Source organism: Oculina patagonica, chromosome 11 (assembly GCF_052425735.1).
Source record: "Oculina patagonica isolate OP01 chromosome 11, crgOcupat, whole genome shotgun sequence".
NCBI classification, from domain to species: Eukaryota; Metazoa; Cnidaria; class Anthozoa; order Scleractinia; family Oculinidae; genus Oculina; species Oculina patagonica.
In genome coordinates this window covers 23,195,558-23,339,736 of record NC_135768.1, presented here as the reverse complement: position 1 = coordinate 23,339,736, position 144,179 = coordinate 23,195,558, and the positions used below count along the sequence as shown (strand labels likewise).

The window sequence follows — 144,179 nt, the reverse complement described above, 5'->3', positions numbered from 1 at the left end:
CTTTCATGTACGAGGGCTGAGGGAATAGAGCAGGCAGGATTCGTAATGAACGTAACAGTCTTGAATATCATTTATTTTTTGTTTCTTGAAAGCTATCTTCAATGAAATGTATATTTGTGCATGGAAGTTTACAAGCAGCTACATCGCAAATTTTTTGCCAAGCCCGTGCAATCTCGGACACCACTGTTAAGACACTTGGCCAACTGTCCACTTAATAGTGTACAACATTTTTTTTACCCTCCACCACTCTCCCTCATTTGGTCATTGCTTCGTGTTGTCGTGTTGTGAAAACAACACGAAATGAATATCAAACCTTTAAAAACAACTATTGTAGTTCAAACGCGCTCTCGAGTAGAGACATTTTAAAGAACAAAATGTGACTAGTTGTTTCTTGCAATTTGTAACATTCTTGATGTCATCAACGAACGAAATGAAGAACAAGTTATAATAAAATCTTAGAATAATTTTAAGCACCAATTTCGATCTCTAACTTTATTTTCTACTGTAGCCGATCGACAAAAACTGTTTTTTGATATTTTTTGTTAGGGAAAATTTATCAAATACTGTTTTTTCCTAACCAAGTTTATTATCACTGTTCGTTTTCCTTGTAGCACCAAAGCGAGGCTTCCAATAAAAGGCGCCACTTTAACGGCTTCACCAAATTTTTAACTTCAGCAAGTGATGAATTTTAAAAATATTGCCTTTCTATAGTATGGAAAGAGCAAATTGAAAGACCAAACGGTTTGCAGGTGAACGTGAGCGAAAAGTTTCTGTTCCTATGTAACAGAGAATGAGAATGCTGTGACACGTCACACAAAACGAGAACAAATATCACGTGATTTCTTTGCAAGCCGTGGTGCTTTTCATAAAATCGACTTTCATAGAGTCCTATCAGTTATCTGGATAACATTTATTTTCTTATTGAATAGGTTTCTACGAATAAATTGAGTGGCAATTTCAGCCTCGTTCTCATGCGAGGCCTTTTTTGACCTGCACCGACTGACAAAAACATAGTTATAACTCAAAACGTATACCACAATTTGAAACCACAAACTACCTAGCGTGAAAGAGGAGGTTTTAATCTATTGAAATCCGTTGTCAAACCTTTTCAGTACTCTTGAAGTGCAAAACATCATTTCTGTGCTCCTAGCTCCCGGACTACTTGCGTTGGGTGGCCAAACACTGTTAAATTTGCCAAGTTGCATGCAAATTTGAAAGTGAACGCAAATCATGACAATTGCACGCAAGTTCTGGCAAAACAAAGTGACGCAAACTTGTAAACGCAATATTTCAAATTACAAATATAATCGTCTACAACTGTACTCTTCCAACTTCAACGACAAATAAAGAGTAAGAAGGATGTTTTTAATTAACAATATAACTTACAAATTCAATTTAATTTATGCCGCTACTCACACGCAATCTGCAGTATACTCCAGGCCAAAATCACTAAAGTCGATGCTCATCTCAGTACCTTGTGGAATAGGAACTGAATAAACACACTCCACATTGTTTGGGTAGTTGTTTGGATAACCAGGACTTTTCAGCGAGTTATTTACAACTGAACCACATTCTGTGTAATATAAGAGTACCAAATGACTACACTCAAAAGCTGGGAACTAACACTGTTACAGCCTGTAAAGGCTGGTTCTCATATGATCGCCCCGATCGTTTCTATCGCCTCTGTCGCTTCAAAAAAATTGCTTGCGATCGGGACGATTATATGAGAACATTATACAGAGACGATCGCTAACGTCTGCGACGATCGAGACGATCGCGATCGCTTCGATCGCCCGTGTTCTATCCGGGCGATCGGTCGCAGACCGCGGCGATCGCGAACGATTATATGAGAACTACTTTCGCAGAGGGAGACGATCGAAGCGATCCAAACTGTCCCGTGGTGCAACAGTGTTACCCATAACTACGTTTCCGTTTGGCCTCCCTTTTGCTTCTTACGTGAAGATAGGAGACCAAGAGGTTTGCCTTTGCATCGAAGGCTGCCATAAGCGATACCGGAGTTTTGAAAAAACACACGTACGTCGATCGGAATAAAATCGAATGTTCATATGCGGGAACCAAGAAAAGATCATGAATTATTATCTTGTTTGATTAACCCTATTTTACATATACCAGACGATCGGGGCGATCATATGAGAACCCCCTGATCGCTTCCAATCGTTTCGATCGCCTACGACCGTCTCAGTATTTGCAAACGATTGATGCGATAGAAACGATCGGGGCGATCATATGAGAACCAGCCTTAAGTCTGTCTGATATCTTATGCGTCTTATTTTCCGTATTGCCTTGGACGCATTATTCGTTTCCTTAGATAAATTCAACCAATAATTATATAATGTTATAAAGCTAAACCCAAGTATGTATGAAACGTGGGCAACAATTTATATTAGAAGCTAGCTATGATAGATGTCGTTTATGCGTAAAAATAAATTGAAATATCTTCAAAGAAAGAAAGGTGCGTTGGCCTTTCGGACCAAGCGGTCTGGCTTCTAGGAAGGGGAAGGTCACTGTGTTGTTCTCTTGGACAACACACTTACTCTTACAGTTCCCCTCTCCACCCAGGTGTATAAGCGGTTAAGGGCGAACTAAATGCTGAGGTATTTTTGATATGGATTAGTATCCCATTTTACCGTACCCAAATTCAGCCAAAAATCCGGTTATATTTATCACTCTGTTGAAGCCCTGCTTGCAAGGTACGTACTGCAAATTGTGTTGACTTGGTCTTCAACACTTTTACCAAGTTCCTCTTCTGCCTTTTTTCCCACTCGTTTGTTTAGAGTTTCATTCTCTAAATTTTCAAAATCAAAATTAAGCGAAAATTTTGGAAATTCCGACTCCATTTTTTCAGTCTGAATGTCTCAGTTCTTGTCGGCAAACATCGCCCACTGAATTGGCGAGCGCGCTCAAGTTTAGTTTTGGCGGGAAAGTTTTTCTCTTTTTATGACCGCTAAACACCGCTAAATTTAAATTACGAAGTTCTGTTTTATTGGTAAAACCTCTTTTCAATTCATCGTACAGTAACACTACTTTACTTCAAAGTGACCGTGATATGGTGGCATATCAGGTCAGTGACTTGATATCGTAGGATATCAGGACAGTAGATCGCGCTTCTGATTGGCTACTTACGAATTTGGGTAAGGTAAGCTACCGAAGCGTACCATAAAGGTACGATAAGGTATGAGAATGGGTGAGTAGACATACAGTACTCCTAGTCACTTACTGCAACGAAAGCCGGACAAAACCGCCTGCCCGAATGACCACTAGGCTCGAATGCAGACTATATATACCTTACCTTCAAAAGACGGTAGTAGTGTGCCATTCCCTACCACGATAAAAGAAGAAATTCAACTTTAATTGTTATAAATTATAATACATCAACAATATAACCATGATAGTGATGTTTTAGAGCCAAACACTTAATGGTAAAATAGACATTAAAGGATCAGTCTTCAATCAACGGTAAATTTATGAAACGGATGTCACCTTGAAGTCCTTTGGTAAATTACAGCCGGCTATTGTTTTTTTTTTTTTTGGTTTCTTCATAAGATAAAATTTCCATGGGCAACTATTTGATAAGATAAATCAAACACTCGAAAAAGTGTTTCATCGCATTTCCAAACACCTCGAAGTTCGTTAAGAATACTTAGCTGCGCGATGTATTTTGAACTCTCTTCTCGTTGGATGGAAATGTGATAAAACATCCTCTCGTGTTTGATATATTTTATCAAACACGAGAGAGAGTTTTCGCGAAGTGAGTTGAAACTACGACGCGCAGCGGAGTGCTTTTGACGAAATTCAAAGTGTTTGGATATGTGATGAAACACTCTCTCGAGGGTTTGATATATCTTATCAATGGAAACTTAAACTACGGAGTGAAAAGAGAACTAAAATCGTAAAAACTATGCTTATTAACATCACATATCCCAAGTCACCGTCACGGTTCAGAAATCCTTTGTTTTAACTTGATAAAATATGAGTCTGGGATTAATTTTCAAGCATCTTTATGCGAAAGAGTAATTTTTGCATATTCGACTATTTTGGATTTAATAAAACCGTGTTCTCGACTCCCTCAAGGCAATACGTTAGATCATGTGCATGTTGAACTAATTGTCATAAAATGTAAATCTTATCATAACTGTGCAACAAATGCATGCCCTGTGGATCTAACGTTCATGACAAAACACTCTGCTTATTCTTACCAAGTGAAACAACAGTGAAATTTAACAGAAATCCTGTTTCTTGGCCAAATGCGTCCGTCTTGAATGTTATCACTGTGTAGTTACCAGTAACGAGAATAACCTTTCCAGTCCAATCACTGCAGTACTTGCCAAATATCCGACCTTGGTCGTTACTAATCAGCAAATAGTCCCAGCTACAAAACAAAAATCATGATACGAATAACTTACTTAAAGACAGACTACAAATATATTGCATTTGATTATATAAACTGCAGTGGTATAGTGAGTGAAAGCAAATCGATAAAAATGATATCCACACATGTGTGATATCATTTTGACCAATCAGCTCACAGAGTTTGCATGTTTCAATGCCCAATGAGCCAAAGTTTATCGATATTAAGTCGAAACATCTTTGGATCTTCCTTGGGAATCTTCGGTAATCTTCGGAAATCTTCGGAAAAGTTCGGAAAATGTTTGGAAAATGTTTGGAAACATCCGTACGACCTTCGGACAACGTTTTGAAAATCCTCGGAAATCTTCGGAAAATGGTCGGAAGTCTCCGGAAAAACGTCAAAAACTTCGTAATTAGTAGGTTTATATAATAAACAGAATAATACATGGTTGCTTGGATATATGAAATTTATCTTTTCGTGTTCAAACCGATATCGATTTGAACTCGAAGATAATTTTCATATCTCCACGCAGCCATGTATTATCCTCTATTTATCACACCGAAAAACGTTGTTTTTTTGTTCCCAAAAAGCTTTTTTGATATTTAACAATTATTCGCCAAAGGCGAAGTGATTATTGTTGAATAATATATCCCCGAGACGAAGTCGAGGGGATTATTCAACAATAATCACTGAGCCTGAGGTGAATAATTGTTTTAGTATAATTTTTAGAGGTGATCATCAAGAACTAAAAAAATAACGATAGCAAACAAGAAAACAGCAAACACAAGTGTTCGCTTGCATACAGTGTAAACCAGTTTAATTCATCGAATGCAATCAGAATTTATCAAGTTAAAGCAATAAAACGGAACAAAACAAACACTATGAGAAAGATAGATGTCCGGTACCTTTGTATGATTGTTGATGACTTCTAAGCGAATGTGCGAATCCTCTCGAAAATGAGTAGCTCCGGTAAGAAGAGAACTATTAAAATAAGTTTGCTCAATCGATCTGACTGAGTTTCATTGATCGCCAAAACCGCCGTACGTGTTTACGATCATTTCTAATGCCTTGAGAACCATCTCTTGAAACTATTTTCAGTCCAAAAGCCTTGGTAGTCATTTTTCAAAATTCCCAACGTTTTAAAAACCCATGTCTTGGACTGGTTTCTTTCAAATCAAAGAAATTTTCATTCAGCAAAAGCGGCCATGTTTACTTGCCTGGATGTCAAAGGTGGCATGGCTAAGTAACCAGGCCTTCAAAGCTATAATCACCTCGCGCGGGGTGATTATAGCCTAATCTCGTACCCAGATGTCTACTTACCACGGTAGTACACATCTGGTAAAGTGCGTTCAGTTCGCCAATCTGATTGGTTGATGAACAGCTTCAGTATTTGCGCGCGGATGATGCAAAATTTGTTTCGCACGCGCGCACCGTACGTTAGCTAGTAAGAAAATATTTGGATTTGAAGGCATTTGCGTTCGTGTTTTGAACGTTACTAATGCGAATAAACTACAGATATTTTGTAGTTCAAACTTGTCAGCACAAAATGTTTTAAAAAGACGATATTCGTGGGTAAAAAGATGGGTAAAAAACTTTGCAAATCTGACGCGTACTTGACGCGTACGGCTAGCTTGTACGCGTCAAACACAGCGCGCGCTTTTCCCCGCCGTTGAAGGCTGGGTTGAATGTTTTAATTTAGCAGCAAAACATGAGTGACGGCTTTTTTTCTTCTTCAATGCTGTCTGAAGATTGTGTTACTTGTCTTTCCTTGTATAGGAAAGAAGTTCATGAGCTATTTACAGTGCCCAAGTGAGCTTTTCATCCACTAAATTGCCGAGCATGCGTAGTCGCGTTGTGTGTCACATTTCTGACACATTTGACGCGAGCAAAATCCGACTTTACCAGATGTTCTCTCCGAGGGTTGAGAAGATCTGGGTACGAGATTAGATTATAGCCTCATAAGCTGAGCTTCTCGACCAATCAAAATGCTTCAATTCTTATAATCACCTCTGAAAATATACTAATAATCATTTCGACCACTTGCATAGAGCAACAAATCATTTGTAGATATTAAAGGTCAAATGAACAGAAATTTCGATTTTTTTTATTTTTTGCTCATGTGTTAATTAAGAGCCAAATAAACATATCCCGAAGTTTCAAATGAATCGGACATTGCATCACAGAGATATTGTAAGTTGAAAAGTGCTGTTTTTAGGCCTTCATAATCGTAGAGTGCTCGGAAAAATTGTCGGAAAATTGTCGGAAATAAAAACTTGTGACGCCATAATTGGTGTTTTTGAAGACGACCGCAGGCCGATTCCGCAGACCGCACGTTAGAATTAAAATAAATGTGTTTAGTGACATTTCAAGCAGTTATTTCATAACCGAGAGAATTTTCGCGCGCTGATTGGTCCAAAGTTATGGTCGATGAGAGTATAGACCATGAAAGTGACGTCAGATCACGCCACGCACACGCGCGGGCTAAAAGATGTGTAAGTTTGGTTTCCATGAATGAAAGCGAATTTCATCGTGTTTTGTTTGAATCAAGTACGCATTTGTTTTCGGAATTCAGGATTGGACTTCTACCTAGGTGATCTGTCGAAAGAAAATTGACCAGGCTTTTGAATTTTTGGTCTAACTGAGAAGAACGGTGCTAGCGAACCGGCAGGGGACTGTCGATGTTTAGTGAACGAGCTCTAACAAGATCTTCAGAAAGAAAAATAATCTTGCTCGCTTCAAGCGATAGGCACACACTCAACGAGAGAGGAAAAGGTAATTAAAAATTGTTATTCTTTGAATTCTTGTTATCTTCTTTCGTATCATTGTCGTTTTTACGTGTCGGACCGGAATCTTTACGTCCCACCGGCAAAGTTTCTTCACTCTCAGGCATTGCTTTTGTTAAATACTTGTTCGAGTTTGTTATGGTATAAAACAAATCGACCACATTTTTCCATGGTCTACACTCTTATAGACCATAGAAATGACGCCATAAAATGTCCAAAACTTTGCAGTGAAACCACTCGGCTAACGCCTCGTGGTTCCACTTGAGTTTTGAACATTTTCTGACGTCATTTCTATGGTCTATAAGAGTGTAGACCATGGAAAAATGTGGTCGATTTGTTAACTGTTCGGCCGTTTTTCAGTTGATTGTTTGTTGGTTGTTTTTCAGAGACGAGCATTTTTTTAAATAAAATAGCTTAAGCTCAAAAATAACTTAAAGTTTTGTTTGCTGTCGTTTTGCATAATCATGTGAGACAGGTAGAATGCACGCTGGTATGAAAACAAATCAGGAATCTCTATTGTTCTTCTCATTAGCATTTTACGTTAATTAGCAGAAGGCACGTGCGTTAACTATGCACGTGCGGTTTGAATCTTGGTACACTTCAAAGCCATTCTCTGCCGAACAACAACGTGAAATGACGAAATTCTGGGTATTTTGGAGAACGTCAGCCACGACGGCTAATATTTGGTTTTTCTATTTGGGGTTAAACGCTCTCTTTGAATATTCAGCGGAAGCTAGTTCTTAAGCAATAAATAAGCAGAATACGTCCGGAAAGTTGCGAGATTCTCAAGTAAAATATAAATTTATTTTCCACCAGACGTTGTCGTTGACGTTGCCGTCGGTTCGGTCTGTGGAATCGGTCTGCGGTCGTCTTCAAAAACACCAATTATGACGTCAAAACTCGTTCGATTCCTTCCATCTCAGTGCGCGGTCATTCAAAAACGTTTTCGTGAAGCCTTCGGAAATCTTCGTATTTTTTGTTGTTATTCACGCTTTAAGACTCGGAAAGCAAATTTTTTTCTTAATTTTACTCAATAATGGATAGTTTTAGCGTTTGGTTGGTTAAAATGGAATTTTGACATTTCTGTTCATTTGACCTTTAAGGAAAAAAAGTGGCCTACAAAAAGATGTTACTTTATTGTTACTAATTTTCGCGGGACTAAATTTTCGCGATTTTCAAAAAAAAATTATTTTTAACGTTTTCTATTGTATTTTTTCATGTTTTAAACGTACTTTTTGGCCAGATCGCGAAAACTAAGTCCCCCGAAATATGCCCGTTCCATTTTCGCGAAATTAAGTTCCCGCGAAAATAAGTAACAATAAGGTAAATACTTCTGGTCAAAAATGGTAAGTATGTATTCAAAAACTCAGCGCAATGCTCTTACAAAATTTTGCAAGCTAAGTGGAAGACATTTCTTCCATGATGTTCTGCAGCCCAGCCGAATCAACTAATACCAGCAAAATTTCTGCTGCTTGAATTACTTTGGACGATCTTCAAATTCGACATTGGGACTTATATTTAGTGTAGTCATTTTAAAAACAACAGAATTTCGGAAATATTTAGGTAGATTGTAAGCTCTTTGTCATATTAACAATTGTACCTTTACTTACCGGCATAATTCATCCTCCTCTAGGTTAAAGTCGTGAAAGTTAATCTCCATTGCTGTGCCGTCTGGAATTGGAACTGTGTAGCTACAGTCCATCTCGTCCGGGTAATTGCTTGGATATCCAGGACTTTTCAATGTATTGTTTACCACTAAACCACATTCTATAAGAAAAAAAAGATACATTTCAAGCCTTTATGCCCGAAGATGTTAACAACATTTTTAAACCTTAAATTATTTTTGTAAAAAAAATTCTTAATATTCCAAAATTAAAATTTTTAACAACGTTTTTAAATGCTAAAGAATCTATCTAAACAACTTATATATTCTTTACAAAATGCCCGGTATTTCGGTTTAAAACACAAGCTTTTCTTGGAGGCTGAGGAAAAAACAAGTGACAGTGTTAAATTAAAATGTCTATTATGTGCACGTTATGAAGTTGTTTAAAACTTTTGTAAAAATGCCATACTCTACCATTTTGTGTAACAGTTGGAACAATCCACGCAAAATTGAAAGCAATAAGTACCTGGCATAGCGAGAGAACCATCTTTTTCAATCCCCATGATCAGAAATAGTAACAAAAACATTTTCTTGGTGGAGAAAGCGTTAGTCTCGATTCTTGCACAGATATTCGATCCCTTCCAGCGAACCATGATGCCTGCATACAAAAGTGAAAAGTCCATAATTATTCATTCAAAATATTTCATCATTTCAGATTGGTTTACAATCCCCGGCTAATTCCAGCTACCGGCTAGCATTATTGAATTCGGCTTTCGTATGATATGAAGAATTATGCAGATCGCGGAGAATGTTATCCACCTCAGCCTTGTGGTTCAGTGGACGAAGGGAAAACTAACCTGAAATTATTTTCCATAACAAAATGATTCCAGTTTTTTGTTGTATTCAGTCAAAGATATACAGAAGATGCTTTCGAATCAAAACGTGTTTGTAAATGGTGGTAAGCGGACAAGCAAAGTCTCAATGAAACGAAGAAGTGAAAATACACAACTTGGCGGCCAATAGGAGATATATTTAACAATTATTCGACGAGCACGCGTTGGATATGAGATGGCTATAACGATCTCATATCCATGCAACAAGCGGGAGTGAAACAATTGTTTTATTAACAACGCCCAAAGAATTGCAATATTTGTGCTCCCCAGCTGTTTTCGTTGAGGCGTATCGGCTACCATATCTGTGGTCAATGGTATATCAGCTCATATACCATTGCCTGTAAACCAATCAAAACGCCGGAATTGCAAGATACCATTTCTAGTTTTTAATAATACATACGTGTGATATCACACACAACATAACCAAGAAGGTGAAGTTCAGCGCGCGCGCGTTGACTAACATTACCACCACTTCGGACATCTTTTGTGAATCTATGGTGAACAGACAGAACCAAGGGAATCTACTCATTTGTAAAACAGCCGAACATTTTCGGAACCATTTGTTTTTCTTTCATCAGAAAATATCTACCTTTCTACAGGTGTTTTCAGAATTGGTATTTTTTCAAAAAAAATCCCCTGCACCGTAAACTTATACGGCAAAACTGTCAGCGGACGCTGTTCCCGGTGCCGTTTAATATACTCCACACAGCGGTCAAACGCCGCGCGCGTGCGCAGTTACTGTGCAATTCCCGCCAACATTTTCCATACAAAGTCTTAAATTTTCCGAAAACTTTCGCTTTAAAGCCAAAAGTTAACGCCGTCCCTGGAAAGTTAAGGTTTATACGCCGCTTATGGATTGGAAATTCGATAATTCATCTCTACTGAGTGTCCCAGCTTGAACTGTCCTTTCACCGTACTATTTCTTTAACAATTTCTTACAAAAGTTTGCCCACTTTCAAGTCGAAAGTTCGAGGCGGCGAAGACCGGATGTGACGTCAATTTTTGCGTTTGACCGCTGTGAAAATATACTCATACATTTGGTTTCTTTTCAAGAATTAGCTAGTGTGTCGAATATTATTTTTCAGTGAAGTTTCTTTTCTTTGGAAATCAAAATGCAAATCGTTTTATTTACCTTGGTACCTTATTACTTCGATGAAATTTTGAAAGTGAAACTGCATTTCTAAATTTTCCTTCGAAAAACTAAGTTTGATTTTCGCTAGATTGTCTCTTTCAACGAATGCGTAGGGTATTAAAATTCTCCTCCTGCAAAATTTTCTGGAGTCGATCTCTTCTAGATATCGAGTACAAGTACATCAAGAGAAACAAAACCTATGTCATATCAAAGATTTTCATTTCGCAAGTATATACATTTTCCATGTGGAAGTCTTTTCCAAGGCCCTGCTTGCAAAATAATTCTTTATGAGTAATTTAAAGATCATTGAGAGTAGCTTATCTAGAATCTTGAAGGACTCTTCAATGTAGCAAACATTTGACAAAACTTTTATTTGTGCGAGTTCTAGTTCTCCCTCTTGCAAAATATGACCGTTAGAAACCTTCTTTAGCAACACATTGGAGGCCCTTATCAAGGAATAGAAGTTGTTGACAATTCGCGATCTTAGCAGATTTTAGAAAACAATGACAATGGTGCAATGAGTCTACCAACTTCTTTTAAATGTAAAAAAAGAAACGAAGTTTGCAAGAAAAACTGTTTCATTTTCAGTTACCTGAAAGTTCACTTTCTTTCCTTGTAAACTATGAACAGCCTTTCTTCACAAGCAACCACTAATCAGCACACTGAAATTGAAGGCTGACACAAAGATATTTTTATGATTGAGCTTTAGCTTTAACCTTTTTGTTGATCAACTCCCACTGTTATTGTTGAATAAATTTGGGAGTTTTACAAACAGTTATTTTACATCTGTTACAAATAAAAATAATAACAATGTGTTTTTCGTCAAGTTAACAAAACCACTCCGTTGCAGTGTTTGATATTAACGACTGATAAAGACCTAGTGTATCTTGTTTTTAAGGCCTTAACTCTTTTATAGGGTCGAGAATCCATCTTAAAACTCTGTGCTCTTGAAAATGGGACAAAACAAATCATTTCGTACTGATCAAGCTTGATGCTTTGTTTAAATGCCCCCGACATCGAAAAAATTACAGCGATATTGCTTTCTGTAAGCATAGGATACCATCTGCTGCGTTAAGAGTTCTAAAAGTTGAATTTTTTTCGTCAGTCCAAAATATTTTATCGCTAGTAATGAAATAGTTTATTCTTTGTTCGTTTTCGTAAAAGATTAATAAAAATTAAAAGTTTTCAGTCAACCTACCAAAGTTTCGTGGTGTTAGCGTTCCCTGGTGTTGTTCAATTATTCCAAAAATAGTCGCTGAATTTCACAGGAATAGTTCTAATTTAAACTAAGGGCCGAATCGCACTAGCGGACAAGTTTTAAATGTCATAACATTTTTTACAAAAACAAAATTGTCGCGACAAGTCAGAGACATTTTGAAGAAAACAAAAGGTGCAATTATTAGTACAATAGCTCTGCACGTGCTTCTGCCATCCCTGTACATTTCTCAGCACGGCCGTCTTGGGCAAACATCAAACAGGGGCGTATCTAGCCTATAGGCCCGTAGGCCCGGGCCTACAAATTTTTTAGCCCACTCTTTTTTTTAATGTGCTATCAAGAGAGTAATTGTGGCTGAAGCACTTTTAAGATGAATTAGCATAACCACACTGACCTACTATTGGTAATCGCGCAATCTGATTGGCTACACAGGTGCCTACTATCGATCCGTAGAAGGCTCTCGGAGCGCGCGCTTAGTCTTCTCTGAATTTTATCAATCAAAACCTTCAATAAATCAATTCTAGCGATATTCTGAGTTTAATAGATCGGTCAGTGGGTTATGCTAAAACAATTAGACGGCTCGCTCTCGGTTTCTACCGGCTTTTGATAGTTGGCTCGGGGCTTCGCCCCTCGCCAACTATCAGCCGGTAGAAACCTCGAGCTTGCCGTCTAATTGTTAAATAGAAAGCAATATGCATTATAAATATCGCAACAACCCTTTCTCGATTGATCAAGTCTCTAGCAAGTAGAAATTCTTGGCTGCGTGACACTTGTACTTTAAGGCATAAAAAGGTAAAAAATAAAGTTCTCGTGTTCGAGCATAAAGTGCCAATTTAACAATATAGCGTTCCAAACATCTCGGGCTTTTTTTTAATAGCACGACGTCTTAGTTCACACCACCGACAGTAGCCAGTCTGGTCTTAACTTTTCCATGCACGCACGCTCGCTACCGCACCTGTGATCAAATTCTCTTGACCCCGCCCTGCAGGATCCCAAATGCTCTAGCGCTATCAAAGATGCTTTCACCAGCGAAACAACTGGCTCAGTAAATGGCATCTCTTGCCACCGTTGTTCTGCGATCTACATCGCGGAAACTGGCCGCACGCTGCAGCAACGTTTCATTGAGCGCCTCTGCAGCATCGAGAAAAACCTGCCAGGCTTTCCTGTCGCAAAGCATTTCAATACAAATGGCCACACTATTCAAGATGTACAAGTCCGTAGCATCATGTTCTGCGATGGGAACAAACAACGAAAACGTCAGGAAAAGCGACTCATCTTCAATCTGTGAACAAGTCAGTCGCGCTGACGGAATGTAAGTCGCCGCGCGCTCAACGTGCGCGCAGCTTGCATTGGAACTTTAACTCTTTTTTCGTGGCCTTTGCAAATTTCTCAACGAAACAGCAACTTGACTTCCACTGATAAAGGGCCAAGCTCGAAACGTCTGGAAGGATATATTGTTAAATTGGCACTTTATACTCGAACTCGAGAACTTAATTTTACAATGTGATAGGTATGTGTCGTTAAAGACAAGTGCGTTTATATATTTAACAATGAGTGAAAATTGCCGGACCATTCTCGGCAATGAAATGCCAAAATTTAGGTGCTGCCGGATTGCGCTTTTGAGGGCCTTTATCTGGAGCATAACCCCTCCCCCTCTCCCTCTAGAAGCGGCCAGGCCTACAACTCTTCAGAAAGCTGGCTACGCCCCTGTCAAATATGCAGTACAACGCGGTAAAAAAATCTAAAACAATTGGCATTTAAAGTACGCGTTCTCATGCAGTAGAATAATGAGTCGTCTCAAGATAACTTTTTCTTTTCTCATTCTTACATTTGGCCGAAACACTTCACTTATAAATATGCTTTGGCTCTCGCGAAAAGATTTTGCGGCTGGATTACGATAGTGAGAGCCACATCACGGTGCATACTATCCCAACAACTTTTGAGTGCGTGTTGTTTTTCGGTGCAATTTGGGCCAAACACAATAGCCAATCAACAACGTATTGTTATCCGGCATTACGAGGGGCATGGGAATGCGACTTGTCATGAATTGTCCTGCCTTGAGGCAGGACTTCGGCCCCTTTGATGATTTGTCCGTTTTGACAAAATTTGCCCTTGTCCAACAAGTCGTTCGCACTTGTTTTTGCAATTGTTTGACAACATCTATCGCGCGTGCAACGCGGACCAATCATAAGACAACTGCTTCTTTGTTTTCCTGAAATGTTGGACAAGTTCTAGGTCTCAAAAAACGCACTCGCACTTGTTTTCTGTAACAAGTGACACGTTAATGATGAAATCTACCAATTGTTACAAAATTTGTCCGCTAGTGCGATTCGGCCCTAAGATATCTTTTAATTTTAAAATAGTTTATATACAAGGTTTACAAAAATAAACAAACAAACACGCACGGAACATTTTTTTTAGCAAAGCTGAACGAATTTTTCTGGGTATGGTTATAAAACAGGCTACGCCATGACTATTATATTGAAACGTTTTTTTTAAGCGCGCAAAGCTAATAATACTATACGTAAACTTGTCCTTGTACTTGTCTTCGTCTTAAACCGTTGTTTTCGTCCGCGGAAAAATAATTTCTAGCCAGGAAGAAAACAACAGCTGGAGTTGAAACGCGAAGAAAAAACGGGGCTATCTGAAATGGACTACTATCCCATTCCAGAGGTTGCGAAATACTGCTAGTTATTATATGGCTGCTTCCGCGAGTGCGCAAGATTATGTAAGCCTTGAGTTGAGATTGGCTGCAGGAGTGGGCACGATAGGCCTCTGCTGTCTTTCCCGCTCGGGATTGCCCGCGATTTTCTCGCAAGTTCGTCGTGTTGTTGCAGCCGACTTCTCGCACTGAAATATTGCGCGAGGAAATATAATTTTCCAATGTATCAATCTTCAAACTTGTAAAAACAATTAAATCAATTCCTATTTATCGTTCAATTCAATCGCCACAAAGATGTTCATGTGGTCTTTCGTGCCCTGAACTGGCTGGCTTCTTTCAGGTTACAATGAAGAAAGTCATTCATGACTTTGTTGCCCAGACAATAAATCCTTTATTGACCAAGCGTCAAGGACAAGATGACAGGATATTGGTCTCGTTCTTTTTTGCTTGTTTATGTACCTCGGACTTGGTCTCGGTCCATAAACACGTAAAAAAAAATTTTGGCCAATATCCTGCCATCTTGTCCTTGACGCTTGGTCAATAGCAAAGCGCGCGAGTGACGTCACGACTCAGACAAGCAAGCCGAATGGCGTACGATTTTCCTAAAACACTATTTAAAGCAGCCGGTGTTCCTAGAACACTTTCATAAAACTAAAACTTCGCCGAGATTCCTTCTATTTCTCTCTGATTACGCTGATGTTTTCTGAGCCTCGTGGGGGTTATATTCATTTGCATTCTATTTTTAGACCTCGCGCGCTTCGTTATTCGCTGTTTTCACCGTTCCCGTAATGCACCTTGTTTACCCCCCACCCCCCCCCCCCCCTCACCCTAGGCCCTAGGAATTTACAATGACGTCCAATTGTACCAAGAGAAATTGAAAACAATGCTTATGCAATTTTTTTTGGGGGAGAGGGGGGAAACAAGGTGTATTATGGGATCTGAAAGAAGTGAATATCCCATATTTCATACTAGGGGACGGACCGTTATTTTTAGGAGTGGGGGGGGGGGTATGAAAAATTTAAAACAATGTTTGCAGGGCCTAGGAAGACAAAATAAATTGTTTGCAAACACGATATGTATTAAAAACATAGTTTTCATTTCGAAAACAATCTTGGGGAGATGCATAAACTCAAAAAAAGGTTGCAAAGGAAAATTGTTATACCCCCTTCCCCACCCCCTCCTCCAAAAAAAATATTGGTCCGTCGTTAGACAAACTAGAAATAAGCACCGGGAGTCCATCCTTCTTCCCTTTCCGCTTGCTCGTCCCCCACAATTGCAGAGCCTGGAAAAGACTTTCAGTGACATGGATGATAAAACAACCAAACAAGACAAGTGTAATTTAAATTTTTATTACCTACAAACATGCCAATTTATTACACAACTAAGCTGAACTCGCCATTAATTACAAAAGAGACATAATAACTTAAAAAATCGCAGGTAAGCCGCACCCGGAGTTTAGAAGATCAAATTTTGAGAAAAATGTTCCCAGAAAGCATAAAAATGAAAGACTCGTAAAGAGAACTTCTGTAAACACATTTTTTCAATCGCGTGTTATTCATATATTATGGCAAACTTTTAAATATTCAAACCTAAAAAAAAACACCGATTCCTAAAACGGTAATACATACAGCATAAATGTCAGCCTATTCAGTAAAGCAGGATACATCACTTTCCGGCGCTATTTAAAGCGAAAAGGTAAGGTCTACTGTCTTTTAATCTTTAGCATCCTTACAAGACTATATTGTTAGCCATGTACAAATTAAAAAAAAAATAAACCTTCAATTTTCAAAATTTTGTGAAACCACTGATCTTCGTCAAAAATCTCTTATTTCAAATTGTTTAAATCATGAATCTATAGTTTTAGAATACATGGTTTCAAATAATTTTGCAAGCCCTGCTGAATTATTTCAAGTACACGGTTTTTGTAGGAACATGGTTTCACATAATTTGAAATAGATGTTATTCGATTTCTTTCAAAAACCGAGTAGCTTATCACCGAGCTTATGATTATATAAAATTCTATATCAGATACGTTGTTTTGGGAGTGGCTTTTCTTGACCCGTGAAGCAAAATGTAAATTAAAGGGAAGTGTCTATTTTACCTAAACAGAATGCGTAAAAAACGAGTCGAGTTATTTAACTTTATTATTACTACTCAAGTATCTATTTAACGGGTTAAGTAAAACCACTCTTGATTAACTTATGCCATTGGTAGGAGCAGCAAATGGGCCTGCTGGAATCAGATCCTGCCCTGAAACCTAACTAGTGTGACCAACAGGTCATTTCTCCTTACTTTATATAAAGTGTTAAACAACGAGTAACTATATTTTCTCAAATAGCAGTGCTTTTGTGATGAAGTACCAAGTTCTCACAACGTGTCTTGATTCCGCTATCCCTATTTCTATAAAACATAGACATCAACTGAGCCTAAAGAGTGCTTTTACGATGGCCATACTGGTGTCTCCAGAGTCAGGATTCAAAATGCTTCCGTTGAATAACCAGTCAATACTCATTTAGGCCATCTGATCATATATATGTTAATTTGCGCCATACAAATTTAAATATTATCAAAGTAAAGTAGACATAACAAAAATTCCTTGCAATAATGTTACCACAATGTCGCAGATACTTAGGTATATCCAACTGCAATACCATTGTCATAAAAATGAAAAAAATCTCTAGACCTCTCTAAACCTCCTAGCAAGATCTTGCCTCGTCTATGCAAAAGGTCTGCTTACGGCCCTGTAATTGCTTTCAAAATTATAACAACGTTATTGTAGTTAGATGCACACTTCAAATCCTGACCTAATAGTTACATTGCATCGACTCCGGCTGGAACAAAATGTGAAAACGCTTGAATGAAAAAAACCTCCTTGATTGCAAACCCGCATCTTGAAATCCTTTGTTCAAAAAATTTAGCGGCTTATGCAAAAATGAAAGTAATGGAAATAGTTGTGATTGGATGTTGATCATTGATGAAAAATTACAAACCAATTACATTTCGCGCTCTTGCCTTTTTAGTTTCATACACAAACCATCAATTCTCCTTAGATCAATCCTATGCATTCCTTATGATGTAAGTCCTGAGGATTTTGTGGTACAACAAAACAATATTCCCAAGGTCCACGAGTTTTTTAATCTTTTTTTTTCTTCTATCTAGCTTAATTTGATCTTTGTATTTCTTTTAATCGAATCTCTCTGCGGAGTATTTGACAGTACATCAATAAAGTAGTATCCTATAGTTCGTGTGTTTTTTTTGCTCTTCTGCCTTGTTTAGAAAGTGTTATAACTAGATTTAACCCGTATAGTACTGTAGCCGGCGAAAATTGCACAAAGTACTCACAATCAAGCATCACTGGGGAAAGCTCCATCCTTTGTAGCTGTCAATGGCCCAGCCGCTTGTCATTTCGTCCTGGCTTCATTGAGGCAACACCAAGAAAACCTGTAAAGACTTAACTTCGAGATAAGTTAATAACAATAAAAAAAATGACTGAAGTCGCTAGCTTTCGCTTGCCTCGAGAACGCTGGTTTAGCTGTCGGTTAGGGCATCTGACTACTCTCCTGGTTTACATCAAAGCTTGCGCTGATATGTAGATACGACAAAACTCTTCAAACAAAGACTAAACCCTCAAATGATTTCAGAAATGAAAAATATTTAAGCAAGCAAAGAGTTAATTCTACAGAGCAATACCTACCAAGTCTCCTTTGCTGTAAGAAAAGAAAAGGTGTGTGGAGTGCTATCAGTCAGTTACAGATGGCCGCACGTAGTTTACTGATCTACCTGCACTTCAAACCTAGAAAAAGAAATAAAAAATATGAGTTAACCTTATATAAACATAACGATGTGTAGCTAGTAACATACCTCAGTCTTTCTGGCGTGATGTCCTTCGATCAGATCCAATCTAGAGAATGCTCCTGACGTGTTAACTGACGGAAAACCGGATTGTCTTTTCGTTGCTTCTTTAACTAAAGCGACGCCAAACAAAAATTAGGCTGTGAGAATTTGTTTGTCCCCGAAAGGGCAAAACCCCGACAAAAGGGCGTGGCTAGAATCAACAGGACGCCAAACGAAAAACTGGGTTGTGAGAATTCGATCGTCCCCGAAAATGGACATATATTGTACGGTACTACGTTTAACGCTGATGAAAAAGGGCGTGGCTAAAATCCACCACAATGCGTGAGTTGACAAACTCGTCTGCGTCATCCCCGAAATCGGACGACCGAAACACTGGAAAAAGTTCTGTGGATAAAATTGAAGCGAATGGATACGTACGTCCCCGTAAACGGACGCTAGGAAAATAGCTGAGACCAACAACCTTTAACCGTAAAATATTTCGCAGCCTCGCCACTAAAATAAAATTACAAATTTAAGAGCGATCTCGAAAGAGAAGGAGCCATTCGGAGAGAGAAGGAGTAAAAAGAGACTGTGAGTTCGGTTGTATGTAAATTGGTTTTTATTTATTAATTATTTACAGTACTTAGAACAAAGTGACACAAAAGTAAAAAGTTGGGTTTTTTTTATTCTTGACCTTTACATATTACTAACTACACACACTACAGATATTCAGTTCTTACAATGTGCTATTGAACCTGATAAGTCCCGATAGATGGAGCTGAAGTACGCTAAGCCCGACGCTTTACCTTGTGTTAACCGAAAACGCCGTTTCTTTGTTGCCGTGTGTCTTAGCTAAAAAGAAATGCCAGAAGAAGAGCTTTACCTCTAGGTTGTTAGAATTCGTTGTAACCGAAAATAAAACACGTTAAACGCCGCCGAAAACTGGCGTACTTAAAACCCGGCCCGAGATAACGCGAAGTTGACGAAATTAAACTCGATCAAGTCATCTCCGAAAATGGACGACCATACGTTGCCAGCTGAGGTGCTAAAAACATTCTTGTTGAAATATCACGTTCTGCGTCCCCGAAAATGGACGCTTACTCCCTTCTCCGAACGCGTTCCTGAAAAGGAGCCAAACCGAGAGACAGATGAAAAAAATGACAGGACTGCGTGTAAATTCCTGAAAATAAAGAGCTACAAGCCGAGTTATTTACAGTATTTGCAGAAAAAAGTCAACAAAAACTACGACCAAACGAACTGTTTGTGCAACATTTATTTTCATTTTCAAGTTAAAGGACACCAGGAGTTAATACAGATATTTAGTTTTACTATATACTCATAAACCGGACAGTATTAGACCGTTACAACCGTTACATTCGACACAAAATACGACAAAACAAGCTTTTGGTGCAACATTTATTTTTATTTTCAGGTTGAGCGCACTAAGAGTTACATACAGATATTTAATTCTTACTAGATTCTCATAAACCGGACAGTATTTAGACCGTTACAGTATTTAGAAAAAAGTCGACACAAAATACGACAAAACAAGCTTTTTGTGCAACATTTATTTTTATTTTCAAGTTGAGCGCACCTGGAGTTACGTACAGATATTATTTAGTTCTAACTAGATACTTATAAACCGGCCAGTATTAATTAAGACCGATACAGCCATTACCGTATTTAGAAAAAAAACGACACAAAACACGACCAAACAAGCTTTTTGTGCAACATTTATTTTTATTTTCAAGTTGAGCGCACCAGGAGTAACGTACAGATATTTAGTTCTTACTATATACGTATAAACCGGAGTCGGAATTGAAATCCGTTAAATCACGTCCCCCGAAAATGGACAAATAAGGCCTTCGCATGTTCGCATGTGGTTGTTACTCAGCGCAGTTTTCGGATGTATTTTTAAAAGCGTTGTGCAAGCTATAACGCGGTACTGTTTTTAATATTGGAAAGTGTTTAGTAGATCAATTTTACGCTAACGAAGGCGTCCCCGAAAGTGGACAAGTTAAAGTTACTTTGCAACATAACATAATCCCTTCCCATCCCCATAGCTTTAAAGCGGCGTTGAGTGTGCATCCCAAAAAATAAATGCTTTATAATTTTAGTTATAGTTATTCATCCAGACAAAAGAAACTCACAAAGTAATGACACAGCACACCGTTAACTGAAACATAATTTTTATTCTCAAATTCTTATTTCATGTCGGTCGGTTTTGCTCCCGAAAATGAGCCCGACGGAAAACAAGATCTTAAGCCTAGGAAAACAAGATCTTAACCAACACATGGATTTATCTAAATGTATTATGTAAAAAAAAAAACAAAAAAAACAGATGGTTAAAATTACCTCATAACACTAGTCATAAACGTTTGTCCCTACTATGCTTACATTTTCAATAGAGTATTACAATACTTCTACTTACATTAACTTAAATTATTCCACAGGACCTAAAGTAATCCATGAGGGGGTGCGCTCCTATTTTGAAAAAAAAAGTGCCCAGAGAAACCAAGAATGTTCCTGTGTCTGTAAAACTTGACACTGCTCGTGGAACACGCAGGGCTGCTCGGACATATATAAGGGGTTTGCATTGGCCTGCTATCGCGAAAAGCGCGATACCAGGCCCTTGTCGTAGACTCGATCGGTTAAGCCGAAAGCCGAAGGCCAAATGCCGATCATTTTAAAAGGTCGAAGCGTTCCGAAAGCAACCGAACCGAAACGTTCACCGAGCCGGAGCCGAAGCGAGGCTATGCTGTACGACGCTGGACTGCAACCCGCACTGCAGTCCACAATGTCTGTTTCGCCTTTTTCTATACGTTCTGGCGTAAATTTAGTGTTTCTTTTTTTTTTCAAAAAACAGACAATTGAGGCTTGAGTCTCAAAGGAAACAAACATTGTGGTCAGGAGCACGTGTTACACTTCCAAAGTCTTACAGCATTCATCCGCGCGCGCTTTCCACGCGTGTCACGCGTGGCAAAGATAACAGCAACACAACAACAACCTTCATGTTATCATTTTTTAAATATATATGATTTTATATTATCTTAAGAACGTTTTATAAATAAACAATTATTCACCGACCTCAGAATGAATAATTGTTGAAGCATGTACCACATCAGTGAATAAAGGTGAATTAGACATAATTTGCGAAATCTTGGTAATTAACTGAAAATCTTCAAACACGCTTTTTTTGCTAGCTAGGCTTTGTGGAGAATCCAGGCGCCCAAAAACAAACCAATATTCACCAGTGTGGTTCATTATGGTTTTATAATTACTTTTTAATGCTATCTATACTTTCTTGTCTATCAATTCAGATGCAATGAAAAGGGAGGTTCTTTTTTCCATGTGTCCTCGTTCTCCTTACTTGCGTGTCTCCAATGTTATCTCCTTGTTTCACTTGTCCTGATTTTCTTGGCTCGTCGATGTTGCGTCTATCTAACTAAATTACTCTATCACTGTCTTGCTACTGCGCGAGGTCTATGCTGGGTCTCCATTCTCCAGGCCTTATTATCATATAACTTAAGAGGTCTTAACAACTGTTTATCTAGTAAGCTTGTGTATATCGACATCCAGTCTCCAAGTGGCGCTCCAGTTGCTCCGCCGGAAGTGAAGTCTACCAACGCCTACAATTTGTAGACGGTCTAAACTCCCTGCGCCTGCGAAGTGCAATGCAAGCGGATTCCTTGACGCGACTCGTCCCACGAGGCAACGCTAACAAAGAGACATGTATATGTCCGGTTGCTAACACCGCCTGTAAGCGAGAAAGGCCTCTCAAGTAACTAAAAGTATATAACTACTGCGCTATTCTCTCATTCTCTTCACTGTCTAGATAGATGATAAGATCTTTTCACAGGATGCATCTTGTTGGTGAATTTTCCGGTTGATCGCTTTTGGAGGCTGCCTACGCTGAAATTTGTAAGCGTTATATATTACTAGGATGTGTGCTCTGTCCCAGATTCCCAGCTAACTACTTAAAGCGTTGGCGCTTATTAGCTACCTGCAACTAGAAAGCTGACAACTTAACGTGACAGGAAAAAACAAAACCGTCTTCGTTCCCGTGTTAAGCGGTCATTCTCTAGTTTCCTAACTTTTATTATTAAATAAATTAGTTAATCGCTTATTTAGTTGTTTAATAAACTGGATGAACCTTGAACCGAAAAAGACCCAGTTAATAACAGCGATAATACTGCTATCAAAGTGGGTAAAGTTCCAGTCAATAACAGTGATATTGCTGTCATTAAAAGGAACTTAGGTAAGAAAAAAATCTTAACGAAAAAACACTAAGCGGGAGATTGCGCAAAAGCCGAAGTGAAGCCGAAGTCTTGTCTAAATAAAGCCGAAGAAAAGCCGAAGCTTGAACCTAGTGCCGAATAATTGACCAAACGAAATATTCGAAGCCGAATTGTGAAACCCAGGAAAGGAAAAGAGAAGGCCCAAACCCAACCCACCCAGCACTAACTAAACTGTCTAAATTACGTTAAGCCGAAACAGTCGAATAAGCCGAATATAGGCCGAATATAAGCCGAACGTTAGCCGAGTGTTAGGTTCATCCAGAGCTCTATTTATCCACCCTTCCCTACCCACAAAGAACCACACTAACCACTACCAAGAGGAACTTGTGTCTTTCGTTGCCAAGACGACGCTTAGAACATTGGGCGATGATATGTTAATGTTTGGAAGGGTGGTACTGGCAAGGACTGTTAACTTAGGACAGTGGACTGACTGCTTGACGAGGTCGGGGGAGCCAAACTAAAAAGGACACAACGAAGGAAAACTATGAGTAAATTTTTACTCCTAAATGAAATATTTGTGTATAACCTTATAATTAATTACACCTCTGTTTCTTTTGCACTATTCAGATACACACGACCCGAAATCATTAAGGTCGACACATGCATAATTAAATATAACGTTCGTATTTGAAAATATTGCCACAGATCCACACCATTTTGTTGGGTTGTTTTACCTATTCAGATCTCAAATACGATTGAACGAACATTTCCCTCAAATAAATTTAAAAATAAAGAAAAACATCAGGTGAAATTTGATTTCAGACTTTTCATTCCAATCTATTAACTTTTACGTCTTTCTTGAACCTGAATTATCAATTTACGCTTTTCATGAATCATTGTTTATCAAAAGTTGTCCAGCATGTTATAAAAAGCTGGACAAAGTTCACTTCGTCTATTTAAACAACTGGCGAAAAATAAACCAACGAATGAAATAAGTAAACAGACAAACTAGTCCGGGAGCTAGGAGCACAGAAATGATGTTTTGCGCTTCAAGAGTACTGAAAAGGTTTGACAACGGATTTCAATAGATTAAAACCTTTTCTTTCACGCTAGGTAGTTTGTGGTCTCAAATTGTGGTATACGTTTTGAGTTATAGCTATGTTTTTGTCAGTCGGTACAGGTCAAACAACGTCTCACATGAGAACGAGGCTGAAATTGCCACTCAATTTATTCATAGACTGAAACTTATTCAATAAGAAAATAAATGTTATCCAGATAACTGATAGGACTCTATGAAAGTCTATTTTATGGAAAGCACCACCGCTTGCAAAGAAATCACATGATATTTGTCGTCGTTTTGTGCGACGTGTCACGGATTTTTATTCTTTGTTACATAGCAACAGAAACTTTTCGCTCACATTCATTTGCAAACCGTTTGCTCTTTCAATTTGCTCTTTCCACACTAAAGAAAGGCAGTATTTTTAAAATTCATCACTTGCTGACGTTAAAAACTTGGCGAAAGCCGTTAAAGTTGCGCCTTTTAACTAAAGCCTCGCTTTGGTGTTAACAGGAAAACGAACAGGAAATATCTAAAAACAGGTGTTGTCGATCGGTTCCAGTAGAAAATAAAGTTAGAAATCGCAATTGGTGCTTTCTTATATTCTACCCAGAACCAATACCCTCAAATAAAACAAAGAAATATTAAAAAGTTGCCCATCTAAGATTTTTATTGTAACTTGTTCTCCATTTAGTTGGTTATATACGGACGAGACGACGTCAAGAATGTTATAAATTCCAAGTAACAAGTAGTTACATTTTGTTATTTCAAATGCCTCTACTCATGCAAGAGCGCGTTCGAACTGCATTTTTAAAAATAGTTTTTATTAAACGGTTTGTTATTCACAACGCAACAACATTAACCGACATGAAGCAATGACCAAATGAGGGAGGGTAAAAAAAGAACTGTTGTACACTATTAAGTGGACATTTGGCCAAGTGTCTCAACAGTGGTGTCCGAGATTGCACGGCTTGGAAAAAAAATTGGCGATGCAGCTTCTTGTAAACTCCTATGCACATGATGTTCAAGAATGTTACTTTTATTCAGAATCCTGTCTGCTCTATTCCCTCAGCCCTCGCACGTTTAAAATAAGAATTAAAACATTCACGGGGGATAAATGCTATATAAATTGAAAGATGTATAAGCGACGTAGCATGGGGATTTTTTCCGAAATTTTGCGAAGAAGATCTACTTTATGATACAAAAAATGTTTATTATAGCGTTTATCCCCTGTGAATGTTTTGATGTGTCGAGTGTTTGCCTGGACCGTGTTTTAACACTTATAAGTGACTTGTAGGTTAAGCCTATTTCAGCTTTTTGACATAATTCTTCGTTTTAATCCTGACGTTTCTAGTTTTAGGCAACAATGCAGAATGAGTAGATTTTAGCCAGCCATTATCATTCTGGGATGAATGTTGCATTATCATACATTATTTTCTGACTTCGTGTCTGAAATAGTGACATATATGATGCAATGTTAAGGATGTGAAAAAAAGATATAATGCTGTCATACATCATCAAAAACCAACGAAAAACATCAAGAACAAAAAAACAATGCAAAAATTGACAAGATATTTCAGAATAAGTCTTAACAAAATATTATGCAGAAAGTTACTGTCAATTGTGGCTTTCGGCCCGTCATTGGGTTGCCCAAAACACACCCTTACCGTGTAAAACAAACTAAAGGCTACCCGACGAGAGGAAAATAATTTTGATGTGTCTTAGTAAATCAAGAACCTAAGCGGAAGATTAAATGACGTTTGTTGTAGAGACAGACTTGCTATTCTGTTTTTTTTTTGACACAACATGACTCATCCATAGTACAAGTTAATTAGCCTTGCTTGGGAAGAGATTCAGGCAAAAGCTCCTCCAGCAAACTCCGTTCTCGGGTCTACCCTGCTGCTTTCTCAAAACGTCCTAAGATTTCTTGATATATCCTGTGTTAATACGTATGAGTTTCCAAGTATTTTGCTTTCCATTATCAACATCAAAGATCAACATCAAAGTTTGTAGAATCCTCCCAGGAGTTAGTGAAAGCATGAAAAACTTTTGAGTGTATTTTATTTGAACTTTAAACACTGTCGGAACCACAGTTCTTGGCAGCCAATTTCCTTGCATACTGAGTACCAGTACATCACTCATTCAGAAAACTCTCGCATGCATCATCTTTCGCATCATGTTTGGCGAGTAATAGAACCCTTCTGACGGCTTCCTCGTTGTTTGAATCTAATGGTCTCAGGAATTTTGGGCTTTCTCTTTTTCATAAAACCTGCAAAATTTCTATTTTTGCACTCAGTAGCAATAACAAAGTTCTTGTTTTAAGTATATTTTAAGAATCGGATTGGGAGGACACGAGATTAGTCCTGTTTTTCGGTTTTAAAAAATATATATACAGTAAAAACCCGCGAGTAAGAAACTGACAGTACAGTTGAGAACCTGTTAGGCTCAAATTTGGAAATTAGACCTAATTGTATAAGAACCTATTAAGCCTCAAATTTTGAAACAGGTTTTTATTTTCTAAAATTGATTAAAAGTGTTTTTTGGGAAGTTTGGAAAAAGCATAACTGTGTGTATATATATATATATATATTTGCTTTCATGTCCAAATTGAGCACTCTACTAGGATGAGTCATTGCCGCTAGCATTGCGCATGCTCACTAGTTTTTCTAGTTTGAGCACTCTGGCATGGCTTAGATGATACCACAAGTGTGGGATCATTTGGGGTAGCTATACAGCTTAACCTCCATCCTAGCATCAGCACTGCACTGATGAGGCCCAGAAGGCCGAAACAGTACTGTCTGCAGTTAGATATAGCTCTTTGGCATTACAAAGCTTTGCTTTCATGTCCAAATTGAGCACTCTACTAGGATGAGTCATTGCCGCTAGCATTGCGCATGCTCACTAGTTTTTCTAGTTTGAGCACTCTGGCATGGCTTAGATGATACCACAAGTGTGGGATCATTTGGGGTAGCTATACAGCTTAACCTCCATCCTAGCATCAGCACTGCACTGATGAGGCCCAGAAGGCCGAAACAGTACTGTCTGCAGTTATATATATATATATATATATATATATATATATATATATATATATATATATATATATATATATATATATATATATATATATATATATATAATATATATATATAATTAATGTCAAATTCTAAATGATTAGTGCTTTTTTATGTGGTATACAAATTTTATACAAAAAAATAGGCCGAATACCACTAAAAGTTCTATCACCTTCAAAGAAAATTTTCTTCAGAAAAATTATATTATATAATTATAGAACCTGAATAACCTAAATTTACATTACTACCATTTATATAAGCACCCGTTTAGGCTAACCTGGGAAAAATTAGGTTCCTACTCGCGGGTATTTCCCTGTAATTAACTCAAGGAAGTGATGTATGTGGGTCATTAATATCGATTTTCAATGTTTTTCCTCTCTTCTTTCGCTCTGCACCTTTGCCGGACGGATATTGGCCAATAACGATCAAAGACAATGTTCATCCCACATAATGTTAGAGGTAACACTGTTGAAGTGCTTTGAGGCAAGCGTACCAAATGTTATTACTTCGGACGATTGGAGGCTTAAAATAAGCCATACCGCCAACCAAGTAAGAGCCTGCATGGTTTTGCTGGTCATATTGAAAGGCTTGGTTATTCCTGCCTCTTCACCCAGCCCACCCCCGGGCCCCTCCCAACCACCACCACTCCCCCTCACAAAAAGTATACTTAAAACGAAAGGGATGTGATAAATTTGTGCGATAATTGCATTCTGGCCGCAAGAAAGCCTACACCAGGTTTCTATTACACACCAAACATGATTCGAAAGATGGTGCGAGAGCTGCCATCTTGCGAGACACAGTTGTACTTTGAACACTTCTGTGCTGCCCAGTCAGGAGCTCTATTCGTGAGGAAATAACAACAAGTTTTGGTCCATGAATAAGGCTCAAAAAAGAGATGCCATTGCTCTTCCTGTTGAATTCTGTGAGGCGACTTGTGAACAGCACAGACTCGTTTCATTACTCCTGTATTTAAGTGCGAAAGTTGCCATAAGACTTGAAAAGTTAATGTGGATCGTAGTTCCCCCCCCTTTTTTATGCATTTCCGGGTGCTTTGAACTCTCTTGCTGTACCTGGAATGCGAAATGCTCAAACAGTTTTACGCAGAATCAAAAACTAAGATCGTTTAGGGCGGTTATAATTATTAGAGAAAGCGGCAGAGGTAGACGAGAGATCAGCAAACAAACCAAAGCTTTGATCTATAGAATTTATTCATCCCGAAAGAGAGCTGTTTGTACCTATTGCGAATGGGTTGTGCTCTGTCATGTTCTGTGAAAAAAAAACATTACAGTTTATATGTCCCCGAAGCCAAAGTCATTCAGACTTACGTTTGAATATATAACCTACAGCTACTAAAGACCTTGCCATAATCTGTTGGGCATGAATAGAAAAAGTAATAAAAAATGTTTCACTGTAAAGTTGACCACGAGTGCCGAAACAGAAATAGAATGAATGTTTCATAATAAGCGACTATTTGTGACCTGGTATTTTTGATATTCTAGGCGTCATTACGACCGTTTATAACTTTTAAATAGGAGACAAGTTTTAACAAAATCTTAGGTGAAAACTTCTTTAAATTGGGTCTGTTAAACGTCATATTTTTTTGCGCTACAATTGACGGCACCCGCATGTATTTTAAATATTTTTCACTTTATGTATTGCTTGTGGACAAATTTCATTAAACATTGCTTCTTTCTTTAACAATTTTAATATTATTTTTTCTGTTTCTACTAACACGAAAGCGAGGCTTCAGTACAAAGGCGCTACTTTAACGCCTTTGGTCAAGGTTTTTATTTCAGCAAGTTATAAATTTTAAAAATACTGCCTTTCTTGAGTGCGAAAAGAGCAAATTAAAAGAGAAAACGGTTTGCAGTTGATTGTGAGCGAAAAGTTTCTGTTCCTATGTTTCAGAGAATGAGGATGCTGTGATACGTGACACAAAACGAGAACAAATATCATGTGATTTTCTTGCAAGCGGTGGTGCTTTCCATAAAATAGACTTTCATAGAGTCCTATCAGTTTTCTGGATAACATTTATTTTCTTACTGAATAAGTTTCTATGAATAAATTGAGTGGCAATTTCAGCCTCGTTCTCATGTGAGACGTTGTTTGACCTGTACCGACTGACAAAAACATAGCTATAACTCAAAACGTATACCACAATTTGAAACCACAAACTACCTAGCGTGAAAGAAGAGGTTTTAATCTATTGAAATGCGTTGTCAAACCTTTTCAGTACTCTTGAAGTGCAAAACATCATTTCTGTGCTCCTAGCTCCCGGACTATAACGTACCTGACAGGAATATCGACGTTTACACCGGAACGGCAACATTTCAGCACCATGATTATTTCATGAAATTTGCTTGGAACACGTTTCGTTTTGTTTTGCCTTCAGTCAGTGTTCAGTGAGTAAATTCTTTAGTCGCTAGCCTCTGAAATAAAAAGAGCAAGAAACCGACTAAGCTAATTGGTCAAGTACCCACAAAAACATTAAGTAATGATCCACGTAAAAAGTATAGTAAAATCAGCGGGATGTCAAAACTGATTTCTTCGTTTGAAGTCGACTTCAGCTCTCTCAGAATGATTGTGAGAATCGAAACTGAAACATCTATTAATACTTACGATTTTCCCGCCAATATCATCTCTTGTGGTTCTATAGTACGAGCAGCTACAGCTTGAGAGTTATTAATCGTTGGATCTGTCAAACAAGACGCGAAAGGCTTCGGCGTTTGAGCATAGGGTTTATTATTTTAGCCATGTTCTCTCACGTTGACCGAATATCTAATTTAAGTTGCGCGCCAACTGTTTTAATGCACGCCCTCCACAAAAGACGGTATCTGATTGGTTCACGTCATTAAACGCCGCACGGAATTTCACTTTTACTGTTCGTTGGTTCCATATGCAAATTAAAAAAAATATATTTACGATGAACAAAAAGGGCAAAAACTTGTGCTCTCTGTGGGCACATATCTACAGCCGATAATTATACGGATCTCATGGGTCGCCATAAAACTAAAAGTAACCGTAGAAGAATCTAGCGGATTCTCATGCAAAAGAGATATTATAATCGGTTTTTTTTCTCAACTAAGAGACCTCAGATGACCAGACGACAAGTTTTCTATTTGAAAACAAGATCGTTAATGCTCTCCCTGTAGCTATCATTGCGTGCACGTTGTGCGGACCTATATTACATCACGAATTTGCATCACGTGACCAATCATGTGCGTTGTTCTCGCTTGGATTCGCCATGTTGTTTTTATTTCTTTACCTTGTTGAGCATTTTGGACCTAACGAAACAGTCGGTAAGAGTCATATTATTTGCAAAATGTACCTACATGTACTTCGATTCGTTTCCTATGTTTGCTAGTTCATATTTGTATTTGTAGAAAACCTGAACTATAGTTGGTATGCCTGAACTGAACCTGGATTGTTAGAGTGTAATGCACCTATCAATGTTAAGCCTGAGGGGGGGGGGGGGGGTCGGGCTAACCACGGGAATTTGATCGTGAGGTAGGTCCCCAGGGTAGGGATTTTGATCGTACGTGATGGCCCCAGGGTAGGGATTTTCGGGTCGTATATGAAGGTTTGAAGGACATCTGACCACCTTTCATGGGGATTTTGACCAATTATTTTGTCCCGGGGGTGGGGAATTTGACATTTTTTTATAGAAAATGTCAAAATCCCCACCCCTTGCCCGACCCCCCCCCCCCCCCCCCTCGGGCTTAACATTGATAGGTGCATAATCTTGAAACCTGGATCGTATCATGTATTAAAAGTTCTGAGTTTTTGACGTTAAATTTGACTTTGAATCACTACATAGCACTTGGGCTGTGTAACAGTTTTCGACTCCTTCGCCTTGGAAATTATTGGAATTGGAAATTTGGTGGATTGTGTGGAATGCGAACGGCGAAACGATTTGTTGTGTTTACGGAATATGTCAGACGAACAACCTGAATCGCCACTGGAAGCGAATGGATTCTTTGACACCGCAGCTAATGGTACGAGCGACGAAATTGTAATGGAAGAAAGGAGAAGCACAAGGGATAGACAAGCTAGTGTTATGCAAGACAGGGAAGGCGTCTTAAACGAAAAGAAACTCGCTCTTCAAAAATCACGCGCCGCCCATATTGGAAATTTGACGAAGGTTTATAATGAAATTGTTCACCTTACCGAAAGCGATGCAAGTCGTGAAGATGTGTCGAAGGAATATGCGAGATTTGATGAATCTTGGCGTAAATTCGTGGACGCTCACGAAAGTTATCTGAAATTATTGGATCCTTTTATGGACACCCTTGTTTTGGAACAGAAACAGAAGACATACGATGAACAGCTGCAACGAAAGCTCAATCTCGACTTCACCGTGCGATTATGGTACAAGGACAGAGAACCCGAACGAGGAGATAACTATAGTGAGTTTTCTCGCGGAACGCAAAGGAGCAGACGAAGTGGGGTTTCCACGTCGAGTTCAAGATTGTCTACAGTGTCTAGAAAAAGGGAGAAATTGGCCCTGGCGCAATTGAATCTACGACAGTTAGGGATTAGACAGCAGTTTGAACAGGAAATGCAAGAAATTCGAAGGAAAAAGGAGCTAATAGAAGCAGAAATGGAGACTGAAAGGGCGGCAGTCTCTCTTCAGATTTATGAAGAGGAAAGCATGGAACAATCACGCGAGAAATCCTTCCTGGGTTATTTAGAGCCTTCACAAAGGAGTAAAATTCCAGATAGCTCAAAGGTCAGTGTGAACGATCATTTAGACAATACAACCATAGTTACTTCAACCCTGTCGAATCAGAGACCAGCCTTACCCCGTAGGACTGAGCAGGTTGATTTAATTGGTCCTGGATCTGTGGAGCCAACTGATTCTATTCCGGCGTTGACTACTTCGGCTGGAAATGTGTCGACCGCGCCGGCACCCATTGTGCGAAACCCACAGCGTACACCTCCCAACCTTGTGACAAGTAGGAGTTCCTTGCCAAAAATTGAACCCAGGCAGACATCCGTTAGACAACGTGTTAGTGAAACTTGGTCCTCTTCTTGGCAGATGCCTCGACCCTATGTGCCGCCAGTCGTGAAAGTAGAACCAGCAAATGAGCAGTTCGATAGTGGTCAAGAGATGGTAAAGGCTTTGAGACAGGTAGTTTCCTCACCTAAGGTTGAGTATCATCGGTTTGATGGTGATCCATTGAAGTACGTCACCTTTATGCACAATTTTGAAACCTATTTGGAAAGGGATAATCCTGATGAGTCCAGGAGATTACAACTTCTCATACAACACTGCACAGGAAAGGCAAAGGAAGCTATTGAAAGTTGTTCAAATCTGCGTAACGATGGTTACCGAGTAGCAAAAAAAACCTTACGGGAGAACTTTGGAAAACCGCATGTGATTGCGGAGGCTCATGTTAAGAAGTTGTTGAATCTGCCTTGTATGAAGAGTGTGGATGGACCTTCGTTGTTGGAGCTCAGCAGACATTTGGACACCGCAGATCGAACTTTGAGCGGCATGGGTGCTGAATATGTGTCTGATCTTAATCATATGAACACTTTGCGAGAGCTCGCAAAGAAGTTGCCAATGTTTCTAAGAGGGAGATGGACCGAGTGTGCTGGGAGGATTATTGCAGCCGACCGCAGACCTAAGTTTCAAGACTTTGTAGCATTTGTCAAGGAAAGAGCTAAATTGGTGAACAACGAGTTTGGCCGAGATATGGTTACTGGAACTTTGAAGGAGACACCTCCTAAAAGAAACAAAATGAATCAAAGTGGAAACTTCTCAAGCCTGTCAGCATTTGCCACTGGAACTGGACCAACTCGCGATGGTCAAAACGAGAATGCTAGAGGATCGAAATTTGTGGATGCCCCCGCGCCTTGTCAAGTTTGCACAAAGCAGCATGACATTTGGAAGTGTGGTAAATTCAAAGGCCTCACCTATGAAGAGAAGTGGAAAATTGTGCAAAGTGGTGGACTGTGTAATAAGTGTCTAGTTAAGGGACATATTGCCAAGGAGTGCCCAAAAGTAAATTTCAAGTGTCAAAGGCCTGGTTGTGGAGGTAGTCACCATACCCTGATGCATCGCCCCGCTGCTGGAATTCGAAGAGACCTTAACAGTATGAACAGAAACACTGCTAGTCAAAACAGTAACTTTGCAACCGCTGCTATTGCAGAGCAACATTTGCAACCAAGTCAAGGGACTGCTAGGTCAGGTGACGTTACTGGGGCAGGTGATGGAAATGGAATTGCTGTGGCAGCTACTGGGGCTGGAGAAACAAGAGTGTGTCTGGGAATTATCCCTGTTAAGGTTCGAGGGAAGGGCAACGAAATTATTCAGACATATGCCCTTCTTGATAATGGATCAGAGGTGACATTGTGTCATGAACGATTAGCTAACAAACTTGAGCTGGAAGGAGAAAGGCTTAACTTTACGCTGACTGGAATGACTGGTTTAACTCAGATGGAGAGTCGTGTGGTAGACTTGACTGTAATGTCTATGGATGAGTCAGTTGTGGTGGAGTTACCGAGTGTAAAGACAGTCGCACAGATGCCTATCTCTCCAAGTTGTATTCCAAAGAAAGAAGATCTTGCTTGCTGGCCTCACCTACGAGGCATTGACATTCCCGAAGTTGGAAATAGAGAAGTTTTGTTGCTGATTGGTCTTAAAGAAAAGCCTAGTCTCTTCCTCCCATTAGAGTTTAAAGCTGGTGCAATCGACGAGCCAATAGCTATCCGTTACAGCCTGGGGTGGACAGTGATAGGTCCGATGGGTGAATGCAAAGAAGATGAACATTGTTCGGTGAACTTTGTCCGAGTTACATCTGCGGATGACATGGATTTGGGCGGATGTTGTTTGCATGAGAATCCTTCGACTAAGGCAATTGACAAAACTGGGGTGAAATTCGAAACTGCAATGTGGTCAGAGAGTGTTGGCAATTTTGAGCACAGGGAACCCATCGAGAGGCTAGAGCAGCAAGCTGTTGTAAATCTCCCTCCGTTAAAGGAAGAAAAGGAAGAATTAATTGACTGTGACATTGACAATGATACCCTGCACCAGCAACTTGAACGGCTTTGGAAGACAAATTTTGGAGACTCTGTGATTGGGACAACAGTCTCACCATCAGTTGAAGACAAGTTAGCCTTGAACAAAATGGAGGAATCCCTACAAAGAGTTGGAGAGCATTTCCAAGTTGCATTGCCATGGCGACAAGGATGCCCAGAACTACCAAACAATAGACCTGTGGCGGAACAGAGGTTACAACTTCTAAAGAAGCGACTCCTTAAGGATGAAGATCTACTCCTGAAGTACCGTACCACAATGCAAGAGTACATAATGAAAGGTCATGCCCAGAAAGTTCCAACAGAAGAGCTGAATTTGAAAGGGAAACCAGTCTGGTACCTTCCACATCACCCTGTGACACACCCGTTGAAGCCAGGGAAGGTAAGAGTTGTATTTGACTGTGGTGCGAAATATCGTGGAACCTCCTTGAATCAGCAATTATTGCAAGGCCCTGATTTGACAAATCCGCTTGTTGGAGTGTTGATTAGATTTCGGCAAGAGCCAATAGCTATTGCAGCCGATATAGAAGCTATGTTCCACCAAGTCTATGTTGACCCCGAAGATAACAATGTGTTGAGGTTTCTTTGGTGGCCTGATGGGGACCTGGAGAAAGAACCAAAAGAATACCGCATGGTGAAACACCTGTTTGGTGCAACCTCCTCGCCTAGTTGTGCCAACTTCTGCCTACAGAAGACAGCGTCGACATACCTGGAAGAGTTTGACCCTGAAACAATTCAGACTGTGATGAGAAACATGTACGTTGACGACCTGATGAAATCTGTTTCTTCTCCTGAAACCGCAATAAAGTTGTCAACACAGTTACGAGAGCTACTGAAGAAAGGAGGGTTTAGGTTAACCAAGTGGCTTAGCAATGACAGAGATGTACTGGTTGAGATTCCTGAGTGTGAGAGAGCAAGTTCTGTAGTTAACCTAGACATAGAAGACTTGCCAACTGCATGTGCCCTTGGATTGAAGTGGAGTATAGAAGCTGACAAGTTTGTCTGGGATGTGTCAACCAAAGTTCAGACTCTGGCCAAGGTAAAGCCAATGACGAGACGTGGTATCCTTTCACTTGTGAGTTCGTTGTTTGACCCGTTAGGATTCATTGCCCCTTATGTTATGAAAGGAAAACTTTTACTACAAGACCTCTGCCGGAGGAAGTTGAGCTGGGATACTGAGATAGAAGAACAAGACAAAGTTCAGTGGTCTCATTGGCTGGAGGATCTTTTGAAGTTGGAAGAAGTCCAAGTTGACCGATGCTTCAAACCAAAGCATTTTGGCGAAATTAAGAATGTTCAGCTGCACATTTTCTCAGATGGATCGCGTGTGGGGTACGGAGCAGTAGCCTATTTACGCCTTGTTGATGTCTTTGACCAAATCCATTGCAGCTTTGTTATGGGGAAAGCCCGATTGGCTCCCATTCACGAAATAACGATACCGAGATTAGAGTTAACTGCCGCGGTTATTTCTGTTAAGTTGAGTGGAATAATCAGAGAAGAGTTGGAAATTGAAGTGGATCGAGTGAATTATTGGACTGACTCTACTACAGTGCTGAAATGCCTTAACAATGACTCTAAACGGTTCCACACCTTCGAGTCAAATCGCCTCACGGCCATTCGCAGTGGATCATCCGTTTCAGACTGGAGATATGTCAACCGAGACGACAATCCAGCAGATGATGCATCAAAAGGGTTAAGGCTTGATGACATGACAAGGAATAGTCGGTGGTTGAATGGCCCTGCATTCCTCTGGAAAGAAGAAAACTGCTGGCCTTCAATGATTGAAGTACCTGAGCTAAAGGACAGTGATGCTGAAGTAAGAAAGGAAAGTCGAATTTATGCTACTAGTGTAGCACAAGATCCATTTGACAGCTTGATACATCACTACTCTTCCTGGTGGAAACTGAAGAGAGCATTCGCTTGGCTGTTACGCTACAAGCAGTTTATACGAAGCAAAGTTTGTAAGAAGAAAGATGCTACCCTTAATGATGGCTGTCCTTCTGGCAAACCAGAAGTAAGAATTGGAAACCTAACAGTCGTTGAGCTTCAGAAGGCTGAAGAAGAAGTAATTCGACGGGTGCAGAAGTCGGCATTCCCAAATGTGTACAAGGCACTCGTCAACATGTCGTCTGGTTCAAGTGAACGACAGATCAAGAGGGTCATAAAGAAAGAGGGATCCTCGATTTTCAAGTTGAATCCGAAGTTGAGAAATGGGTTGTTGTCAGTTGGTGGAAGACTGGAGTGTGCTCCAATAGATGAAGATTTGAAGCATCCATTTATCCTTCCCAGTCACCACCATGTCACAGAACTGATTATCCAGTATCATCACATTAAGGTTGGCCACCTCGGTCAAGAATCCGTTCTGACGTCCCTGAGGGAAAGGTTCTGGGTTGTAAAGGGACGTTCGGCAGTGCGTCGTGTGTTAAAGAAGTGTCTTGATTGCCAGAGAAGGAAAGCGCCCACTGGAGAGCAGTTTATGGCCAAGTTGCCCGAAGACAGAATTACTCCACATGAACCTCCCTTCACATATGTTGGTGTGGACTATTTTGGGCCTATAGAGGTGAAGCAAGGAAGTAGTCGAGTTAAACGTTGGGGTTGCCTATTCACATGCTTAACTGTCCGTGCTATACACTTGGAAGTTGCACATAGCCTGAATACATATTCTATGATCAATGCACTGAGGAGATTCATTAACCTCCGAGGATACCCAAAAGAGATTCGCAGTGACTGTGGCACAAATTTTACCAAAGCAGATAAGGAGCTTAAGGATGCTGTTAACGAGTGGAATCAGCAAACAATCAGTGGGTTTTGTGCGCAAAGAGGTATCAAATGAATCTTTAACCCTCCTGCAGCAAGTCACATGGGGGGATCATGGGAGAGAATGATAAGGTCTGTACGCCAAATCCTGAAGGCTCTTTTGAAAGAACAGGTGGTATGCGATGAAGTGTTGTCGACTGTTCTAACAGAAGCAACTAACATTCTAAACAGTAGGCCGTTAACACGAAATAGTGATGACCCAATGGATGAAGAACCCCTTACACCAAATCATCTGTTGCAGCTGCGACCATGTGCCAGTTTGCCCCCTGGAATCTTTGAGAAGGAGGATTTGCATTGTAGACGACAGTGGAGACAAGCGCAGTACTTAGCAAGTGTATTCTGGAAACGGTGGATTAAGGAATATCTTCCTACCCTCCAAGAACGAAAGAAGTGGAATGAACCGAGAGAGAACCTTAAGGTTGGTGAACTCGTTCTTCTGGCAGATGAGAATTACCCAAGAGGTCAGTGGCCATTAGCCCGAGTTGTGGAAGTGTTTGAGAGTGAAGATGGATATGTGCGTTCTGCAAAGGTGCTAACAAGTTGCACTGTTGTGACTCGTGCAAAGCGTCGACGAGAAAGAGAAATCAAAGTGACGAGAACTGTTCTTACCCGACCAATCACCAAGTTGTGTCGCCTTGAAATGTCAAGTCCTTAAGCAATTTGTACTGTCAGGAACAATTCCTTCAAGTATGATGCATTTGACATGTATGCTGGACATTGTAAAGTTGCGGTTAACATGGATCAAACTTTGTATACTCATCCTGTCAATCACGAGTGGACAACAACGAGTGGACACCACTTAATGACATTTAAAGTTGTGTTTTATTGACGAACAAAGAACTGTGTATTTACCTAAAATAAGGATGTTTAAGTTCGCAACGTTAGCTGATAAGTATGGTGTAAATGAAACTATTTCTAGAATGTTCATTTAGGGGCCGGTGTAGCTACCATTGCGTGCACGTTGTGCGGACCTATATTACATCACGAATTTGCATCACGTGACCAACCATGTGCGTTGTTCTCGCTTGGATTCGCCATGTTGTTTTTATTTCTTTACCTTGTTGAGCATTTTGGACCTAACGAAACAGTCGGTAAGAGTCATATTATTTGCAAAATGTACCTACATGTACTTCGATTCGTTTCCTATGTTTGCTAGTTCATATTTGTATTTGTAGAAAACCTGAACTATAGTTGGTATGCCTGAACTGAACCTGGATTGTTAGAGTGTAATCTTGAAACCTGGATCGTATCATGTATTAAAAGTTCTGAGTTTTTGACGTTAAATTTGACTTTGAATCACTACATAGCACTTGGGCTGTGTAACACTCCCCATGATCTTATGTGCACTCCAGCAAAGGAGACTATTGTCTGCGCATGCCCGAAATATCTCCGAGATAAATTCAAAATCGTTCTCACGACGCGGGAAGCTGTTTTTGAAGGTGTTGAGTTTGACACTTCAACTTTAGAAGGAAAGGATTCCGCGCAGATATGACATAAAGATACGGATAATGCTTCAACGAGAAGAGTAATTCAAGCTGAAGTAAGAAAACTTCGTTTGGGATCGCAACTAAATTTTGTTTTAAGCGATAATGTCGTTCGCTTGCTCGTGTTCACAAAAATCAAGATGGCCGTTATGTGGATGGAAAAATGTTGAAAGGTTATCGCTGTATATCCTGTCTCAAGACGAAATTCCCACGCCAGGTTGAAACTAAACCAAGAGAAGTTCGTTTTTCGGGTAAGTTGACCTTTTAACTGGCTTGTATGATTTAGGTTAAGCTTAATTAATTGATCTCGCAAGTATCACGTAAATATGTGTATCTTGTCCTCGCAAAATGACAGTGTCATTCGACAAATGCCAAAAACTTTTACTTTAATTTTTGGTTTTGTCTGGGTGAAGCGTCTAGCCTATTGCTTAAAGACTCGTTTTCCTTTTGACTGTTATATTTGTTGTTTTAAAACAGTGGATGAGGATGACAATCGAAGAGAGTATGGTGTTCATAAAATTTGATTATAGTTTTTACTGTTTCGAAATTTTGAAACCTTTGCTCCGAGACTTTTGTCTCCCTTCGTGATATGGGAATTCCCATCAGCTGGTGGCTGTTCCATTTCCATACTTTACGTTGGCAGAGTTTTAGACATTTTCAAGGTGTACCACTGTTTACTCCTAGTCGGAAGGGTGCCTGATGGTACAATTTCAATTTTCAAATTCAGCTTAGAAACGTACAAGTTTGTCAGCCTTTAAAAATAACAGGAAATATTATCCATCGGTAAAGAAAAGCCGCTGATTAGTTGAAGATTAGTTAAACTTTAGGTCTGCCAAATTTTGTAAACATAGACCTTACCAAAAGAAATGTGTCAGCACTTGATTCCGTGATATTCGCTCGCAGGTCTGCTTTGAAGGCCGTCTCAATTTGAAAAGGCAATAATTTCTTTGAATATCAAGATAACGAAATTTTGATATGGGAATCGGCTTAAAACACTGGGTCTGTAATTCTTCCTTAACATTTTGACGCAAAAATCAGTCATTTAAAAACTGTACCGGGTGGTTAAAATGCAGCTGGAAGAGAAATCTGATACGAACGAAATTCGTCCCTTTCGCTGATGGCGTGACATCCCTGGCTCTCGAATGCACAGAACTATTTTGCTTTGCGGTTCATAACACATCTTGCATTTTTCAAAATTCCGTATCGTTACTATTGTTAAGTTAATGTTTTAGCACTGTTGAAGGTTTGTGGTGATGTATTTTTCATTTAAATTTATTATTTCACAGATGCAGCTGTACCAAAAGTACATGGCAGAATTTATCTTCAGAATGAATTTATTGACTTAATACATGTATCCATAATAAACAATAAAGAGATGTATTATTAGAAACTCCTTGTCTTTCGGTTTCTTGCGGGTTTAATGGTAGTCCTCTGGACTACTCTCCTTCATGTGAACAATAATTATCATAGTGAAGTGTAGTGATATCTATCCTTTTGAAATTCAGTCAGCTATTATAAACATATAATGGAAATATTCATGTAAGATGACAGGTCACTACCATTATATTCCACTCAAAATAAGGTCTAGAACATCATCTTTCATATTTAAACATGTGTTTAAGTGAAAACAATGATAACAGGTTCACAGTGTTAAGTGGTCCAGATTGTTGTAAGCCAGGTTCAGTTTGGAACTGATCAGTGACAATGTGGTAAACAATTTCTTAAAATGTCACCCTAACAGTATTTGTTACAAATTAAAACCAAGATTCCCCTTGTTTGAAGTCAGTGCTGGAAAAGATCTTTAAAACTGCAAGATTATGCTCTGCCTCACCACAAAATGCAGTAAACTTCTTTACTTGCTGTGAAAGGTGTAGTGTGTGTTCATGGTGGCCATATTGGAGGAGTGAAACAATAAAATCATTTTCCTTTGGGAAAAAACATCATTTTTATTCCTCCAACATGGCTGCCATGAAAACACTCTATATTTCAAGTTTTATTTTTTAAGCAAGAGTAGGCAATTTGATAAAATACTCCAAGTCATCAGAGAATATTTTCCACAAAGTACTACAGAGTGGTTCTTTTTAGAACACCCAAAAAGAACTATGAGAAAAACTTAACAAGTAAAGATGGCATAAATTAAAAAGTTGTAGATATTACATACATATTGTTTTGTTTTGTTGTACATGTCCTACCCCCTTCCCCAAACTGCATGCAGTCATCACAGTGGAAATAACCTAGTTGCATGCCATTGGTGACAAATTGCTTATACGTAAATGGTTTGATTTTGTGTTTTTAAGCACCTTTATTATTATTGTTATTATTTTACCAAGACACAGAGTATGTTGAATTCATTTACAGCCACCAAAACATTTTGTAGCACAAAAATATCCTGAAATATAACACATTGAACTTTGCATGAGGCTGTCAAGATGTTTAGGCTGGAATGAACTTTCCCCAGTAACTTGTATGAAACAAAATGATCAGCAGTCAGAATGAGATTGAAAAAAATGAAATTTTATTCTCATCAGTTAGTGAATACTAGTCCCTGTCTTTTTGTTACCATTTAGCCATCTGCACAACCTGTAAAAATAAAGTAATAAAATATAAATTGTCATCTTCAGTTTAAAACAAAGTGACCAAGGCTGGAAAGAGATTCAACCTGAAAACCATTTCACCAACAAAAACCGACTAAAAATTTTGACACAAAGGCACAGAGCTTTAAATACACTACATGAACTTGTTGAGCTTTGAATTTATTTTCCATTTATTTATGAAAACTTTCAAAGCTGTTTGATTTTTTCTTTCTTGTCTTTTGTTTATCATCATAATTACCCTAGTTCATCTTACATTTAAGGGCCTAATTCTCAGACAACCATGTTTTTATAACTGATCTTCCTACTTCAACAATTATATTTTTAGACAATTGAATTGGTTTGTTTATTTTGGCACAAAACGCAGACTCACCTGTCCACTCTCGCAAAATTGGGCAAATTTATCAAACATTAAATATACTACATATATGCCAGTACAGATTGACGTGACAATAACAAAACGTTATATGAAATTTTTCAAATTTTTCGGCAGTATTGGTAACCATCATTATTTCATGCATTTATAGCTCATTAAAGGCTTGAAAATATGCCCAATCTTACGTTTTATAACGTCTCTTGGATTAAAGCTGACTTCCACTCGATAAAATTCTAAGTTTTGAGGTCTTCTGATCGCACGCTGTCAAAACGCGAGGTTATAAATCGCACAAAACAGTCAAGCCGATCAAGCCGAATTGTATTTTAAACCCTTGGTATTAATTTTTCGTAACCGGTGCCATTATCCAAAAAGTCTTTTATATGAAATAACTCACCTTTTTTGCAAATTTATAATTTGCGAAAGCATCGTGTCCCAAAGCCAATTTCTGCTTGTAAAAAAACTGGAATGGATCTGTTAAGCTGCACCATGCTGCACAACTCAGAAGAGAATACGTTCCACTTGAAATCGAATCTTAAAGATTTCTCGATCGTCTAAAACGGTCAGGAACTGTAAGAAACTGGCATCCTTCAAACGGCCGCCATTTTTCCTCCCTTCACAGCTCATGGAATCCTCGACCCATGAGCCAATCATATATGCGGAAATCGGACACGTGATAGTTTCGCGGCGCCAGAAAACTGACCAATCAGACAAAAGTCTCCTTTGCTGTGCACTCCCCTTTTCCCCTTACAGGGGCGGCTAGGGGAGGGTGCAGGGGGGGGGGGTGCGCCCCCCCTCCTCCCGGAGATGACTTGGGATACAACTCGTACACTCTTTTTTTTATATAAGAATACAGTTTTTCCGACCCAGGCTGAATATTCTTTTTTTTTTGCCGATTTTAGGCTGAAAATATTCTTATGAACATTCTTAGAAAATAGCGTTTGACATTTCCGTTTTAGCAAGTATTGGGTGATCAATTACAAGTGTTTAGTGTCCAGATCTGTATCTTGTTACATTGTGCACATGCACCATTGCTTTTCGTTGCAGCCTGGCCGTTTTGGCTTTAAACAAATCATTCCTCACAGAGATAAAGTCACGGAAATGAAAATACCTGATTTTGTTTCAACTAAAAACTATATTCTTTTCAAAATCTCAGCCTCGGGTTTATTCTTAAAATATTTTTAAAGATTCGCAAATTTTAGCCTCGATATTCTTATAAACTAGATTCTTATTAAAAAAAAGAGTGTATTCTGCAAAAAACGTCAGTTACGCCGTTCCTTAGTGGTGTACCCTCTCCTAAGAAAAATCCTGGATCCGCCCCGGCCTAAGTTTATAGAGCGGTAAGCTGATACCTCAATAGCCTGCGTTGCAGACGAACAAAACCCCGGTTATATCCGTCTGCGAATTAGAGCACAAAAACTTGTTCCGGCCCTCCGCGTGTTACCAGGGATTTCTATAATAACCTCTGATTGGCTTTTGAATAGGGCCGTTCTTTCGTGCGCCGCAATTGGTCAAGTGGATGTTAAGAAACCATAGTTACGGGTTCGATGAATACCAGATACCAGTTAGGTCAGTTACGGTAAAACGTTTTTGTCATATAATTTGTACATTTGCCGTTCGATGGAATTGGTCATCCGATTTATTTCGCTTTTCACTCGTTCAGAAAGGGCACTATATGCTGTCAGCTGTATTATTTGGAGGCGTTTTAATTTGAGAGACTGTCGCTTTATTTATTAATAGCAAATGTGTACAGTCACAGCTTTCCGTTTGTATATTTTGACACCTCTGTTTTAAATTTGTCATATGGAATTAATATTGCGGTATGTCTTGGAACATTCATATTTGTAAGATATTTGTAGAGCTCTCGAAATATTCGCTCTGGTCCTAAATTTTCCGTGAAGATGTCGACTGTACTTGCATTCTGCATTTGCAATGCCGGGTTCGGCTGTTTATTGTGTTGCAAGGTGTGTTGTATCTCATCACGGATGACGGATGTTCGTTGTGTGACATTCTTTCACCACAAGACAAATGTAGATTATTTAACATTTCTTCCACGACCATTTTGCTTGTCAGTTGTGTTTGCTTCTTGTCGCTATTGTTGTTTTCTTTTTTTATCAGGTTTGTGCGAACCGGCTGCTTTTTTACCGCTTCAAACGCTAATTCTTACCGATCTGCCGTGATCGCCGCCAAGTTTATTTTTGTATCTGTTATTCATCAAAAGCGAAATTATGGTGTTACGAGATCCATTCGACCAATCACGGCGCACGAAAGAACGGCCCTATTTAAAAGCCAATCAGAGGTTATTATAGAAATCCCTGGTAACACGCGGGGGGCTGGAACAAGCTTTTGTGCTCTAATTCGCAGACGGATATAAGCAAAAATAAAGAATGAGAGTCAAAAAAGTGTGAAAGGACTTAACTGAAGTCGGAGGGCAGGATTCCCAGAATATTATAGTTTGTTTGGTCATGGACACTTAAGTTAGAATTTTTTACAGTAATTGACGTAGCTTCTGACCTCTTCTCGTAGGCAAACAAAGTTAATTTTGAAAGCTAATCGCGAACATAGCTGCTTAGACTGTATAAAGCAGTCTCTTCGTTTCCTTCGATCATAAAGCAAAAACAGCGCAAGAGGAAAGATGCACTAGTATCTACAGCAGCCCTAAGCTTGTTATTTTACTGGTCCGCTAGTGTTGCAGTTGCTATTGTTTTTGGGGCTAGGGGCATTGTTCTTGTTGTTTGTTCTCTTGAAGGGTAGCGAGCCATTTATGTGAGACCTCGCGCGTGCTGCTACGAGCTCGCGCGAAATTTGGAGGCGAGACGCTTTCCCTTTCGCTTCACGGACTAAGAAAAGAAAAGGGAGGGGGCGGGGCGTAGTCTTAGGCCCTGTCCACACTGACCCGGGTAAATGTGAAAACGCATCTTTTTTTCTCCGGTTTGGTCAACCGTCCACACTGAACCGGCGTTTTCGGACACCGAAAACGGAGCTTTTCAAAAACGCTCACCAAAGAAGCGTATCGTTTTCAAATTTACCCGGGTTAATGTGGACGAAAAACATTTTACGCGGCGTTTTTAAATTTCTCCGTTTTCAAATTTACCCGGGTCAGTGTGGACGGGGCCTAAAGATACACAGCGGGAATCTCGTTCGATTCGTTACGAAACAGAATAAAATTTACGGCACAGGGTCACTAAGAAATGCAAAGGATCAATTTATCTCAGTAGGCCTGCATGGCTCCACGATCCATTTTCGTAAAATGATTCTTGCAAGGTTGTTGCAAGAATTTTTTCATCGATTCATCATTCTCGCGCACACTTTCTTAGAGACTGTTCACACTTAGTTCACTTTAAATTAGATCTTTTATTTTTCTATTTTAGCTACATCATTTAACACAACGTGTTTCTGAACGTTGTGAGTGTAAATAACTATTTACATTTCAAAATCCTGATCCTCACTTCTCCATTAAACTTCTAAAACCCTCGAATAAAAACTTAAAATAAAATCTCCGTAAAACTTTTTACTGGGCATCAGAAATTAACGCAGCAAAGCTTTTGAATTACTTTGTCCAGTTAATAAATTAAAATATTCGTTCCATTTTAAATTGAACTGCGTTTCAGTTCATGAAGGCCACGGATGGCCTAGTCCCAGTCCTTTTGGTCTCAAATATGCCCGGACTGGGTCCTTGATGCCATTCCTGTCACTTCCCAGCCCAGTCCCTGGCGTCCAACCCATGACGCGTAGCATCTGGTTCCCAATGTTTGTTGGCGGTATGGGATCATCTCCTCCTACTGTTGCTATAGAAACAAAGAAGGTTGTTACTCAAAAGGTGTTTGTAAATATATAAAACCTTTTAATTGTCAAGAGTAATCAACATCTAATCAACACTTTATCAAGCGTGAGAATAGAGAAAACCATTAACTAGAAGTTACTGATCTATATTCCCCTCTCATATACCTGCCAACTACTCTCACGCCTTAGGCGTGAGTCTCACGCCTGAGAGTTGAAAACTTCGATCTCACGCCAACTCGAAAAATATGAGTCATTACAACCATAACTGGCATACTTTCCAAAAATATGTGGACTCAAACCAATAAAAGAAACAAAAACTCCATGTAAAATGAGTAAATGACGATACTTTCCCCAAAATCTCAGAATCTCATTGGGAACGAGGTCGTGTTTAGCAAAATACGTCCACCCACTGGGATCGGGATATGTTCGGAACATCTTCGGAATACTTCGGACATCTTCAGAAAACTTCGGACATGATTGTATCGTCTTCGGGAAATCCCGGCACTCTCAGGTTAAAAATCTCACGCCTTTGACCCAGAAAAAGTTGGCAGGTATACTCTCAAGTAATCACCACCCTTGAATAATCTTCCCCTTTTGGTGCAAAAATAAATTAATCGCATCTGGATATTATTTGAAGAAATGCGGTAATTAGATTCCTCACTAAACTAAATTATGGCAAAGTGAATTTGCACGATTTAAGCAACACTTACAACTACAGTGTGGACCATCTATAGGAGGAGGCATTTTCCTCCGTCTTTTTGTCTCGGCTCCTGGTCGGTTAGGATGTCTTGGAGGCGAGGAGCGACTAAAAAATTGTAATAAAAATACACAAAAAACATCTTTAGTGCTGAAAAAATGTCTCTGTCAGTTAACCAATTAACTCCAAAGATCAACACATTGACAGGTAGAGAGGCAATGACAATGACACCAAGGAGACTGTCTCAAGATCAACTGTCACCAAGTTCTCCAATTCAGAGAATGTATGTGTGTATATACATGTAAGGGGGACGTGGCAATGGTGGCGACAGTGGTGGCAGCAGCGGTCCAACAACATGTAAATTAAAAATAAATGCATGTATTGACAAAAGTCTTGCAGAAACAAGTTCTTTTGGTATGTCAAATAACCAAGGAAGGACTGCATTAGTTTCTTTGATGTCCAAGGGAATATAAAATGTATTTTTGTGCCATGGGAAGGTTGCATGTACCTTGTACATGTATGATAGGTCAACCCTCCAAGTTTATTTTTTTCCTTAGTGGCCATTTGGCCAACGACTGTTCAGGTTTGGTCACCAGTGAGAAATTTTAGTCCCTAAATTAAGCTCACGCTTCCAATCCTTCTTCTCAATTTTAGTCGCCAGGCTGGCAACTTTGGTTCCAATTTAGTCGCCAGCTCCAAAATTTTAGTCGACATGCTGACTAAAATAGTCTTAACTTGGAGGGTTGTAGGTTAATTACAACATTTTGTAGTGCAGTGATAAAATAATTAGTTATACCTTGTTTTACAAAGTAATACTCTCCCCCTGTGGGCAGGATCTGCCTGGCACTGAAGGGAGTATAACGATGCCCACTGGTACACCTATATTGTATGCAAAACAAATAAAACATCATTGATTTTTTTGGGCTTCCTGCAGCCAAAATAACATTTTGAAACATTCCCTTGTTTCTACAACAGAAATGATTAGTAAATAACGTGGAAGTTTGGGAAAATGATAAATGTTGTTGTTCAAAACACAAATGGTAGGGAAGCATTTTTACAATTCTTCTAAACTTCAATATGACTGAAGACATAAACATGACATTCGTACAACAGGGCCGCACCTAGGATTTTTTGTCTGCGGGGGCACGTTTTTTTCTGGCAGGGGCAACTGGGGTCTTTTTATTTAAGTTTTTTCTTTTTCTTTTCTTTAGTTTTCTTAGTTTTTCAGTTTTCCTGGCGGGGGCAACTGCCCCCACTGCCCCTTGCTAGGTACGGCCCTGTACAATGTTACACTGTAACACACACATTCTATGTACAGATGTGGCAACAAAATGTATCTCATTTTCTTCAGGAAGTAGCTGATAGGAAATAAAATTTGTTTCTCTACAGATCCAAAGATGCACATTTTTTAGCCAATCAGAGCATTAATTTTCATGATAAATTATGGAATATTATCTCATGGACAGAACAAGCCATGGAACCATTATTTTGATGGTTGGGTGCATGGGGTTACAGTACAGTGTACATCATCAGTTGAAAATGATTTTAAATTACAGTACCTGTGCTCTTTCCAGCTTGTTTGATGGATAAACTGACAATCTAGAATTTAATTGAGAATACAAAGTGCAAGAGAATAAAATTATGTAAGTATTAAAATACATGTGTACATGTCACATCTACATGATCAGTGGAAGCCCGGTTTCTTGAACCTTTGATTTCTCAAATCTGCTAAGAAATCAAACCAAAAATCTTTTCCCTTGACACTTTACCCCAGATTTCTAAAGCTCTTGATCTCTGAAACCAATTTTCATTTCCCTCAAAGGTTCTGGAAATCAAGATTCCACTGTAAAAGACCAAATAATTATAATGGGGGAGGGGTGCGGGGGTTGGGGAAAGGCAGCATTTATAGTTCTAACTTTTTCAACCTTCCAAGTTAAGACCATTTTAGGCGCCATGGCGACTAAAATTTTGGAGGTGGCGACTAAATTGGAACCGTAGCCACCAGCCAGGCGACTAAAATTGAGAAGAAGGATTTAAAGCATGAGCTTAATTTAGTGACTAAAATTTTTCACTGGCGACCAAACTTGAGCAGTCAGTGGCCAAATGGCCACTTAGGAAAAAAATAAACTTGGAGGGATGTTTTTGGAACTGGTATTGTAAGACTCTAGCCTGTCCCCAGGTGCTCCTCGCATTCACTTTTTTTGCCGATTTCCTTCCACACCTTTCACTTTTCCTGGTCTCCAGTAACTGCCCCTGGTCTCCAAGGATGAATGACATAATTGAAGGTTTTGCCCGAAACCCCATGAAGATAAAATGATACTTTCCAAAAACATTAAACTGTCATACAGTTACAAGTACGGATCGACTCTGTGAAATAATGTGGAAATCAATCAAAAATGTAATCTAACATTTACTCACTCTGTCCATTTCTCATTTTGCAGAAAGACTGCAATGTTCCTGTTTATGTCGCCCATAGTACTTTCCTATAGTGGAACCAATAATAAAAATATTCATGTCCACGTATTCCACCACGTACACTGTACACAGTCAGAACTCCCTTATGCACACACCTCCCTATTACGATCAGATTAACTTGTCCAAAATAGCCTGCAAGCAGCTGCAGTGTCCTATTTCCTTCTGTGGCGGACATTCTTTTTCTGCCGCAGAAGGAAATAGGGGGCAGCTCTGTGCATCCTAGTCCAAGAGACCAAAACTCTACAGTGGTGTACCTCACATTGACACCTCCCTCATATGTACACTCTTCCTCGTCCTTTTAGTACCCATATTGAAGAGATGTGACTGTACCTAAGTAAACTATATAACAGAACACTAAGACTGCGAAAAAAATTTACTGCATGTATAATGTGAGTTGCACAAATATTTGTAACCTACATTGTGCTTGTAAAAAAATTCAATGGTCAATTACCTGTCCATATCCTTTTGAGTTTTTCTTCAACCTTGCTTGAAGACCTAAAACAAAACATTTGCACAGGTCAATGTTGTAGATAAAAAATTAATTTCAAATTAGTTTGGTTTGTATTATTTTGTCTTTGTTTAGGGATTAAAGAAATAATTCTGGAACAACAGAAAATTGAAATCAAACTGATTGGTATTAAATCATGTTGCCCTGAAAATTATTCATTTTTAACTGGAAACTCTACAGCATCAATACATGTGCTTTTGTTTGATTTTAAACTATTTCATTAGAGAACATTCAGAATCCACTAACTGTAGATGACAATTAACAGTGTCATGAAGGGGGTACACACAGAATTTGACTTCATGTGGCCAGACCTGAGTAGGGATTTTAACATCCACAGTGGCCCCCTCGGTGGAAAATTTAACTAGTTCCCTGCAGTATCTTGGAATTAAGTGGAGAAGGCCTGGCCAAGGGTGGGGAAATTAACAAATGTCAAATTCCCCTGGGGCTGCCCCTCCCCCTTCCCATCCTGGGGCAAACCATTGATAGGTGCATTACAATGTTTACATGTACAAACCTGCTTTCCCTTCTACACCGGATGTAAAAGGCCTCCTGTATTCATCCATGACTCCATTAACAATGTTTTGGAATTTGTCTTCTTCTAAATCACTGGTACTTTTCTCTTCCCACCATGGATTAATCCTAACATCACATTCAAACGAACTCTCTTCTTTCTCATCATCCCCGAGGCGCCCTTCATCATTTGTGAAAAATCCTTCCAGATCACTCTCTTCTGAGGAAGAAAAATCCATTTTATAACTTTCCGGCCCCACTTTTTCGTCGTAATTCTCACGACGCATCCTCGTTGCATGTGACATGCTTTGATCGCTTGGCTTAGAAAGTCGTCCGGATGTACGTACATGCAATCTCGAAGGCAACTTATAGAAATGGTTCGACGACCCGCACGTTTCCATAGGTTCACCGCATCCACTGCTTAACCCATTTTCAATATCACCTAAGCTCCCTTCTTCGTCTCTTCGTTTGAGACTGTTGTGTAGATCGCTTCCCATCGCAGATTTTCCACAAACCTTGCGTTTCCGTGTCCTACTTAACGATTTTAAATTCCCCAAAAGCGGAGAATCGCGATCATTTAACTGCGAAGCAGACACCCTTTTAAGCTTCCTCTTCCTTTTCTTTCTACGTTTTGTCAATCCTAATAAAGGTTCACTCACAGAATCGCTTTCTCCTTTCTCTTTTTCTGGAATTGGATAAGGATCTGGGTTTTCGTTTCCGTGCAGTTTAACTTTCAACAGACGTTTCGTAAACGAAGTTTCATCCTCGGAATCGCTTTGACCCATAGATATATTTTCAATATAATCCATCAAGGCTTCTTCTACAGAATCATTGCTTTCAGCGCTTGCTTTGGGGAGTTCTCGCAGCGGAGGATAGTCAGATCTACGCTTTCTTCCGCGTCGTTTCTTCGGTGCCTTGCGGACGGGAGTTGCTGATGGCGACTCTCTAGTTCCGATCGTTGTATCGGAATGGGTTGAAGGTGGATCATTTGTTCGATCCAAAGCGCTGCTAAGGTCGGCAACAAGTTCATCCATTACGATTTCGGTATTATTTTCTATCTAACGGCGAAGGAAATTGAATGTTTTGCATCGAACCGCTGAAATCGCAATCACAGCTGTCCGCCATTTTGAAATTGACTAACTTTAGTTTCCAGTCTCCTGGCGGAACTGATTTGATTTGCTATTCAAAATGGCGGCCTGTCTTGTCTTTCAGCTGTGGTTTGTTTGTTTGAGAAGGGTTTCCACGGATATTGTATTGTCATTGAAATTGGTTATTGTTCCAGCTCATTATGCAACTGTGCGCAGGAAGAAGGATTTTGGTAGCAAATTGTGGCTTACGAAGTCTACGAACGCTTTTACCGCGATTTACCCCGAGTGAATTCTCATTCAGACATTGAAATTCGAAAGAATAGCCACGCTTGTTGACAGATCAAGACGGCTTCGATTTTCTGAAACGATGTTTCAGATTACAAAGGTATGGCTAAAGCTCTGTTTACGGTCTTTACACGGGACTGGTTCAAACGGATCTGGTCCGAAAATCACAACCAGATAGGTACAGATCGTTCTGGAACCTGTCTGGATCCAAAAGTGAAAACTGGACCTGCAAAACAGCAGGTCTAGTTTTGGAACCGTTTGTATCCGTTCCGGACCGGTTCCAGAACGGTCCCCTGTAAACAGAAGTCGATCTGTTCCGGTCCAGTCCCGTGTAATCTACCTGTACATGTATGTTACATTGCCACAGACCTCTCAACCTCAAAGCCCTTGAAATCTGGAGATTGTGGTAAAAAAATCTGGAGATTTCAGTAAAAACCGGGAGATTGATCAACTGACGGACAAAAAATAACTAAAACCAGGTGCTAATCAAGTGACTTGTGACTCTGTTTACCGTGAGATTTCTGAGTGTCATCGTGAGATTGAGGCACTGTTTACACGGACACGGTTTCATTTGTAACCGCATTGCTTTCGATGCGGTTATGCCTTTCGTTTACACGGCACCGATCGAGACCACTACTGAAACTGGGTCGTTTTAAAAACGCTGTCAAAAGTGGAGCGTTTTCAAAACGATACGGTTTCGTTGGACGTGTAAACGGTCAAAAATGACGAAACCGCATCGATTTGAAAACAGCAATGTATTTTGGCACAAATTGGCTGGCTCACGAAGGGTAAACATGGTGAAACACGCACTGAGAGAGCAGCGCTTGCTTATACAATCACATTTGAAAACAGTCGGAAAATGGTTAAATAGGTTCCGTGTAAACACTTCGAAACCGTGTTGTTTTCGATGCGGTTTCGAGGTCATGAAACCGTGTTGATTGATAACCGTGTCCGTGTAAACGTAGCCTGAAGTGAAAACCGTGAGTCTCACGGCAAAATCGTGAGACTTGAGAGGTCTGTTGTCAGGGTGGTCACTCGAAGTTACCCGTGATCCGTGAAATATACAGTAGAACCCCGATAACTCGAACTCTGAAGGGAAACGAAAAACAGTTCGAGTTAGCAGGGGTTCGAGTTATCAGGGTCGAGTGAAAATTAATTTTCCATGTTAATAATTGATGGTTTACTGATATTTCAGCACTTCAGTATACAGTACAGTGCAAGTTAAACTTATCTCTTCCGAAAATGACTAGCACGATTATACATTCTTATATACAGTACTGTGAATGTATGTATGGCTCATAAGATTGGAAAATGACTGTACATGTCAAATACGTGATCTGTTCGTTGCACTTATTCAAATCAAGTTCCTGTATAAGTTTTAGTGTTTATTAATCTGATTACACAACAAGAAGCAGTAATGGTATAATATTAATGGGCATCCGTGGCGAGTTGTAAGAACCAGAATTTGAGTTATCGGGGTAAATTTCGATAAAGGGAAACAAAATTTAGTTAGAGTTAGCGGGGAATTCAAGTTATACGAGTTCAAGTTAACCGAGTAAAAGGAAATGAATAAATTTAACTTTCTTTTTTGGCATAATTTCAGAGTGATGATGATTGACAGCTTAACCTTATGAGCCTGTCAAACAGGCTAAGATATATTGAAACAAAGAAACAGAAAAACGTATTCAGTGCGTGGAACAAGAACTAAATAATTTGGTTCTAAAATGGGTTGTGCACCATCATCGCAAAATTTTCAAGTGAATGAGAATGAAACTCGCCTTTTGCAAGAGATTGACCGCCTGCGAAACAAGGAGCAGTCGCAGCAGCAAGAAATCAGCAAACTACAAACAGAGATTGAGAAACTGCAACAAGGTCAACTGAATGGGGGGTATGCAAGTACAGATGCAATTTACCAAACAACTTCTGATGATGACAGTCAAGAGGTACTTGTGAAGGAGATTGAAAGATTGAAGCTAGAGCAGAGTCAAAAAGACAAGGAAATCAGTGAACTGAGGAAACGTAATGAACAGTTGAACGTGACGATGCAGAGCCCACCACGAGTGCAGGTACATGTACAGTATCTTATTAACTAAGCTTGCTCAATCTGGCCGTACTAAAAGAATTTCTTGTGATCATTCTCTTTGTGTAGACCTTGCTCTACTTACACGGCCATACTGTTAAGGCCTTGGGCCATTTCCCCAGTGGTCCTGATTGGTTATAAATAGAGGCGGTGGAGTGTTTTAAGGGTTGGGGGGGGGGGGGGCTGGTTCTCATCATACTCCAAGTCAAGCACCACATAATCTTCCCAACCCCCGGGGTTTTAAGGGTTGGGAGGGGGGCTGGTTCTCATCATACTCCAAGCCAAGCACACAATCTTCCCAACCCCCGGGGTCTGTCCATTTTCCTACTCAAGTTACCCAAAATGTATTTTATGCTATTAATATTTATGCTGTGCTAGTAAGCAGCACTGAAATATCAGGGGGCTGAGCCCCCAAAACAACAAATTGTTTTCAAGGCTACAGCACCTGTGCGCCCCCCCCCCCCTCCCCTGCTCTGCTGTCTATGAAATAAGACTGATGTGTTATTACATGAATCTGACTCATTGACAGACTAGGACAAGTAATGGTCAGTTACTGATGCAAATTTTTCATATACAGTGCTGGACATAATTTTTTTTTACTTACATCTAAAAATACCTGTGTCCTTCCAAACTTCTATTTTGAATGGACATACACCATGTATTAAAAAATTGGTTGGACATTAATTTGCATTTCAATTCAAACAAGTTAAAAATTTTGCAAGACGTATGTAGTCACGTACAATGTACATGTAAGTTCTCGAACATCATGTCCAAACATATTGCAAAATTGGCTGGACATTTTGGCATGTTTGATTGGACAATGTCCAATGACCAACAGTAATTTCCAGCACTGATATAGGTATGATGCAACTAGCTAATGAGTGCATGTTTGTATTGCAGACTTCAGCAACTGCTGCAATTTTCAGTCCTGTTCCAGCACAAGTTATAGCCCAGCAATCCAGCAACTTACCTAAAGTTGGAGATCCGGTGAGTTAAAGGAGTGTTATATAAACCTGCTTAACAGGGCTTTACATCGCTTTCAGTTTTGTGTGCAAAGGCGCTGTCTCATCTTTCAACATGCTAAACAAACAAGACAGATTGAAATCCACCAATCACAGCCCACTAGTACATGTATGATCTTCTGAACTGCTAGCTATTTTGCATCAAAAAAATAATTCCAGTTTGCATCATTCTGTTGTCATGGGCTCATTTCAATATTAATTATTATACTTAATGTATCACCATTTTAATTTTAATAACAGTTAACAACTATTTACCAAAGTGGAGTTGGCTAGTGGTGGATATTTACCACCACTATTTACAGTGTACCACCGTTAAGAGTACAGTTTTGGCGCATTAGTTGCTCGGAGGTGAATAGCAAAGGTTCCCAAGTTTGAGTACCCAGTCAGCGTGCGCAAAAAACACTATCCACTGTTTATAGTATATACTAATTATTACTATTTTCAGGTGCTAGCCATGTGGTCGTCAACACCCTGGCAGTATTTCACGGCCACAATAGTATCATTTGACTCCGAGGAGCTTAAGTACACTATCAACTGGGACGACCAGGATCCAACTGGACGCGTTGTTGATTACTTTAACCTGGCCCTTGATCGAGTGCCTGAGCCAGATGAGATTGCCATTGGATCCATTGTGCTGTTTCCTCAAGGGAAGTACAGAGGGCAGGAAGGTGTGCGACTGGGTGGACAGCGATACCATCAGGTGTGTTGGACATGGCCAGTACATGGTACGGCCAAACCTTACCTTAAGGTCGTCTCCCTGTTATGGACCTTTGCAAAATGAAAAGGTCTATAGTACTAACAATAACTGAGACATTAATTGCTCTCCATCTGCTGTCTGTAGTCAGGCGGAACATTATAGGTCTCATATTAACTTCTGTTATTGTCTTGAGTGACGTTTCGTCGTGGGATCGTGGGAATTTGGCCAGCATTAGCATAAACTAAGATGGAACTAGTCAACCATGAAATGTCACACAAGGTCTTTCTTATCATTCTGTTTGTCAGTCACAACATAGTTTGACGCGCATAATGGGGATAGTGTGGGGGGGGGGGGCTGCATTTTTTATTCCCCCCACATGGCTCCCCTTGAGTGGTCACATGACCAGCGCAGTTTTAAGCTCTTAAGAGTTTCTTGTTGCAAGAGGGGGAGGGGGTGGGAGGTTTTAAATGCCAAATTGAGGTATATTATAGTGGTACTTGTGTTGAAAAGCCTTCCATATGAGGGGCATAGGTCTTTTTTAGAAGCATGAGAGTAAAGTATTTACAATAAAATTTTCTTCTAAAAGGATTCTGAAGATGAGTTGTATTATTTTGTTTAACTTAGGGAAGGATAACTAAGGTGTATTATGGTGACAGAGGCCAGAAGGTTTATGACGGTATACACACTAAGGGAGAGTTAGACAACAAGTGGGTCACATACTCGGGTTACAGTTTATACTTTTATGGAATGGAGCTTTCTCAATTACGCATCTCTCCCAATGTACTGGACATTCTGTCAGCTCAAGACTCTGAGCCAGCAAGAAATAATCAGCAACAAAACTCTGTAGACGGTGGAATTAACCCATGCGATATATTCATTTCTTACACAAAGGTTTGTAAATTTGTGTTCTATATATTTATGAACAGTACAATTGTACATACATGTACAGTGTGTAGACCTGCTTCAAGTTGACCTCTTTTTTGCTGCTCAAGCGCGACCCTCAAAAGGCAAATTTGATGTCAGGAGCGAGTGACAAACCAACATGGGGAAATTAATGTTGGAACGGGCCTTTAGAAAGTCTTTTATAACTGATTAGTATGGACCATTAAATAGGAAAGGTAGGAGGTTGAGAAATTACATACAAAAAAAGAAAAAGTGCGATGGCATGGGAATATGGTTAAACTTCAATGAATTCTTCATGTATAATTTCTCCTGGTTCTTTCACCTTTGGACTCCCACTTCCTACCCTCTCCTTTCCCGCCTCCCACCCCTTTTCTCCTGGGCTCCCACCCTCCTGTCACACCCCGACCCTCCCCACCCCTCACTAACCACATGTACCAAAGTGTGCACAGTAGCTGCTATCCATAAATTGGATCTTTGCACAAAAATACTGGCTGTAAAGAGGTGAATAAAATATCTGTTATCTGATTAACAGGCCAACAGCCCTTCTGCCATAAGGAATTGTGAGTTGCCACCTTCTGAGGCTCCGCCCAGTTATGATGAAGCGATCATGTCGAGTATCTGCGATCCACGTGACATCCGGTGTCAGCTGGAGGGGTATGGGGCCAAGGTTAATCAGGAAAAACGAATGACTGACTCACTGATTGAAACTGTGCAACAGATTAACACAGCAAAGGTGTTTGTGGCTTGTCTCAGCGATGAATATGTCCAGTAAGTACAGTGAACAAGTAGTGATTTTGGTATGTCATAGCCGTGATAGAAGTTTTATGCTGTTAAGGTTCAGCAAATAACTACATGAGAAATTATCCACTCCCCAGTAGGGACTCCCATATGAAACAGACAGGGATGCTTATGGGGTAATTGGTTCATGCTTTTACTGTAGCTGTGGACTATTGAGTTATGGTGCACTTGGAAGGTTTGTAGAGCACTCAAAGAGCTAGAGTTGCTCTCGGTTGGGCTCTCCAAACTGTGTGCACCATAACGCGATACATGCTTAAGCATGAACCAATTGTTAATTTGAAGTTTCACGGTGACCTGTTTCGTTTAGACACGCTACATGAGAATTATAATACCTAAAATCCTGCATGTAAAAAAAAGAAAGCGTGGCTCCCTAGGGCCCTTTACATAAGACTTCGAGGACTAACCAAACGGGAACGCAAGTGGTCGCAAGTTCCACATGTGTAGTAAATAATAAAGATGGTAAATGTTAAGCTCGGTGATAAATAGTGAAGAAATTATTCAACATGACACGAGCGTGGGACAAAGAAAAAATCCGAGTCCCCGACGGGAATCGAACCCATGGTCTCCCAGACACCGGTTGGGCGCTCTAACCAACTGAGCTACGAGAGACTCGTTGTGAGCTGGGCCATTTACTAGGTTGATATGTAACACGCGTCCTGCATACTGCTAGGATCAGCAATGTCGAAATCATCAAATGTGTAGTAAATAATAAAGATGGTAAATTTAAGCTCGGTGATAAATAGTGAAGAAATTATTCAACATGACACGAGCGTACAGACTTGAGTTGGGTGGCCATACGGACTCGCAAGTTTACTCTCTAGTGTGCACGCAAGTTTGCAAAAAGTCATTAAAAATGCTACGAGGTGCAATTCAGTATTTGAAGTAAATTGCAAAAATGTGTTCACTTGCGTTGGGTGGCCGAACTGTGAAAAAATTGCGTTGACTTGCGTGCAAATTTGAACTTCATAATTTACACCCCTAAGCACCCCCCCCCCCCCCACTCCCGAGAACACTGAAAAAAGTTGTAAGAAACTCAGAGTTGATCATCTTTCTTTCCTTGCAGGGATGAAATATGCCGTCAAGAGTTTCAGTACGCGAAGAAGACTGTTAAAAAACCGGTTATTCCAGTTGTTGTTGGTAGCGGATCATTTGATTGGATGATGACGGTTGTGGGGCTGCTTATCGCTGGTGAAATTTACATTCACTTTAGCAACAAGGACGTACAGGATGCCAAAATGACCGAGCTGCTAAAAGCTGTCAAAAAGAGTGTTCCTCAGATAAAAGTTCCTGATGGATTGGGAAGTGTACAAGGTATTGATTAGATTTCGCCACCCGCAGGGAGGCATCCTTATAGTCCCGGCGCGTATAAAGCGGGCTCGCACGGAGTATTGGGAGGTGTGATCAAATCTTTGTTCGACGATTGGTTAATAGCAACGTAAGATTAAGAAACCTAGTATTCTGATTGGGTGATTCGTAGCAGGCGCGTGTAAGCTGCAAACAACCAACTTACTGCAGTTAACTGAATTCATTTGTCCAAGAGCAGTCAGTCCAAAACCGCGATTAGCCAGACGCAAACTACTTGTACCGGTAAAAGATTTGATAAATCCACCACCAGAGGAGATTTGCAAGATGACTTGCCGAATTTGAGAAGAGATCTTTCGGCATCCTTTAGACTTAGCTGTCAAGTTGGTCATTTTTGCTTGGACGCCCAGCCCAAAAATCTTTTTTAAACTTCTGGTCTCAAGTCTGAGTTTTAAAACTTTTGACTATTGCTTAATTCTACACTCACTTAGGTCACTCATTTCATCAAAAATAAGCTAAAGCACGGCAAAATATTGTCAAGATGTCGCGGTCGCGTTCCTGTAATTAAATTTCCGTGATCATTTATATTTCAGGGTTATCGCATTTGCGCTTTATTTTGTTTATTAATTAACTAGGCTTTGCAAGTTCATCCTGAATTTTTTGTTTTAAATCGCACGTCCTCCTCCCATCTTGAAGAAGAGAAGGCCAGAAACCTTGTAATGTTCTATCAACACGAGAATTAGAAAACACGAGCTGCCAACGAGCTATTGAAAAAAATTCCGAAACAAAAAGCTAAATTTCAACCAATTGAGCAAACAGAAAAGCCAAAATATCGAGGGAAAGAACTTACTGTAGTAAAAAAATGCGCTGAAAAGAGGATCAAATAGCAGCGGGGGCAGCAGTAGTATCAATTATTCCTTGTGTAAAAATGTATTGCTGCAGCCAAATGTTTATAGACGTTATATTATAATTCGTTTTCGTAGACTTACAAAGTACAGAAGCTACTCCTGCAGCAACTAGGCTGCTGGGCCCAGCTGATGTGTTCATCAGCTACTGCTGGACGAATTCAGAAAAGGCACACAAATCCAAACAAGTAAGTAGTTAAAAAAAGGGGGAAGCCTCGAGCCAAGTGGCCCATTCTGCCGGAGCTTATCCCGGTTTCGATAGCATTAAGCGACTAGGAGTATTTCTACTCCCCCCTGAATGGGATGCTTGTCCATCGCAGGGTACCCCCTAGCATTATGTCGCCGGTACCCATTTATACACCTGGGTGGAGAGAGGCACTATTAGAGTAAAGTGTCTTGCCCAAGAACACAACACAATGACCCCGGCCAGGCCTCGAATCCGGACCGCTCGATCCGGAGTCCGGCGCACTAACCATTAGGCTACCACGCCTCCCACGAAAGTAGTTAAAGTAGTTAAAGATAACATAAAATCCCAGTCAAAAAACTCGTATATAGAGCGATTTTCGATTGAGTGTCGTAAAGCCAAAAGCAGACAATCCAGTGAACCAATGAAAACTCTACGCAAATACATGTAGCCGACACGAAGTGCGGGAAAACGTGCGCTAGCGAGACACGATTGGTTTTGGTTTTACTTCTGATTGGCTGAGATAGTGGCGCGGGGTTTTTTTAGCCAATCACTAAGCATAGTATATAAATGCAAAACAAAAACAAACGGAATTACTTTCGACACTCAAGTGAAAACCGCTCTAAGATTACTCTATTTAATAATGATCGTTATAAAAGGGTTCGTTGCTTAAGAAATCCGCTATTGATATTTTATAAGAATGATCATGATATTGTAGTTTATAAAGTTTCTAGTGTTTTGTTACAAGTGCTCACTGTTACGTCATCAGGTACAAGAGTTCATTGGATCATCGTTTGCTGATCCCAGGAAAGTTCACGCCGGCCTGGCTAAGAACAACAAGTTCTCTTTATGGATTGACACAGATCGGCTTAAAACAACTAATCAGAATGATGAATCACTAGGCATGGTAAGTGCATTAATAACACAGTCATAAATCCTGGTTCTCATATAATCGCCCTGACCATTTCTATCGCCTCTGTCACTTCAAAACGTTTTCTTGCGATCGGCGCGATTATTTAATAACATTGCACAGATGATCGCTAACGGCTGCGGCGATTGGGGCGATCACGATCGCTTGAATCGCCCGCCTTCTATCCTTCTAGCTTCTCTTTCCCTTCTTAGCCGTAAAACTGCAATAACTGGAACATAGAAGTCCACAAGTTTTGCTCTTTTATTGAAAGCTGTCATTGTGCTGGATCTAGAGCTAAAATGATTGTATTTTGTAGGTCTTCGCTCATACCAGGCGATCGGGACGATTATATGAGAACCCCGATCTCTTCCATCACATACGATCGTCTCAGTTGTTGCAAACATAGTTAGTCCCCTCTACTAACTATGTTGCAAACGATCGATGCGATAGAAACGATTGGGGCGATCATACGAGAACCAACCTTAAGACAACAACAACAATAGTTTTTTAATTAAAAAAAAGAAAAGAAAACTTCATCGCAACCTTCAAAAAACTTAAGTTGGTCGTGACGTACACGTAAAGGCGATCTTCTCGCCATTTCAACAAACAACAACAACAACTAAACCTTTATTAAAGAGTCTGGAGGGTATTTAGCATTGCTGCTTTTTGGGGACATTTGGGGCATTGGGGCGGGTGCTCTTTGGTGATGTCACCGCCCACGATAGAGCCCAGACTTCTTTGAGCCGAGAACTCTTAGGATCGGGACTAATCATAGAATGAAGTTTCTGACAACACTGTCGATCTATCAAACTCAGTTCAGTGTTTCTTTTAGTGTATGCGCTTAATTGTTTTTTCATCTTGACTGTAGTTCGCACAGATCGCTGAAGGACTTGGTAAAGCTAAAGTAGTGTTGGCATTTGTCAGTAAACAGTATGCAAATAGTGAGAACTGCCGAATGGAAATCCAGTTTGCTGTCAAGGTAAACACAAAATAATGATTTGTTTATGTATTGTTAGTTGGTTATAGTGAAAATCAACCAAGATTTTCCAGTTAATAAATTTACATTCGAAGGAACTATTACCAGGCATATAGAGCACTTTCCCTATATAGTCAGTAGATATATTACCCAGGCCCCAAAATTGTTCAGGATCTCCATCTTAATCATTCCATAATAGGTTATTTCCGAGTAACCCTTTGCCTCTGTTTCAAAACAAGTCTACGTGCGAAACCATTCAAATGAAAATAAGTTTCACCTACATCTCCATTTTCATGCAAATCAACTCATTTTCATTTGAATGGTGTCGCACGTAGACTCGTTTTGAAAAAGAGGCAAATAAAATAGCAAACCCCCTTGTTCATTTTTGTTTCATTGTCACCTTTGGTGCTTTCTTCCTCAGAAAAATATTCAGACTGGAGGTTATTTTGTACACCACAATCTATATATATCACAAGGCCTAATACAAAGAATACCGTAAATACCGGTTATAAGCCCCTCCCCCCGCTTATAAGCCCCCCTGGATATAGGCCCATCTACCTGGAAACAAAAAAAAAAAACAATTCGGCTATAAGCCCACCTCTACTGGACGGCAGTACTGAACAGGGCTAAATGTTGCTTTATTTTGACTTTTTTAACTTATAGACGTATTTCGATCCTCACTGCCGTGGCGCGTTTTAAAACATTTTTTTTAAATTCGACTTATAAGCCCTCCCAGATATAAGCCCTTCCGTTTATAAGCCCACCCAAGACCCCTTACGAAGTTGTATAAGCCCAGGGCTTATAACTGGAATTTTACGGTAATACAATGTACTTCTAAATTAGACTTTGAAATATGTGAATTGTTTTTTAGGAGTCGTATATTTTCCTCGTGTATCGCCAAACGAGAAATACGACCATAAGTTGATTTCAGTCAATAAGTCAAGATTCAAACGGCAAATTTATTCTTCCTGCGTTATTGGAATTTAAGTATGTTACATGACGTGTTTTCAGTCACTGAAGAAACCGGTGGTGCCAGTGATCGTGGGCGCAGACGATGACTGGAGAAGCACAGTGGTGGGTTTGTTAGTGGCTGGCCAAGAGAACCGACCAATCAACTTACAGGATATCACTTCAGAGGACGCGTTGCAGGAAAAAATACAAGAAATTCAGTAAGTATCAAAAGCAGTGTAATCACTAGAGGAAAACGTCATGCACTTATCAATGTTAAGCCGCAGGAGGGGGAGGCCGGGTATAGGCCGGCATTTGAACTTTGCTGAGATTTTCTGTTCAAATGCCCAACCCCAGGGCATTTGTGGATATTCAAAAGAGTCACTAAATGTTAATGAAATGTTGTAAGAAACTCCATTAAAACGATCGAAAGTCCCCACTACATAAACAGATTCTGCAGGGATCCATATTCACAGTCGTCCGGTCGTCCGAGACGACTAAAAAATCGTACGGACGACCAAAACATTACAAAAACTCGTCCGCTGGACGACTTAAGTTTGACTTAATGAAACAAAAAAAACATTTATTAAATATATTATTTTCTTATGAGTTACCTGCGTTCTGACCACTTGTCGTTCATTCGTAACTTTTAGAAAACAGAGAATAATTTGCAACTTTCTGTCGCGATAAAATCATAATTTTGGCCGCCATCTTGGATGATGCGGTATTTTCCATGAATGAAATCATCGCAGGCTCAATTTTCAAGCTGTCAACCGCTGATATTTTGTACTGCAGCTGCATCCGTGAAAACACGAGGCGATCGCATCAGCTGATGTTTTGATCAAAATGCGCTGTTTATCTTGGTGTGGCACCGCCAGCAAAGAAAAAAGTAATGTTAACGCTTCAGAAAAGCAAACCAATAGAACAAGAAGAGCGAAAGTGTTCTTTTCTTCTGTCATGGCAGTCAAAGAGGCCCTGGCTTTCATTTGTGCCTGCATCGTCCGCTTCCGCCAGCTCCACATCACAAGCCGCTTGGGGGCACGATGTTTAGTGAAATTTTATAGGTCAGCAGCCAAAGTAGACATTAGTAGAAAGTCTCATTAACAAATACTTAAGCATCAAACTTTATTATAACTGACACGTTGTCTCGTAGATTTCATGACAATTGTATACAGTGTTACATGTAATAACCATAAAAAAGTCAACTTTTCATTAACTTGTTGTACAGTCACCATTCTTCACTTTTGAGCGGGAAAGTAAAATTTTGCCAGGGCAAGTATGTCGTCTTAAATACTTGCCCGGCTGACGACTTGGAGAAAAAACGAATATGGATCCCTGGATTCTCCTTACTGGTATCCATACATTTCTTTAAAAAGCTGTTGGGAGAATGTGAATGGTGTTACTTCAACACAGTATTGGTGTTACTTCATCTCGTCTGCTACGCTCATCATCCAAAAATCATCTTTTTACATCACCTTTTTAATTTGAGGACCTATGGCACAAAGTCTTTCTCTATGGCAGCCCTCACGCTTTGGAATGCTCTGACATCTGACAACAGGAACGGTTCTTAGGTGCCCGTTTTTAAAATTAAACTAAAACGTTCCTTTTAAAAAAGCATTTTTATATGTTTTTAGCCATTTTGAGTCCCCTATTCCATTCGCACAATAGCACAATTGTTTTATTTGCATTTGGCTTTGTCTCTGAAATCCATTTTAAGGTCGCGCAGGACCCTTGAAATCATTATGTATGTATTTATTTAAAGAGTATGCACGAACTGCGACGACTGAAGCCGACAACAAACGAAATATTCATGAGAATTTTTTTCTCAGAGTTCTTTGTACAAGTAATTACACGGTATTGTTCTCAGCCTCGCATCCCGTGCGCTGGAACATAGCGAATTATCATAATTAGATTCACAGCTTTAAATAAAGCACACGTTGTTGTAAACATCGACTCGGAAGGTCTTCGGAAGCCTCAAAACCTGCAATTTTGTGTCCAAGTTTTCCCCGCCGATATAGAATTTCAAGAGTTGATTCGCGAGGAACATAAACTTGGTGTACTCTATTGTGTTCTGGCTAGAGCGAATTTTTAAATTTCCTTCTCAAAATGAAGATAGCATGTTTCAAAGTTTAGATTTCACATTTTTACTCTCTTAGAAGCCATTAACTTGTAGCAGTTTTTGAAATCGAAAATTTCGTTCTAGTGGGAACACAAAAGAAGTTACGACTTATCACTAGGCTATATAATCATTTAATTTGGTGCGCTGTGCTAGCTGAAAACTTGGACACAAAATCGCATTATCTTCAGTTAAACTTTTAAGGGCTTGTAACATCACAGACAACGGTCATCTCTCAGTAAAAGGACAATCATGATGTAATTCCATCATCCCTGGGTATACTTATTAAATTTTAGAGGAATCGATATTCAAAATGTAGTGAATTAAAGCTTTACAAGACAGCACTCCAACAAGAAATTTGGCTAATGAATATATTAATGAGCAAGGGTCCTGCGCGACCTTAAAACGTGCAAGATTCGCTTTCTGTTCTGTGTATTAAATTGATTCTTTTCAAATTCCAGGGGCTCCATTTTACCTTTGCTTGGCCTCAAGGAGGAAACCGGAAGTTACCGCGCGCCTGTAATAGGCGATCACGTGATCTCTCACCACCAAAGATCGGCTTACTTCGGAGCGACCATCGCGAGCTTTGACCGTGAGACCATGTCTTACACTGTGGACTGGGACGACGGAGATCCTACAGGGAAAGTTCAGTCTTACAAGGTATACAATTCGTGTACAACTGCTATATAAGGATTCCGCTCAAAACGCAATAGCTTTCGTGTAAATAGTCACAGTTAAGGGATTTATCTAGATACTTTTAACTTTCTACGTAGAATGAACAGTACCACACGAAAGTTTGTCTCGATAGCTTTCATTTGAATAGTCACACAGTAGGGTTCATCCACAGAAGTAAAAGTTGGAACCACCTTGTACAACATAATAAACAGTTCCACATGAAAGTACTGCTCAATAGCTCTCATTTGAATAGTCACACACTAGGGTTTGAATAGTCACACACTAGGGTTTCATTCACAGACTTTAAAGCTAAAACCACCTTGTACAGCATAATAAACAGTACCTCCTGAAAGTACTGCTCAATAGCTTTCATTTAAATAGTCACACACTAGGGTTTCATCCACAGACTTAAGAGTTAGAACCACCTTGTACAGCACAACAAACAGTACCAAATGAACGAACTATTCAATAGCTTTCTATGAATAATCCACAGACTCAAAAGTTAGAACCACCTTGTACAACATATTAAACAGTAAAATTTGAAAGTACTGCTCAATAGCTTTCATTTGAATGGTCACACACTAGGGTTTCATCGACATACTTAACAGTTAAAACCACCTTGTACAGCATAATATATAGAACCTCATAAAAATACGTCTCAAAAGCTTTCTTTTAAATAGTCACTCAGTAGAGTTCGTCCACAAACTTAAAAGTCAGAACCACTTTGTACAGCATGAAAGTACTGCTCAACAGCTTTCATTTGAATGCTCACACACAGGGTCTTCATCCACAGACTTAGTACTGAGAACTTTCATCCAAACACAATGAAAAACAACAACAAAAAATGTCCACATAGCGTTACCTTTGTGTTCTCTTGGTTACAGGACGTGGCTATCGATAAGATTCCAAGTGAAGACCAGGTCGGTGTGGATTCCATCGTACTATTTCCTCAGGGAAGTTACGGTGCTACTGAAGGAAACAACATCGGCGGAATGAGATTTCATCAAGGGATCATCACACGCGTCTACAAGGTTTGTAATTCTGAGGTTTATGTCAATTTGCTGTGTGTCCATTCAGGGACTTCATCAATAAGTGTTTCCATTTCTGAGGTAAACGTTAGAACGACCCCTTGCATCAGGCGTTAACAGAACCACATGAAAGAACTGCTCAATAGCTTTCGTTTGGATGGTTACACCCTAAAAAAAAAAGATTTCACTCAAACCAAATAGTAAGATCACAGTGAGCCGTACCGCATGAAAGTACTGTTAAATAGTTTTCCTTTGACTAGAATTACAATTTGGGTTTAATCCACAGACAGATCAGTACAAATTAGTTAAAAGAGTTTTACCCATTGAAAGAGTTAAAGGGACTATGTCACGGGGATTTCACAGTTTTTTGGACAAAACTGTTCTGAAATAAGTGGTAGGCAACTTAAACCATATAAAACATTATCTTTGAACATCTAAATGAAGATGTAATCTTAATTTGCGGATAGAAATCAAGCTACGGCTATAAATATCGATTTTTTGAAGACGCACGGAAACAATTTAAAAACGTTTGCCTAACTTTTTCGAATTGCAATCCGTTTCCATCCGAGCCATTCGCAGCCAAAGATGATAGTTAACAGATTCAGTGCTCTAATATGGCCATTTTTAATAAAAATAGACTACTATTATTTTTAGGTTTCATGCGACGCAAATATAAATTTTGGCGGTTCAAAAATCTGGTTAAATCCGTGACATAGTCCCTGTAAAGGGTGAACTGCACGTTTGGGGGTTGATGTGACGCTGCGGGGTCTCTTTAGAGGGACTCCGCAATTTTGTTTTTTACTTATTATTGTCGTGCGTTTTTATACACGACCCCCTGGCTCGGGCACGTGAGGGCAACCTCTTCCTACGCATAACCAGATAACGTTCATTAATTAATTAATTGATTTATGACGTGAAGATTTGACTCGACTTTCCATACCTACGGAAAAAATCCACGCTGCCCCTTTTAACTGTAGAATATGCATTCTAATGTCAGAATTTTTCAACGTCTCAAATGCACCAGTACATGTACTTAAGTTTTGTTTTGTTCGTAACAGGACTCGTCTGGAGTGTGCAGATACGACGGGCATCACACCAAAGGCGAAGATGATGGAAAATGGGTCACATACAAGGATTATAATTACGACTTCTCTGGTATTCCTCTACAAAATCTCAGGATCTCTCCGAACGCCATGGATGCACTTATGGCCTGCCAAGAAGCGTTTAGTGCATAAGTTCAATGTAGCAATATTAATAACACATGTACATGCAGTCCAGAATCACGCTTAAAACACAAAGTAATCACGCACCAAATCGCTGTGACAACAAGTGATTAAATAGGCCAATCAGAACTCAAAGAAAAATCATGTGACCGGTGGCCAGCGCGCGAAAGTAGAGTGCTTCAAATCGGGATAAAAAAAAAAGCTCTGATTGGTTTTAGGCAGTTTTTACGAGACTTGTTTTTAACTTATTTTAAAGTTTAGCCAACGTACATATAATAGCAGTCTAAACACACACCTTTGTACTATCTCATTTCATAGTTCACCCATTAATTTTGATAACCGTGCATACGCATTAAGGTAGCGAGGGTTATTACCTTCGGTTTTTTAAGCCTTTTTAATGTTGTGTTTGAAGAAGAGGGTCTCAATGGGGTGTACCGTTAGCCGTAATAACGGCCAAAAATTTAGCCGTTGGGCGTTTAAATTGGAAAATTTTAACCGTTAGCCGTAAAATATGTTAACCGTAAAAAATCGGTCAGTAATTATGTATAGAGTAGATCACTTCATCGTCCCAAAATGGTCCTTAGACCTTTAATATGTTTTTTTAATAATATAAATAACTTTTTTAATTCGGTTACCGTAATGGGAAAAAATTAACGGTTAGCCTTAAAAGCCACCACCCCACTGAGACTGTCGGGGAAAGGGCATTGCTTCTAGGAAGCTAAAATGCGAACCGTATATAGGCCAAACCTTTTAAAAAAAACCCTCGACAGACATGAAAATACACAGTGAATTGTGACAGGTCAGGTTTTATCATATGAATTGCATTGATGTCGCAGTAACTGCAAAAAGGAATTGTGCATCTCGATTCCCTTTACATTCCATTTACCAGCTGAAAGTAATCTAACTTCACAGTTGCGTACTTAACCCAGGGATGACAATGTTTGTATTTATAAAAATCCCATTCATATCAAGTACACATGCAAATATAAAAATAGATAGCAATGGAAACATCAAAGTCTGAAGATTTGGTTCTTTGTTAGTCCATCGGTAGACAGTAAAACGTCCCTTTTTCTCTGTCGAAACCTGTATCTTGCGTCCACTTGTGTTAACGTTTGGCCAGCCAGTCCTTGAACCCTTGCCGTTTACATGCAGAAGGGATACTACATCTCTTATTCTAATTTTTCACTTGAATAAGCCCGTAAAATACCAAAATAAAGCGACTGTTCGGTGGGACTGTTAAGGATATTTTGAAAAGCCCTTTGAAATACCTAAATTACAGTTTTCCTTACCCATTGCTATTTTCCAACTCGTTAAATCCGTTTTCTGACACCCCGAAAAAAATGTTCCTCTTTTGGGCAGAGCCTCCACGTATACAGTTTGCTATAGGCAGTACCCCGGTATATTTATGGTCGACACGCGGTGTTTCTATACTACATAGTTTTACTCACCTTTTATTGGTATATTGGTTTTTTTTATTATTACTAGACTACGAGCAGTCCCTATTTTTTCGCAGAGTCCGTCGAGCGTGAAGCGAAAATATTTTCGCAGAGTCCATCGAGCTTGTTTTCGCTTCTCGCCTCCCCTCGCGTGAAAATTTATTTTTCTGCTTCACGCTCGACGGACTCTTCTAAAAAAAAATTTTCGCTCCAAGCTCGATGGACTCTGCGAAAAAATAGGAACTAGGGACTGCTCGTAGTCTGATTATTATTGCTATTAATATTTATGAATAGTTTCCCGAGTAAAGGCAGGCCTTCCCGAATGAACTAAGTGTTGATAGTGAATAAATTACTCAATTTAATGGACTGGGAGTTATTTTGAATGTATAGTAGCGAAATAAGCTAGCGAGTAGCTTAATTTTTTTAGTAAAAAGCAACGTAAACTAGAAGCAAGGTGGGCTACAAACAGGTATTTCGCTCTTTGGCCATTAGCTCATCTGTGTCTTTAAGTTAAAACCAGTCTCCCTCGACTGTCACGCTTTTGGAGGACACAAGTAATTTTGTGGTCATTCATACCTATATATTTTTCATTATCAATTCATGATCAAAGGAAAAGATAGATAAAAACCTGTCGTATTTACTGTTCAATATAAACCAGTCAAACGTTCCCTAAATCACCGGAAAATGGTAGATTTGTATTGGACTGGCTACAACTGATATTTCATTTCATTTTTTTTTAATTTGGCATAATCGCATATCCTTCCTTTGAACTGATAATGAAAAAGTTTTGACGATACATGCGTAGTAGCTATTTTCTGAAAAAAGCCTTGAGCATTCACAGACATTTGCTCTGGACCAATTTCGTTCCCAGAGCCCACCGTTCCCCTTGAGAGTAACGCGGGCTCTGGGACGAGACTGTCTTAGCGTTGCGTGACAGAGACCGGTATCTGAACCCTGTATGTGTCTTTAATTTGTGCTGTTTTGCTGGCCGGGCTTCAAAATCTCTCAGTCTATACAAGCTGTTAGGATCAGTTGCAGGATCTACACTCACTTCTACAAAATTGTAATTTACAAGGTGTGTGGGAATTTTAATTTATACAACCAAATTCATGAAGCTAAATAACTTTTGATATACTGTACCTCCCGGTTAAGGGCTCCTTACTATTAGAGTCTAATTAGGCAAGAAACTAATTTGACATTGGATATTGATGTCGAACTTTTGATTTTCAACGCTAGGGCAGCGTAAATGCAGCATTCTGTGTGTTTTTTTCGAATAATTATACCACGGTTGCGCAAGCCATGCATGCGCTATTGATTTCTTGCGCAAGACACAGATTAAAGGCAAACAACGGTTATATAAAAGAACAAAAGTGTTTATACAAGGCTAATGATTTATTTTTAAAGGTTTCATGCAGGTTTGTATGAGAACGCAAAGAATATATGATGGTTATTATTCGGTAAGTTATTCACAAAATTGAAATGAATCTTTATCATGCATCTTATTATTATATAACATGGTCGTTGCGATTCGATACAAATCATTATAAATCGAATTTTCAATATATAACATATACAATAGAATGATAAAGATAAAACTTGCGAAGTTCTAGGCAGACACGCGCTTTGTCTGACTTCAAATGAACCAATTGTGACATGTCAACAGAATGTGAGAGGCCCGGCATTTTCTTATGTTTCTGCTTTGTCACGCAAGCATAATACACGTATTATCATAAATTTGCTGTTTGACAAGTGTCGTTAAACATTTGTGTTCCAAAAAACCTGAAAGAATAATGGAGTTAAAGGACCCTAGTCAGCCACACCTTTGCTTTTGTTTCTGTACGAGAATTGCGGAGGCTTACTACGGTCCTTTAAAACTTCTTGTTTTGCTTTTTGCTCGTTTTCGTGGACCTGTCGACCGAAAACCTCTATGTATTGCTACAGTTATGAGACCACTCGCTGCTTGCGTGACTCGCGTGACTCACGATTCCTGCTTGCTCGGCCTCGTACCCCGTCTGTCACGGATTTTCAAAGATTTTTGAACAGCCAAAAATAATATTTAAGCCGTGGGAAACCTAAAAAAATGGTCCATTTGTATTATCAATTGCCATTTTAGAACACTAAAACTGTTTAAAAGCGCGTTTGGCTGCGGATGGCTCGTATGGAAATGGATTGCGATTTAAAAAACGTTAGCCAACGGTTTCAAATTGTTTCCGCACGGGCGTTAACAAAACTCGGATCGAATCGGATCGGATCGCGGATCGGATCGCGGATCGGATCGCAGATCGGATCACGGATCGGATCACAAAAAATTAAAAAAAAAATAAAAAAAATAAAAAAAATAAAAAAATAAAAAAAAAAATAAACAAATAAATGGTTGTTAGTAATCGGCGTAACGGCGTAACGCGGAACGGCGTAACGAGAATCGGCGTAGTTAAGGGGTTTTTTTTTTTTTGAATTGCTTTATTGATTTATTGCTATGAATAGTAAATTATCACTTTGCAGACCTGCAGACAGCGGTCTCTGGAACCTACTTTTCTTTATTTCACACACAACTGAGGTCACAATGTCGTTTACGGCTTATATGATCTCTGGACTTCTGATTACGTAGAACTGGGCAAAAAGAAACAAACAAACAAACAGTAAATATATTCCACGAAATAAAGGGCACCCGCATCTTCTTATAATTAATCCTTCGAGGTCGATCTAGAGCCAGGATTTGAGGATTTCAAGGAGAAGCTATAAACGCGACTGCACAGTGTGACTGCCCTTCGCCGGGCCTTCGGACATTCTTGCCCCGATCGAGACAATGAAACGTACAAAGCCGAACAAGGCCTGAAAAGTTACCGATTGTGTAAGAAAAAGAAAGAAAGAAAATGAAAATCCCACAACAAGATATATTTTCAGCTGGTCACCCATCCAAGTATTGACCCCCCGCGCAACAGGGCTTAACTTCGGCGATCGGACGAAAACCAATGCTTTCCTTGTGGTATCAGTGTCAGACAAGACAGACGGTTATAAGAGAGGGTTATAAAAGTAATACCTGGTTTAAATGGATCCTTTGTACAATTTGGCACTTTCCTGCTAAAACTGGTCTTAACTTTTACTAGCTGATTTACGTGCTCTTTCTGATACCACATGGAAAGCAACGGTTCTTCTCCGATCGCCGAAGTTAAGCCCTGTTGGGCGGGGTTAGTACTTGGATGGGTGACCAACTGAAAATACCCCTAGTCAGCGCTTTTTTTCATTCTCTTTCTTTCTTTTTTTTTTTGATGAAATAAGTAACTTAACAGGCCCTTCTAGTTTTTTCCAACGGCTCCGTTGACTTCTTCGGCTTTGTACGTTTCATTGTCTCGATTGGGGCAAGAAAATTCATAAGGGCAGACGCGCTTGTCCTTGAAATCCTCACTCAGAAAAGGCTGGCTCTAGATCGACCTCGAAGGATTAAGAAGATGTGGGTGCTCTTTATTTTTTTGGGACATATTTACCGTTTGTTTGCTTGTTTCTTTGCCCAGTTTTAGGTAATTAAGTCCAGAGATCATATAACTGACACAAACGATATTGCGGCCTATTGTGTGTAAAATAAAGAAAAAGAAATAGGTTCCAGGTACCGCTGTCTGCTGGTCTGCAAGGTGAGAATTTATTAATTTAATTTTGCACATAGCAATAAATTAATTAAGTTATAGAAAAAAAAAAAAACAGAAAAAAAATCTCGCCTTACGCCGTTCCGCGTTCCGCCGTTACGCCGATTACTAACAACCATTTATTTGTTTATTTTCTTATTTTATTTTATGATTTATTTTTTTTTTTTAATTTTTATTATTTTTTTATTTTTATTTTTCGTGATCCGGTCCGTGATCCGAACGCCCCTTCCGCACGCCTTCAAAAAAATCGATATTTATAACCGAAGTTTAACCGAAATTTTCAAAGACAGTGTTTTTGATGGGGGAAATTGCCTACCACTTCAAGTACAGAACAGTTTAGACAAAAAAACTGCGAATTCCCCGTGACATAGTCCCTTTGAGACTAAGAATCAGGTAATATTCTGCGCGATTTTACAAGAAAACTGTTGACTATTCACCTCCACTTCGATGAATAATTGTTAATAATTCGATGACTGAGGAAGCAAAGCTAAGCGTTAGTCCTTTGAAGCGTTTTCTTCAAGCAGTGAAAGGGGAATAGGAGATAAAATGTGTTCACAGATAACTCTAACTGAAAATATATATTTTTTATCTTAATACTCAAATTCTTAGTATTCAAGGCAATTGTTAGCAACACCCTAACCCTACACCCCTTTTTTTCTCTCAGCAACGAGAATATGATTGGGAGAACAGCTTTCCGTTTTCTGCTTAGTCGCTATGGCAACCAGCGTGCAGCGTACTCCACTAAGGCAGCTCAGAAAATTGGAATCATTGGCTTAGGGAATGTTGGTTCGACCGTTGCTAAGAATCTCCTTAAATCAGGATACACAGTAAGCGCCCTTCTTGATAACAATCCAGAAGCGGGACGGTATCTCCCGAGGGATATCCCTCGTCCCGACACGCCACGAGAACTGGCTACAATGTGTGACGTGGTGATGACAGCGCTTCCCGCTCCACCGCACGTCAAACAAGTTATGACGGGTGAGGATGGAGTTTTGGCGGGGTTACGGTCGGGTGGAGTGTGGATTGATCATTCAACAACAGATTATCAGCAGACTTTGGAGCTAGCAGAACAGGCAGGTATGTACGGCACAGTCAAAACTGTAGCAGATTAGAGGAACTGTGTAACGGAAATTAGCCAAACTTAGACATAAAAAAATGGCTAGCAAATTGAGTGAAAATTACAAAGAGCCACTTGAAAGAGTGAACAGACATTTCAATAACACAGCAAATACAAAAGAAGGAACGGATGGACAGAAACTGAAAAAGAGTAAAACGGATTACGATATTGGTTTTAGAATGAGTGTAATGCTAGTTATGACTTTTTAGCCCGGACGGGGAGACATATTAGTTGGTAATGAAGCTTTAATTCGGTTTTGTCATTTAATCCATATATTAACATTCACTTACACAGACCCTTTAAGCGAAACTGTGTTATCCGGCCATTGTCTGTTAAGCGGTCAGCTCTAAAAGTCGAATTTTCACCTTTTATATCCTGCAGATGCGAATGACCTCTATTTAGCGATCACCTCTATAAAGCTGTAAAAACCTTGCTAAAAATTTCAAACTTTTTTACTCCTTAATACACGAGATACCGAGTCCTAAAGGTCATATTGTGCTTACTTTACGTTTTTTAAGGTAAGAAAGGCATCAGAGTTCTTGAGGCCCCTGTAACTGGAGGCATGGCCCTTCTCAAGCAGGGTAAAATGACGGTGCTTGTAGGTGGGGACAAGCAGCTATTCCAGGATTGTGTCCCAATCCTTCAACAGAGCACCAAGATGGTCCTCTACATGGGAGAAATGGGCACTGCAACGGTTGCCAAGGTGATTTCTAACATGATCGCTGCTGTCAATGTTATAACCATGGGAGAAGCTATGCTTATGGGGAAAAGAGGTGGCGTGGATTTAAAATCTCTTTTTGACGCTATACGATTCAGCGCTGGAAATACCTACACCTGGGAGACAGAAGCACCTCTGGTATTCAATGGTACGTTCGACCCGGATTTTACCATCGCCCTTCACTGCAAGGACTTAAATCTTGGTTACGAGCTGGCACGCAAGTTTAATGTGCCTATTGAGTTGCATGCCCATGCTGAACAGATGTACAACCGTGCGCGCCTCAAGTTTGGTGATGACGTAGGGTCCACTTTTCCCGCCAAAATGCTTGAAGAAGATCTGAACGAGTCGTTGCAGGTTGACGGTTTTGAAGACTGGACCTATAGCATTGAACATGTTGAAGGTTCTATGGCGGTTGTTCAAACAACGAAGGATAAAGTCTACGAACAAAAATAAACACTGCTACTTGGTCAATAATGTGCGATTAGCTTAAATTTTGTAATTTTAAGTTATTGTGCGGTTTAATTTTGCAACGGTTTGTAAGTTATGTTGTTGTTATTTTTTGGTCCATATTTTGACTTCCTATATCTCAAAAACAAACGTTTTTGTGGCTTGAGATAGAGAAACAACTTTGTAACTTAAACGTATTTCAAGGAACTTGTATTTTAAAGGGATTGTATTTAAGGTTTTTCAGTAGTTGTACGCGGCGCCAGAATAAAAGCTAGTAGCTTTAAACTTAGCCGTGTATAAATAAAGTTTGTTGGGTCAGAACCATATTAGACTCAAGAATTACTTGTAACTGCGATTGACTGAGAGCTTTATATTTTATAAGTACTGAACTTTCTTATTAAAATCATAGTGATTACCTACACTCGAAGGAATGCAAAGGCACAAAATCGTTGGGACACAACTTGAAAGCACAACATGTACAAACGCGGGGGGGGGGGGGGGGTGCGGTGCGGTACCAAAATGAATCGTTTTCGAACCTTTTTGGTATAAAATAGGATATCAATTTTGGGGTCAGGTCTGAAAAGGGCAGGGAAAACCGTTTATGGTGTGACATAGGGTACGGGTTCTCTGGAAGCGCTCCATGCAACCCATCCAAGTAGAAGAAGTAATTTCTTTGCTAGAATTAAGTTCCATAACGAGTATTTAGAAAAAGTATTTAAAGCCGTGCAACAATATCCCTTTAATACTATGGCTAAAGATTTAATGTATGGCTAAAGATTCAACATTGTATACATTACAGACCCGCATTTTTTTTTACACTCAACTAGGTACCTAACTGGGTTTAACTTAGCCTACTTAGTAGGCGCCTGTGTAGTTTTTGAGCGCGCGTTTGGGAAACGCAAAAGGCGCGAGACGGCCACGCGACTCGCCTTTCGCGTTTTCCAAATACGCGCGCAAACCGCACAGGCGCCTGCTACCAGGGCTCCAGGCTGCTTCGCAGGCTAGGTTTAACTTTATTACGTGTCCAGTACTTTGTGTGGCGTTTTCGACTGCCATAAAGACCAGTCACCCACTTTTCATGATAAGTATGCGTGGTTAGAAAGAATATTTTTATCGTCGATGAACAGTTTTTGCCAAAAGAAACTCATTAGCTTAAATCTGAAGGTGGTGGACCCGAAATCCCGTAATAGCTCGTTTACCATTTCAAAATTTAGTGAGTTTTGAGATCCCATCGCTAGATGCATTTGGTGAACTTCGACAGTCAGAGATAAAAGGGTGGCAAGTAAATTAACTAAACTAACAATAAACAAAACGAGGAGTGTAAGCTTAGATAATACAAAAATATAAGTGGGATATTCAGACTTCAAAAAATTCAATTGTGTATAATTCAAAAAGCCTATAGCGGCAGTTCGTAGAACATAGCTCAGTGCTAAACCGGTTAATATAAGTAAGGAAACTGGAGATTTGTGGAATAGTATTAGTTCTACATATCTGGAGAGGCAAATAAAAAGAAAAAGTATCAGGGTCCAAAATGAGGGGAGGAATTTCAGCTGATGCAAGATGACCTTATAACCGGGAAACCCTGGAACATTTTGTAACGCAACCAGAAAAATGACAATGAGTAAAGATAGCGTAATTACCCAGACTACAGTAAACATTTCTGAATATGCGAAAGCTGCATTACTGTCACACATGTATGCAGTCGACATTTTGTTGAAACAAGCCACTCCACGAATCAGGTACAAGCACGTTCCGGTCAGTTGCCATGACAACAACAAACTGTAACCGACTGCCAAGAGTTTGATCCAAGGAAGCTTTCCTTGCCTTCTTTCGTCTGGTAACCTTGGTAACAGTAAGTAATAATGTGGGTCATCTATCTCCACGCATGTTGTCATGGTAACGTCTGCCCTGTCTAAACAAGACGAGGCAAAAAAGGATTTTTATAATGATTTGCATTTTCTTCTCCTTGAAAAACTAGATAATTATTATACTATTCATTTAACAATTATGGATTACCACATGAACCGTTCATGATGCTAAGAGTAGCGTATGACCTTCATTACCTGCTCATACGTACAATCAGAACTTCTTTATGCAAAGAATATGTTTACAATCAAGAATATTTTATCGTGTTTCTCACTTCAAAACTTTCCTTTCCTTGTGTATCTAGCAGACTGAACAGTGTATACTCTTTGTCAATCATTCAGATCATAAAAAATACCACCAGAAAAGACACGACAATGACATGACATATATCACTGAACTGAGAATTCTTGGATTAAGCCAGCCAGACTTTAGTTAAACTTACTCCTCCGCTGCGAGTTCCTTGAGAATCCGCGATCAGATTGTAGGTAGAACTAAAACAAAGCCTCGTTCTCTCAATATCTTCCTAGATACGACCTGAAGGAGTAAAAGAGACAAAAAATAAGTTGAGTTTGAAAATGTATCAAAATAAAACCTACATATAATGTCACCTGGCCAGAATCAAACCCAGGCTACATGAGCGGGTTGCGAGCGCTCTTACCACTGCGCCATCCTTTCTCTCCCAAGTACATTGCGAAAACCTCTCCTCTCGGTACGCTGTGTTGATGTTATAATGTAAAGCTCTATCAGGTATATTTTACTGTCCGAGCTAAATGTCATCATATAAATTTGATTTATGATTTGTATGATGACTTATGACTGGATGCTAATGCGTGAGCAAGAACATTAATTTATGACAGAAGCACAAGCATAAATTACAAAATAACCATAACTCTCTCTATTAGCCTCTTCCTATGCCACCCAGGCAAAACGTTAGGTCTGGATTTAATATTATGATGAAATCATGTAAATTTGTTGAACTGTGCAAAAATAACAGTATATTTTTCGCAAAACGGCCTAAGCCGATCGCGATTACCACTACAGAACCTCACTTTTGAGTTAAAAGTTCATCATACCAATTCTGCTGACTGAATTAATTTGCTTTACAGTTCTGAGAGGCGAGCAAGTTCGTGTACATCCAGGCAAGATCTCTATTCAAGTTCTCTTATATACCTTCCGTCCGTGGCCAGCTACGAGACGACATATTATGGAGAACTAGAAGATCTCTGGTTGAATGGCTGTTTCTGTTTCATATATTAGTCTTATATTTACATCCTGTTTTTCATTTTCCCTGTTCAACCAGTCAATTAGAGCTGGAACGTAATTTAAATTAAGCTAGAACGGTCAGTTTTAACTTCCTCTTCGAGTAAGTCAGGCTTGAACGCCTTATAATTTCCATAATTACTCGTTCATCGCTCAAACTGAACAGAGTGTCACGACTTTTACAAAGAGACTGTAAAACTAAAATTCTTTTGACACAAGTCATTACGTCTTTACATTAGAAGCATGTTTTAAAAAAGATGCGCTATCGAAAAAAATATAAATATGATAAATATGAATCTAGCTTTTTATGTAAGTTGCTTTTCTAGTTCCTGAGTGTTTTAGCAAACTACACTTTCTCCCCAAATTTGTTTTACATAACGATTAAAGGAAGTCTGGAAATTTCGTATAATAAATATCCCCTGAACGGTACATAGATCCACATGCTATTTAAACTCGGGGCATCCAGAGCACGAGTCCAACACCCTAAACACTAGGCCACGCTATCTTTAAAATGTAAAGAATGAAATACAAAAAATCTTCGCTAACATTCAATTATCAAGTAGTTTCTAAAAGCTTACCTGTCATTAACTTTGCAAAACCTCTGCCGTAGACTCCGTTTTTTAAAGACCTTTCTTTAGGACTTGAATATATATGGCGAAAAAACTGCGACTAAAAAATAGCAAGTTACCAATGTTCAGAATTAACTGCTGTCGGTTGTGCAGAAAATTTAGTGAAATGATCTTCTTGTACGAGATTTTTGTTCCGCTTTCGAACAAATTACTCGTGAAATATTTGGTTACAGGTTGCTAACCTCACCTAATGTCTTGATTACAATTCTCGCACGCACCTTTACTTGACTGACGTTTGAGTGTCAAAGGTCCAGAGATTACTGATGTGATTCAAGAAAGCTTAAACAACCAAGATACCGTCATAACTTTTAGGAGCCCTAGGGTTGTTTGAGGGGGGTGCTGTGCTAAATAGAATGATATGGGGCGTTTATTAGAGAAAGGCGTTTATTTTACTTTAACTCAAACAACGTCAAAAAAAATAAGACGCGCAGTTTGCTCGCGGAGTAAGATAGAAAACAGAGTTTGTGAGTAGTGAACAGAAACTCATAAGGGGTTGAAACGTGTCGTGCGTTCAGAGCTTTTGCCAAGTACCATATTTGGAAACACAAAGAGTTTGAACGCGAATGCTTTTCCAAACGTAATGACACACGCAACAGCATTTTCGGTTTTGCGGTGGGTTACTTGAATGCCGACCTAAGCTCCGTAAATTACTTACAGAAACTAAAGAAATTCTTTACACATTTCTACACACTAGAGTTTTTACAAGAATTAAAATCTAGCGAATCAAATCGACCGTTTTAGGGATTTTACAATGCTTGATTTGACTGGATAGATTTAAAAATCTATTTACTTTGTTAAAAATCGAGCAAAATCAAATCATGTGTCACCAAAGTCTTTAGATCCCATCCCCTACCCTCCACCCCCGTTGGCCCTTCCTGAAAATAAGGCCACTCAAAAAAATGTTACACAAATACTAGCAAGCAATCACCGTACTATTGGATTTTTAATCCTTTATCAAAGAACTAGGGCAATCAATCAATCAAAAAGACCATATTAACACAATTTATTTACTACTGAAACCGAATTACACACCTTACTAGAACCAAAATATTATAAAACAATACAATGCAATAAGGTTGACAGAAATGTTATCTAGGCATTCAAAATGGCTTTTAAACAATCTCAAACTGACAGCCCTAAAAGGCTAATTCACCTACATGTAAATATTGTAAAGGGTAGCTAATGTAAAAGGCTTAAAAAACAGATTCAGTATATCCATTGTGAGTACTGGAAAAAACCACGAGTAAGAACCTGTTATTTTTCAGGTTAGCCTAAATAGGTTCTTGCATAAAGGGTTATTAACACAAATTTAGGCTTATTAGGTTCTTAATAGGTTCTTAATTTCTTAAGAAAAATGTTTAATACTGTTATAGAGAATTTTGTGGTATTCGGCCTATTCCTTGTATGAAAATTTGCATACCACATAAGTGCTTATGTAAAAATGAAGCACTAATCATTAGAATATGACATGATATACATGCTCAGTAATGCTTTATCCAAACTTATTTCCCAAAAGTAAACATTTTTAATCAATTTTAGAGAAAAGAACCTGTTTCCAAATTTGAGGCTAAATAGGTTCTTATAAAAATGGTATCTAATTTGCAAATTTTAGCCTAACAGGTTCTTAAATGTTAAGTTCTTACTTGCAGGTTTTTACTGTACAAGAAAGTGGTCCCATTTGTCATGGAAGGTACATTTTTTAAAAAAAGGTGGCAAATGTAGATATCAAGGGGAGGTGGGGAGCAGCACAGCCATTTGGGGCCTGGGGCAAGCTACAGATTGTTGCCTGGATATCGAAAAATGTGCATGTGACTGTAGACTGAAATGATGTCATTTGCATGAATTATCAAGGCTGTAGTGAGCTAAAAAATTTCCCTTTCACCTCATACCTAATAATGAATCTATCCTGCTCCTTGTCAAAAGAAAACAATAGCCCAAAATTATATTCTTATATTTTTAAAAATGTTGTCTAGAAATCTAATACCCGCAAAATGAAAATTGTACAAAAGTTTCTAGAATTTCTGACCTGAAATTCTGAAATTTTACAATATAGACGGTGTCCACAAAAAAAATATATAAAAAAGGTTAGCTTAACAATGTGTATTTATGCATTGTATGCATCATAATGAATTGTTTTCACTGTTTCAGTCAAAAACAATCAAATCAGATTCTGTCAAGTGTTCACTCAAGATTTTCTTGAGACAGAAAAAAAATGTTTAGGCTTTCGGAAAGGAATTGTTCATTTAATGCTGCCATTCCAGATGTTCCCCTGAAAGAACATTTTGAGAACCGTAATAGGAAAAAATTGTTACAGTCATTGTCCTCAGCATTTCTCAGCTTCAACTACAAGTGTGCAAAATTAAATAGTGATAATGTCATTCTTAGCAACAGGTTGATATTGGCAGCATTTTGACCCTGTATCCAGGTACCGCTATGAGGACAGAGAAACTTGAAAATGGTTTGGACAATGAGGCTGTGTGACTCCCTGTACAAACCTTTGTTCAGAGTTCCCACAAACACAACAAACATGCAATAATTTAGTACAACAAAAAACAGATGTATTATTTTCCCTCCATCAGAGTCTCCAAAACACTGAAGACAATAATATCCAGGGCTGCAAATAACAGTCGGTCATCGGACATTGGCCGACCAATTGCTATGTCCGACGAAATCCCAAGTGTGGTCAGACATGATGTCCAGACAATTTTTGGGGGGGGGGGGGGGGGGGACCCTTTTAATTTTTTTTTTTTTAAATTGGGGGGGAAAACCCCCCCCCCCCCCCTGGCTCTGCCGCCCGTGATCGTAAACCATTTTACGGCAACAATATAAAATTCAACCTTTTGTTTTTGGTGATGTCTGACAACAATTTTGTTTTGTCCAACCAAGATGGTGTCTTAGTAGGACATATGTACTTTCAAGTGAAAATATTATTTGCAGCCCTGAATATCGCAGCTTTTAATTGTTTCAAAGCATGGTCAAAGTGTTTCTGAAGGATGGCTAGGCTGCCAATTGCCATCTGACAAATCCAACAGCTCAATTGTACAACCTGGCATGTCTTCAGTTACAACACCATCATATTGGATGTCACTAGAGTGCACCTCAGTTTCACGGTGTTTTTTTTGATGAACTTGAAAGGACTTTTCATGACGAAAACACTGGCCACACTGTGGGCACATAAAAGGCTTCTCTCCTGTATGTATTCTGTTATGTTGTTTAAGGTTTCCTTTCCTAGCAAAACACTTGTCACAATGCTCACACTTAAATGGTTTCTCTCCTGTGTGTATTCTAATATGATACCGAAGGTTTGTGGCTTTGGAAAAACACCTGCCACAATACTTGCACTCAAAAGGCTTCTCTCCTGTGTGTATCCTAGTATGCTCAACAAGAGATAGTGAATGTCTAAAACACTTGTCACAATGTTCACACTTAAAAGGTTTTTCTCCTGTGTGTATCATGGTATGTTGTTGAAGTTGTATTTTTTGGTAAAAACACTTGTCACAATGGCTGCACTTAAAAGGCCTCTCTCCTGTATGTGATCTTTCATGTTTCTGAAGGTGCCCTGCTTGCGTGAAACTCTTGTCACAAGGCTTGCACTTAAAAGGCTTTTCTCCTGTGTGCACCCTGCTATGTCTTTTAAGGGTTGCTGAGTGCCTAAAATGTTTGTCGCAATGCTCACATTTAAAAGGCTTCTCTCCTGTGTGTTTTCTACTGTGTGATTGTAGGCCTAATAACACTCTAAAGCTTGCGTCACAGTGTACACACTTAAAAGGCTTCTCTCCTGTGTGTATTCTTTTGTGTTTAGAAAGGTTGCCTGAACTGCTAAAACTCTTATTACATTCATCACACTTGAAAGGCTTTTCTCCTGTGTGAGTTCTTTCGTGTTCTTTAAAATGGGATGAATCAATCCATTTGCCACATTCTTTGCATTCACGACACTTTCGAGGTGTCTTGGAGGAGCGCTTTCGAGGTGTCTTGGAAGAGCGTTTTCGAGATGTCTTGGAAGAGCCCCGTGGCATCCTGAAATTTGCTTTGGTGCACAGGTGTTGACAATGTTCCTGAAAATAAAGATTTTAGCTCGTTACTGGTCCTCTCGAGTTGTGTTTGATAATCATTGGCTTTATGCATCAATTTGAATTGATTTTTTCTACTTTGTATTCCCCATCTTTTGATTAATGATTTTGAAGCATACTATTGATGCTAAATACATTTATTGAATTTTGTGAGGTTCATAAACAACAGCACTTATAATAAATAAAGGGCAACCTCAAGCCAAGTGGCGCATACTGCTGGAGCTTACCCAGTTTTGATAGCATTGAGCAGCTAGGAATATTTCTACTCCCCCTTGGATGGGATGCTAGTCCCTCCTAGGGTACACCCCAGCATAATATCACTGGTACCCATTTATACACCTGGGTGGAGAGAGGCACTATGAGATTTAAGTGTCTTGCCCAAGAACACGACACAGTGACCCAAGCCAGGGCTTGAACCCAGAACGTTCGCTCCAGATTCTGGTGCTCTAACCATGAGGCCACTGCGCCTCCCATAAACAACAGCACTTACACGGTAAGAAATGTCAACACCCTTTGAAGCAAATCACCCAGTACTTGATGCATATACTCACCCAAAACAGTTACAAAAATGTCTATCATTTATGTCCTCACCTTAAGAGGACACACTCCTTTCCCTTTTGTTCTTGAAGAAAACTTGTTATGTCTGTATGAAAGAAAAACATATTCAAGATTAACTCCTAGAAATGTAAGTTCGTGTTTCTAGAGAAACCAGCATGGATTTTGATGAGCTTATAAGTCGACAATTACACTTAAAAGGAAACTCATCACCCATTAATTTTCCAACTTTTAAGGTTTATGAAATCTTGCCCTCTGCACACATTGCAGACCTATATTGCTTTGTTTTTTGGTTTTTCTTCCTTACATACAATAATAATAATAATATTTAATAATAATAATAATAATAATAATAATAATAATAATAATAATAATAATAATAATAACACAAAAATAATTAATGAGGAGGCCTCCAATCACTATAACTGGTTTTCAGGATGGTCCTCAAAACATAAAAATTGACCAATAAAAAAATTAAAAGCGAACTCGACAATCTTAAAATAAAATGCTAAAATTGATAAAAATTGTTGAAAATCATTAAAAAGACTAAGGTATTTAAAACCTAAAACCTAAGATAAAAAGCGAGTCTCCTTAAATTTAACTTAAAAATCAAATGCGGCATAGGCCTCTTTAGCTCATTGACACAAGTCCATTATAAATAACTTACAAGTACAGTCAAAGCTCTCTTAACTGACACTCTCGTAAGCGGACAGCTCTACTTACGGCCACCTTGTTTGAAACCCCGTTTTAACTCCCTGACTGTATGTTTTGTTCTTGTTGACGAAACACTGTTTACTAAGGGCCTGTTTAGTACATGGAGGTGGGGGACCCCGGGTAGGTGAGGTAACCCGCCTAGGTGGGGTAACCCGCCTGTCCATATAAACTCTCATTTTTACTCGATCGTGTTTACATGATAGGTGGGGTAACCCGGCTAGGCAGGTTGCCCGGTCTGCTGGGTAGGGTAACCCTCTCAGCTGGGGTCGTGTTTTGCCATGTAAACGTTTCAAGGTAACACGAGGGACATGGACGTAACACGAGGGGCATGTTGCTGCGACATGTCCCTGGAACATGTCCTGCTACATTTTCTTGCGTGTGTCACATTGTGATTTTCTTTCTGCTACCTGTCCCCGCTTCAAGTCCCCTCGGTGTGAACAACACATGATTTTGTCACTGCTACACGTCGCTGCGACGTGTCTCTGCATCTTGTCCCCACGTGTGCGGAACCCGTGTAAAAAAGACACCGGGATCCCGACGGGATCCCGGCGGGGATCCCGCCACGAACCGGGATCCCGTCAAGATCCCGCCGAGATGGCTATATCCCGCCGGGATCCCGACCGGGAAAAAAATTCCCGGAACGTCGGGATCCCGCCAAGAATCTTGCCGAGACCGGGATCACGCCAAGAAAACAGACTTCCCGCCAGGATCCCGCCTGGGTAGAATTTCCCGCCACGGATCCCGGCAAGAATCTTGCCGGGAATTATATTCTCGCCAAGATCCCGGCAAGAAAAAAAAAACACGGCAAATTTTTCACAGCGTGAATAAATCTCGGTAGCGTTCCCGGCGAGATTCAACTCACTTCTCAGTTCTCACCGGGAAAAGTCGATGCTTTGAAATTCTCACAAATAGTATTATGCTGTGGTCGGAATGCAAGTCATGGCGTGTATTGATGAAATAAACTTAAAGTACTAATGAAAGTACTCAAAGTAGTAATTAAACCAGTTTGATTTTTAAAATGTCGAAAAAAATATAATACGTGACGGTGAGCCGCGGAGGTAATTCCCAGGAGGAAAGTTTTATCAGTCTAGACCAATTGGCGCGACAAAGAGGTGCGTGATAATAAGTGAAGATAAATTAAAAGATAAGAATTTTTATTGATCCGCGGTCTGTTTTTCAAGTTTTTTTTAACTCTTTCTTTCTTTTCTTACCTTTGAGGAACCTTAATTAATACCTTTGAGTAATCCAATGACAAAAGCCAATCATGGCAAATTTCTGTCAGCCTTTTTCTTCCAATTGCAAATGCACTCGGGAATCCGCTGTAATTGCGCTTTTTGCCTTGAAAAACCAAACATCTAGATGCTGTTTTAATTGTGGCTCCGAAGAGGATATGAAAGAGATTTATATTTTTAGAGCTTATTTACCTTCCCGAAGACCACCCAGATAGCGAAGAATATTCCCGCCTTTTCCCGCAAGGTGTCGTGAACTGAGCGTTTCGATTGGCTGCCTTAGGTCACGTGGGACATTGTACACGCCACCCTCGGGAAGAGAAAAATTTTATTTTCAGTCGGAGTGCTTGCTCTTTACAACCAGGGCTGGAAAAATGTGTTTTTTGGCTGCTTTTGTTATGAACTTGAGTTTAGAATCGACCTTACTTCAGGGAAGAGCTCCTCTGTGGAAACTGCTGGAATTTGCTGTTAATTCGAGCGACAGCTTGTTAATTTGACAGCGCCATCTTGTGGGATTCGTCAATGGACTTGTTGAACTTCGAACAGTGCCGAGTGGAAGGAGATAGACATTTTGAGTACGGGCCATTTAATGCGAAGTTGTACCTGTTGATGCTTGAGACGTAAACTTATGCTTAAATATTGTATTGTTATTTAAAAAGCTTCGGGAAAGAATGCTCCTTCGTCTTCGGTGGTTTGTTCGCAGATGATCGAAAGATAGTTCGCTCGTTTGGTAGTTAACATCATTGCATCTTCCTTCGCTTGAGCACAAGGTAAAGGTTAGTTGCCTTTATGTATTTGTTGTCTCGTTCAAAACATTTTGCAGAAGAATATTCGCTTTTTTGCTTGTGAACTAAAGCTCGCTCTCTCCGACTTGTGCAACCATTGAGAAATATATGTGCTTGGTAGCAAAACTGTGGCCATCTTTTTCTGTAAGCTTCTGTAAATAAATGATGTTGTTTGATACAGAACCAGTGTGTTTGTTTTGCCGGTATGCGAAACGCCAAGATATGTTTACTATGGTTTTAATTAGTTTGTCAGTATCTGATCTACGCTGTAAATAAATGCCAGAATTCCTGTCATGAATCTCTTCGAGAAAAGAAATTGTCGGTAACCAAAATTCTTGCCGGGATCCTTGCCATGAATCTTGTCAAGATTTTGGCAGCGGGGAATTTCTCTTCAGGCCAAGATCTTGGCGAGATTCTCGGCAAGATAATTCGCCGGGAATCTTGGCGGGATTATGGCCGCCGGGAATTCGTTTCCCGCCAGGAATCCCAGCCGGCATCCCGCCGGGATCCTGCCGGGATTATGGCCGCCAGGATTTTTATTCCCGGCAGGATCTTGGCGGCCATAATCCCGCCAAGATTCCCGGTCCCGTCCCGCCGGGATCCCCGCCAGGATCCCGGCAAGATCCCGCCAAGATCCCGGTTGGTTTTTTACACGGGAGACCTTTAAACTGTGATGTACAGAGCTATTATGTTTCAGACTCTTGACATTTCCATTTATAATATCAGAGAACAACAGTGAAAGCATTTCTTAAAAATAACCAGCAATCATAATCAAAAATCATAAAAAACAGATAGCCCCCCTCCCCTCCCCCTCTTTGTACGCAGGTTCCTTCATGACCCCCCTATGAATGTCGATCCCGGATTGATCGTGACCCACTCCTTATTCTTGCCAGCCCACCCCCTGACATAAATAATGAACGGTCCCTTGCCGTGGAATTCAGGGCCATAACCAGACCTTTGGCATAGACAAGGCAAGATCTTGCTAGGAGGTTCTGGGTGCATGGCCTCCAGGAAATTTGGAGAACTAGAAGCTCTGATACTCTTTTTAAAACACTTTTCATAAGGTATTCCTTGAAAAAAATCATTCTCGTTCAACAAGGGATTATTTTCCCAAGTAAGCATATTAAATTAAAATCAAGACGAGGCAAGTCTTGCCTCTTGCTAGTTATGACCCTGGTCTCAGTTGATCAAAAGGTGGATAGTGATTATCGCTATCCACCGGCTAAATCACTATCCGGTGGATAACGCAGTATGCTTTTTTAAAACTTAACCACTGGATAGCCATTTAGAGCGGTTTTCACTTGAGTGTCGAAAGTAAATTGCGTTTGCTTTGGTTTTGCATATATTTACTACGCTCAGTGATTGGCTTAAAAATCTTGCACCACTTTCTCAGCCAATCAGAACTAAAACCAAAACCAATCGTGACTCGCTCGTGCACGTTTTCCCGCGCTTTGTGTCGGCTACATGTATTTGCTTCGAGTTTTGATTGGTTCACTGGATTGTCTGTGTCCTTTGTGATTGGCCGAAGTAATTACTTTGGTTTTGGTTTTACGACACTCAATCAAAAACTGCTCTATCCCGTGGATAGCGTTATCTGCTCCTTGAACAACTGGGCCCTGGAATTCAATTTATTGAACCTAAGAAAGGAAATGAAAATTGGCTCAAGAAATTGGGAGCTCAAAACATTGGAAGTTAAATTTTGGTGTATTACTGAGTTAAGCAAAATCAGCCAAATAACGATAACATTTAAAATTTTGAGTAGCAATGTTGTTCAAAAGATTGAGGGTCCCGGAAATCAGGATTTCTCTGTACATGTAATTATTTCACCATGCATGTGCAAGCACTGCAATAAAATCGCCAAATACATTTCGCTTTCATGTAGTTTTAAGAGCTTAAAAATGCTTGAATTCTAGCATTCCTTTTTGTCAAGACACCAGAAGCTGAGTATAAAAAAATAAACAAAAAGCCCTTCAAAGTAAAATAAAAGGCAGAAATTTTGCAATTTGCTTGCCAATTTAACTTCCTCTTTAAACAAAATATAATACAAAACGTCAGTGTTTGCGGAAATACATGTAATACCTCCCGGGGATCTCACAAATACTGGCTAAAATTATTTTCTATTTGACAACATTTGTTGACTAGCAAACTCGAGCTTTCTCTCTCACTAACTCGTTGTGCTTTGTCTTACCTTATTAATAAGAAATCCTCCGTAAACAACATTCAAATCACCGTGATACTCTCGATCATTAAACTTCGTAGGAACATGTACGAACAAATAGCGCCCAGTCCTTCTTTGGGAGTGTAGTTAGAAACCAGTTTTCTCACGGTAAGGCAAAATTCAATCTGTTTGGACAGGACTTGAGAATTAATAATGATCAGAAATCAAAGAAATTATTTATCTTTTTATCGGGTAAAGCCAGGTTAGAAATAATGGGGGGAAATTGACAGGAAATGGACAAAAAACACGCAGTTGTAAATTCAGAAAATATATAAAAAGTGGGGATTGATTTATAGTAAAGACACATGTCCTTCTTGCTACTTGTGCGTGTGGTGCCTTTATCTGAACGTCCTGTCCAATATGTTGAGAACTATTTTGGCTTTCTATCACAAAAAGTCATCGCGTTGGTTCCTAAAATACTTAAATCAGACTCTTCAGGCTCTCTGTCAATGTCTTTTGTAAAACATTTTTTTCAACTGATCGAGATCGTATTTGTCCGGTAGTCCAGTCTCAATTTTTTTACCTTTCCACGACTACCGCGAGCGGACTGGAAAACAGCGTTGTTCACGGCAGCCATTTTAGTTCGATAGTTCTTTGATAAGTCTTGGATCCTCAAAACTTTCATCTGGTTAAGGTACGATATAATTTTTATGAGCATTTTTCGTCGACATAGGGAAAGAGAGACTGACTTTGTCGGCTAAAGTCGGTAAACAACACAATCCTGGGGTATAAAATTGAACAAAATCGAAAGCAATTTTCATCGAATCGAATCGAACGATGGATTATTTTAAGCTCTAATTCGATTTTGGTTGGGCATCGAACGAAATCGAACACACACCAAGTTGAACAAATCACAACAGACCACGACAGTTCGGAATGAAGGTAGTGTATAAAAACAGGGTTAAAGCTCAGTATTTACAAGGATATTGTAACAAGGCGATCAAAAGAAGAGTTCCATAATACGAAGGTCAAACTTTTTCTACTCACGAATGTTTGCGTTCGATTTATCAACTTTTTTGCGCCTCGTTCCCGATCGAAGTCGAGCAATCATTTGGTTCGATATTTTACCCAACGTATCTCTTCGTTCAGCAAATGGTGGAAGATTTTTATCTAAAGAAATTAGTTCGTTAGGCCTTCAAAGTAAAATTATGAATAGCAAGATTTTATTTAAACACCATCTTTGTTATATGGCCGTGTCTCACAGGGACTGGGAACTACCGCACTCACGATTGGATTTCCCATCTACTTACTCGAAACATGAGCTTAGTCCGTTAACTCTGTTTTGTAAACTCTTGTTTCTTTTTCGCAGCAGGAGCAACGTTATTCCATATTTAATTTTTTGATTTTTTTTTGTTCCAGCGATTTCGAAAATCTCTGGTTTTGACTGCTGTGAAGGCTTGTCACGAGTGTAGAGACTTAATCTGAACATATACCCCTTTGATCGCCCGTCTTCTGATACTCCAAAAACATGAACTCTTTTCAAATCCAGGTTCAAGAAGATCAGAAAGATTTACTTTTGGAGGCTCTTAATGAAATCCGTGAAACGAAGCGCATTAAGTTTGAAGTCGTTGAGATTCCGACCGCTCAATGTGCAAGCGATGAAGAAAGCGAAGAAGGGAATACAGAAGAAAAGGAAGTCAGTTCTGACCAGCCAAACAATGCAGTGATGGTGGATTTAGATCAATATCCAGAGCTTGAAACTCCAAAAGAAATTGCTGACTGCTTAGCAACGTGGCTGGACTGCAACGGTGTTATGCGTTCAGACTTTGCTAAATATATCGGCCGTTCAAAATCACACATGTCCGACATTCTGAAGCGACCCCCGCCATCTCTACCCAGTGGTTCTGGAAAGGTAGTGTGGCTTAAGATGAAAGAGTTCCTAACTAGCAGCACTGAAAAGCAGTCATTTCTGGACACCCAAGCGAAGAAGCCAAATTTAAAAAGAAAGCGCGCTGCTGTGGCCACAGAAACAACATCAACACCAACGACGCTAAAAGTCAAAATAAAGCCATCACCAACACCAGTGAAACTGAAGACTTGGCAGAGGGCCATGCTTGATGAGATTTTTGTTCAATGCAGTGGACGACCCGATGCAGAGACCGTGCGAGGAATCTGTTCAACAATGCAGTTGAATAAACGTCAGGTAATTTCTAGAATGCGAGCAGGGGTTTATATCTTTTTTCCTTGAAACAGGTACTTATTATAAAGGTTTAACAGAGGGGAGGGGGTTGATAGAGAGAATATGGTACATGTCTCTCTCTCCTTCGCAGAGGCTTCCTGGGGGGGGGGGGAGGGGGAGACGGAAGGCGAGAGCGAGGATGCGTGGGAGGCAATGGAAGAAGAGAAAACGCGGGAGCCTCTATTCTCGTTTTTCCCTTCCCAGCGCTCCCCGCGCGCTTTCTTTTCCTCTCTCCCCAGCCTCCGAACTGCTAGCGATCAAGGCAGCACGAAAAAGGCCTCAGCGGAGAAGAGAGAGTCGGTGTCACTTTTAAAAACTGCTTTTCATTGATCTTCACAGGTTCAAGTGTGGTTTTCAAATCACCGACAAAGGCAAAAGACAGGAGCTTACAAGCCGGGTGAATATTCCTCTGAAGAGGCTGGGACGAGCAAGCAAGATGAACACTAAGCATGGGAAAAGAACACCGCTCACCTTCAAACTTTCACATGTCCTTGTTTTGTTGTTGCTGTTGTTGTTGTATAGCAATGTTAGGAAGACCCTCATTAACAGCAAAATGATTTTAAGCAACTGATTTTTAGTCGATTAGATTCACCATTGCTTTTTAAATTAACAACAAAAATCATTGTCTCATTGACTTCATGTACCTCAAGCGCGGAGCTGCAAACTGGTGTTAGCATTTAATTATGTTAAGCTTAAAATGCCCTGTGCTTGTTTCAATAAAGTCATTTTCAAAAAGTCCCTTTGGCGCTAAACCTTTTATATGGGCGGAATGGCGGAAAATTACCCCAAATTCTAAAAGACGGAACGGCGAAAAATTTTCTCAAATCCTAAAAGACGGAATACAAAACAATTATAGGGGAGAGAAAGAAAATAAAAGAAAGATAACATCCCTCTTAGGGTGGTTAGCGGGGCTTGAAACGAGTGAAACGTAGCGCATGGTTTTAACAGTAGAAGCAAATGCTCCTGGTTTGAAAGAAAGACGTGCGCAAAGTCCCTTGACGGACGCGAGATTAAAGGCCAGTTTCAGGGGCGTAGCAGCCAGCCTATAGGCCCGAAGGTCCGGGCCTACAATTTTTTTAACCCACTCGAGCTCGTATTTTCAAAATGTGTGATAGAAAAAAATCAGGCTGAAACTCTTTCAAGAAAAATTGAAAGCAATTTGTAACGTACCTTAGCATTCCACAGCTACCCTTTCGCGATGAGATCAAGGCTCATCTAGCAAGTGCAAACTCGGGAGTCTTCTAGACGAGGGTCTCAATGGGGTTAACCGTTAGCCGTAAAACGCGTAAAAAAACGGTCAGTAATAATAAATAAAAAACGACTAGATCACTTCATCGTCCCAGAATGGTCCTAAGACCTAAAATATGTTTTTCAATGATGGAAATTGATCTTTAACTTTTAAAAACAATGGAACTAATTTTTAACTTCTGTTAACCGAAATGGAAATAAATTAACCGTTAGCCGTAAAACAGCCAAAATATTAACTGTTAACCGTAAAAGCCACCACGTGCACCCCATTTAGACCCTCCTAGACTGCCAGGTGACAGACTGAACGCACAATGGCATTGTACCGTAAAAGACAAGTGAGTTTATTTTGGAATGAGTGAAAACTGGTGCAATTCCTTCCTATGAAATATTATAATTTAGGTATAATCTTCGGCCGACCTCCTCTGCCCCAACCCCCTCGAAAAGCGGTCCTTACGGGCCGATTGACCAGGCCTACAACTCTTTAAAAAGCTGGCTACGCCCCTGAGTTTACACGAGCAATTTTTATGTGACAATTATATTTGATCGTGTAGATGGCACAACAATTCTTTATCAACAGTTCAAAGTTAAGTGCACCAGTAATGACTTTGGACAGCAGAGATACGCAGAAACTCGGCGTATACAGTGCCCAGTGGGAGATTGGAGACCCCCACCAATGCTGTCGCAATATTTGCCACATTTTATGTGACGAGTCATGTACACGAGCAATGTTAGGTATGTGACAACTTTTATTTGACACATAAAAGCTTATGCGCCAGACTCTCAGCAAATATATTTATAACATAAAAAACTGGCCAATTTTTCTCGTCTACTGACGAGCGAATAAAAATTTCCAAATAAAAAATTGCTCGTGTAGACGACGCTTTATGGGGCTGGAAACGCGCGAAACGTAGCGCATGTTACAAATGAGTAAACAATCGGGGATAGCAATTTATTTTAGATGGCGGAATTAGAAACGACGATAAAAGTCAAAAGTGGCTTTCTCACGGATCTTTCCAGATTTTTGAACAGCCAAAATTTATATTTGTGTCGTAGGAAACGGAAAAATAATGGTCCATTTTTATTAAAAATTGCTAAATTAGAGCAGTGAAACTGTTAACAAGCATCGTTGGCTGCGGATAGCTCGGATGGAAATGGATTGCAATTTGAAAAATTAAGTTGTTTCCTCGCGTCTTCAAAAAATCGATATTTATAGCCGTTGTTTGTTTTCTCTCCGCAAGTTATGAGTATATATCTTCCTATAGATCTTCAAAGATAAAGTTTTTCGTGGGTTAAGTTGCCAACCAACAATTTTAGAACAGTTTAGACCAAAAATCCGCAAAATCCCCGGGACGTAGCTCCTGTAAAGGCAGCAAGGTAAGAAAATCAGGAATCCTTTGTTTGTTCAACACGTTTCACACAAAGCTACTTGTTCTTTGCGGTACGAGCGGCAAGGACAGACACGTACTACACCAGGCTTGGCTGCTCGGCAGCTGAACAGTAATGGCTGACTCTGTAGTAGACATGTGTTGTCTGATGTGTCAAAGGAAGGCGCCAGGATGCTTTCACGGAACAAGGTGAACGTACACCGGAAGCTGACCCTAAAATGATAAATATATTTATTAAATTAATTAATAATTGGAAAAAAAGAGGATGCCTAACGGGGAGGAGGTGCCTAACTTCGGATCAATTTAGGTTTCTGGGAAACTGCACACCTACCCCTCCCCAAACCTAACATTTTTCCCAAAGCGATAAGTAAGGGTTAATATTAGGTTGGGGGAGGAGTAGGTGGGCAGTTTCCCAGAAACCTACATTGATCCCTAACTTCTACGTATACAGTGGACTTTATGGGGAGGTTCCACTCGAAAGTGGACCGTTTTCAGGCTGAAATTTTAAGAAGAATAGGGATTATGGAAAGGGGTAGGGAAAAGTGTCACTGAGGTATTAAAAAGGGATCTTAAAAATATCTCCAACTGATGAAACTAACTGCTAATTCCCCTGGAAGTATTTAATGATGTTACTAATTAAAGCTGATTTCCAGTCCGTACTGCGCAGACTCGGGGTTTGTTTTCGTTTTTGTTTTGAATTCGTTGAAACGTTACACTTCGGTGACAGCATACATGAACTTTTTTAGTCCGCCATTACAGTTCGTTTCCTTCAAGAATTTCCGATGAGCTGAAACGTCGGTTTGAAATAGCGTCAAGGTTCTTCTACTCGTTATTATTTGTTCTGCAAGGATATCTGGCGTTAATAATGAAGAAAAAGGTAAGTTTGTCGCCGGAATTTTTAGTTTTGCTTGTAAACATTCCTTCGTGTTGGGCTCCCATAAACATTGCAGCCGAGATTGCGCAGTACGGACTGGAATTCATCTTTAACCCTTTAAGTCCTAACAACGCATATGTGCGTGGAAAATACCAGCAGTGATTGAAAAAGCTCTAGCTTTTACATATCTGGGCACATGATAGTAATGACTGCTTTTTTCGACTATTTTGCTTGTTTACAAGCAAAAGTAGGAGATTAGGAGTGATGTGGGCAAAATTTGGAACATTCTTGTCTACTCCCAAGGGACTTTTTTAATTTCTCAAGGGACTGTTTTAATTTCTCAAGGGAGTTCTTTCCGCTTAGTGGGCGATGAAAGGGTCTCTTATTATTATTGCGTCAACACTTCCGATCTCGTGTTAAAGACGTGACTTGTCACATATTCCGCTGTAGGTGATGAAAGGGTCTCTCATTAGTATTGCGTCAACAATTGCGATCTCGTGTTAAAAACGTGACTTGTCACATGTATAAACGTTATATAACAGTTTTTTTTATGCGTGAGTATCTCAAATGAGATATGACACAACTAATCGAGAATGTGAGTGGTTCAGTGTTTCACAGTCTAAAGCGTTGTACTAGTACAAGCGTCTCACTCACTGAAGCCGGGCGCTAATATTTAACCTAAAATGATTAAGAACGGAAATTTGTACTTATCCACATGTTCATGTTGAAAGCGAAGTTTTAATTTGAGCAGCCGGCTTTTGAAGTCAATTGTACACTAAATGGATTTACCGATCGTTCAAAAAATTACATCCAAGTTCAAAGCAATAACAGTACATTACCATTTCGTTCTCAAAAGACTTGAGAAGCCGCAATTGGTCCTTGTTTAACTCCGTGATTTGAATTCAAAACGCATTTGTAAGCACCATTACACCATGTGTTGACAAGCGGCAGAGTATCGGAATTTTTCGCACCGTGCTGTACTGCACGGCAGAAATAATTATCCACATGTTCATGTTGAAAGCGAAGTTTTAATTTGAGCAGCCGGCTTTTGAAGTCAATTGTACACTAAATGGATTTACCCATCGTTCAAAAAATTACATCCAAGTTCAAAGCAATAACAGAACATTACCAAAAAATTACAGAGAACCTTGAAAGAAACTTTGTTTAGAATTTATTTTTAGTTTGGATGAAGTCAAGAAATGTGTTGACAAGCGGCAGAGTATCGAAATTTTTCGCACCGTGCTGTACTGCACGGCAGAAATAATTATCCACATGTTCATGTTGAAAGCGAAGTTTTAATTTGAGCAGCCGGCTTTTGAAGTCAATTGTACACTAAATGGATTTACCGATCGTTCAAAAAATTACATCCAAGTTCAAAGCAATAACAGTACATTACCATTTCGTTCTCAAAAGACTTGAGAAGCCGCAATTGGTCCTTGTTTAACTCCGTGATTTGAATTCAAAACGCATTTGTAAGCACCATTACACCATATCTTCGCGGCGGTGAAAGAAAAGATAAATCCTTCATCAACAAGGTTTCAGCACTCTGTACTCCATGGTTTTCCGTTTTAAGGCCACTTTAAAATTCTATAGTGTTTCTCCTTTCCGTTTTAAGTCCCAAATATGTTTCTTTTCTTGTTCAGAATCAAAACAAGGCCTTGGAAGTTTGTAAATACAACCCGCGCGGCTCTACGATTTCCTTGTACGATTTCAATGCACGGAATAATACGAAAAACCTTCTTCTAGGACCCCAAGAGTTCTCTAAAAATATGGGCAGAAAACAGATTTTGATTGGTTTATTTGCCGTTATTATCTATAGAACAATAGAAGAACCAAAAAAACTCCAGGGAGGGTGGGAAAGGGCATATTCCGCTGTAGGTGATGAAAGGGGCTCTCATTAGTATTGCGTAAACACTTGCGGGTTCAAATTGCAACGTCATGGATTGAAGATAACTGTAATTTTTGCATACGCAAGCCAAATCGGTCATAAACTGTCTAAAAACGTTTTGTTCTTTGTATTAAAAGGAAAGTTCTTGGAGAGTGCGTTTTATCCATTAGTACCAAGTTATCAGTACAAAGATACGCACGTTAATGCTTTAGTTTGGCAAGAGTGAAGTTAATGAAATAACATAAACGGATACAAATTCCAGTGGTTTTTAACTGTTGCGGAGTGGAATGGTTTTCAACGGTTTACGAAGTTTAAAGGAGCAATAGAGCTCTATCTACTGCTCAATAAATTTGTTTTCAATAGCACTGAACTTGACAGTTGTCATAAACTTTTCTTCACCGTTGGAAGAATTCACTCTGGAAAAGAGACAGATGTTCAGTGGAGCAAGAGAGTTACCTTGAGGGCTAAGTGAGTACAATCTTGCGTTGATGTTGTTTGTATGAATGTGTCATGTGGTACAGATGTTTTTTCGATAAAGTTATCGCTACATGGTTTCGCTTTTAGTCTTGGAATTTGAAGTATTTCCGCACTGCGGTTGGTAAGCGAGTGGGGAAACGTCAACGGAGTTGCAGTATCTGGCAATTCTCATTTATGCTCGTGATTTTTGCCATCAGTAACTGGTTAACTCATTTGCCATCGTTTGCCAAAACGTACAATTTTTAAAGTGCTACGCTTTTCGTTCTTTTTTTTCTCTCACTTCTGTTATGTTCAATTTTTTTAACACGTGTTTTCTTTTGTTCTGCCGTGTTTATTTATAGCCGTTTACGCTATTCCGTTGTCTTAGTTGTTATCAATGCTGACACACCCATTGACACACCAGTTGAGATTAAATTCTCCCGTTATATGCTAAGCTGCGCTAAAGAAGTTTTTTTTCTTTTTAGAGAGATAAGCTACCACTTTATTCCATTTCTACGGTATGATACATTCTATGAATTTTTGGTATGGCAGTTTTAGTATTTAATCCTGAATTTCCTACTGTGCGATTAAGTAAGTCGCTAACAGGCTCGTTAGTATGTTTTCGTGAGCGATGCTTTTGAATTTACACAAAGGACGCACAGCAAGATAAAACGAATTTCCGGTAATTGTTTGAGTACATAGGTGGTGGAAAACACGGATCCTGCTTCCCAAAAGCCGTAACCGGGTTTACATTACGTTTTTGACGTAGGGTATAAGCAAGCCCGACAGTTTATAGATTTCAGTTAGAAACTAAACAGATGAAGTCTTCTTTTTAAGTTATCACCCAAGATTTTATTCTTTCTTATAATTTGAAACAGATTTTTGGTCTAATTAGACCGTAAATCGCCAAAATTATTTTAATTCGCGTTACTTCCGTTCTCCTCCAAATTTGGTATACAGGAAGTGAATTTTATCCGCCAATTACCTAGTGATTCCGGCCAAGAAACTTTAATGTGCCTTACATGACGATTTTTGCAGAAGTTATTCCTTCAGCAATATGGCGGATTCGGTCTAACGAGCTTTAGGGCCTCTTCACATGAGCTCGGTTTACGAGCTGTCTCAGTTACCAGGACGGATTTTGACCTCTGTTCATATGGAAAATTTCAGCCCGGTTGACGGGGATAAAATTCAAGAAACGAAGGCAAAATGGCGACACATAAAGTTGCATCTTTCGCGACTATCGTAGCTTTATTGACCCATTTAACTTTATTAATAAAGCTAATTCGCATATTTCTGAAGTGGAAATAGATACAAGGCAAAATTAAACCATTTGGACCGCCCAATTACGAAAGGGAAGCTATTTTCTCAAAAAAAGTTGCGTCCCGGCGACCGGGCTGGAGCGTTCATATGGGAAAATATTCTTCCCGGTTGTCGAGATCTCGGTTGCAGAAACCGAGATATCGGTAACCGGGCTGGCCCACCTTCTCATATGAACACATCCAAAATTTTACAAGAAAATAGGAGTGAGCCGAGATCTCGGTAACTGGGCCAGCCCGGTCAACCGGGATCATATGAAGAGGCCCTTAATAGGGTTTAAAAGCTCGTTAAGATGGTCTTTGAGAAGGAATTATGATCTGAAACGTTTTTCGAGTGTCAGAGAAAGTTACTTGGAGATTTGGGTCTATATTCGAAGCTAGAAATTGAGGTAAATTATCTTTCTTGTTGCTTCGCACGTGTTTCGGTCGGTTGAGTATGAATAGATAAAATTCCAAATGGTACAAAATGCTCTTTGGATCACCTTTTTTTTAGATTGAAAATCTCGCTTGTATCATAAGTTATGTGTCTTTAATGATTTATTTGGAAATGTAAAGTTTTAATACTTTGCCATGGTTTTTGAGATGCAATCCTTGTGTTTACGCAGTACAATTTATTGGTAGTTAATTTGAAATTCGGTCGATTTTTCTCAGGTTAGTTTTCATCTTAGAAAAAGGAAAATGTATTGTTGTACTTCCAAATTTGTAAAGTGATTGAATTTTTTTTTGGAAACTTGATAACTTTTACATAAGCCGATGTGTTACTCTTAAAAACGAAATGTTTTGCTCGTTTAATGTGATATTGAAACTTTAACTGCTGTAAATGAGTTTTGAGTTATTAAATAAAACATGCACCATGGTCTTTTGTGTATTTTTATGTTATAAGAAGGGGTTAAAATTTTTCATTTTTTGAGCTTTCTTTTTTGGCTTGTTACTTTTTTGTCAGTTAATTTGTTAAACACAATAACACTTTGAAGGACAAAAAGGATTTCAAAAACTCAACAACAAAATTTAACAACAAGGAGTTTCCTATTGGTACCCCATCCAATTACTAAACCCGCCCAAGAAACCTTAACTTTGGCGATAAGATGACAACAACTATTTCCATGTGGTATAAGAGAACACGTAGCTCATCTCACAACAGCTCACCTTAAGCAGGGTTTGACTTGGATAAATGACCTCAATAGAAACCCCTTGTTCTTGCGATTCCATTAGAAATTTCTCAGTACAAACTTATTAACTTCAGGAACTTTCATTTCCCTTTTAACAGCGTTCTTAACTTACTTCGGCTTTATGCGTTTCTTTATCTCGAACCTATGCCCCACTTCACCCTAACCCCCCCAAATAATCATTATTCCACGCCTTCTTTACCTTAAATTGACGTATTTTTAATTGAAATGGTTCTTTGTTTTGGTAGCTGTTGTTGCCACTTTTTAAAATGTTTCACACTTCTGCGTTTTACAAAATTCACACATACTGCGTTTTAAGAAAATACGTCAATGCGCATTTTATAATGTTCCTCTCATCAACCGTACCGTTCCGCCGTTCCTACATTCCTCATAATAAACTAACCAGAATATCCAGGACAACACAAATATACATATTTCAACACTTGCACTCCTAAACAAAGTGAAAAGCCTAATTCACCCTTTAAAAAGAACTACTCCATACCACAATTGACTGCCAACAGATAAACCATAGCAAAATAGTCGTAGTCTCACAGAGACCTTTGATTATGGCAAAGTGATAATTTTCATAGCTTTAAAAGCCAACTAACTGACTAAAACTCTTGATTTCTGTTGCATATGGTTGTTTGTTCAGCAGCAAATCTGAAAATGCCCGTTTTCTACGTAACAGGACAACAACAAAAAACACACATCTTTGCCTCCATTTTTTTAATGAAAAAATAATTCTGACTTCAAAAATATACATTTGCAGCAAACTTCAACCCTATTCCCTTCCGTTCACCAAGGAAATTTCCCATCAATCATTCAGCAGACTCAGCAATTACTATTCGATTAGAGCTATGTTTGCAAACCTGAAATTTCCTCGTTGCTGACCGAAAGCGATGCTTGGGAAAAACAGTCATGGCGGCGGCATGAAAGGCTTCCTACCTTTATTCCATATATTTTTCCATATATTTTTTATAAGTGTCGAGCCACCCAATCCTGCCGGCAAAATGTTGCACCGATTGCATTCTTTGGAAGTCAGAACTCGTCCAAAATGCCTTGGCAGGTCTTGGAATCCACCCACAGAACGGCCAGAGAGACAACTTTACCAATGAACCGCCATCTTTCGATTCGAATATTTCTGGCGTTCCAATCAAGACAAAATCATCTCTCACTTCTGGTTTCTTTCAGATGCTGGCCTCTACCCACTATTGTAGCTTAATGATGCCAGCCTGGGGGCTTCTGCATTGGAAAATGACTCGAAAAAAACACTTGTAAACGAAATATTCGCCAGATTAGAGCCCGTATGCTCGCTCGCCAAGAAAGAAACGGTTGAATGCTGACGTCACAATGAAACTTTTGAGCCCTCAGTGTTTTGAAACAGCACACATTTTTACTTGAGCTTCTTATATGCAATCACGAAATTCGACAGATTAGTTTAAGCCCAGAAAACTGCTTAAAAAATACCAGAACCTTAGGATTCTAAGGGTTAAGTGAAAACTTTTGAAAAGGGATGCAGCCTTTCTTCTGTAGGTATATGTGAAAGAAGTACCATTCTCTATGAAAGGTATACAAGAACGTTACTTTTTCTGTCCAGAATTCATCGTTATAAACATAAACGTTTGCTTCGAAAGCATCCTTGGAGACCCGTGCCAGATGATCATATTTGGTATGAGCGGTCGAGTTAAAATAAAGGTTAGTAAATCATATCCAGATTTAATTGTATTCGCATTGTATCTATCGCCTCTCATGATCACGTTCGGCTCGAGTATGTAAATTGCACTGCTACTTACACACTCAAGGTTGTAGGGTTTCATCCTGTCTTCCTGAGCGGAAAGAGAAGGGAATCCCTGTCTCGCAGGGTAAAGCATAAGTTTTTCATTCATTTTATGTTTACCGCTTTTAAACTTTAATTACTGACAACGCCATATTGCCGTGTTATAAGTGTATTGAGTTATTAGTGTATTGAGCAAGTTTGCCCGGGACCACACTGGAACGGATCCTCGCTGCACTTGATCCGTCATGTCCGTCCCATGATTTGTTCTACAATGCTTTGATAAGATGTTACGGGGTATTTTGGTAAATCTAACACTATGACTCTGACGTATGACATACTTTACCTTGTAAGAGTTTCCTTGGTATTTAAAAACTCAAAAAACTTCGGCTCGCATGTCAGATGTTTCTTAAGGCAGGCCTCCACACAAGCCTCACCCTCTCCTGCCAGGATAATCTTTAATTCACTTAAAGGCGGCCAGTTTGTTGGCTTACAAAAGTCCTGTGGAAGATGGAAAAAAATCACAGAGTCATGGATTTCCTTTTCTCTTTATTACTCTCCAAATATGCAGATCAAAATTAGAAACACAAATAAACTGAACCAGGCAAAGGCCCAACCTCGTTCCCAGAGTCTCTCCCTCCCCCCCTCCTTCTCTTCTCTCGCTCTGGGGGGGGGGGGGGGAGACACCCTGGGAACGAGATTGGCAAAGGTCTGGGGTAAACAGTTTACCTTACCTGATTTTCAACATACGCATTCAGTCGTTCGAGCATGCCAACATGAGTGAATTCATATGGCAGATGCGCCTCTCCCTGGAAAAGAAGTAAGAGGAACATAAATAATATATTTTTCCCGCTGTCTTTATACAAAGTTTTTATGGGAGAAGCAGTGGCCTAATGGTCAGTGCGCTGGACTCCGGATCGAGCGGTCCGAGTTTGAGCCCTGGCCGGGGTCATTGTGTTGTGTTCTTGGGCAAGACACTTTACTCTCTCAGTGCCTCTCTCCACCCAGATGTATGAATTAGTGCCGGCAAACCAATGCTGGGGGCAACGCTGCAATGGACTAACATCCCATCCAGGGGGGAGTAGAAATACTCGTAGTTGCTCCCGCGACTGACTGACTGACTGACTGACTGACTGACTGACTTACTTACTTAGAGCAGTTTTCATTTGAGTGTCGTAAAATCACAGGGAGCCCATACAAGCGGCGTGACTGTTTGTATGTTCGAAATATAAAGAAATGTATAAGGATTTTGAAAGTGTCTTATTATCGTTAACTTATTTCGAGTAATGTCTATGTTTAAGTTCAAAATAAACGTAAAACTACCTCAACTGTTGTATTTTGTCGTTTCTGCGGCTCAAAATGGCGAATTTGGGCGATTTGGAGGGTTTTGCGCTCCAAATCGCCCAAATTCGCCATTTTGAGCTGCAGAAACGACAAAATACAACAGTTGAGGTAGGTTTACGTTTATTTTGAACTTAAACATAGACATTACTCGAAATAAGTTAACGATAATAAGACGCTTTCAAAATCCTTATACATTTTTTTATATTTCGAACATACAAACAGTCACGCCGCTTGTATGGGCCCCATGTGGTAAAACCAAAACCAAAGTAATTACTCTGACCAATCACAGCAGTGGTAAACAATCCAATGAACCAATCAGAGCTCGAAGCAAATACATGTCGCCGGCGCCAAGCGCGGGAAAACGCTAGCGAGAAAGTCACGGTTGGTTTTGGTTTTACTTCTGATTGGTCGAGAAAGTGGCGCGAGATTTTTTAGCCAATCACAAAGTGTAGCAATGCAAAACCAAAGCAATTGTGTAATTACTTTCGACACTCAATTGAAAACTGCTCTAGTATACTTACTTACTTACTGACTGACTGACTGACTGACTGACTGACTGACTGACTGACTGACTGACTGACTGACTGACTGACTGACTGACTGACTGACTGACTGGCTGATTGGTTTAAAACAATTTGCGCTACTATCCTGACCAATCAGAAGTAAAACCAAACCCTATCACGATCGGCTCACACGCGTTTTCCCGCGCTTCGCGCCAGTGGCATGTATTCCCTTCAAGTTTCGATTGGTTCACTAGATTATCCGCGTCCTTTGTGATTGGCCAGATCGAGGGATAACTTTGGTTTTGGTTTGACGACATCCAATCGAAAGTAACTCTGAAACGCATGGACATCGAACTTGGTCAAGATATCATTTCATGCAGACTTCACTCTAGGTTAATAAGAACGTAACAACTTACATCTGTGTTGATTATTTCGCGTAGAGCCTCCTCTACCTCAGTCAAGTTATGAATATCGACTGTCTGAACGAAAGGTTTCCCAACAAAGACCTCTGCGTATGGATTTTGTGAAGTTATCTAAACAATAGCAAAATACAAGAAATTGTGAACGTGGATTACGAACTAGCAAGATTTTCTCAAAAAATATTCTCAGGAGTAGTTTTTTCATTAACATAAAAACAATTTCCTTTTAATGTCACTTTTGTGAAAGACGAAGGGTTAACGCTCGAAACGTCAGCTTCCTGATTCTCAAAATTTGCTACGCGGCTTATTTGCCTTTACAATCAACTTCCAGTTGATAATCAATAAACTGAGTGTTTTTTTCTTGTCCGCCAACTTAACGCAGCACAATAGGTTCTTTAGAAAGTAATAACTTTGTACTTTTAAGAAAGGTCGTACACACGAGAAATTTTCGCCCCTTAAAAAACCTTCCTTCATCAAATATCGTGTTCTCTCGCCTGTCGGGCTTTATTTTTTTAGGCAATAAATAAGTTTTAACAGGGACATGTTGCAACGGCGTAGCACAATGGGTCGCTGTAACATGTCGCCCTGACTGAGTACTCCCTATAGTGAACTACACGTACTGTGAGTCTCCACCCGAAAGGGGGTACCCTTATTTAGGCTGTAGGGGTAGGGATTTCACGAGCTTGAGTATACAACAAGGTAGGGAAAACTGTCATTTAGGTATTTAAAAGGACCTTTCAAAGTATCTCGAACAGAGCCACCGAACGATATTTTAAGGGGTTATTCAAGTGAAAAATTAAGAAAGGAGATGCAGTATCCCTTTTGTAGGTATAGGAACGGGGTACCATTTTCCTATCGAAGGTATCCGGAAGGGTGAACGTTTCTATCGAAAATCGTATATGAAAAAGTAAGGGTTTGTACCTCGGGGCTGAGCCTCCCGGTATAAAAAAAGCCCCCCGCGTGTGTTGTGTACACGTTGTGAATGTGTCACTCCGATATGTCCCCGCAACAACATGTCCCTTGCTGAGTCAGCGCCTTTATGCATTGTAGGACTTGCCTTATTATAGGAAATTAACGCTTGTGTTAATTAATGTATTTGAAATTAAGCGACTTAAATTAACGCGAATCTAATCGAAGGAAAAATTACTTCTCAATAAAGGAAAGTAACGCGAAAGAGAGGGCAACATTTCAAAATGAAGGAAATCAACGCGACGTACACAAAGAAAAACACTTGTTGAGAGAACAGAAACAAGTTTATTTCAACACTAGGCGTATAATCCGAGACGGAAACAATGTTCATGATACTTTAGCCAAACGTATGGGTCAAACCAAAGGAATCTGACCGCTTCGAGCGTTATTCGCAATTTCAGTTATACCGGCAGATTTCCACCCTGATGAAATAATGCTTTTTCCTAGGAGATTAGAACGTCTGGACTGTATCAAGAAATTGGGGCCAAAATAATTAAAATTAACAGCGCGGAAATTAACTTTAACAAAACTTAAGGCGACTTAACCCTATTCAGACCGGGAGGGGGGGGGGGGAGGGAAGGGGGAGGGGGTGGGCTTTTGAGGCCAGCGCTGACTTTGAACTCTTATAACTTTTTTAAGATTCAACCAAACGCTGCCAAACTTTCTGACTTTTCCTAAAATCTGGCAATAATTTGGTAGGGTTGGATAATGTGTCAGGAACTTGACATCACCATGGCAACGGCATTTTGATAGGCACGTTTTCCTGAATTTGTAATTTTGCGTCTTTCTATTAATAAAAATTAACTTTAATGGAATCATTTTTACATTTTTACGGTTTTAAAGCACATTTTTATTGATTTTGAGTACTTTGCAGTAATTTTGGGTGGATTTCTAGCATTTTGGAAAAATTTTGAAATCCAAGATGGCGGATCCAAGAAGGCGGCTGTTTTGACATCATAACGTAATTGTCACGTGATGTGACGTCACCATCCCACGTGAGGTATACCAAAAGAAAGAAGTTTGGACATACAATACATCCTACAAGTTTCATTGTGATTGCTTAAGTATTCTGGAAGCCACCCCCCCTCCCTCCCCGTCAGAGAGAAGGTCGAAAAAAGCCCGGTTTGAATAGGGTTAAGTTAACGCGAGTTTTTGAAATTCGTGTTAATTTCATGAAGCGTTAATTTCCTATAATAGTAATACCCTATAATAGGGTATTGCTGCAATCTCATGTAGCAAATCATTACCTTTCTATTTACGGGTTTACCAGCAAAAAAGCCTGCGTTCGTGCGGTCCAGCGGTGGCTCATACTATTAAAAAGAAAAAAAAAATATAACAAGCATTTCAAAAAAGATATTCTTTCATTGTTAATGACGTGACCTACATGTCAGAGTTAAAAGCAATATAGATAAGCAAATAGTATAATATCGCCTTCTATTTGAAATTATATAATTTATAAGGGGTAAAATAAAATCGCAGAGAGTTAAAGAGAGTAAAGAGTCATTCTATCACTGCATAAGCAGTGTAGGCAAAAATGTGTGTTTTTTTAAAAACAAAGTTTTAGTTAAACCTAAAACTTTATTCACTCCAAGATTGCAAAAACTACTTCGGATAGAGTGCCGAAACATTGTTCAATTTTCACCTTAACTTACTTACCTAACCTTACCCTACCCTAACCTACCCTACCCTACCCTACCCTACCCTACCCTACCCTACCCTACCCTACCCTACCCTACCCTATCCCTATACCCTAACCTACCTACCCTACCCTACCCTACCGTACACTACCCTACCCTACCCTACCGTACACTACCCTACCCTACCCTACCCTATACCCTACCCTATACCCTACCCTACCCTAACCTACCCTACCCTACCCTACCCTACCCTACCCTACCCTACCCTATCCCTATACCCTAACCTACCTACCCTACCCTACCCTACCGTACACTACCCTACCCTACCCTACCGTACACTACCCTACCCTACCCTACCCTATACTCTACCCTATACCCTACCCTACCCTACACTACCCTACCCTACCCTACCCTACCCTACCCTACCCTACCCTACCCTACCCTATACCCTACCCTATACCCTACCCTATACCCTACCCTACCCTACACTACCCTACCGTACACTACCCTACCCTACCCTACCCCTACCCTACCTAACCCTACCCTACCCTACCCTACCCCACCCCACCCCAACTCACCTCACCTCTCCTCGCCTCACCTTATTTTACCTTATCCTACCTAACACTGTTCATATTATACATTACCTTAGGGTTAAGGAAGAAACATCCATTAGCCAGGGCCTCGAGAGCTCCCGGTCCCTCAAACGGTTCACCGAGACCAACGAACACCTGAAATTATGATGAAATCAGCTTAATTTTGTGAATTTCTTACAAAAGTTTTATTTCGTTACTAAAGTTCTCAATCCGGGCTCAAGAGTCCTCATGGGCCCGATGAGTATAAGTAATTAGTAGTAAAGTTCTCAGTACATTTTAGACTGACGAAGGGGTTTTTCCCGAAACGTCTCTCCGTTTATCAAGAACAATTAAGCACTTTTTTAACAACTCACTTACACATAAGTTCTCACTTCAGTTGATTGTGACGTTTCGTTGTGACGTTGTCTCGCAGAAAAAAAATGCATGGCCATACTCTCACTCGGCTATATAAATCAAGCGTGTTGATCTGTTATGTTCTCTTTTTTTTTTTTTTTTTTTTTTTTTTTTTTAATTTATTTATTGACACACAAAGAACACTACTTACTTAACAAATACATACACTACCTACGATGCTAATTACAAGACATTACTTATTACATTATTTAATATACATTTTCTTTTTAAATAATAATATCGCAATAACACGCCTTACAGTACCTACTATAACAAATAGCGCTCTTACAAAAAATATTACATTATATTACTATTACATTTTAAAGTTACAATCTATTTACAAAGTTCAATTTTTTACTACTAACTCTAATACTAACTGTATGTATTTTATTTTACTATGAAACGAAAAATAAATAAAAAAATAAATAAATAAATAAATAAATAAATAAATAGATTGCGGCACAACCTCTGGGCAGGGGGCGGGGTAACTTGGGGGAACTCAGGCACAAAGTGTTGTCCATTTTGCTTTGAATTTCGTCAAACTATTATTTTTAACAGCGATTGTGCGTTCATAGAGAATCTTTTGATTGAGTAAAAGAAGGAAGATATCTAGATTCGGATATGCTGAATTCAACCAGGACAGAAAAATGTGATACTTGGCGATGATGAGGAAATGATTCAGGGCATAAAAATTACTTAAATCTGGTTTATAACCGTAAAAAATATCTGTGTCAATTAAGGTGATATTTTCTGAACGTTTTTCATTCCACCATGCAATAACTTTTTTCCAGAATAATTGTACCGTCGGACACTCATAAAGCAAATGAGGTAAAGTTTCGTATGAAGAGCTACAACGATCACAACTGGGAGAACTTTTCAATTTCATTTTGTTAAGTCTGTTATTAGTGGGTAGAATGTTATGTATGACCTTGTATTGGAAACATCTGAGTTTATTTTCTATTGTAACTTTGAATGGCAATTCATAAATGGCTTTAGCAGGAAGACCTTTTTCTATAAGCTTAGTTTCTATGTTTGGGGCTTTAAACACTTTCATAACAAGCAGTTCGCGAGCAGATTTGGCGGTGACATTCGCAAGAGGAAGCTCATTACTGTCAACATCGGTAAGCATTCGTTCGGAATTTAAAATTGATTTTTTCCATTCTTCAGGGATCGCGGTGAGAAGGCCGTAATACGTTAAGAAGTTTACCGTCATATCATATCTATGTTGAAACTCAGACCAGGATAAAAACGTTCTGTTCTCATTTAGCAGATGACCGATTTTAATAACTCCTTTTCTATGCCAAGATGGATAGAAGACTGATTTACCTTCTATTTTAATATAGCGGTTATTCCAAATAATTTCGTTTTCATATTCCTTAGCAGAAGAAGGGTCTTTAGAATGTAGCTCCTGCCAGACATTCAATACTTCCTTGTAAAAGTACGGTACATACGAGACGAAATTAAGGTCAGATACATTAAAATTACATTCCAAAAGAAACGAACCACCATATTGGGATGTAGCAGATGAAAAGAGGGAGCACCATTTGTTATCACCAGCTTCATATAAACGTTTAACCCATGCTCCCTTTAAATATTTGTTCATCATGTTGAAGTCTACCATGTTAAGGCCCCCTTTCTCTATAGGACCAATAAGCGTGTTACGTTTGACCTTATCGGGCTTAAAGTTCCATATGAACTTGAAACAAATATCATTAACTTCACTAGAAAAATTTGGTGGTGTTGTGAGAACGGAGGTATTATAAACAAGCTTGGAGATAGCGAGGGTTTTGATGATACAAATTCTTCCCATTAAAGTTAAGCCTCTGGTCGTCCATTGGTTTAAAATTTTCTTTAGCGCAACAAGTTTTTCCTCGAAATTAATTTTGTAACTAACAGACTGATCATATGCGAAGGCCACACCTAGCGCGATTACATATTTTTCAGGCCACGAAATATTAAATTTAGAACGTTGACCCAAGTTGCATTTAAGACTGCCCAGCCACATACCCTCCGTTTTAGAAGTATTTATTTTTAAACCTGAACAGCCTCCAAAATCATTTAAAAGATTAAACAAGTGATTAGCTGAGCGATCATCTTTTATAAAGGCTGTGATATCATCCGCGTACATACTTAATTTTAATTCGGTGTCGTTTATTTTCAAACCACTGATATTTTCATTATTCCTAATCGCTTGGCCAAGTACCTCAATTGCCAGGACAAATAAGAGCCCCGATAAGGGGCATCCTTGTCGGACTCCTCTTTGAAGCTGGAAGAAATCGGACGCAAATCCGTTATTTATCACACAGCTGGTGATATTAGAATAGAAGGTGTGGATCCATTTTTGGAAAATTGGCCCAAAGTTCATTAATTCAAGGACTTTAAACAGGTACTTCCACTCTAGGGAATCAAATACTTTTTCAAAATCTATGAAAAGTAACATGCCAGGTAGTTGTTTTTTCTCATAAAACTCAATTACATCAGATATTAGCCGAATATTTTCTCCTATAAAGCGGTTTTTAACGTACCCTGTTTGATCATTATTTATCAACGTTGGTAAGACTTTCTCTAATCGTTTTGCAATACATTTCGTTGCTATTTTGTAGTCAATATTCAACAACGTGATTGGCCGCCAATTTTTGAGAAGGAGGGTGTCTTTATTCTTTTTAGGTAACAGAGAAATCACACCTCTCCTTTGCGAGATCGACATTTCACCTCTATGATAGGCTTCATTTAAACAGTCTATTAAAGGAGTTACCACGGAATCCCAGAAGCATAAGTAAAATTCTGTAGTCAGTCCATCTGAACCTGGGGTTTTGTTTTTCTCAAACGTTTTAAGAGCGGCTAAACATTCTTCTTCAGTGATAAGGCCCTCGCAGGATTTTTGCTGCTCGCTATCAAGTCTCTGTACATTGTCGAGATTTAAGAATGACGGGGCTGAAGCATCAAATGTGTTATCTGTTATGTTCTCTTACAGAAAGACGGGGAGTGACAAGTCAACACTACACAAGACGGCTGGTCACAACTGAATTATATTCATTAATTACATGTAAGCGCTGGCAATGCTGGCTCACTCACTAATCATTGAAATTGCTGTAACACCATATCATGGTCTCGTTTATATAACCCCCCCCCCCAACCGTTGGATAATAAGCTGCCTAAAGAAAGTCCAGCAAAAGACTTTTGAACAAAAGTAAGCTAATATTGGCGGCGAAATTTGACTGTACCTTGCTTGATTCCAAAAGAGTTATAAGCGTTGTTGTATTAACAATTCCATGATCTATCACATATTCAGGCACAGAGTTCACTCGTCGAAACTCCTGTAAGTAAAAAATTGAAGCTTCAAAAAAATTAGCAAGAGAATAGAAACTTCGGACTCCGACAGTAGAGTAAGCCCTATCTCATACAGCCCCAAAGATGGTTTTCATACATCCTCGTACCCAGGGTCTTCGTTCCTCTTGACCAGCGGTCGTGAAACGAGCGACCCTGAAAAGTTCCGATTTGAAGACCGAAAATTTCGAACTTCTAGTTAAATTGCGCATGCCTAGCTTTCAAAAACCTGACCAACGAACTTTTTGGTGTTTAACTTCCGGCCATTTTTGTTTTTTTTTTCAAGCCAATCAGATTCGATCCGGCAACGGAACTTTCGAGGGTCGCTTGTTTCGTCAACCTTGCGCAGTAAGGAGCGAAGACTCGAGGTACGAGATTCGGTTTTCATATAAATGGCGAATTAGGATTAGCCATGCGCACTGCTAGGAGATAAAGCTTGAAAAGAAGAAAATATTGGAAATCACCTTTTTCTAGTACACCAACCTTTTGCCAAAGTTGTAAGCGGTTTTCACTTTGGTTTTTTCCTAACAACGTTCAGTGATTGGTTTAAAAAAATCGCAAATGTTTTTCCTCCAAAAAAAAAAAACAAGTGTGGCTCACTCGCGCATTTACTTCGAGTTTTGATTGGTTCACTAGATTGTCTGTGTCCTTTGTGATTGGTCAGATTGATAACTTTGGTTTTGGTTTTACTATACTAAAGTAAAAACCGCTTTATTTGATATATCTAAGAGAGGGGCCTGAAGGAGTAAAATGAGAACAAGGATTTGGCAAATTTTTCACTGGGAAAATGGGATTTGGGTCACTCATGGGACACTGGGACTGGGACTGGGAATGACAAACAAATAAACAATAGAACTAGGACTGGGATTTGGAAAATTGGGAAAACAATAGGCTGGAAAATGGGATTTGGGAAAAATTTAGGTTGAGAAATGGGATTTTATAACCCCACCCCACCCCCTTCAGGAATCTCCTAAGACGAAGATTATTTCCCTTGCTGATCGCTACGTTTATAGTTGCGTTTTAGTTCAGTGGATTCAAAGCTTAATTGATTTATGTCGCAAAAAGCTTCAAAAAATTTAATAAAACAACATGACGTATTTCTTACTTTAGTTCCGCCCAAAGTGGCGTGAACTTCACTGAAGTGTCTTTTCACTGTGTTTATGTAGTCAGCATTTCCCTTGAAAATAAAAGCATTCGTTAATCAGGAATTTCAGGTTTCTTAAAAGTTGTAGATGTTATTTTGGTTCCAAGAAATTGTGAAGTATGGAAACACAAAAGCAAGCCTGATTTCATTTTCATTTCTCCAAGCTGTTAAAAGTTTATCAAAATTTTTTCGACACCCTCTCTTGACCACGATTGTTAATGTCGCTCTCCTACATTAAAGGGGCCAGGTCACGGTATTTTAGGTAATTCTATTTATTTTCGCTAATTAAGAGCTCTAAACTTCAAATTGGCAGAGCAAAAGTCTTGTATTGGCAAAATCATGACCACATAACAAACAAGGATGATTTTCGAGCATTGTAAATGACACTTTCATAGAAATTGAGATAAACTTGAAAAAAGTCGGGCCGACGTTTTTCAAGTTTACCTGAATGCAATCCGTTTTAATCTTCTCGAATTTTGCCCATCCATGCCCCCTTTTGGCCTTTCTGTGTTTCTTTCGAGTTCTTCTACAGTTTTAAGCTGTTATTGTGATATTTCAGTTAATTCTATTTAACAATTAGACTACGAGCCCGAGTTTTTTTATGAGCAAATAGTCAACGAGGCGCAGCCGAGTTGACTATCGCTCATAGAAAACGAGGGCGAATAGTCTAATTGTTTTAGTAGAAACTCTAAAGGATTGCAGTCCAAAACCTACAATATTGTGCACTTTGAAGACAAAAATCAAGAAAATTTACCACTTAAAGAGTTACTCGCGCGCGCGACTGTTTTCTATCGGCGAATAGAAAACAGTGGGAGAACCAATCAGATTCGCGGATTTCCAATAGAACACAGCTGAGTTTCTACTAAGAACAGTTGGTCAGTGCCGAAATTGCATAAAATTGCGTGACATAGCCCCTTTAAAATGACGCCGGCGAAAAATGAAATTCACAGATAATCCTGTCTGATCTAAGGATTGCCGTCGTGGAAAACATACAGTGAAACCAGTGTCCTTTTTCAGTTCAAGCTCACCTTCCAAAACACTGGATTCTTTCCATAAACTAAAGCCGCCTTTCGAGTCTTCAAAACGTTTTTATGTTGTTGTGGTCTTTGAGGAACAGCAAAACCAAGGAACGAGTTGTCTGGACTGTGTGCTGCAAGATATGATCATTTTAGTAAGTGTGGGTACAGTCGAACCCCTCCTTACGGACACTCCTTACTTTGCTCTGTCCCTTTGGTGTCTGTATTAGAGAGGATCAACTGTACTTTTATTTTACCCGATTTCTCGAGCCAATAGGCCCTTTGTAGCTAACGGTCACATTGTACAAAATCCGCCATGCTGGAGGGCAAGCTTCGCTCTGGAACATTCAAAACAAAGGAAAGTCAAGCATGACTGGTTAAAGTCGCTTTGCTTTGGATGTCCCAGCGCCTTGCTTTCTCTCCAGCGAGGTGTTACTTTGTACCATGTGATCGTTAACTGCAAAAATCACATTAGGGACGGACCATTATTTTTTTGGAGGGGGGGGGGGATGAAAAATATTGAAAAAAAATTGTTTGCAGGGCCTGGAAAGACAAAATAAATTGTTTGCAAACACAATATGTATAACAAAAAATAGTAAGAATTTCGAAAAAAATGTTTGCAGAGGTGCATAAACTAAAAAAAAAAAGTTTGCAGAGGAAAATTTTTCATCCCCCCCCCCTCCAAGAAAATAATGGTCCGTCCCTTATCTTTTCCCTTTGAGGTTAGAAAAATCGGAATTCTGGTGTATTTCGTAACCCTTGTCATTCTTAGTTGTTGGGATTCCCGGGGGCGGGGGGGGGGGGGGGGGTACTACCACGGGTAGGCTATATATGGCTATATATCCGCGGGATAGGATACGTTTTTTTTTTCAGTTTTTCAGTCTTTTATCCTTTTTGCCCCCATTTGGCATTGTGATCCTGGGTTGATCCTCAGTTAGGGTTCCTTTTTCCTCAAGAAAAAAAAGAGAAGGTTGAGGAACCAGCGTCCTTTTAATGAGCCCCTCCCAGCGGGGGGTGGGGGGAGGGGTCCATGTTCCCTTGTTCCCAACAAAATTTCTCTTGTCTTCCCTCGTTCCCTAAAAGTATTTCTTAAAATTTTGTGATCCCTGTTCCCTAAAATATCCGAAACACAGCTTTTCTTCCCTTGTTTCCAGCTTTATTTTCCTTTTGTTCCCAGTTATTTTGTGGCCAGGTTCCCTTGTTCCCTGAAACACTGGGAGAGGCTCTTTGATGCACATGTTAAGCTGATACTGATGTGTACTGATATTTCTACTCAATCAATCAATCAATCAACTTTATTAAATGAGGGTAAAGGCAAACAGTAAAAACTGACAAACAAGCGGCCCTCGGATTACAAATTACAACTACAATTAATATATACAATTTAAAATTTAAATTTAAAATTTTATAAAATACAATTAAAAATTACTAAAACTAGGGATAAAAAATTAAAAAACTGTAAAGTTGTTAATGTCCTTAAGGCTAGATGCGTAAAAATTAATTAGGCCAGTTTTAAAACAATGTAGACTCTCGCTTTTCTTTAAGAAATTGGGAAGAGTGTTCCAAAGTCTAGTTGCTCTCACGCGAAATGATCGCCCTCCTTCAGTTTCTCGTTTGAAACGGGGGCAGGCCAAGTTGACAGAGCCATATCGACTATTCCTTTCATTTCTTTCTGAGTTTGGCACTAAAAGTTCGTTCATATAAGATGGGCTTTGGCCATACTATGGAATAAATTTTTGTGGAAAAAATTGGTGTAATTTTTTGCGGTAACATTTTTGCGGATCACGAAAAAATCCGCAAAAATTAGCAGAACCCACTGAAATTAAGTGCTACACGGTAAACGAAAAAAGATACCAGGGGAGTACCTAGCCAAACTTTTCAGCCAACTCTGAAATGTACAATAGCTGATACACCTCCGAGATGAAATAGAAAGCAATTTTGACATATCTTAGCATTATATATCTCGCAACTCCACTTTTCTAATCACGCCCAAGCAAATGCAAACTGTGGCGCCTTCTGGGTTAGCCTGGTGACAGGCAAACGCACAACGGCATGTGCTGTTAAAGAAAAGTGCGTTGATTTACGAACGAGCGAAAATTGGCGCAATTCCTTGTTATGGAATGTTAGAATTTCGAAGCTGTCAAATTACACACAGAATCACCAAGAAGTTGGAAAAAGAAAGTATTTCCTAGGGTTCTGATCTCGAAACCTTCCCCGGTGGACAACCTCCCTTTCCCCCCGATCCCTCAAAAAGCGGTTGGCCAGGCCTCAGCTCTTCAAAAAGCTGGCTTCGCCCCTGGACACAGTCTATAAAAACAGCTGTATTTAGGTTATTTACTCACGATACAGTCTATAAAAACAACTGTATTTAGATTATGTACTCACGATACAGTTTATAAAATCAACTCGTCTGTGTTTAGGTTATTTACTCACGATACATTGTCATGAACTGAGAAAGGTGAAGATTGAGATCACCCCAACCCGATCTGCCTCCAGAAATCTTCTCGCTGTAATATTTGTAGTTGAATTCCGCATCTGTTCCAAACGAGTCAGCAACACGCAACTTGCAGCTGTATAATGAAGGACACGTCAATTTACGACTAGAAATACCAAAAATGTTCCAAAAAATACAATGTTTAATAGGCTCCCAATGGATTTTAGCCAAATTTAGGCATGGGAAATGCGCATCAAATTCGGCGAAATATAAAAAATTACCTCTTAAAACAGTGAAGGGACATTTCAATGACACAGTAAATACAAAAGAAGGTCCGGATGGTCAAAAGTGACGAAGATTGAAACGGATTGCGATATGGGGTTTTGAAATGTTGTTGGGCTAAACAGGTTTCAAAGTTAATCTCGTTTGCTTGCAACTTTAAACTATAATTGTCATTTAGATCCAGAGAAGTAATTTCATTTCAAAAAAGTAAGTTTCATAACGTGTTTTTGGCAACACTTAATAAAATAAACTTCACTCGGCCGTGACACAGTCCCTTTAAGCCCCACTTACCAAAACGGTTATGTAAGAACATGTATTTCAAAATTAACGAATTTCAAAAACACTGGAAATGGTTTTGTCGATATTTCGGTTTTATTGCAAAAACCTTCCTCAGGGCTTTAGTATCTGTTGGGCTGCCTGTGGCTGCATGTAAAAAGTATTATGGGATACACTCTGTAGTAAGGAGAAACACCGTCGCGTGCGTGAAAACGGCTGTTGAAGTTTATACTGTCTTAGCTTTAATGAGAATAAAAGAGTGTTACAAGGGCAACATATTAGCGTCTTGCGATAGCTTATATTTAATGAAGATGAATTGTTCAACAATGACACGAGCATGGGAGAAAGAAAAAATCTGAGTCCCCGACGGGAATCGAATTTTCTCTTTGTCAGATCAGATTTTTTCTTTGTCCCATGCTCATTGTGTCATTGTTGAACAAATTCATCTTCATTATTTATCAACGAGCTTAAAATTTACCATCTTAGCATTTAATTTACTACACAGTTTATATTTATTTTAATCGCGTGTATACGTTTGCTAGATTTTCTCAATTGCCTTGAGAAAGGTTTTTGCAATAAAACCGAAATATCGCCAAAACTATTTCCAGTGTTTTTGAAATTCGTTTAATGTCGTTCTGGAAGACAAAATGGTTCGTGGATGTTTTTTAAATATGATATTTTAAAATTAACTATATACTTCTGGTTTTCCTTTATTAAAGTAGTTAAATGTGGGAGACGTGGGAATGTGAGAGGCGCAGTGGCGTAATGGTTAACACGCTGTACTTTACTCTCATGGTGCCTCTTTCCACCCAGGCGTATAAATGGGTACCGACGAATTAATGCTGGGGGTAACCCTGCGATGGACTAGCATCCCATCCAGGGGGGAGTAGAAATACTCCTAGTCGCTTTATGCTACGGAAGCCTGGATAAGCTCCGGCGGTATGGACCACTAAGCTCGACGCAGACTTTACATGTACCTTACCTGTGTCGTGAAAAATCCGGTGTGTTATATTCTCTTAAGTTGATGGCTCCCTGGATATCAGTAAAAATTAGATCCAGTCCATCTGTCAGGGTTTGACGGGCGCAGCCATCTGAGGATCGGTACAACAGGGGTCTGGAAACAAAACCAGTTTAATATTAAAATTTATTATTCGGCTATGACTCCAGTTGACCATACAAGGCTTAATGAAGACCATCAATACAGTAAAAACCCGCATATAAGAACCTAGATTTTTCCAACTTAGCCTAAATAGGTTCTTACAGAAATGGTATTCAGTGAGATTTTAGGCTACCTAGGTTCTTAAATAGGTTCTTAATTTGATAGGGGCAATGGCAATCAGCACAGATAACTACTACAGGGCATATGTGATATGGAATATATACTAGTTATGCAACGCTTTCAAGTGGTATACTTAACAATTATTCCACAAACGCGCGTTGGATACGAGATGGTAGATAGCCAACGAGGCGCGTAGCGCCAAGTTGGCTATAACGATCTCATATCCAACAAGGGCGAGTGGAATAATTGTTTTATTAAAAACTCCCAAAGAATTACAATATTTGAGCTCCCCGGCTGTTTTCGTTGAAGCGTATCGGCTACCATTTTGTTGTCAATGGTATATGAGCTCATATACTTTTGCCTGTTAACCAATCAGAATTCAGGAATTGCAATATACCATCGCCAGTTTTCAATGAATAATGAATAATATGGAATATCCCACGAGTCACTTGTATTTTCTCTGTATTCACACGAGCCTTTAGGCGAGTGTGTATACCAAGAAAATAAAGTAAGTACACCATGCCATAGAAAATGCGCTTACAAAAATTTCGTCGAGAAGGAGATTGCAACGCACGATGGGAAGGTTGGGTTGAATATCGTCTAATATACAAGGCCTTTCCTGTATTCTGATTGGCTGTATTTTCTATGGCATGGTATAAATTGCTGCATTAAATAATTATCTAGAATACAGTTTAGATGATAATCATACAGTAAATGTATCTTTCCAAAGTACTAGCATGCATGTCTAGACTAAATGTTTTCGGTATTTTCATCCGTGCCTTCATTTTTATAAAATATTAAAGAACCTATTAAAAATTTTAGGCTTAATAGTTTCTTATATATATGAAAAGGGGGGTTAAAATGAACATTTTGGCCTAAAAGGTTCTTAAATTTTAGGTTCTTATACGCGGATTTTAAATTTCGCGGTTCAGAGGTTTCTAACATCTACAAACCATCAAATTAGGTGTACGTATGTTACGAACACGTTGACAATTGAAGGTCAAAGGAATAAAAATAAGTTGTGCTTCACCGGAACACAACATTTTGAAAGCGAATTGCTCAGGTGCCGATGCAGGTTTTATCTTTGTATCTACTCAAGCGTTAATTACAGTGTACGAAGAATTTTTTTATTTCTTCATTATACTTGAGATGTATGAACAAATGATATATAGTTTGTGTAGCGGGCGCTAAAGGCTGGTTCTCATATAATCGCCCCGATCGTTTCTATCGCATCGATCGTTTGCAAATACTGAGACGATCGTAGGCGATCGGGGGTTCTCATATGATCGTCCCGATCGCCTGGTATGAGGGAAGAGCTAGGAAAAACAATCATTTTAGCGCTAGCCCTAAATCCAACAAAATGGCAGCCTTCAATGAAAGAGCAAAACTTGTGGCCTCCTATCTTCTCAGTTATTGCAGTTTTACGGCGAAGAAGGGAAAGAGAAGCTAGAAGGATAGAACACGGGCGATCCAAGCAATCGTGATCGCCGCAGACGTTAGTGATCGTCTGTGTAATGTTCTCATATAATCGCCCCGATCGCAAGAAAACTTTTTGAAGTGACAGAGGCGATAAAAACGATCGGTGCGATTATATGAGAACCAACCTTAAGGGATTGAAATGGAATACACGTCAACCTTCCAGAACTACAGAGAGGGGGGGAGGGGGGGGGGTGAATAGGGGTACGCAAATCCGCCGTTCCGTGCTATTTCTTTCGCCAAATCGCATCCGTAAATCTGCCGCCATTTTCCTTCAAATCCAAATTCGCATTACTTGAGAACTTTGTAAGGTATAGTTTTACTGCGACGGACGGTAGATGTTGTTGTTTTACGCCAAATTTTCAAGAAGTTTCGTCTTATTGTTTGTTTTCGCGACAATTTCGCCAACATACCGACGAAGACCGACCAGAGTGATCCGAACTTCATTTATTTTCCACGATCAGAGCTTCCTGATATGAAGAGTCCGGAATCCGCGCCAAAATTCTCAGCTAATTCACGATCCACTGCATTTTCGAAATCCGCGGATCTGCTCAAGGTCTCGTCGATCCGCAAACCTATTAACCCCCCCCCCCCCCCCCCGACGACATTATGGCAGAGAAAACTAAGAAATAAAAAAACATATATTCACCTTGGAATATGTTCAACCAAAAAGCCAATAGTGACATCATGTCCCAAAATATGAAGGACACTTATTAGATCACACCATTGGACCAGCTCTCCTAAAGGTCCTCCCCGAAAGGCCATGTCCAGGATGAACTTGTTCAGCCCTAATCCCGCCATGTAGATAAAGATCTAATAAAACAAAGGAACAAATGAGAAAGATGTTAACCAATTAATGACCCTAGGCTCGATTACCAAACCCGTGGGGGTACTCCCTTTAGTGGACAATATGGAGAGAAAAACCAACCTTCATCCGGGGTATACAATGCTAAGTGAGTATGGAAACAAACGGTTACAAAATTTTGTAACCGTTTGTTTCTATACTCACTTAGCATTGTATGCCCCTGATGAAGGTTGGTTTTGTTCAACCGAAATATTGGGCCAAAATAAATATAAAACATCAGTTCCTAGCTGTTTCATCAGCCCTGCATTAGTCTATTGCTGATCCTGATATACACCAAGATCCGGCTACAATTTGCTCCTGTTTGTCAGAGTGGTCTTCGCATAGTTACAGAAGACACCAATATGGAGAAGCTCCTCCCGTAAAGGGTGCCTTTTTCGGGCTGGAGGTATATAAAAGAGTAGGGATTTCACGCGTTGGTGTTCAGAAGAGGCCGTAGGCAAAACAACTGTCTTTAAGCTATTTAAAAGGGCCTTTCAAAATATCTCGAACAGACCCGCTGAACGGTTGATTAATCTAAGTATTTTAAGGGGTTAATTAAAGTTAAGGAAATAAATGCCGTATCCCTTCTGTAGATATGTGAAAGGGTTACCATTTTCTATCGAAGATATATAAAAGGTGACCTTTGCTGCCAAAAATGGTATATAAATAGGTAAGGATTTTGATCTCGGGGCGGAGCCTCCCCGTATAAAAAATTTTTTGAGCGCGTACGCAGGAAACCTATCTCAGCAATAAAGCACCGTCAATTACAAATTCTTAAAGGCCCACCTTCACCCAAAATGCATTGCGCGCGGCGATCGCTTATCCTGGATTTCTTGCAGCAAGGAATATACCGAAGGCATTATCGACTTTTTCCGAAGCAATCCTCTGCATATATTTCAATTCACTTTTATAGATACGTTCCCTGTTTATATTTTTAGACTTTTCCTGTATTATTTTGTATATATCGTGTAAATAGTTGTTAATTTTGCCGCTTGAAGTCGACGAGAGTCGGGCAAGATGGCGAGCCCTACACGCCGTCCTGTTGGACGACCAAAGTTGCCTGGCTGTTTGAAGATGGTTCGTCTCAGAGATTCGGTATTTGACCTATGGAGAGCAAGATAGCAAGCTCCTTGGATTTGAAAAAAGCACGGACAGCGTGTTCATGGAATTCCTGCTGCACCGAAAGTGAGTTTTATACTTTATCAAAATTTATATTTTCGCTTTCTATAATTATTCTTAGGATATGCGACAGCAATCGAAGTTTATTTTCTTCGTGTCTGTTTTAGACGGCCGGCTACCGATGGTGAAAGTGCATAAGGGGATTTGTCTCTGTCTGTTGAAGATAATGGTACTGGTAAGTTTATATTCTGATAAAGCTACTTCCAAACAAGCTTGTTGAAATGTTTCGTACAAACCAAGAATGTGTTAGTTTATTATTATGTAATCTGTATGTTGTACAGTGCAGGTTTCTCGTCGCTTTTCTTCCTTTCTTCGTTTTATTGGGTACAATTTTGCCTTCTTATTCTTGTTGTAATGCTTCATACATGTTCTTAGTGTAGGATAATTATTTATGTATTTTAATACTTTCTTGTTGATTCCAGGACCATCAGCTGTTCCACTATGATGTCTACGCACACGGCTTACCTCGGCCTCGGCCGTAATATCGATCTCTTCCTCGATTGACTCTTCTCCGACGGTAGAATTATAAAAATTTCTCTGGAAAGATACTTCTTGGAAATCTTCTGCGACGAAATTTTCTTCTGGCTCCATCATATAAACTTTGGTTCCTTCGAGCTCGAGTCAAGCTTGTCGCATAGAAAACCCGCGTGAGACGCTTGAGTGCGTTCAGCCAATCAGATCACGCGTATGAACAAAAGAGCAATTCAAAACAAAAACAAACGACCGCAACGACTCTTGGGCGAAGGTGGGCCTTTAAGGGACTATGTCACGGATTTTACCAGATTTTTGAACAGCCAAAATTTATATTTGTGTCGCTGGAAACCAAAAAATAATAGTCCATTTTTATTAAAAATTGCTATATTAGAGCACTGAAACTGTCAACGAGCATCTTTGACTGCGGATGACTCGGATTGAAACGGATTGCAACTTGAAAAATTAAGGCTTACCCTTTCAAGTTGTTTCCGCGCGTCTTCAAAAAAATCGATATTTATAGCCGTAGCTTGATTTCTATCCGTAAATTGAGGTTATATCTTCCTTTAGATGTTCAAAGATAATGTTTTTCATTGGTTAAGTAATTAATTTCAGAACAGTTTAGACCAAAAAGCTGGGAAATCCCAAAACTTGAAATGGCATCATTGCGTATTCATAATTAGAAACTAACTGGGGAGCTCCGCTTTAGACTTGCGCAAATCTATTTACCTTTTTTCTTTTTCGTTCATGTAAGTTCGCCCTCACACCCAGTCTTTCGACAGCTCTTATCCAGTGCGGCCAAGTATCTTCGATTCGGTTTCTCATCCAAGAATAGCTCTCACCCTCAAATTTGTCCAGAAGTACGGACATATTTGTTTGAATAGTTGCCTTTAAAAGAAAATGTAAAAATCTGCTTGTACATTTTGGAACACAATGTGTAGTTACTTAGCTATTTTTATATAATATAATATATTATAATAATATTATAAAATTATAATTACCAATTAGATTATGAGCTCGAGATTTCTATCGCGTGATAGTTGATTCGGGCCTCTCCCTCATCAACTATCACGCATAGGAATCAAGAACGAATAATCTAATTGTCTTAGTATAAATCTACTAGACGTTCAAAACTTACCAAGACAGGTTTCGTTTTTTATTGAATAATGCGCTTTGGAAGCCAAGTTTTTAAATCTGGAAAACGAATTTATGAAAAGTTGAAGAAATCGGTCTGAAGAAAGAAACTTTGAATTCGCTTCCATTTGTTTTCCTTTCTAGACGCATCAAAAACTTGCAAACATCTGTTTAGCTCTTCTTTTGACTGCTCTTCGATAGGGACTGTGAAATTCTGTCGGCTTGTGAATCATTCTAAAATCAATTTATTTACAAAATATGCGCCACTGTTTGGCTACTTACTTTCTACAACAGAATAGATTAGTGGGTAGCGTAGCCAATCAGAGAACAGCATTCGTGATAGAACGCTAGTAGATTTATACTAATATTATTATAATATTATTGTAATATTATTGTACTGTCTCTGTCGATTAGTTGATAGACTATCACGTCACTCCGAATAACTGGCACAAATGGGCATTACTGTCTACCTCCATGAACTTAGAAGCAAAAAAAAGTGAAGCATGCTTTTCTCGTCATGCTACATCTTAACAAGCTGTTAAAAAGTTACAGCTTTTATGTCAAAAACTGTTGCAAAAGCAATATTACAAAATGTCCGATATGTCAATGTCCCGTGAGTCAATTTGTTACCTCTGCTTTCAGTACCTACAAATAATTGAGAGGTCACCACTGTCAAATCACGATACTTTGCTCAACCCCGACTACAGAGACCTTCGTAATGTTATCATTAACGAAATTTCGTTTGACCTGACTTTCGAATATCAGGTGTAGCAGCTCTTCAGTGTGACCATTTGAGACTTTCAGAGATTTTGCCCTACTCACAAATTAGGAAGGATAAAAAAACATGGATCTGTCTTTACGAACCTAAGAACATTAAATCTTACGGGACTTTGTCCCGAGTAGTTTGTCAATTTTTATTATTGCTATTTTACTGCTTTTAATAATATTTTAAATTTCTCTTTTTAATTTGTAAATTTTTATAGACAATATTGTAATTTGTAGTTATTCTAAATTATAGCTTAATCTATTTTTATACACTTCCAAGAAGTTTTTATTTCTCTATTTTGTATTTTTATTTCGTGGCGCATCTGAAAACTAGCTTTTTAGCTAAGCGTGCAGACCACGTTAAATAAAGATTGTGATTGTGATTTATGAAGATATTAACTTTAATAAAAACGCTTAATAAGCTAGTAAAACAAAATAAGCACCATTAAACTTGACGATGGCGCGCCATCAAAACTTTTCTTATAGTTATTTTTTGTGATTCAACTCTTCAAATTTATACTTTTGTAGCGACCAATGCAAAGAATTTCGTATGTAAAGTCCAGTTTTAATCTGGCTGTAATGCCCCTCTGAAACTCACGGAAACAGTTTATTTTGATCTTTTCCAGGTCTTTCCAAACTTTACAAAATGTAGATGTCGATTAATTTGTTAATTTCTTACCTTTGGCTGCTTAGTTACAACATCGAGGGAATTTTTATGTCGTCGCCATGGCAACACTGGGCACCAGGCCTCTATCTGTCCCAAAACAGCAAAATCGAGTGAAATTTGTGACAATGATAGATATACCAGCATATCATATATCAGCTGAGCTGAGTCATTTATTGGGCGATCTTTACATTTTGCCCATTAGGATACGACTTTGCATAGAGAAGGCATCACGTTGTATACGAATTGTTAATAGCAACATCTCAAGCCTTATGATTACAGAGCTGTTTAATTCCATAATATTTTTTATATAAACAGATGTTCTCCTCATACAAAGTTTCAGGTCTACACACTTCTCTGTTTTAAGATACAGGTAACTAAAAATGGCTTTGCGGGTCCGAAAAGTTTCCGGGGCTTTTGATAAACTGGCTCCAGGTATTTAAAGAGCTTGTAAAACTTAATAATCGGCGAAATTTTAAGCTTTTTATGTGTAATATTGAAGGAGATATTAGCCTTCAAAACTGCAAAATTTCTGGGAGGTAAGCGCTAATGAGCCCAAACATTCTTTCTAAGATTTTGAGTTTCCAAACCCGCGTCACAGAAAAAGTATTTAATACATCAAGCTGAAATTTATAGCGAAGGTTAATCGTCATATAACAGTAATATAACAGTAGTACTAATTAAGGGAAGTCGAGAAGACCTCCAAGAAACCACCAGGCTTATAGGGGAGGCCACCTCAGTTATCAATTTGTTAGAAATTTAGTTGTGGAAGTGCGGCTAGGTCAATTCAGTCTCAATTCATTTAAAATTCAATCATTTTTGTTCTTTAAAAAAGCAGCAAAGCTAATCGAGCTAGTGATCGATATTTGGGAGAGAAATTTCGAAGCGTTCTTTCAATATTCAGAATTGCTATTTTTGTAGCTCGATCAAAAACTAAAGCGCTTATGCCAATGAGGCAAGTATGGTAAGCAAAGTGTTGCGAACGGTGACATAACCAACGACATAACCATAGACGAATCCATCGTAACAGCAACTTTAATGTTTAACACGAGGAACCATGAGAAGATATGAGACAAATTCGCAGGGTAGAGGCTCACAAGAGACTGAAAACTCAACCAAAATCACAAAAACCTAAACTAACCTCTAGGTAATAGCTCGGTGGCCCTTGTGGTCACCGTTCGAGAACGCTGGCAGCACGCATGCGCGAACTAAAATGTGCTACACATACAACCCACACTGGGACACCGAAAGCCCAGCTGTAACACAAAGATTCTCCTATAACTATGTAACTTAAAAAAATAAAACAACAAATTTTCTTACCTCACTTAGATACTGAATTACAGAACACATATTGTTTGGATCCACCTTGTATTTGTCTCCATGACACTTTTGATTCCATGTTGTGTTAAATTCCTGTAGTGAAATGTGAAGTGAATAGTTAATTTACCCTCGGATCGTAGAGTAGCTTATAACGTAGCTAATGTCTCCGAGCATTTCAACAGTACAACGGTACAACGGGCAAAGACCAGACCACAACACCGCAAACTTCGTGCTCTACTCTTTACTATAAAATGTGTGGGTTCTTTAAAAACCATAACACTGAAGATGCAGGAAACGGGGCCTACGGTTTATCGTCCTTATCCAAGAAGACTAGAATATCTAACCATTTGTAGATGTCATTGCAAAGGCAGCATATTCTCCTCAGCTATTTTATGACATTGAGTGTTGGTCCGGTCTGGAAGTCGAACCCGAGACCTCCCACACGGTTGTCCAGCGCTCTACCAACTGAGCTTACCGGTCGGCGGTCAAACGTAGGGGTTGACATGAAGGTATCATGGTGACAGTACATGGGACGAATCGAGTGGATAAACTGTGTCTTTTGTATGAACATACGTTCATTAATCTTGCATCCACAGCTAAAAGCCAAAAAGGTAATAACGACGTACCTTGACTTTCAAAGAGCATAAAGGGAACAGTGAGCCTTCTGGGATGTCACACGTGACCAAACTATCACCAAGATTACTTGGAACTGGAGATAAAAGAATAACAACACCATCGGTAGCATATTCAAAGCATAAAGTTAGTGGGTATCAAACGCTACATGTAACGTTGCATGATTGAATGACAAAATAGGTAAATACTATGCTGTAGTCAAAATACTTTTCCCGACGTTTCGGCAATGCTGCCTTCTTCAGGGGACAAAACTATTTTACCGTTTTTGTCCCCTGAAGTATTACTTATTTTGTCATTCATACTTTTAGCACCTACGCTAGGCAGGGATTCTAATCTTTATCACTAACGTTGCATGATTGTTACGTTTGGCAACCCATTACGGGAACGTTTACGCCCAAAATACAACAAAGTTTATAGTAGAGTTTTGTCGAATTGCCAATATGTTTGCAGTAAATAATTACTGTGGAAAGTTTAAACAAGTAGTTTTTGTTTTGATTTTATGACATGTTCATGCTTAGATGCAACCGACGGTACTACCGGTACCGTCAAAAATAATGATACACACAATTACTGCACAATTATCATTTATTACCTTAAGGTTACTATTGTTAGCGGCTACTAATTTTACGTCTCGTTTTTTTATACTCTGTAACTTTATTGCAACATTTTTCCGCTTGGCCCAGCCGCTTAGCTCGATTAGCCTTAGCTATTTCTAAGTGACTGTGCTCTGTTTTTCATTGTTATTTTTTCACATCGCGTGTATTTATCTTTATTGTAAAATTTTTCTGGGCACGAAATAAAGATTGTTGCTGTTGTTGTTGTTGTTTTAGCGATTTTTTCTGAGCAAGATTTAGCTACTATTTAATTTAGCAATTCTCCTAAAATTAAAAAAAAAACGATATCGTGTAAACCAGTTTTTAATGTACATATAGCTAAGATGGAAATAAATGTTCAGTAAAAGAACAAACTCACTTCGTCTTGAAATTGAACGTACGTTTGCATTGCCAGAAAGGACAAAGATACCGGCATTCATTTTTTAAAGAATTTTTCAAGTTGACTTTGTTTAATTTTGTTTTCCTTTGGGGTGGGAGATCTAGAGGGGGGTACTTAACTTTAACGAGTATTAAATTAGACCAAGAGAAATTTAAGCGAGTACTAAATTTAGCGATTTTCGCCCAACTCGCTAAAATCGCTAACATTAGTAGTATTAGTAGCCTTAAGGTATTATTTTTTTTAATTTTACAGTTACTGCCTATGCATCTCTCTCTCTCTTAGTTCCTTGCCCCCGGGTGGGGGATAGGGCCGGACGTCAATGTTCGCCATTTGTCCCTATTCTTGGCCACAGCTGCTGCTGCAGCCCACGATGTTAGTCCCAGCTCAGCGCGTTCCTTCTCCACAGTTCTCCGCCATGTTTCCCTTGGCCGTCCCCTACTTCTTTTCCCGCTTGGTGCCCAGGATAATGCCACGTGTGGGTTTCGGTTTGGTGCCATACGCAGAACATGTCCTATCCACTTCCATCGCCTGCGTCGTACTTGTGTACTGATCTTTTCGATTCCCGCTCTTCTCCGAATTTCATCACACGCATGGGCCAATGGACTTTCAAGATTCTCCTTAGGCATTTGTGAAGAAAGGTGTCAAGCCTTTTTTCATACGCTTTTGTCATTCTCCAAGTCTCGCATCCATACAACTGCATATGCATAGCCGTTCAATAATTAATGACGATAATTTCATTGAAAGCTGACTGATAAGTGTCTGAATTTTGTTATAGTTTATGATTAATTAATTGGTTACAGGACTTCGTGTCGTCCAACTCCTGTAATAGCCTGCGGGCAGGCTCACGCACGTGCTCACTTTTGAGTCTCGCGTAGGAGCGGCGAGCGAGAAAGTGAGCTTCCTCTGATCTCTGTAAATTTTTCATTTCTCTTTTGCCTGGGCAGAGTGAAATACCATTGGTCAACAAGCAAGATTAGCGAGAAAACCGTCAACCATTTATGTTTGATGAGAAGCGATTAGATCATAAACCAGTTCAGATTTCATAATGGCAGCGTAAAGTTTTATAAAGCAAGATTTGAGTGCGTACATTCAGCCGGTTTCTGGTTAGTAAGGAGCACCATTCAAAAATCTGATGGTAAATCGCGACGTAGTTGTCGCACTGTCGACTGGAAAAGGAAAACGTGTTGCGTTTAAAACGTCAAGATGGCAATTAGCGAACTACGAAACAACACTACGTTCGTGTTCTTGTAATTTGTCTGCTTTAACCGGCGTCATTCAGCGACAGGTTGCAGAAATAAGGTCGCGGTGGCCTAATGGTTAGCGGCGCGCTGGACTCCGGATCGAGCGGTCCGGGTTCGAGCCCTGGCCGGGGTCATTGTGTTGTGCTCTTGGGCAAGACTACTCTCATAGTGCCTCTCTCCACCCAGATGTATAAATGGGTACCGGCGAAATAATGCTGGGGGGTAGCCCTGCGATGGACTAGCATCCCATCCAGTGGGGAGAAGAAATACTCCAAGTCGATCGCTTCATGCTAGCGAAACCGCGATAAGCTCCGGCCTGTATGGGCCACTGGGCTCGACGCAGACTTTACCTTATCTTTAAAGGGCATATGCTTACAAGACCTTACGGAAACCTCGTTTGAAAATGACAAACCTGTGACCCTTGATCGCATTCCCGATCGAATTCGAATTTAGACGGAAATGCCGGTTTTAAAATATTTTTAATAGGATAAGCTGATCATCAGATAACAATTACCACATGACAATTATTTCTGGCAGCGAAGGTGAATAACGGAGATTATTTTTTTCTCAGCGCGCGAGCGGGCAAGATGAACCGAATCCTGCAATCTGATTGGTTCCGGGAGCGGGCGGAATTTTCCGATCTTGACGGGCGGGATGCAGTTCCGCGCGAAATCAGTTTGCATCGAGACGAACGAACACATGAAAGTTTTGCTCTCCAAAATCGAAATAGCTGCTCACCAACCGTTGTAAATGTGAAAGGACAAAATAGTAGTGGAATTAAAGGAGTATTCATTTCCTTTATCGACAAAATCAAGTTGTAGTTTACCGTTCGTAGTTTGCCGTTGTTTGTGCATTTCGTAATAAGCTGGATTTTCACGCCATTGCGGTGAACTGCACCGGTTTTCAGACTCCATCTACGAGTTTACTGCCTTGTTATTCTGCCATATTTTGCCGAAACAAGACACTTTTTGCCATCATTCACGAAAATGAGATTCTTTAACTAAACACAGTCAAATTAATTCTCGCAATATTGTGCCGTACGTAGACGACTAAACTATGCATTTCATTCAGTTTCACTTTCGCACTGTTTATCAAAACAGAATTCTACTGGAAATCATCGCGGAGATTATTAATTCGTTGAAGTATGTACAACTTCAGGAACTGCTTTTCAGTCAGAGAATTTTTTAAGACAGAGAAACAGGCTAAACATCCTGCGAGCAGAGTTCATTTCAAAACATTTTAGTAAGCTTGACTTATATTCGGAAACTGAAAATCGATTTAAAAGACAGTGTGACAGTTAGTGTTTAGTTTTGCGACTAATTTTATAGATTTGACTCAATGCTACATTTGTGCTATATTTATTCAGTGTTTATTACTTCAGTTGCTTTTCTTCAATCACTTTTGAGTGTGTGACTTTAATATGATGAACATTTCCTTGACTTCCTTGAGTGCGCAGGTTCATTTTAGATCGACTAACATTGAATGCGCGCGTAAACAGACAAAGATTTCCGACACAATCTTTTCTATGGTTTCTTTACCAAACAAATTAAAGTAGGAACAAAATAAAAATGTTATTTGCCGGCCTAGGTCGGTCCGTATTGGGAAAAACTGTGCCCGAGGTCTTGAGTACGGCCCGAGGCCGTAGGCCGAGGGCCGTGCTCAAGACCGAGGGCACAGTTTTTCCCAATACGAACCTCCCGGCCGGCAAATAACATATATATACGTTGCGTCTCACTAAAAACTTTTAGTTATACCAAACAAGTGACACAGCTGGTCTTAAAATTATTGTGCAACGGAGTTTAAGCAAAGGCAACGGCGACGCTTACGGGCCGGGAAGGGCGCTAAACTAAAGATTTAATGAAACGTGCAATGGTTCTGCACCTACGTTATAAATCTAGTAAATTTCTCGTCCACCGCAAAACAACAACGTGGATGGTCAAATCCTACGTTATGATGGGAACGGGAACCACAACTGCAAATTTTTAACATACTATCGAATAATAAACTAAGGATAGTTCTGATGCCGAAGGAAAAACTCAATTAATCTACACAATAGCGAGATTTTAGGTAAAATATAAATATTCTTTTTAATCGAATTTAACCTTGGCGTCGCCGTCGTGGTCGCTTTTAACGCCCTAGTTAGGAAGAAATGATCCAAACTTCACGTTAAAAAAAGGGGAAAATTAATATTTAAATGGTGTTTGTATACAACTCTTACCAGCCAAAAAGGCGCGTGTTCCATGAAATAACTTCGCTTCTGTCTGTTCTCCGTGAATGAAAGTTACACCGCTGTCACCAACATGGAAAGTAACTTGAAAAATACTGATTTGAGCCGTTAAAAAGAACATGGTGAATCCCGCAAAAATCAAAACAACCGTTTCTTTCGAATATAGTCGCCTCATTTTGTTACATGACAAATTCAATTCGATTTAACTGTGTAACCCAAATTCAGGAGTTATTAAAAATTCAAAAATTCAGTCTTTTGTTCTATAGAAGAGCGCTGCGTGATTTGCTGCTCGATTAATTCTGAAATGACACCATTAAAAGAAGTAAAACAGACGCAAGATCAATCACCTTTTCTCAGTGGGGGCATCAACCACAAACGCCCCCAATTCCTTTGAGATCTAAGTTATTACTTCTGCAGATCCTTAAGGGAGCCTATTTGTTCATTATTTACACGAGATTAATACAAAGGCCAGTTTACACGAGCAATTTTTTATGTGAAATTTTTGTTGTGAAAACTTTTATTTGCTCGTGTAGACAAGGAAAATTGGCCAATTTTTATGTGACAGATATATTTGCTGAGAAGCTGGCGAGTTAGCTTTTAAATGACAAATAAAAGTTGTCACATACGAAAAACTGCTGGTGAAGACGACTCGTCACATAAAATGTGTCAAATATTGCCACAGCATTGCGTATGCGTTTCTGCGTATCTGTACTATCCAAAGTCATTACTGGCGCACTAAACTTTGAACTGTTGACAAATAATTGTTGTGACATTTAAACGATCAGATATATTTGACACATAAAAATTGCCCGTGTAATCCAGGCTTAAATAGGCCTGTTTTATCCTGTTTATTTCCCTCTTCGTTAAACGGACGACAGACATCAAGTCTTCGCCTCGCAGCGACGGTTTACCTTTGTGCCTTAGCTCCCGCCCCTATCCGCCTCCGGGCTCGCCTCTTCCCATAACTTATGTGAGCCCACAGGCGTCCCAAGCTCACGTTTTGAGAAAGCGAAGAATAATCGACGCATAATCATTTTAATATGCGTCGTTATAAATTTTATGCGTCGACGTTATTATAAAAAACTTCAGATCGATCAAGTATCGAGATATATTCGGTTATGTGTTACACTTTTAAAGCTAACTCCGAATATGTTGAGTCCGCGTTCATTTTTCCAAAGAAAAAGAAATATCTTAATATTTTACAGCCGTAGAAAAAAGACATCAAAATTAAGTCATTTCAAGACGTCTGGCTTCTTTCAATCTTGTGTAATGTTTCTTACATAAGCTCAGCTTCTTGGCAACTCTTGATTAACACTTGACAACTTATAACTGGTACAGAATATCTTGTTGTGTTTCTGTTATGGAACTGTCAACAAACTAAAAAGATCATTTTTACTGAAAAAAATCAGTTGCAACCTTAGTAAGAGATTAACACAGACAAACTTAAACACGACAACAAATAGATAGCAAATTAATATAATACAAAAAAACATTTCCACAGGGAATTTTTTTCTCTTATCTTAAATTTTTGTTGATTAACACTAGTATTACCATATTAATGTATCCAGGGAAGTGAAAAATACATATAAGCCTTAGGGTATCTATTTAATTTAATAGGCTTTCTCGCCTCTACGACCTATTGCCTGAATCTTTACTCTTTTATCTCGGACCAGAATGAAGAAAACATTCCCTATAACATCCCAAATTCCAATTTGATTTTGATAGGCGAGCCACATGAAAACCAGCTAAAGCTGATGTGGCTTCCTCTTCTAAATATAGTAATTTTTAAAATTGATAATAAATCGAGTTAATGCAAAATACAATTTCCCTCTAATGTTGGATTCTTGTTGTTTAATACTATTATTACCATATTTATGTATCCAGGAAGCCAAAAATACATTTAACCCTTAGGGCATCTATTTAATTTAATAGGCTTGCTCGCCTCTACGACTATTGCCATTATTATTTATTCTTCCAAGAATTATACCTTATGTTTTACCGAAATGCACAAAAAATTTCCCTATTATAGACAAAGGCTCGAACACCATACCCTTAAACAACAAAGCATAAACACAATAACAAATGAATGATAAATTAAGATAATACGCAATACATTTTATCACTTATGTTGGATTATTTTTAATACTAGTATTACCATTTTTATATACCCAGGAGGCCAAAATACATGTAACCCTTAGGGTATCTATTTAATTTAATAGGCTTGCTCGCCTCTACGACTATTCCCATAATTAATTATTCTTCCAAGAATTATACCTTATGTTTTACCGAAATGCACAAAAAATTTCCTATTACAGACAAAGGCTCGAAAACCATACCCTTAAACAACAAAACATAAACACAACAACAAATGAATGATAAATTAAGATAATACGCAATACATTTTATCTCTTATGTTGGATTATTTTTAATACTAGTATTACCATATTAATATACCCAGGAGGCCAAAATACATGTAACCCTTAATTATTTATTCCTCAAAGAATTATACCTCATTTCTTACCAGAATGCACAAAAAATTTCCCATTACAGCTGACAAAGGATCGAAAACCATACCCTTTGGCACCGCACATACCTAGATACCTTATTTTAGGAAATTAACGCTCCTGTAAATTTACGTCTTTAAAGTTAACGAGACCTAAATTAAGGCGAATTGGAGGGAAACGTACTCCTGAATAAATTAACGCGAGTAGGGTTTGGGGGGAGGGGGGTAGAATTTTCAAAATAAAGAAAATGAACGCGATTAGTGATGTGTCTCTAAAGATATTTTGGCTGTTTTAAAAGAAAACGGATGTCGAGAAACGCTCTTCTGAAAGCAAGAATGAACTAGAAATATTACAGATGAGATTTCTTTAAGGCCTTTACATTGTAAAAGATTGAAAAATACCGTACAAAAAAGAGAAGGTTATTGCTTTCTGCTATATGCTATTTGCTATATGTGTTCGGGGTGAAATTAAGGTATCGGAAATTAACGCTCACTTAAATAATGTCGCGGAAATTAACGCTCACAAAAATTAACGCGACATAAACTAACGCAAATTTTGAGAATTCGCGTTAATTTCATGGAGCGTTAATTTCCTATAATAAGGTAGCTTATAAACGGGGTAGCTGGGTAGTCTGTTTTAATTGTGACTGAGTCTTTCGGTCTGTTGTGATTTGTGTTTGACAAATCGCGGTTTACAAATGAGTCTTTCAATTCAGCGAGCTTTTCTTAAACAAGATACCCATCTAGCTTTGAACTGTAAATGTTTAGACGTTTGAGTCGCAAATCTTCAGCTTGTTGCTCGCAGTATGGCGGCGAAACACCCAAAATACCTTGCGTGCTTGCCGCAAAATTAACCGAGACCACCGTGCGCGCCTAGTTTCATCAAATCAGGATCGCCTCGCATACTACTATACATTTCTTGTATATTTCTTCATATATTTTCTATTTTTTTAATCCCTTATATATACACGCGGGGACTTCTATGATGCCTCCTCGGGTTTTGGCCTCTGGGCCAAAACCCTACGGGGGCAAAAAAAGAATTTACCACCTGTCCTTCCGTATCAATTTGACTACAAGCGCTGTCACGTGTTCACTAATTCTTTGCAAGTTTTGCTCATTACTGTGTTTTTTCGTCTAACTGGGATGTGACCTTGTGAAGATAAATCACTTGAACATTTTTACGACATGAAAGACCACAGGCTTCTAAAACTTTGCCTTTATAGGCAACATACGAGGCAGCACATGTACAGCTTAAGGTCAAGGAGAAAAAACAGGAATTCGATTGTCGTTCTTATCCAGCTTACAAGGGCAATGAAAATTGGGTTTTCTTCTCGGGCTCTGTTTAGTATCGCACTCTTTCGTTTTTCTTTTATTTTTATTGATAATCTGATTCTTCTTAACCTTTCTTTTCAGTCGTGTCAATTGTAGGACTTCCAGTTATACCAATAGCAATCTTCACTGTATTTGATTGAAAAATTCACAATAATTGAATTGTTGTCTACTGATCACAAGTAACTAAACAAATATCGCTGAGATTTTGATTTATTACTACAGACGATACTAAGCTGATTATTTATTTGCATATGTACCTTTCTTTTTATTTCTTAAGATTATCAAGAGTGAATAAATGACGTTTTAAGCTAGGGCAGACTTAGTTAATAACATCCCTTTCAGGCCATTCCATGAGATAACCACAGGGCGCCCTCACATCAGGTGAGGATATATAAATAAAAGATAAATCTTACCTGTTATTGTTGTGTATTTTGATTTGAAGTGGAAATTTTGAATTTTTAATACGCGGTCTAGCAAGTTGGAGATCTGGGATCTAGAAAGGTATTGGGTCTGGGAAGGACAAAAACATTCGGAAATATTAATTCTCGGGGCGACATTCTTCATGTATGCAGTCATGATGTTTCAAAAGAATGTAAGAGAGAGTGGTTTAGGAATTCTTTGTTCCAAACAGCCAATCAAAAAAATTCGAATTAATTCAAAAATCATATGTCCCCAGAGTCCTTCGTTTTCTCGTGCCAAGGCCCAGCCGGCTAAGAGAAACGAAAGGGCTATGGGGACGAGAATGGGGGCGACATCCGATCGCTCTACGAGTTCAATATAGTGACAAGGGGTGAAACTCTCAGCTTTCCATGGTCGCCTGCTTCTGCCACTTGGTGTCAAGGAAGTGGAATACCACATTACAACCGGAAGTAAAAATGTAACTTGGGGAAAAGGTGGCAATAGACGTGTGTTCGCTCAAAATAGCATCTTGTACCTTCTTGTGACTATCAGCCAAGACGTTAAAATAAAACGAACAGTGATATTTCAGGTTACTTTAAAACGTAACATTAATTGCTGTAAATCAGTACGGAAAAGCGCAGAACCTCGCTCTCAGGTAAACTTCAATTGGCCACGTTCCTCCAAAAAGTCCAGACTTGCCTCTTGTTATCAGAAGAAATTTCTCAAAATTGAAATTGCAGAATTCCTCCAAACAAGCAGTTCAAAATACACAACATACACCACATTTGACACCAGGAAATTTAATGAACACGTCTTCAAACAAAAGGTCTAATTAGCAACAATATTCTGCACGCGTGCTTGTGCATTTTTACACATTCAGGCCCTGTCCACACTGACCTGGGTAAATTTGAAAACGCATATTTTTTTTACCGGATAGGCCAACCGTCCACACTCAAACGGCGTTTTCGGTCACCGAAAACGGTACTTTTCAAAAACGCTCTCCAAAGTGGGTAAATTTGAAAACGCCGGCTAGGTGGTGTAGTGTGGACGGCGAAAATGGGCGAAACCGGGACTTTTTGAAAACGCTGACGTCAAATAGTCATGTGTTCTCTGTCAAAACAAAAGGTTTAAGACGGAATGCACTAGGAAGTCGAGTAATATTTATTAAAGTTGGACAAAAATCAATTTCCAGAATAATTTAAATCCTATTGCGTTATTTCCTACCCTTAATAAAAGGTAAAGATGTAAGTAATTATCCGTGATAACACCAACAACAATTTCTTATCAGAGTCTGAGAAAATGAATTTCAAAGTTCACAAGGTATAGGAAAAATCTCACGTGTAGCCATTTTGTAAATTCGTCTTAAGCGATTCAGTGGAATTCAGCGGAACTTCAAAATGTGTTTTCGATGTGTGGTGTTGTTAGAAAAGATTTCTTTTGATAAGATATTTGACGCAGTAACAAAAACGTTTGCAATAAGGTGGAAATAATTCTGGTACAACAATTTCTTATCCGAGTCTGAGAAAATGATATTTAAAGTTCACAAGCTATGGGCAAAAGCTTACAGCTTTTAAGCGATTCAGTGGAATTCAGCGGAACTTCAAAATGTGTTTTCGATGTGTGGTGTTGTTAGAAAAGATTTCTTTCGATAAGATATTTGAAGCAGTAACACAAAAGCTTGCAATCAGGTGTAAATAATTTTGGTACATAATTTTGTCCAATAACTACTCGAAGTCCTGGCGGATTTCCTCTTAATTAGCTTAACAATAGCTCTGTGCATGCGTTGTAACTTTACGTGCAATGAAGCGTATCGTTTTCAAATTTACCCACGTTAATGTAGACGGAAAACATTTTATACGGCGTTTTCAAATTCCTCCGTTTTCACATTTACCTTATTGGTACTTATTTTTGCGTCGCTTTAATTTCGCGATTTCGCGATTTAAAAAAAATCGCGAACTTAAAGCGACGCGAAAAAAAATTCCCGCGAACTTTGATGTCGCGAAATTTAATGCCCTCCTATAGTTCTTGTTTTCTCAGTTTATGAAGAAACACATGTCTACGTATTGTGTATAATTTGTAAATCAAATTTCACTATATGTGTTGCTTTGAAGCATTAGGATGATGTCTTTGGCTATGCCTATGGTACACGATACGGTTTCTATAGTTTGGTTTTGTTATGAGTCGATGATTTTCAGCAATAGGAAGTGTAAAATAATAATAAAATTCTCGAAATAAAACGTGTTTTTTTCATTTTCGCCAAAATTAATTCCATAAGAAAATAATTTTACACCCAAATCGCGAAAATAAAGACCCGCAAAATATGCCGACCTTTTTTTTCGCGAAATTAAGTGCCCGCGAAAATAAGTACCAATAAGGTACCCTGGTTAATGTGGACAGGGCCTCAGACGATCATTTTATTTCCGGGACGAAAACGAAAAACTTCCGGGATTAAACACCACCAATCAGAACAAACAATGCTATTTACTTCCGCATTTAGTCTGTCAATCAATGACCCGAAATCCCTACTTCCGTGGCCCCCAACTGGCAGGAAAATGTAACCAAATCAAAGATTTTAAAACGACACCAAAAGATTGTGCATCTCAGAATCATTTGGGCAAAATAAGTCCATGGATAGCTAGGTCAGCCTTTCCTTTGTCTGCCGAGTACGTATGGTGAAATTCAGACAAAGATTTGGCTTTCAATTGAGGCGAAATTCGAAGGCTGTCATTTAAGTTTCATCCCTTGCCATAAACTAAAAGTGTGATGAGCGCTTTCCGAAGATTTCTCGGTTCCAGACCTCGTTCTAGCTGACCGCGTATAATTTATTCGGCCCTAGACCACCTACTAGCAGACTACAAAAAAACGCTACAACAGCAGACAGGTAAAGATTTATTTTAATTTATCTTCTTATCTGATATGAGGGCTCCCTATGGATAACTAGAATTATTCACTGTATTTGAAAGTAAAAGAAAAGAACCTTTTGTTTTTCAATATTAAAGCGCAAGCTACCAAACAACCATCCCTGAGATTTGGGTTAAGTGCTGTAGGCGGTAGTAAACTAATTTTTCCTTTGTATATATTTCTTTTATTTTATAAGATTACCAAACGTGTTATTATTTAAAAGCTATTTTAAGCAAAATCATACCTCGTTAATTAAATCTCTTTCAAGCCATTTCAAAAGGCAATTGAAAGTACTGGGCGCTTTTTGAATTTATTAAGCCATAAACATTATTTTCTTGGTTAACCTAACGAGCACTGGATTGCTTGCAAGAGCAGTTGATTTTAGCTGCACATGTCAGTAGTTCACCAAATTCCACCAAGTTTGTACTCTCGAATATCTTGTACCGTAAAAATAAATAAATAAAATTACAAAAAGGGTAGCACATAACAGTCTTACGAATGACAAACCAGTGGCCTTCGATCGGATTCCCGATCGAATTCAAATTAAGAAATGTCGGTTTTAAAATATTGTTTAAATAGGATAAGCTGACCATCAGATAAAAATTACTACATGACAATTATTCCTGGCAGCGGAGGTGAATAGCGAAGAATATGTTGCGACTTACTAAAAACCTTCAGTTCCCTTTTCTACTAATTTTCGCGATTTTCGCGATTTCAAAACAATCGCGAAATTTACTACGCGCATAAAAAACATTGCGCAAAATTTTAGCACGCGAAAAGTAATACCATATTTTAACTCTTTGAAACTTCAACTATCTATTCTTGAAAATATTTTCCCGTCTTGTTTTAGACTAGCACCCTTCGGCTTCCTCTCATTACTGTTTTCTTCGGCTTGTAAATCGGCCCAAACCTCTTTAGGTCAGTCACCAAAGTTTCCGTTTGCAGACTCCTTGTAATTACATTGAACCAGACTTTTGTATATTTCCAATAGTTCCTTAGTCTTAATTTATTTGACGACTGAGTCATAAAACACTGACAAAATCGCGAAATTTAATACACTTTTGCTCTCATTTTTCTTCCAATCGCGAAAATACGTACTCGCGAAATTCGGCTCCCGAATTTTCGCGAAATTAAGTACAAGCGAAAATTAGTAAGAATAAGGTATACCAAACAAGTGAAACAGCTGACCTTAAAATTATTGTGCAAAGGAGTTTAAGCAAAACACAAGCGGCGGCGACTACGGGAACGGCCTGAAGAAGGAAGGCCGTGCCTTCCGAAATATTGGAATTTCAATACAGTCCCAAACCGTTCAATCGGCCTTGCAATTTTTTCTTTATTCGTTATTTAGTTATAGCTGATTAGATCCTCTACAGTGAGAGGATCCGGTACTTCTATTTTGTCACGGTGGTCCTTGCAAATTCACGTTAGTTATCGAATAATAAACTAAGGATAGTTCTGATGCCGAAGGAAAAACTCAATTAATCTACACAATAGCGAGATTTTAGGTAAAATATAAATATTCTTTTTAATCGAATTTAACCTTGGCGTCGCCGTCGTGGTCGCTTTTAACGCCCTAGTTAAGAAGAAATGATCCAAACTTCACGTTAAAAAAGGGGAAAATAAATATTTAAATGGTGTTTGTATACAACTCTTACCAGCCAAAAAGGCGCGTGTTCCATGAAATAACTTCGCTTCCGTCTGTTCTCCGTGAATGGAAGTTACACCGCTGTCACCAACATGGAAAGTAACTTGAAAAATACTGATTTGAGCCGTGAAAAAGAACAGGGTAAATCCCGCAAAAATCAAAACAACCGTTTCTTTCGAATATAGTCGCCTCATTTTGTTACATGACAAATTCAATTCGATTTAAGTGTATAACCCAAATTCAGGAGTTATTAAAAATTCAAAAATTCAGTCTTTTGTTCTATAGAAGAGCGCTGCGTGATTTGCTGCTCGATTAATTCTGAAATGACACCATTAAAAGAAGTAAAACAGACGCAAGATCAATCACCTTTTCTCAGTGGGGGCATCAACCACAAACGCCCCCAATTCCTTTGAGATCTAAGTTATTACTTCTGCAGATCCTCAAGGGAGCCTATTTGTTCATTATTTACACGAGATTAATACAAAGGCCAGTTTACACGTGCAATTTTTTATGTGAAATTTTTGTTGTGAAAACTTTTATTTGCTCGTGTAGACAAGGAAAATTGGCCAATTTTTATGTGACAGATATATTTGCTGAGAAGCTGGCGTGTTAGCTTTTATGTGACAAATAAAAGTTGTCAAAAACTGCTGGTGTAGACGACTCGTCACATAAAATGTGTCAAATATGATCATGACTAATACACCACACGAGTACTACGAGCAACATACGGGTAACATACGAGTAACACACGAAACATACGGGCACATACGGGTACATACAGGTAATATACAAGTAACATACGGATACTTACGAGTAACATACGGATACATACGAGTAACATACGGGTACATACGAGTAACATACGGATGCATACGAGTAACATACCAATACATACGTGTGCATACCAATTCCTTTTTCAATTCCCTTTATTTTGTTCTATTTTTCATTTTTATCAGTATGCTCCCCCACCCCCCTTCCCGTCAAAAAGGTTGCGTGACGAGCCCAAAGAACAAAACGTATTGAAGACGTATCAAGAATTTGAAATGTTATAAGGTCAATAGCTCAACTTCTTGAATTCACTTACATACGATCTTACCCGTAACATACGAGTAACAAAAGGACACATATAGGTGCATACCAGTTCCTATTTCATTTCACTTTATTTTATTTTGTTTTTTTTATTTTTCATTTTTTTGTTCCGTGTCCTTTGGGCTCGTCACGCAATCTTTTTGGAGGGGAGAGCGATGGAGAAACACGTTACATCTAATGACCAATAATTGATTTTTCGATTATTATTCGATTAATATACTCGTATGTTACCTGTATGTACCCGTAATTGCGCGTATGTTTTGTTTTGTTTACTTGTGTTAAATAAAATAAAATGAAATGAAATGAAATAAGAACTGGCATGCATGTATCCGTATGTTACTCGTATGTATCCGTATGTTACTCGTATGTTACCTGTATGTAACCGTATGTACCCGTATGTTTCGTGTGTTACTCGTATGTTACCCGTATGTTACTCGTGGTACTCGTGTGGTGTATTAGTCATGATCGTCAAATATTGCCACAGCATTGCGTATGCGTTTCTGCGTATCTGTGCTGTCCAAAGTCATTACTGGCGCACTAAACTTTGAACTGTTGACAAATAATTGTTGTGACATCTGCACGATCAGATATATTTGACACATAAAAATTGCCCGTGTAATCCAGGCTTAAATAGGCCTGTTTTATCCTGTTTATTTCTCTCTTCGTTAAACGGACGACAGACATCTGGTCTTCGCTCGATCCGCAGCGACGGTTTACCTTTGTGCCTTAGCTCCCGCCCCTATCCGCCTCCGGGCTCGCCTCTTCCCAATAACGTATGTGAGCCCACAGGCGTCCCAAGCTCACGTTTAGAGAAAGCGAAGAATAATCGACGCATAATCATTTTAATATGCGTCGTTATAAATTTTATGCGTCGACGTTATTATAAAAAAATTCAGATCTATCAAGTATCGAGATATATTCGGTTATGTGTTACATTTTTAAAGCTAACTCCGAATATGTTGAGTCCGCGTTCATTTTTCCAAAGAAAAAGAAATATCTTAATATTTTACAGCCGTAGAAAAAAGACATCAAAATTAAGTCATTTCAAGACGTCTGGCTTCTTTCAATCTTGTGTAATGTTTCTTACATAAGCTCAGCTTCTTGGCAACTCTTGATTAACACTTGACAACTTATAACTGGTACAGAATATCTTGCGTTCTTTCTGTTATGGAACTGTCAACAAACTAAAAAGATCATTTTTACTGAAAAAAATCAGTTGCAACCTTAGTAAGAGATTAACACAGACAAACTTAAACACGACAACAAATAGATAGCAAATTAATATAATACAAAAAAAACATTTCCACAGGGAATTTTTTTCTCTCATCTTAAATTTTTGTTGATTAACACTAGTATTACCATATTAATGTATCCAGGGAAGTGAAAAATACATACAAGCCTTAGGTTATCTATTTAATTTAATAGGCTTTCTCGCCTCTACGACCTATTGCCTGAATCTTTACTCTTTTATCTCGGACCAGAATGAAGAAAACATTCCCTATAACATCCCAAATTCCAATTTGATTTTGATAGGCGAGCCACATGAAAACCAGCTAAAGCTGATGTGGCTTCCTCTTCTAAATATAGTAATTTTTAAAATTGATAATAAATCGAGTTAATGCAAAATACAATTTCCCTCTAATGTTGGATTCTTGTTGTTTAATACTATTATTACCATATTTATGTATCCAGGAAGCCAAAAATACATTTAACCCTTAGGGTATCTATTTAATTTAATAGGCTTGCTCGCCTCTACGACTATTGCCATTATTATTTATTCTTCCAAGAATTATACCTTATGTTTTACCGAAATGCACAAAAAATTTCCCTATTATAGACAAAGGCTCGAACACCATACCCTTAAACAACAAAGCATAAACATAATAACAAATGAATGATAAATTAAGATAATACGCAATACATTTTATCACTTATGTTGGATTATTTTTAATACTAGTATTACCATTTTTATATACCCAGGAGGCTAAAATACATGTAACCCTTAGGGTATCTATTTAATTTAATAGGCTTGCTCGCCTCTACGACTATTCCCATAATTAATTATTCTTCCAAGAATTATACCTTATGTTTTACCGAAATGCACAAAAAATTTCCCTATTATAGACAAAGGCTCGAACACCATACCCTTAAACAACAAAGCATAAACACAATAACAAATGAATGATAAATTAAGATAATACGCAATACATTTTATCACTTATGTTGGATTATTTTTAATACTAGTATTACCATTTTTATATACCCAGGAGGCCAAAATACATGTAACCCTTAGGGTATATATTTAATTTAATAGGCTTGCTCGCCTCTACGACTATTCCCATAATTAATTATTCTTCCAAGAATTATACCTTATGTTTTACCGAAATGCACAAAAAATTTCCCTATTATAGACAAAGGCTCGAACACCATACCCTTAAACAACAAAACATAAACACAATAACAAATGAATGATAAATTAAGATAATACGCAATACATTTTATCTCTTATGTTGGATTATTTTTAATACTAGTATTACCATATTAATATACCCAGGAGGCCAAAATACATGTAACCCTTAATTATTTATTCCTCAAAGAATTATACCTCATTTCTTACCAGAATGCACAAAAAATTTCCCATTACAGCTGACAAAGGATCGAAAACCATACCCTTTGGCACCGCACATACCTAGATACCTTATTTTAGGAAATTAACGCTCCTGTAAATTTACGTCTTTAAAGTTAACGAGACCTAAATTAAGGCGAATTGGAGGGAAACGTACTCCTGAATAAATTAACGCGAGTAGGGTTTGGGGGGAGGGGGGAAGAATTTTCAAAATAAAGAAAATGAACGCGATTAGTGATGTGTCTCTAAAGATATTTTGGCTGTTTTAAAAGAAAACGGATGTCGAGAAACGCTCTTCTGAAAGCAAGAATGAACTAGAAATATTACAGATGAGATTTCTTTAAGGCCTTTACATTGTAAAAGATTGAAAAATACCGTACAAAAAAGAGAAGGTTATTGCTTTCTGCTATATGCTATTTGCTATATGTGTTCGGGGTGAAATTAAGGTATCGGAAATTAACGCTCACTTAAATAATGTCGCGGAAATTAACGCTCACAAAAATTAACGCGACATAAACTAACGCAAATTTTGAGAATTCGCGTTAATTTCATGGAGCGTTAATTTCCTATAATAAGGTAGCTTATAAACGGGGTAGCTGGGTAGTCTGTTTTAATTGTGACTGAGTCTTTCGGTCTGTTGTGATTTGTGTTTGACAAATCGCGGTTTACAAATGAGTCTTTCAATTCAGCGAGCTTTTCTTAAACAAGATACCCATCTAGCTTTGAACTGTAAATGTTTAGACGTTTGAGTCGCAAATCTTCAGCTTGTTGCTCGCAGTATGGCGGCGAAACACCCAAAATACCTTGCGTGCTTGCCGCAAAATTAACCGAGACCACCGTGCGCGCCTAGTTTCATCAAATCAGGATCGCCTCGCATACTACTATACATTTCTTGTATATTTCTTCATATATTTTCTATTTTTTTAATCCCTTATATATACACGCGGGGACTTCTATGATGCCTCCTCGGGTTTTGGCCTCTGGGCCAAAACCCTACGGGGGCAAAAAAGAATTTACCACCTGTCCTTCCGTATCAATTTGACTACAAGCGCTGTCACGTGTTCACTAATTCTTTGCAAGTTTTGCTCATTACTGTGTTTTTTCGTCTAACTGGGATGTGACCTTGTGAAGATAAATCACTTGAACATTTTTACGACATGAAAGACCACAGGCTTCTAAAACTTTGCCTTTATAGGCAACATACGAGGCAGCACATGTACAGCTTAAGGTCAAGGAGAAAAAACAGGAATTCGATTGTCGTTCTTATCCAGCTTACAAGGGCAATGAAAATTGGGTTTTCTTCTCGGGCTCTGTTTAGTATCGCACTCTTTCGTTTTTCTTTTATTTTTATTGATAATCTGATTCTTCTTAACCTTTCTTTTCAGTCGTGTCAATTGTAGGACTTCCAGTTATACCAATAGCAATCTTCACTGTATTTGATTGAAAAATTCACAATAATTGAATTGTTGTCTACTGATCACAAGTAACTAAACAAATATCGCTGAGATTTTGATTTATTACTACAGACGATACTAAGCTGATTATTTATTTGCATATGTACCTTTCTTTTTATTTCTTAAGATTATCAAGAGTGAATAAATGACGTTTTAAGCTAGGGCAGACTTAGTTAATAACATCCCTTTCAGGCCATTCCATGAGATAACCACAGGGCGCCCTCACATCAGGTGAGGATATATAAATAAAAGATAAATCTTACCTGTTATTGTTGTGTATTTTGATTTGAAGTGGAAATTTTGAATTTTTAATACGCGGTCTAGCAAGTTGGAGATCTGGGATCTAGAAAGGTATTGGGTCTGGGAAGGACAAAAACATTCGGAAATATTAATTCTCGGGGCGACATTCTTCATGTATGCAGTCATGATGTTTCAAAAGAATGTAAGAGAGAGTGGTTTAGGAATTCTTTGTTCCAAACAGCCAATCAAAAAAATTCGAATTAATTCAAAAATCATATGTCCCCAGAGTCCTTCGTTTTCTCGTGCCAAGGCCCAGCCGGCTAAGAGAAACGAAAGGGCTATGGGGACGAGAATGGGGGCGACATCCGATCGCTCTACGAGTTCAATATAGTGACAAGGGGTGAAACTCTCAGCTTTCCATGGTCGCCTGCTTCTGCCACTTGGTGTCAAGGAAGTGGAATACCACATTACAACCGGAAGTAAAAATGTAACTTGGGGAAAAGGTGGCAATAGACGTGTGTTCGCTCAAAATAGCATCTTGTACCTTCTTGTGACTATCAGCCAAGACGTTAAAATAAAACGAACAGTGATATTTCAGGTTACTTTAAAACGTAACATTAATTGCTGTAAATCAGTACGGAAAAGCGCAGAACCTCGCTCTCAGGTAAACTTCAATTGGCCACGTTCCTCCAAAAAGTCCAGACTTGCCTCTTGTTATCAGAAGAAATTTCTCAAAATTGAAATTGCAGAATTCCTCCAAACAAGCAGTTCAAAATACACAACATACACCACATTTGACACCAGGAAATTTAATGAACACGTCTTCAAACAAAAGGTCTAATTAGCAACAATATTCTGCACGCGTGCTTGTGCATTTTTACACATTCAGGCCCTGTCCACACTGACCTGGGTAAATTTGAAAACGCATATTTTTTTTACCGGATAGGCCAACCGTCCACACTCAAACGGCGTTTTCGGTCACCGAAAACGGTACTTTTCAAAAACGCTCTCCAAAGTGGGTAAATTTGAAAACGCCGGCTAGGTGGTGTAGTGTGGACGGCGAAAATGGGCGAAACCGGGACTTTTTGAAAACGCTGACGTCAAATAGTCATGTGTTCTCTGTCAAAACAAAAGGTTTAAGACGGAATGCACTAGGAAGTCGAGTAATATTTATTAAAGTTGGACAAAAATCAATTTCCAGAATAATTTAAATCCTATTGCGTTATTTCCTACCCTTAATAAAAGGTAAAGATGTAAGTAATTATCCGTGATAACACCAACAACAATTTCTTATCAGAGTCTGAGAAAATGAATTTCAAAGTTCACAAGGTATAGGAAAAATCTCACGTGTAGCCATTTTGTAAATTCGTCTTAAGCGATTCAGTGGAATTCAGCGGAACTTCAAAATGTGTTTTCGATGTGTGGTGTTGTTAGAAAAGATTTCTTTTGATAAGATATTTGACGCAGTAACAAAAACGTTTGCAATAAGGTGGAAATAATTCTGGTACAACAATTTCTTATCCGAGTCTGAGAAAATGATATTTAAAGTTCACAAGCTATGGGCAAAAGCTTACAGCTTTTAAGCGATTCAGTGGAATTCAGCGGAACTTCAAAATGTGTTTTCGATGTGTGGTGTTGTTAGAAAAGATTTCTTTCGATAAGATATTTGAAGCAGTAACACAAAAGCTTGCAATCAGGTGTAAATAATTTTGGTACATAATTTTGTCCAATAACTACTCGAAGTCCTGGCGGATTTCCTCTTAATTAGCTTAACAATAGCTCTGTGCATGCGTTGTAACTTTACGTGCAATGAAGCGTATCGTTTTCAAATTTACCCACGTTAATGTAGACGGAAAACATTTTATACGGCGTTTTCAAATTCCTCCGTTTTCACATTTACCTTATTGGTACTTATTTTTGCGTCGCTTTAATTTCGCGATTTCGCGATTTAAAAAATATCGCGAACTTAAAGCGACGCGAAAAAAAATTCCCGCGAACTTTGATGTCGCGAAATTTAATGCCCTCCTATAGTTCTTGTTTTCTCAGTTTATGAAGAAACACATGTCTACGTATTGTGTATAATTTGTAAATCAAATTTCACTATATGTGTTGCTTTGAAGCATTAGGATGATGTCTTTGGCTATGCCTATGGTACACGATACGGTTTCTATAGTTT

The 144,179-nt window shown here is 39.1% G+C and overlaps 9 protein-coding genes and 1 long non-coding RNA gene across 11 annotated transcripts; 5 read left to right on the top strand and 5 right to left on the bottom strand.

Annotated features, from left to right (window-relative positions):
• Positions 1 to 22,817: 22,817 nt before the first annotated feature.
• LOC144629873 (uncharacterized) lies at positions 22,818 to 30,002 on the bottom strand. Its single transcript, XR_013566427.1, has 3 exons — positions 29,481 to 30,002; positions 29,152 to 29,290; positions 22,818 to 23,247 (listed from the first exon to the last, which is right to left on the bottom strand). It is a non-coding gene; the product is annotated as an uncharacterized LOC144629873 (long non-coding RNA).
• Positions 30,003 to 34,903: 4,901 nt separating this feature from the next.
• LOC144629771 (uncharacterized) lies at positions 34,904 to 36,735 on the top strand. Its single transcript, XM_078487981.1, has one exon. The coding sequence runs from the start codon at positions 34,951 to 34,953 to the stop codon at positions 36,733 to 36,735; it is 1,785 nt and encodes a 594-aa protein (XP_078344107.1). The 5' UTR covers positions 34,904 to 34,950.
• Positions 36,736 to 36,762: 27 nt separating this feature from the next.
• LOC144629770 (uncharacterized) lies at positions 36,763 to 37,374 on the top strand. Its single transcript, XM_078487980.1, has one exon. The coding sequence runs from the start codon at positions 36,763 to 36,765 to the stop codon at positions 37,372 to 37,374; it is 612 nt and encodes a 203-aa protein (XP_078344106.1).
• Positions 37,375 to 44,486: 7,112 nt separating this feature from the next.
• On the bottom strand, positions 44,487 to 50,300 carry LOC144629863 (uncharacterized). The gene is made up of 7 exons (XM_078488101.1): positions 49,145 to 50,300; positions 48,574 to 48,617; positions 48,066 to 48,130; positions 47,207 to 47,246; positions 46,444 to 46,526; positions 45,661 to 45,755; positions 44,487 to 44,955 (listed from the first exon to the last, which is right to left on the bottom strand). The coding sequence occupies exons 1-7, from the start codon at positions 50,172 to 50,174 to the stop codon at positions 44,780 to 44,782; spliced, it is 1,533 nt and encodes a 510-aa protein (XP_078344227.1). The 5' UTR covers positions 50,175 to 50,300; the 3' UTR covers positions 44,487 to 44,779.
• Positions 50,301 to 50,358: 58 nt separating this feature from the next.
• Positions 50,359 to 66,544, top strand: LOC144629861 (uncharacterized). The gene is made up of 14 exons (XM_078488097.1): positions 50,359 to 50,613; positions 52,117 to 52,579; positions 53,494 to 53,580; positions 54,061 to 54,315; positions 54,937 to 55,203; positions 55,748 to 55,983; positions 57,077 to 57,324; positions 58,299 to 58,408; positions 59,174 to 59,311; positions 60,183 to 60,293; positions 61,302 to 61,459; positions 63,816 to 64,014; positions 64,914 to 65,060; positions 66,116 to 66,544. The coding sequence occupies exons 2-14, from the start codon at positions 52,238 to 52,240 to the stop codon at positions 66,290 to 66,292; spliced, it is 2,475 nt and encodes an 824-aa protein (XP_078344223.1). The 5' UTR covers positions 50,359 to 50,613; positions 52,117 to 52,237; the 3' UTR covers positions 66,293 to 66,544.
• A 2,153-nt stretch (positions 66,545 to 68,697) lies between these two features.
• On the top strand, positions 68,698 to 73,650 carry LOC144630133 (2-hydroxy-3-oxopropionate reductase-like). Of its 2 annotated transcripts, none has more exons than XM_078488424.1 (3): positions 68,698 to 68,791; positions 72,022 to 72,434; positions 72,993 to 73,650. In XM_078488424.1, exons 2-3 carry the CDS (start codon positions 72,032 to 72,034, stop codon positions 73,643 to 73,645), a joined length of 1,056 nt encoding a protein of 351 aa, XP_078344550.1. In that variant the 5' UTR covers positions 68,698 to 68,791; positions 72,022 to 72,031; the 3' UTR covers positions 73,646 to 73,650. The 2 variants fall into 2 exon arrangements, with proteins under 2 accessions (XP_078344550.1, XP_078344549.1); XM_078488423.1 differs by lacking the exon at positions 68,698 to 68,791 and adding an exon at positions 69,126 to 69,173.
• A 1,054-nt stretch (positions 73,651 to 74,704) lies between these two features.
• LOC144630470 (uncharacterized) lies at positions 74,705 to 75,918 on the bottom strand. Its single transcript, XM_078488827.1, has one exon. The coding sequence runs from the start codon at positions 75,532 to 75,534 to the stop codon at positions 74,716 to 74,718; it is 819 nt and encodes a 272-aa protein (XP_078344953.1). The 5' UTR covers positions 75,535 to 75,918; the 3' UTR covers positions 74,705 to 74,715.
• A 4,275-nt stretch (positions 75,919 to 80,193) lies between these two features.
• LOC144630044 (uncharacterized) lies at positions 80,194 to 82,033 on the bottom strand. The gene is made up of 2 exons (XM_078488325.1): positions 82,016 to 82,033; positions 80,194 to 81,447 (listed from the first exon to the last, which is right to left on the bottom strand). The coding sequence occupies exon 2, from the start codon at positions 81,408 to 81,410 to the stop codon at positions 80,370 to 80,372; it is 1,041 nt and encodes a 346-aa protein (XP_078344451.1). The 5' UTR covers positions 81,411 to 81,447; positions 82,016 to 82,033; the 3' UTR covers positions 80,194 to 80,369.
• A 5,494-nt stretch (positions 82,034 to 87,527) lies between these two features.
• LOC144630045 (uncharacterized) lies at positions 87,528 to 89,882 on the top strand. The gene is made up of 3 exons (XM_078488326.1): positions 87,528 to 87,599; positions 88,325 to 89,108; positions 89,484 to 89,882. The coding sequence occupies exons 2-3, from the start codon at positions 88,434 to 88,436 to the stop codon at positions 89,589 to 89,591; spliced, it is 783 nt and encodes a 260-aa protein (XP_078344452.1). The 5' UTR covers positions 87,528 to 87,599; positions 88,325 to 88,433; the 3' UTR covers positions 89,592 to 89,882.
• Positions 89,883 to 91,402: 1,520 nt separating this feature from the next.
• On the bottom strand, positions 91,403 to 123,472 carry LOC144629769 (alpha-1,6-mannosylglycoprotein 6-beta-N-acetylglucosaminyltransferase A-like; the record flags this gene model as incomplete). Its single annotated transcript, XM_078487979.1, has 16 exons — positions 91,403 to 91,990; positions 99,598 to 99,752; positions 99,986 to 100,060; positions 101,515 to 101,631; positions 103,734 to 103,796; positions 104,768 to 104,851; positions 108,334 to 108,426; positions 109,542 to 109,613; positions 110,609 to 110,730; positions 113,030 to 113,166; positions 114,571 to 114,702; positions 116,993 to 117,156; positions 119,567 to 119,725; positions 121,416 to 121,490; positions 122,721 to 122,813; positions 123,347 to 123,472. Coding segments are annotated over 16 exons (1,863 nt in total), but the record flags the coding sequence as incomplete, so codon positions are not given.
• Positions 123,473 to 144,179: the final 20,707 nt, after the last annotated feature.

Excerpts from the sequence above, each read along its gene's own strand:
- LOC144629861 (XM_078488097.1), top strand. The coding sequence starts at position 52,238 with ATGGGTTGTGCACCATCATCGCAAAATTTTCAAGTGAATGAGAATGAA. Across the intron at positions 52,580-53,493 it reads AGAGCCCACCACGAGTGCAG|ACTTCAGCAACTGCTGCAAT; the intron begins GTACATGTACAG and ends TTTGTATTGCAG. Across the intron at positions 61,460-63,815 it reads GAAAAAATACAAGAAATTCA|GGGCTCCATTTTACCTTTGC; the intron begins GTAAGTATCAAA and ends TTCAAATTCCAG.
- LOC144630133 (XM_078488423.1), top strand. Across the intron at positions 72,435-72,992 it reads GGAGCTAGCAGAACAGGCAG|GTAAGAAAGGCATCAGAGTT; the intron begins GTATGTACGGCA and ends ACGTTTTTTAAG.
- LOC144630044 (XM_078488325.1), bottom strand. The coding sequence starts at position 81,410 with ATGCCACGGGGCTCTTCCAAGACATCTCGAAAACGCTCTTCCAAGACA.
- LOC144629863 (XM_078488101.1), bottom strand. The coding sequence starts at position 50,174 with ATGGATGAACTTGTTGCCGACCTTAGCAGCGCTTTGGATCGAACAAAT. Across the intron at positions 48,618-49,144 it reads CGGTGTAGAAGGGAAAGCAG|GTCTTCAAGCAAGGTTGAAG; the intron begins GTTTGTACATGT and ends GTTTTGTTTTAG. Across the intron at positions 47,247-48,065 it reads CAAAATGAGAAATGGACAGA|ATTGTCAGTTTATCCATCAA; the intron begins GTGAGTAAATGT and ends ATTAAATTCTAG.
- LOC144630470 (XM_078488827.1), bottom strand. The coding sequence starts at position 75,534 with ATGACAACATGCGTGGAGATAGATGACCCACATTATTACTTACTGTTA.
- LOC144629770 (XM_078487980.1), top strand. The coding sequence starts at position 36,763 with ATGGGGGGATCATGGGAGAGAATGATAAGGTCTGTACGCCAAATCCTG.
- LOC144629771 (XM_078487981.1), top strand. The coding sequence starts at position 34,951 with ATGACGAGACGTGGTATCCTTTCACTTGTGAGTTCGTTGTTTGACCCG.
- LOC144630045 (XM_078488326.1), top strand. The coding sequence starts at position 88,434 with ATGAACTCTTTTCAAATCCAGGTTCAAGAAGATCAGAAAGATTTACTT. Across the intron at positions 89,109-89,483 it reads TGCAGTTGAATAAACGTCAG|GTTCAAGTGTGGTTTTCAAA; the intron begins GTAATTTCTAGA and ends TGATCTTCACAG.